Genomic DNA, 126363 nt, shown 5'->3' with positions numbered 1-126363 from the left:
TTCCCTAGAGCCACCGTGACTGACATCTCTGTGACTGAACTTGCATTGTGCCTTCTTTCTTTTTCTTTATAGGAGGAGAGTAGGAGGTACTTTTTGATTCAGGGTCTATGTTGTCTGGTTCTGTCAAAAATAGTTTTATGGGTATCTAGTTAATAAATCCAGTAACTGCATATGTTTAAAATGTATAAGTTGAGGGGCTGGGGGTTGGCTTAATGGGTAATGATGTGCAAGCTGGGCAAGTCTGAGGACCTGAATTCTGATTTCCACCCACATTAAAAAAAAGAAAGATGGGCTGGAGAGATGGCTCAGTGGCTAAGAGCACTGGCTGCTCTTTCAGAGGACAGGTTCAATTCCCAGCACCCATATGGCAGCTCATAACTGTCTATAACTTCAGTTCCAGGTATTTGGCACCTTCACACCAAAGTACATAAAACAAAGTTAAATAATTTTTTTTTTTTTAAAAAAAGAAAGTGCCGGGCGGTGGTGGCGCACACCTTTAATCCCAGCACTTGGGAGGCAGAGACAGGCAGATCTCTGTGAGTTCAAGGCCAGCCTGGTCTACAGAGTGAGTTCCAGGCCAGGCTCCAACGCTACTGAGAAACCCTTTCTCGAAAAAACAAAAGAAGAAAAAGGAAAGACAGACAGACAGACAGACAGACAGACAGACAGACAGAGAGAAAAAGAGAGAGAGAGAGAGAGGAGAAAGAAAGAAAGAAAGAAAGAAAGAAAGAAAGAAAGAGAAAAAAGAAAAAAAGGAAGAAAGGGGAAGGCTTGGCAATATGTGTCTATAACCCTAGAGCTGGCAAATGGAAATTCCAGGGATTCAGAGATAAACTAGTCTAGCTGAGACATTGACCTCCAGGTTCAATGAGAGACTGTCTCAAAAGCTAGGACAGGGGCTGGAGAGATGACTCTGTGGATAGGAACACTTGCTGCTCTTGCAAAGGACCTGGGTTCTGTTTCCAGAAGACAGTTTCTAGCAGTCTGTAACTCCTGTTCTAGAGGATCCAGCGCCCTCTTCTGGGCTCTGTGGGGACTGCATGCATGTGGTACACTTACATACATGCAAGTAAAATACTCTTACATATAGAATAAAAATAAATCATCAAAAAAGTGTCCTGATGTCACATACCTTTAATCCTAGCACTCAGGAGGCAAATGAAGGTGGATGCCTGTGAGTTTGAGGACAGCTTGGTCTGCAGAGGGAGTTCCAGGACAGCTAGGGCTACACGGAGAAGCCCTGTCTTGGAAAACAAAAACAAACAAACAAAAGCAGTGGGGGGAGTAACAAGAAGTGATGGTGGAGGCCTTTAATCTCAGCACTTGTTAGGCAGAAGCAGGAAGATCTCAAGGCTAGCTCCTCAAGAGTTCTGTGACAGCCAGAGCTGCATAGTGAGTCCTTGTATAAAAACAAACAAAATAAAATGGAGTAGGAGGGAAGAAAGACCCAGAGGTGTGTGCACATGTTCACATCACACATATACATCACACATATATGCACACACAGAGAGATCATACAGTTTAATAATGTAGAACTTTGTCATCTGACCATAACATGATCATCACCATCTTGAAATCAAAGCAGTTGTAATCACCGTTATGAGACTTTCACAAGACTGAATCACTTAACATTGCCTCATGAGAGAAGTTGGGGAAAACTTACATATACAAAACACACAAAGTCCCTCTTCTCCCGTGAAAAGGCTCTTCCTCGTTCTCAGGGGTACAGCTGCCTGTATATTGTTCATGCTCCTATTAGTAACCCTACTAGCATTCATTGGTTCCGCCCAGCTAGGCTTCGGTGAAAGCTAGACTTGGGTTCTCTCTCTAAGGTGTAGAAATAGAATCCCCAGGAAAGTCATGCAACAAATAAGGTTTAATATTTTTATGCATCATGAAACCATCATGAGTATACAACAACCAAGACAAAAACACAATTATCGTTTGGTGTTGGGATGTATAGCTTTGTCCCAAGATCTTCTGTAGAGAACTCTTAGGTCTCCCTACTTAGGTGGGAGTACCTGGTTTAGGGTGGCCTTAGGAAGCCTTAGTGAAGCATCTGTAGCTTCAGTGGCCAAGGTGTAAAGAACCTAGAAGAACCTCTAGGGGCAGTATTGCCCCAGAGCTTGTGCTAACTGATAAAGGGAAGTGTTGCCTGCAGCTTTATTCTTGCCTAAGTATTTCTTCTGACTTTGTCAAAATCTGCAGATATTACCAGATATCCTAAATAAAATAGAATAGACTGAATAGAAATAGAGCATCTACATTTCTAGACTAGAATAGAATACACTAAGTAGAAATAGAATATCTGCATTGCTAGAATATACGTTGATTGAACCTGTTGTTGATTTTTTAAAGCTCTTTTTCCATTTAGCAACTTTTACTTTATTTAAAAAAAGATTTATTTATTTATTATGTATACAGTGTTCTGTCTGTCTGTATGCTTGCTGGCCAGAAGAGGGCATCAGATCCCATTACAGATAGCTGTGAGTCACCATGTGGTTGCTAGGAATTGAACTCAGGACCTCTGGAAGAACAATCAGTGCTCTTAAGACCAGTCAGTGGGGGGGGGGTGGGGGCTGGGGAGATGGCTCAGCGGTTAAGAGCACTGCCTGCCCCCCCCAAAAAAAATAATAATAATAAAAAAAAAAGCCGGGCGGCGGTGGCGCACGCCTTTAATCCCAGCACTCGGGAGGCAGAGGCAGGCGGATCTCTGTGAGTTCGAGGCCAGCCTGGTCTACAAGAGCTAGTTCCAGGACAGGCTCCAAAGCTACAGAGAAATCCTGTCTCAAAAAACCAAAAAAAAAAAAAAAAAAAAAAAAAATAAGAGCACTGCCTGCTCTTCCAAAGGTCCTAAGTTCAATTCCCAGCAACTGCATGGTGGCTCATAACCATCTTTAGTGAGGTCTGGTGCCCTCTTCTGGCCTTCAGGCATACACACAGACAGAATATTGTATGCATAATAAGTAAATAAATAAAAAAGAGCAGCCAGTGTCTTAACCTCTGAGCCATCTCACCAGGCCCCTAGCAGCTTTTACTTTAAATTACTTTTTAAAAATTTTTTTTTTCAAGAAAGGATTTCTCCATATAGCCTTGGCAGTCCTGGAACTCACTCTATAGAGCAGTCGGGCCTTGAACTCAGAGATCCGCCTGCCTCTGTCTCCCTAAAGTTGGGATTAAAGGTATGTGCCACTACTGCCTGAATATTTCATTTTCTTGTATGACATGAAATCTGTGGTCCTTAACTTGTTCATATATACATAAATACATTTTCCTATCCCCCTCCCTGTGTGTGTGTGTGTGTGTGTTCAATTTCTGTGTATGGGTGTTTTGCCTGCATTTATGTCCATGTACCATGTGTGGCCCACAAAAGTCAGAAGAGAGCATTGGATCTCTTCAAACTAGAGTTGCAGAAAGTTGTAAGCCATCATGTGGGTGCTGGGAGCCAAACCCCAGTCCTCTGGAAAAGAGCCAGTACTTTTAACCACTGAGCCATCTCTCCATCTCTTATTTCTTACTTTGTGTGTTTTGATGAACATACCAATCTTCTGATCTTTCTTTTTTTTTTTTACTTTTTTTGAGACAACTGGCCTTGAGCATACACTGTTGTTTCTATTTTTAGTCCTTTCCTGAGCTATCATGTTTTCTTGTTTATTTTCCCTTTATAGTTTGCTAGTTATTTTATGTTAATAGTTACCATTGTTTAGTTTTTAAAAACTTTATATATTGGGTATATATATTCCAAGCATGCCAGAGACTGAGGCAGGAGAATTGCTGCAAGTCTAAGGTCAGATTGAGCTACAGAGTGAGCCTCTGCTTAAAAAAAAAAAAAAAAAAAAAAAAAAAAAAAAAAATAATAATAATAATAATCGGGCTGGAGAGATGGCTCAACGGTTAAGAGCACTGGCTGCTCTTCCAGAGGACCTGGGTTCAATTCCCAGCACCCACATGGCAGCTCATAACTGCCTGTAGCTTCAGCTCCCTGAAAGCTGACACCTTTACACCAATGCACATATAAAGTTAAATAAATTATAAAAAAATCAATTAATCAGGACAGTGTTGGAAACATCTTTATTCTCAGCATTTGGAAGGCCGAGGTAGGCAATCTCTGTGAGTTCAAGGACAGCCTGCTCTATAGCGTTTGTTCCAGGACAGCCAGGGCTACATAGAGAAATCCTCTCTAAATAGCACTCCAAATAAAATTAATTAATTAATTAGAAAAATAAAAGGAGTTGAGCATACTATCCTGCGCCTTTAATCCCAGCACTCTAGAGATGATGGCAGGTGGATCTCTGAGTTCAAGGCCAGACTTGTCTACAGAGTACAAGAACAGACAGCCAGGGGCACACAGAGAAACCCTGTATATATACAAAACAAACCAGAAAATACAAAACAAAACAAAACCTTGAAAGTGTCTGGGTAACAAAATGCAATTGTTTTGATAATTTTATTTATTCATATTATTTATTTTGGTTTTTTGAGACAGGGTTTCTCTGTGTAACAGTCCTGGATGTCCTGGAACTCACTTTGTAGATCAGGCTGACCCCGAATTCAGAGATCCATCTGAAATTTTTTCTTTTTGTTTTCTTTTTCTTTTTTTCTTTCTTTTTTTTAAAATTTAATTTAATTTAATTTAATTTTTTTATTTCTGCCTCTGGCTCCAGAGTGCTGAGATTAAAGGTATGTGCCATCATGCCCTGCTGGAAAATAAATTTTAAAACACAAAAGACACACTGTTTTTATTTTGCTATGTATATGGATGTTTTGCCCATATGTATGTCTGTACCACATGTGTGTGCCTGGTGCTCATGGAGACCAGAAGAGGGCACTGTATCCCCTGGAACTGGAGTTACAAATGGTTGTGAGCTGCCACATGGGTCCTGGAAATTTAACCCAGGGTCCTCTGAAAATAAAGCCAGTGCTCTTAACTCTGGGCCTTCTCTCCAGCTGGTTTGTTTGTTTGTTTGTTTGTTTTTTTCGAGACAGGGTTTCTTCTGTAGCTTTGGAGACTGTCCTGGAACTAACTCTTGTAGCCCAGGTTGGCCTCGAACTCACAGAGATCCGCCTGCCTCTGCCTCCCGAGTGCTGGGATTAAAGGCATGTGCCACCACTTCCCAGCTTGTTTTGTCCTGGAACTCATAGAGATCCACCTACCTCTGTTTCCTAAATGCTAGGATTAAAATCTATGTGCTATCACACCAGACTAAATTTCATTTCTCTTTGTTTTATATTATTGTGTGCATGTTTGTGGGTACATGTCTCATAACAGTGGTGAGGAGTGAAGTCAGTTCTGCCCTCCCACCTTTATGTAGGTCCTAGGGATCAAACACAGATCACCAGGGGCAGCAAATGTCTTTACCTACTGAGCCATTTTGTAGGCCCTAAAAGACATATGTTTTAAAATAAAATTTATTAGGCTAAAGAGACGGCTCAGTGGTTAAGAGCACTTACTGCTTTTGCAGGGGACCCAGGTTTGGTTCCCAACACCCACATCAGGTAGGTTACAAACACTCTAACTATTGCTATAACTTCATTTCCACAGGAACTGATGCCTCTGGTCTCTATGGGGAACTGCAGGCATGTGGTGCATATGAATTTACTCAAGCACACACACATACGTAAATCAGTACATTAAAAAAAATTCATGGAGACAGAAAGGTGACTCATCAGTTAAGACACTTGCCCTTCCAGAGAACCTGAGTTTGGGTCCTGTATGCAGATTGTAGCTCACAACTGTCTGCAACTCCAGTTCCAGGGGGCTAGGTGAGTCCTTTGACCACTCTGATTAAACCAAGGTCTGAATACACAGATAGTACACATACATACACTCAGGCACACATACATGCACATAAAAATAATACATTAAAAAGAAGAAAACTCATGCCGGGCTGTGGTGGTGACGCCTTCAGTCCCAGCACTCAGGAGGCAGGGGCAGGCGGATCTCTGAGTTGGAGGCCTGCCTGGTCTACAAAGCGAGTTCCAGGACAGCCAAGCCTACACAGAGAGATCCTCTCTTGAAAAACAAACAAACAAACAAACAAACAAACAAAAAAGAAAAAAGAAAGAGAAGGAAAAGAAACTTTATTGTGTGGAAATGGAGTAAGGTGCCTACCACCGTATCTAGTCACAGACACTTTTAAACAGTCTTTCAGAGATGGTTACTCTGCTTCTGCGTGACACACGCCTTTAATCTCAGTACTCTAAGTCCAGGCCAGCCTGGTCCACATAGTGAGACTCTGTCTTTTCAAAAAGAGGTAGAAGCTGGGCATAGTGTCTTTAATTTTAAGTGAAAAATTCCAGCACTTGGGAGGCAGAGGAAGCTGTATCTCTGTGAGTTCAAGGCAGCCTGGTCTACAGAGTGAATTTTGGGACAGAGCTATATATATATAATGAAACTCTGTCTTGAAACAACAACAAAATAATAATAATAGTAATAATAATAATGAAAAGGGGGTGGAGCTGGAGAGATGGTTCTGCAGTTAAGAGTGTGTACTATCTATCCAGAAGATTCCAATTCGGTTCTCAGCACCCATGTCAGGTATAACTTCAGCTGCAGAATCCTACAGTCTCTTCTGGCCTACATAGGACCTGCACACATGTGGGATGCACTCATAAGAGACACACACACATAAGTGAAAATAATAAAAATATTTTTTAAAACAGCTGATTAATTTTTTTTGTTTATTTCCTTAGCTTCACTGTTTTGTTTTTTTATTTGTTCATTTGTTTTTGCTTATGAGCTAGGATCTCATTATGTAGCACTGGCTGCCTTATAACTCACTGTGTAGACCAGGCTGGCCTTGAGATCCTCTTGCCTCTGCTTCTGGAGTCCTGGGATTAAAGACCTGTGCCAGTCTGCTTCACTGTTTTCTTGTGGGCCTATCTTTCTGTCCTTGGAGTTCTCAAATCTTAAAAATCTGTCATCTGATTGCAGTGAAAAACTTGGACTTTGAAATATAACTCTAACTCTGCTGCTCACCTGCTGGGTGGCCTGGAACATTTCTTGACATCTCTGTTTCTCCGGTAACCTCATTTCATGAAGGACTAACAAGGGTCTCAGTTGCTACAGCTGTTGAAATTCAGCAGACTACAGCAATGAAGGTGTGAGCGAGGAGTGTGGGGTGTGCATTCCTTTCCTTCTGTCTCTCAGGATGTCCTCACTACCGCTCTCGCTCTGCTCTCCGTTCACCTCTCTTTGCTGGCCTGCTTCCCTTCACCTGTTAACCCTTTCCCACATTAAGAAAAGGACTTGGTGCTCTTCTGTCCTTCCACATGCCGTGCTGCTCTCCTTCCCTACACTTGGAGCTTTTCAGGACAGCTGACCACAGATTTTGTTTACAGTCCTTCCATGCTGCCAATCTGCTGACACGTGGCTTCCTGCCAAGTCTTCTGTTCAAAATGCCTTCTGTAAAGGTCACTTCCTGACATCTTTACTTTACCAATGCACAGGTGACCCAGCAAGGGCTGGAGCCAAGATGGCCTTGGAGAACCCAGTGTCTGGGGTTCTGACAAACTTGGGACGAATGCTCTGTGTATAGTAGACAGCTGGTAAATATGTGTCCTTTCGGTCTCATGTCAGCATTTTCAAGCTGTTTCTAGAACACTCTCCATATACAATTCTGTATTAGTTTGTAGATTTTCAATTGTTGTTAGGTTGGAACCCCTCCTTATATTAACTTCCTCCTTCTTTAGGTCTGGCAAAGAAGTTGAACTTGAGAATGGGCTACACCCTCTGTACTGAGTTTGGAGTATTTAATGTTAGTTTTGTCTTAGATCCTGCGCACAAGGATCTGCAGACTGGAGTTGCCTGCTGAGTGGGAGGGACAGCACCTTTCAGCAGTCGCAGAGTGGGCTGCGCGTCGCGGTGGCGAGCACCGCGATGAGCTTCACCTACTTCAGGTGAGCGCTACTTTATGCATCACTTCCGAGCCTCTGCAGCATTCTCTGGCAGAGGTCCATGAGATGACGCAAGTATTTATTAACTGTTGTGTAGGCTCAAGTCGGCGGTACTCTTCACGGGCAGAATACTTGCGTAGAAGAAACGCACAAAGCGAACTCCCCAAAACAGTGGGCCACAGCCACAGCTTTTTTAAAAAAAATTAATTAATTTTTATTAGTGTAGGGAGCATGCTATGGCCAGAGGACAACTTTGTGTAAGTTCAGCTTTACGTGTTACGTGGGTTTTGGGATCGAGCTCAGGTCAACAGGCATTGCACCGCAAGCTCCTTTATCTGCTGTGCCATCTCTCCCGCAGCTATTGGTGTTTTCAATGCTGTGACTGTTGATTACAGAAGGCTGGGAGAAGAGAAACCTACTGACGCCGGGGAAGCCTCAACAGCCAGAGGACCTCACAAGGGAGCTCGGGAAGGCAGGGTGAGTAGTCAGCCGCTCTCCAGTCTCACACCGCCCCTCTCTGTAGAGGGCAGAGAATCGACCCTTATAAAACCCCGCCCCTGCGCTGCCGCGCAGCGGCTTTCGCTGCAGCTTGATGGGTGGGGACTCTTAAGCCGCAGCAGAAGGGGCGGAACCTCCTCCACCCTCTAGTCTGGTCTACAGCTGGCCCTGCAGAGCAGGGGGCGGAGCCTTTGAAGGCCACCTCCTCTCCCACAGAGCCCCGCCCACCAACGACCCTTGAGTATCGGGCGGAGCCTAGGCGGACGCCCTTCCTTCAGGCCCCGCCTACTGCAGAATCTGCAGCGCAGAGGGCGGAGCCTGTCAAGGCCTTCTCCATCCAGCCCCGCCCACGGCCGACTTGGAGGCGCAGGGGCGGAGCCTGAGGACGCACCGCCTCGCGCCGCGCCGGGGGTGGGGTAGGAGGAGGAGCCGGCCCTGGGTCTGCAGTGCAGCGCGAATGCGCGAGCTGGCGGCCAAGGCCCTGAGGTGCGGCCTGCCCCAGAGCGCTGAGCTGCTGTCGCAGCGCAGACAGGCTACGGCCGCCGCGGCATCCTGTCCCGGGCCGCACCATGAGGTCCGCGGGCCCCTCCTGAACTGCGGCTGCCGGCGCACGGGGCCTCGGGGAGCCGGGGCCATGCGCGGGCTGCGCTGACGATGCCGCCCGGCGCGCCCGCTCGCCTGGCGCTGGCCCTAGGCCTGGGCCTGTGGCTCGGAGCGCTGGCCGGAGACCCTGGGCGCGGCTGCGGGCCTTGCCCGCTCCCCTGCTTCTGCAGCCTGGCACCCGACGCCGCTTGCCGCGTCAATTGCTCGGGCCGCTGGTTGCGGACGCTTGAGCCTAGTCTGCGCATCCCTGCTGACGCCACCGCGCTGTGAGTAGTTGCGCCGAGGCAGGGCAGGCGGACGGGCGGTTGCCATGGCGGCGGGCGGCCTGGCTAGAGCATCACGACTGGGTCCTGCGGGAGCAGAGCTGAGGTGGATAGGGCCCTTCCGCAGCGTTGCTGCGCTGTCGGCCGCAGGGCGTGGGCGCGGTCCCGAGGTCGCGCCGCTAGACGCAGCGGGGCCTGGCCGCTCCCAGGGCGAGGCTCCAGTAGGGACGTCGGCCCGACTAAATAAGGAAAACCTTGGACCTCAGCCGGCGTGACCCAGAGGGGTAGCCAAAGATCCCGGTTTCTGTGAAGACTGATGTCTTAGGCTGCGGGTCTCCTCAAACAGGAGCTGCAACAGGCGCTTGGGGCGTGGCAGGAGGTTTCGGAATTAACGTTAATTAGAGACTAATTGAGATGTATCCTGGGGTTGGGGGATTTCTGTCAGGGCCCAGAGCTGACATCTAGGGGGAGGAGTCCAGATAAAAACTTGACTGGGTAAGGATTATCTGTGTTTAAGGGACAAGGTGGTTTCCAGAGGACTGCAGGCTGGTCGTGGGCACGAATGGTGGGCTTGGGAAGTGTTAAGTAGAAGGTGTGATGGGAGAACTGAATTTTCTTAGGAACTTAGGGAAGGGAAATTAATTGCCTGGAAAAAATTTGAGACCCATCCAGTTTTGCATTCTGAAAGTAACAGACAGTCTCTCTGAGAGAGAGTGCTTTAAGCCAGGCTTAAGTAGGGTCTTTTTAAAAGGCTGTCTCTCTTAGTTCTTAGTCTAATTCCCTGGAGGATGGTAGAGCTAGACCCTTGTTTTACAGGTGAGGAAACAGGGTTGGAGATGTGATGTAATTTGTTCAAGGTATCACATCTTAGACATGATAGCCTGAGGTTTGGAGCTTTTGTAGTGCTGGGGACCAGGGTTGGATCAAGAAAGATGAGGAAGACAGGTTGCAGATATTTGTCTCAGGGTCTGCTGATCCCAACTGCTCAGATTTCCTGGGCACTGAGCTCCAGAAGTCCTTGCTGGAATACCCTCAGGAACTCATTAAAGTAGAGCTAGACCCTTTCCTTAGGTTTTATAAAGCTCTTGGGTGACTCCCCCTTAGCTAGGAAGCCCTGTGTCCTTCGGAGCTGAGATTTGGGACTTCACCTAGCCTGTCATTGTGCTCCTTGACCACTGAAGTGTTTGTGGTGCTGCTATGTCTGGAGAAGGATCCCCTCCAGCTAGCTAGCAGTACCCACAGAAATTGCATCAGATCCACCCCACCTTTTATTTATGGACGCTGTAATAAGGGCACCTCTCTCTTCTGCGGGCTGGTTTCTTTGGGTGTCAGGCCAGTTCGTATTGGTTCCTCCTCCTTCAGCCTCTACTGGCTTCCTAGATCTGTCGAGGGAATGAAGGGTGGGGACCTTCAGGTCTGTGGGCTCTGCAAAACAGTGAAGCTTGAGATGTTGCCATGGGTTTTGGTGTAAGACGTTTTCTGAGAGCTGATAACCTGGCGTACCCTGAGTTCACAGACTTCTCAAGATGTTTACTTCTCACACTGTGAAGAGACGTCAGAATAACTTCATGTGGATGGGTGGGTGAAGACTCCATATTTTTTCTTTCTACCTCCAACACTGCTTCTAAGGAACTTATAGAGCTGGGAGAACCAACTGATAGGAAGCTGAAGCCTGAGGGACAGGTGTTGAGGTCCCCCTGCTGGTTCTCGAGTCCACTCTGTTGTCCAGTGGCTGTCCACCCTGCAGACTACTGGAAATCAGATAGACGCAGAGAGCAGCCTTTCAGGCCATTGTTTAGACGCCCAACGAACAGTGCCTTCTTTCCAACTATGATCAGGCCCCTCTGTATGTGTGACTCCTTGGCAGGACAGCTGTGTCCTAGAAGTAGGACAGCTGGTCTTCTGAGAACATAGCTTCCCATCATTTCTTGGCTTGAAGAAAGGTGACATTACTGGCAGGGTGCTGCTACTTGACGGGCTTTGGGCTTTACTGTGGCTCATTATTGTGAAAAGTATGTAGAACAGAGTTATGAGTCTCACCCTTCTTGCCTGTCATTCTTGCCCTATGTTTTGAGCCAAAGACCAGCATCTTAGTCTTTTTTTTATCTGTGGAAGTTTCAAGTCTATCATAATATTCAAAACACACCTAAACTAGGGAATGCTTCCTTGGTTCTATTGGATGTCAATTGTGGAGTTTTTGTTTGTCTCTTTTTTAAAAGTTCCTTTTGTTTTAGGTGTGTGTGCCTGTTCTGGTTTTACTAGATAGGGTTTCTTTGTGTAGCCCTGGCTGTTCTGGAGTTCACTCTGTATGCCACGCTGGCTTTGAACTTACAGAGATTCTCCTACCTCTGCTTCCTGAGTGCTGGAACTAAAGGCATGCACCAGTTACCACCTGACATGTGTTTGTTTCTTAAGACATGGTGTGTCTATGTAGCCCTGGTTGTCCTGGAACTTGCTCTCTACAGAGCTGACCTCAAACCCAAAGAAATCTGATTGTTTCTGCCTGACAAGTCCTGGGACTAAAAGTGTGTGCCACTATGCCCAGCTGTTTGCATTTTTGTTGTTGTTGTTTGTTTTTCTTTTTTGAGATAGTATCTCAAGTAGCCCAGGCTGGCACTGAACCTTCAAACCTTTGATCATCTTGCCCCAGTCTTCCTAGAGCTGGAATCACAGATATGAACCCCCCAGGCCCAGCTCTGGATTGTTGTAGTTTGAACTAGGGTCCAGACGAGGGCTACACAGCACAACTAGTTGATGGCCTGAGTCTAGCTAATGGCTAGGGGTCTCCCAGTTTTCTTTTTCTACTTTTGAGTTATAGAAGAAACTAAGTCCTTTTTCGTTAGGTTTTGACTGACAAAGCAGTGTGCTCTTGGCATGTCTCTGTTCTGTTTCCTTGAATATAAAGTAAATACCTTAGGGTGGATTGCGGGGCCTCAAAGGTAAGGGTTTGTAGTCAATGGACAGGTTGAGGCACTGGCAACATACTAACACTACAGCTGTTTAAGTAAGTCCCCTTTCTTCTCCATGTTTCCTGGGGGCTGTTCTCCAGTCCTCAAGTACCAGCCACCAGGAAATGTACCTCAAAGACCATTCTGCTGCATTGCAGATAGAACATGAGAGCCTGAGTGTGGGATGTGTGTTCAGCCAGATGCTGTACAGATAGGAGAAGCACAGATCACTGTGTGCAGGCAAGCTCCTGTTCATACCTCATACCTCAACATCTAGGTCAAGGAGAGCAGAACTCCAACCTCAGAAGATGCCTTTAACACTGTGAGGATTCATGAGACCTACTCTAGCCAGTACCTTCTCACTTCTGTGTGTGGTAGGGGTGAGAATGAAGGGTTTGTGCTCTGTTGCCCAGGCTGGTCTTGAATGGACTTAAGAAATCCTCTTGCCTCAGTCTACCACATACTGGGATACAAGCATGTACCAAGTGTGCTGTGCTCCCTTTAATTTTTTTTTGTTTTTTGAGGCAAGTTCTCACTATATAGCTCTGGCTAGTCTAGAGTTTGCTATGAAGAAGTCTCAGCCTCTTGAGTGCTGAGGTTACAAGTATGAGCCACTACACCTAGCTTATTTGTTTTGTTTTTCAAATTTATATTTGCTTTAAAATATTATTTTACTTTATTTTTTATGTTTTATTTATTGATTTTTGAGGCAGGGTTTCTCTGTGTAGCCCTGAATGTGCTGGAACTCAGAGATTCACCTGCGTCTGCCTCCTGAGTGCTGGGATTAAAGCTGTGGACCCCTAAATCCAACTCTAGATTTTATTTTTATTTGTGTGTATGTGTGGTGTGTTGTGTAAGTGTTTGTCACATATGTGTGAGTACTTTTAGAGGCCAAAAGAGGGTGTCACATCTCCTGGAGCTAGAGTTACAGGGCACATGTTGCTTAAAACTCTGGGAGGCAGCATGGACTCTTAGCTGCCGAGCATTTCTGCAGTCCCTGATTTTATTTAATTTTTTTGAGATGTTGGTCTCAAACTTATTACATAGTTAAGAGGGGCCTTGAACGTCTGATTCGCCTGCCTCCATTTCTCTCCTGCTGAGATCAAGTATGAGTTACTGTGCCTATCTTCTTTTTTGTTTCCTTTTTCACTTTTTTCCCCTGTTGTTGTTTTGTTCTGTTTGCTTTTTTTTTTTTTTTGGTTTTTTTTTTTTTTTTGAGAAAGGGTCTTAACTGTCTCATTCTGTATCTCTTACTGGCCTGGAACTTAGTATGTAGAGCAGGCTGGCTTCTCATGTGGCATCAGTTACTCTGCTTCTGTCTCGCTGGTGCAGGGATTACAGTGGAAAACCAACATACCTAGCTTTCCTCTCGCTAACCTCAGCTTCTGTGTTGTCTCTCTATGCACTGAAGGCCTGTATGAAGAAGTCAGGCTGTGCTGAAAGCTCACCATGGCATCTGCTGTCCCAGTTCACCCCACTCTCTGATTTGGGAGATGATGTGAAACCGCCCTGCATTCTGCTCCCATGAGCCAAGTGAGCCTTGGCTTGCAATGCTAGGAGTTTTTAAGAAACCCAAAATGTATGTGAGCCTCCGTTTCCCTTTCCTGTTTTTGTTTTGAAGAAGAGTCCCACTAGATATCCCTGCTTGGCTTTGCACTTGGCATCGGTCTTCCTGCATGGTGTTCCAATACCTGGGTCACTGTGCTGGTCTTCCCCTTCTGGGTTCTCCATCCAGTGTAGGCAAACAGTGTCCTCACATGGTGCTTCCTGTGTTGCTGCCTCTGCCTTTTCTGGCTGCCATCATGTGACTTTCACCGAGTAATGCCTGAGCCTTCCTGAACATTCCTGGGGCATAACGGGTCCCTCTGTTCCCTCCTTTCTTTATCCCAGGGTGCCTTTGCTGCGAGGAGAGGAGCACAATGACCCTGGCTCCTGGGGGGAAACCCTGGCTTGGGTTGGGTTTCAATTGAGGAAGCCATTTTGGATGGAGACACATTTTCCTTTCCGGAACATTGCTATGGCCAACATCAGCAGCAGGAGCCCAGACAGCCGGCCCGCCTAGTGTTCTGGAATGAAAACACCCCACTTCTGCTGCTGCTGTCTGGGGTGTTGGCTGTCTGGGCTCCATGCTCAGGCCTGGCCTGCCTCAGCTGTCCGTATGGCTCCAGCTGGCCTGGTGTGGGCGCCACAGGGCGTGAGCAGTCTCTCTGAAGGACGAGATACAGCTGGAAAATGCAGCTCATGTCTTTTCTCGGAACACCTCGTTCTTTCTGGGTTGGCAGAAGTCTTCTTCATAAAGAGGCCTTGTGATGCCCAGGCACTAATTGCCAAGGAGAGGGGTATACTTGAGGGTCAAGGTAGGCAGTGCTTCCTCTCCCTGATCAACTCCTGGGGGTTGGATCTGGAAAATGTGGTATGCCTAGTGCTAAGAAGGCAGGTTGGATCCTGTGAGGCCACCTTGGGAAGGGTTTTTTCCTCTGGCAGTGGGAGAAGACACCTTCTTCTGGTTGCAGCCTTTAGTGTAAGGGTTATAGTAGGGGACTACCTTGTAGCTGTAGGAGTAGAAAGACCTCAAGGGTCCTGGGTCCCCATACTGCTTTACTGCCCTGGTACTGTGCTGGTTCTTGTCACTGGCCTCCAGGTGGTTGAGGTGTGACTATGACTGGACTGAGGCTCCTGCCTACTACAGGACACCACAGCCCCTAGAAAACCAGGGCAGCCACTGAGTCCTATCTGCCTGTTGACACACTTTCAAGGGCTTGGGTCTGTTGGCTGCTGTGGACATGTCAGGTAACGTGGAGGAAGCCGCAGGCTCTCTGAACCTTGAGATCAGGGTTGGAACAGCTCCTGCCCTTACTGAGTATAATGGAACATAAGAAGGACCATGCATGGACACTAGGAAGTGGTCTGGAGGGAGGTATCACTGAGATCTGCCTGCCTCTGCTTCCCAAGTGCTGGAATTAAAGGCTTACGCCGCCACCGCCCGACTCCAGTGCTGGTTCTTTTCCTTCTTTTGATTTGAATGAGTTGCCTCAATGCCCCATTTGTATATGGGGTGAGCAGACCTTCTTCCCCAACTGTCTTATTAACATGGGGACAGTGAACAGCTCTTGAAACAGTTATTTCTTGGGCTACGCTGGGCTTGTCCCTCTGTATGAGGAGGACCCACTGTCTATCACATTCCTTCTGGTTTGGGGGCCTGAGCCTTTGATCTCTGTTCTTGCTGGTAGGTCCCAAGAAAATCTTAGGCAAGTTATATTATGCCCACCATCTCATCCTAGTGATAGTTTAGTTGTAGGAGAACTTAGTATCTGGACAAAGAGCTTTGTAAGGACATAAAGATCCTACGGAACATCTTGTTAACAATGTGGGGCCTCTTCTACTCCCCAGGCCCTGGAACTGTGAGGTCCTACAGCCTGGCTGAAGGACTCTTAATATGGGCATTTCCACTGCTGCATCCTGATGTCTTTTCCTTGTCATCTCTGAGACTGGGCACCCCGCTGTGTGCCTAGTCCTGGTTTTGAGCCAGGTGAGAGATGGGCCTCAAGGTGCTTGCAGAATGATGGTAGGTATGGCTGTCCTCTCTGACCCTTCTCCTTAGAGAAACAGTTGGTATAGTCCAGAGATTGCTCCTGTCCTTTCTGACACCAGTGTGCTGGGGTGTTTTTCTTCAGCTCCCTCTTTCCTAAACTTGAATTCATTAATTTAAACATCATTTCCGGCCCTGGAAGCCAGCCTTGCTTGCCATAAATAGAAGGGAACGAAAAGCAAAGAGAACAAAAACAGAGTGAGGATTGGCTCTGCTGCTGGGCTTATGAAAGACCCATTAGTGCTGAAAGGCACCCAGAGTGAGGCCAGCCCAGGGCCTCTGCCCTTTCGCACTAGAACTGCCTCATCATGGCTTCCATTTTCTTCTGCCCTGGCTCTGCTTGGGAGTGTTTATGGGGATCATCCTTGCTGGTTGAGGAGACTCTGTTTTCCCAGAGAGAAGATGAAGCTGGGCCTTGGAGTACAGGGGGCTTCCTCCTTACCATGCTGGCCTAGCCTGCCAGAGGGAGGAGGCAGCTGGCTCCTGTGAAGTGGGTTATATAACATCCACAAGCGGGCCCCTCAGAGCTGTTCCCTTTGAGCCCTGTTTCCAGCATGGCCGCCAGCAATGGGCTGGGGGGAGGTGGTGGCTGGCACACACCCGCCTGTTGACTGCATGCGTCTGGAATGTGCAGATGTTTCCTTTGGGGCTCCAGCTGGCCTTTAAATCCCACTTGCCCCCTACATCTAGACTAAAGAGCGGGTACCTAGGCCACTTGCCTCAGCAGAGAAGGAAACCGAGGCTGCTTAGCTGTTAGTCTGGGTTGCATCTTGTTGTGGGCAGCCTGTTGAGGGCCTCCTGTCATGACTCTGGAATAGGGCTGGTCCTCACAACTGGCCCATCTTAGTAAGGACTTGCAATGTTCACAGTGACCCTCCTTGATCTCCACCTTTGCATAGACCTACACACTTGACTTTATACTATTGCTGTCCTGTTTGCAGAGAGTTGCCCTGAGGTGTCTGCTTTCTCTGTCTCATAGCATCACCCCAGCTTGTGTAGCCTGCATATGGAGGCTCAGAGAGGCTGTTCTTCTTTACTAGAAGAAAGTCGGGAGTCAGAAACAAGATGTCTCTTGTGGGGAGGCTGGGGTCCCTCCCAGCAGATCAGGTAGCCTCATAGGAGTGGCAGTATTGGGATATGAGTTGTCTTTTATCCCTTACCCCACCAGAGTGTCTGATCTGGAAGGTAGGGGTCACATGTATACGGTATAGAAGATCTTTATTCACCATTCTCAACATAGTCACCCATTGTGGAGCAGGAGGGAGGCAGCAGATAGGCCAAGCTGAAAGCACTCTCCATCCATGTGGAACTGAGGTTATATCTGTCCCAGTGTTGCAAGCAGTATGGGAATGGCCTGCTAGACTGAGAGACAGTATGAGTATTTGGCTGCTGCCCCAGTGTGTGTGAGTCTGAGCTCAAGTCCCCTCTAGCCTTGACTGTGGAAGTTTCTGTAAGTTGCTGGCTTAGGTCTTAGAGGGTCCAGAATACCTAGCTGGCCTATGCCCTGTCAGGGTGTTCTGGCTAACCTGCTGGCTTTCCTCGTCATGGCAGGTAAGGGACCAATGCAAAGGTAAGCTGCTCCTTGCTTATGTGTGCCTTTTGCCAGGATATCTTGTGTCTGCCTTTGTCTTATTCCTGATAGTTATAGGGAATCTAAATATGGTTCCTGGGCATCAGACTGTAGTGACATCATCTGGCAAGAAGTCAGGCCTTCGAAGATGGGGCTAGTCAGGTCTTGGCCATAATCTTAGAACAGTGATGGCAACAACAGATGGCGACATGGAAAATTTCTGTTCAGGGCCTCTGGGCAGGGATCCTATGTATTCTTCTACTTTTCCTCACATCCCCTAATACCACCCTGTCTGTTGGTGCTGATCTCTAACCCTAGGGGTTAGAGTCAGAGTCCTATCCAAGCTGTCCTGTTCTCTACAAGAACAGTTTGGGAGCTTTTCTGACCAGAGTCCCTATGGCTCTGTTTCTTTTCTGGGCCACAACCCAAGTCCAGGTGAGATCTGGGGAGAAGTGCTACAATGCAGCCTTTTGGGAAAGGAGCCTCAGTGTTTCTGTTGAGCTTGGTCTCACTGGAGGACCTGGCTGGATAAGGAGTCAAGCGTTTAGATGAGGGAGAAGTGTCGTGCCCCAAGGCTGATGTTCTCCACACAGGTTTCTTAGGTGACCCTAGCAACTAACACTTGAGGTGGTTTTCTGAGAAAATGAAATTTGAGGGTTCTTCCTCATTTCCTTCCTCTTATTCCTCCAATCTTGGAGACTGGGCTGGAAACCCTCCATGTTAAAGGCAAATATAAAATTCTGTCCTTGCCTCACTAGCCTTTCCAGGGTCACTGCCACTCAAGTCTACTTCCTGGTTCCTCCTAAAAGTACAGGTTTCTGTGCTATCATCTCTTTAGCCACTGGAAAGTCCTTGATTAGATCTAACTGATGTTTCCCCTGGCATGACCATTGTCTCTCATGTGGGAACATGGATAGCAGAGTTGAGATAAGTCTAGCAAGGGGTGGTGTCTAGGAGCATGCTTAGGAATGGAGGCCAGGCCAGGAAGACCCTGGCTTCTGGCTTCAGCAAGTGGGTAGTCATGTCACCTAGTGTAGTCTTTTTTGTATCAATCCAAAATCTGTTCATTGGGATGGTTCCCATATGTAGGCAAATTTTTATGTCCTGCCTACCAAATAACCCAAATAACCACACAGAGACTTCTTATTAATTTTGAAAACTTGACTGATAGCTTAGTTTTGATTCTAACTAGGTCTTATAGATTAAATGAATTGATTTCTACTCATCTGTGTGCTGCCCTGAGGTTCATTTACCTCATCTATATACTGTCTATCCTGCTTCCCTGCTTCCCCTATGTCTCCTCACATCTCTGCCCTTTTTCTTTCCAACGTCCTCTGTGTCTGGAAATCCTGCCTGAGTGAATGGTCATTCAGTTTTTTATTAAACCAATAAGAGTGACATATCTTCACAGTGTACAAGAAGATTATCCTTCAACATTTCCCCCTTTTTGTCTAAATAAAAAGGAGATTTCAACTCTAACACAGTAAAATTGTATACAATAAGAACAATGAGCTGGGCAGTGGTGGCGCACACCTTTAATCCCAGCACTCGGGAGGCAGAGGCAGGCGGATCTCTGTGAGTTTGAGACCAGCCTGGTCTACAAGAGCTAGTTCCAGGACAGGCTCCAAAGCCACAGAGAAACCCTGTCTCAAAAAACCAAAAAAAAAAAAAAAAAAAAAAAAAAACAATGATTGGGTATTGTCTAAATAAAAAGGAAAGGTACTAACTTTAACAAATAAAACTATATACAATAAGAACAATTATCAAGTAAGAATTACATTTACCATGTCTAGTCCATTTGTATTTAGCAAATTTAGAGAAAATATCCATTATTTATCTTCTCTTGATGATTCCAAAGTTTTGTACCTAATTTAACTTCTATCATAACTAAGGAGAACTATAACTGTCTAGGCTTCAATTCCTCAAAGACCCCAGAAGGATGTACTATTACCTGAGTAAACAGGAAGTGCAAATGTAAGCCACTCCAAAACTAAGAAATGACAGAAACATCTGTCTGTCTGGACAGTCACCCCAACTTTCCTCTGTAATGTTGGGGCATCCGTCTTTGGCCTACAGGCCTAGACTATGGGACAGACTTTTTTGTGAAGCAGTCCAACCTTGAAGGACTGTCCAACCTTATCTTGTCATAGTTTAATAGTCTTTTCCCATGTGTCCTGCTTGTCCAGTTTGTTTAGCATACTGTCAGCAGTCAAGACAAGACCATTTCTTGCCCAAATAGCTAGTTTTGCCACATTGAAAGCAAACTCAATCTGGAGTTTCTTTGATGCCCACCATCTTCCCTGAAGTAAATTGGTACTGCTAGGAGCATATGTGTCTCACTTTCATGAAAAGGCCTGTGTTAACAAAACATTTTAAGCCAGGTACCGTTAACACATGCCTTTAATCTCAGTACTTGGGAAGCAGAGGTAGGCGGATCTTCTGCGAGTTTGAGGTCAGTTTGATATAAAAAGAAAGTTTCAGGGCAGTCAGGGATGTTACACAGAGAAACCCTGTCTTGAACCTCCCCAAAATTTTTTTTAAAATACCATATTTTGTAGGTCTTTGAATTGCTTGAAGACCATCTGTCTATCTAAAATATATCTGTTTGACCTTGAAAATATACCTAACATGACTACAAGTTTGTTATAGACTGACTACTAATCTGTATTCTTTATTATCTTAAACAGTTTGTAATAATAACTTTCAAGGACTATAAATTTACATTACATTGTTAAGTGAGTTGCATAGGTACAATACCTTCAACAAGAGTAGAAATATATGTGCAGTATGTTCTAAAAAATAACATTAAATTTGTATCAAATATAAGCAATCCATACCAATGTAACTAGTGACTGTTCAAAAGTAGACTCAACAGTTCATCCTTTTTATCTCATCATTTTTATACACATCCCTCTTTTTTCATTCAGAAAGAGATCTCCAAATCTAATTCCTTTGTTCAACTTTTTTTTTCTGACCATGACCAATAACAGTTTGTAACCAACTCTCCTAAACAATGACAGACATCCATAGCCTACTGAATGACCCAAAACTACCCACCTCACCTCTTAGGAATTGGGTGTTGTGTTCTCTAGACTATTTTCTGTTGTCTGACAGGAGGTTGGCATCTTTGGGGGACCCTGAGAAAATTAGGATAATGGTCAAGTCCTGGAACAGATTACTGTGAAATTGGATCATCTTAGCTAGCAGCCTTGAAGATGTTCTGAATGCAGAACTCTAAAGAAACTGCAACAGAAGCACTCTAAGAGGCTGTATCACTTGGGCCACTGTTTTCATTGGTGTCTGTTCCCCTTGTTCTGTAAAAACATAAACTTTCAAAGGTAACATACATATCTGCATTAACACAGGTATGGACTGTGTCTTGCACACAAGACATCCAAAGATGATTTTGTTGTTGTTGTTGTTTGAACAGGTAAAATATACATTACTTGTCTAGCAGTTTTTCTAGGCTTATTTCTTTATGTCTGTAGCCAGGATTTTCAGGGAGTCTCCCTAATCAAATCTAATCTCTATCGATCTTGAATAACTCCACAGCCTTTTGTTTTCTGTGGAGCAAAAGCATAACCTTTTCGCAATATAACATAGTTTTTGGCTTTCATTTTGAAGTTAAGACATTTTTAAATTATATAGGTTGGTTTAATTTTTTTTTTACTTTTATATTTTGGTTATTTTTGAAACAGGGTCTCTCTGCATAGCTCTGACTGTCCTGGAACTCGCTCTGTAGACCAGGCTGGCCTTGAACTCAGAGATCTACCTGTCTCTGCCTCCCATTTGTTGGGATTAAGCCTGGCAAGGTACTTCCTCTTGAGTTTTTTTTTTCTCCATTTCTGGAGAGGGATGAAGGAAATCCTTTGCAAGAGGCATTTTTTTTAAAAAGATTTATTTATTTATTATGTGTACAGTATTCTCAGTATTCTGTCTGCATGTATGCCTGCAGGCCAGAAGAGGGCACCAGATCTCATGTGGTTGCTGGGGATTGAGCTCAGGACCTTTGGAAGAGCAGGTACTGCTCTTAACCGCTGAGCCATCTCTCCAGCCCCCAAGAGGCATTTTTTTTTTAAAGATTGATTTATTTAATTATGTGTATAACATTCTGCCTCCATGTATAACTGCATGTAAAAGAGGGCACCAAATCATTATAGATGGTTGTGAGCCACTGTGTGGTTGCTGGGAATTGAACTCAGGACTTCTGGAAGATCAGCTAGTGCTCTTAACCTCTGAGCCATCTCTCCAGCCCAAGAGGCATACTCTTGTTGAGATATCATCACCACCAGAAAACCAAGTACAATCTTGTAGAGAATTCGAGACTGTGGAGTGGTGTATAGACCTGGAAGGGCCCAAAAGTGTCCACTGAGTCATGATGATACAGGATCTCCTGTACCAGAAGCCTCACTGGACATTGGATTATGTATGCAAAGAGAGCCCAAGACATGGATGGCAGGTTGACTGAGGGTTATCAAGACTCTGAAGGTGGAGAGTAGCAGTTTGGGTAGAGCTTGACACTGGAAATACCTCCTAAAATGGCCTAGTAATACCAATGTTATTTGGTTTCATAGGTGGAGCCTAAGTTATCTACCTCCCTATTATTAGAATTGGGGGCTAGACTTGTGACATAACACAACTACAAATTTAATAGATGAAAAGCATGATTACATTGTTTTCACCAGTAGTTGTCAGGTTACTATGTAAACTTTCTTTAACTCTTCCTTTTGGTTGGAGTTCTTAGCTACTGAGCTACATCACTAGCATAAAAAGGAATCGTTGGCGTTTGTTGAATAGTTTATTCAGTGTTTGTAGCAAGGGTGTGGTTGGGTGGTTAGTTGGTTAGATGAAGTACCAGTGCATTTCCAAGCCTAGGTTTTAGTTACTGTTTTGAGGCATCTCACTGCATTTCTGGTACTTCTTCATATGCTTACTGTATGCACCTGCCTCAGCCTTCTGAGCAGCTATCACTCCAAGTGTTTGCTGCTGCAGGAGTTCCAGCCTGTAGTTTGATATTTTTATTTTATCCATGATCTTTTGTGTAGATGTTGCTTATTTTGGAATGTAATTGGGTCTGTTAGGTTTTAGTTTGTTTTTAGATGGGATCTTACTCTATAGCTCTGGCTGTTCTAGAACTTGGAGCAATTCTCTTACCTTAGTTTCCACCTGTGTGTGCTACCAGGTTTAGCTATGTCTCTTGTCTTTAAAAACAAATAAATAAGTAACCTTATTTAATTTTTTTATTTGTGTGTATGTGTGTGTTTTGTGAGTCTGCCATGTGTATGCAGGTTCCTGGAAACCAGAGGTGTGGGGTCCCCTTGGGCTGGAGTTACAGGCAGTTGTAAGCTGCCAGCGTGAGTGCTAGGAACCAAATTTGAGTTCTCTGAAAGAGCAGCTAATGTTCTAAATTGCTGAGTCGTCTCTCCAGCCCCATCTCTCTTGTTTCGATGCTTTGCTTTTGTGCTTGCACAGGTTTATATTTGTAAACACATGCCTGTCTCAGTGATAGCATGTCCTGGCCCCATCACAGGTTGCAGGTGACTTGAGTTACAAGGACAGACTCTGACTCTTCCCACAGTAGTTGCTCTCCTCCTCCTTCTCTCCTGAGGCTCTCAAAGGCCAGTGCCTTTCTGTGATGCTTTCTTCTCTGTCAGTCTGTCTGCTCCAATTTACAGTATAGTAGAAAGTGGCAGTTCATGTTCCACTGTTACAGTGAGTTTTTATTTTACGTATATGTGTTTTTCCTGCATGTATTTTAGTAGCCCACATGTGTGTAGTGCCCACAGAGGGCAGAAGAGGGCATTGGACCCCCTGGAACTGGGATTACAGATGGTTGTGAGCCACCATGTGGATGCTGGAGACTAAACTTGGGTCCTCTGCAAGAGCAGCAAAAGCTCTTAACCTCCTGTGAGCCATTTCTCCAGCCTCAACATTTCTCTCTCTCTCTCTGTCTCTCTGTCTCTATGAGTGTGTCTGTCTGTCTGTATAGGCCAAAGGGACAACTTCAGTTGTCACTCCCTAGGAATACTGTCCACTTGCCAGGTGTGGTAGCACACGCCTTTAACCCTATCACTTGGGAGTGGTGGACTGTGAGTTTGAGTCTAACCTGATCCGTGTAGTGAGTTCCAGGACAACCAAGGCTACATAGTGAGACCCTGTCTCGAGAAAACAAAGGAATGATGAGCATTGTATTTTGAGGCGGGTCTCTTACTGGTCTGAAGCTTGTATAATTAGGGCAGGCTGCCTAGCTAACAGTCCTAGGGATCTGCCTGTCTTTATCTCCTTAGTGTTGAATTAATATGCACTACCACAGCTGCTTTTTTATGTGGATTTTGGAGGACCAAGCTCAGATCCCCCAGCAGGTAGTTTATGGACTGAGCTATCTCCCTGGTCCATGTTCCATTCCCACATTTTTAAATTCTGATTTTCATTGCCTGTATACAAACTTTCATAGCATCTTTTTTTTTAAAATTTAAGTCTGGGGTGTCTTTCCTCCATTTTTTTCATGTGTATGTGGTATATGTTTACAAATATGTGTAGAAATGCTATAGGTTGATGTTAGAAATCTTCCTTGGTCACTCTTCCATCTTTTTTTTCTTCATTTTTTGAGACAGGGTTTCTTTGTGTTACCCTGGCTAGCTGTTCTTTTTTTTTAATTTATTTAACTTTATTTTATGTGCATTGGTGTGAAGGTGTCAGATCCCCTGGAACTGGATTTTCAGACAGTTGTAAGCTGCCATGTGGGTGCTGGGAATTGAACCCAGGTCCTCGGGAAGAGCCGTCAGTGCTCTTAACCGCTGAGCCATCTCTCCAGCCCCTAGCTAGCTGTTCTTGAACTCAGAAATCCACCTGCCTCTGCCTCCTAAGTGCTGGGATTAATCTCGTCTGTCTTTCTTTCTTTCTTTCTTTCTTTCTTTCTTTCTTTCTTTCTTTCTTTCTTTCTTTCTTTTCTTTCTTGCTGGGTTTCTCTGTAGCTTTGGAGCCTGTCTGAAACTTACTTTGTAGACCAGTCTGGCCTCGAACTCATGGAGATGTGCCTGTCTCTGCCTCCCAAGTGCTGGAATTAAAGGCCTGTGCCGCCATTGCCACTCTTATATCTTATTGAGACAAGGTCTCTCAACTAAACCTAGAGCTTGCCAATATGACTAGTCTCACTAGCCAGCATTTATGAGGGTTCTGGGGATCAGAACTCCAGTCCTCTTGCTGTTGAGGACTTTAACAGTATTGAGTGCTTTAACAATCCTGAGCCATCTCCACACCCCTGAACTGAGAGTTTTGATAGTTTGTTTGGGGAGATATATTGTATGCTGTCACTAGGACTGTGGTGCGGGTTATCCAGCAGGATTCTTCCTTGTTTATTGCATTTTTATGCCCCCAGTGCATCTTGGGAACATCTTGAAGACTCTCTTCTACTGCCAACTAGGTTCCCCAGCCCTAGTGAACACTGAATCTCATGTAAAGGGTGTGAATAACCAGACCTTGATGATGGTGGGACTCTTCTGTTGTACTGGAGACAGACCAAGGCTCTCCTTTGGGAGAAGGGTTGCAGGGGCCACATGGGAGGCGTTTAGGTCAGTTATTCAGTGTGGCCCTGCTGTGTGGTCCTCAGTACAGGGCCTAGGTGTGGTCCTTAGCTCTTCTACCTCGCTTTCCCCAGATTGTTTCTCATGTCTTTCATGAGAAAAGCTCTCCTGTGGCTTGAGAGAATAGGGGGCTTGTGGGGTGAGAAACCTAGCTTTGGATGCTGGGAAGCTCCTGGTGAGGACCAGATATGCCCTCGACTAGCCCAGAGTTCCTGTCCTGATCACAGCCACTTGTTTCTCAGAGACCTGTCCCACAACCTACTCCAGACGCTGGACACTGGACTCCTGGTGAACCTCTCGGCCCTGGTGGAGCTGTGAGTGTCTCCTCCCTGTTATGCCTGCCACACTAAAGTTTATTCAGGGCAAGCAGGAAGTGCTACCTGTCACCAAAGGGTCACACCTTGTCCAATCCTTTTTTTCTTGCAGGGACATAAGCAACAATAGGATTTCTACATTAGAAGAAGGAGTGTTTGCTAATTTATTTAATTTAAGTGAAATGTAAGTTGCTTTGTTTTTAGTGGGTATCAGTAATTGGTCTCTTATCCCCAACACCTCCTCTGTCCTCCTGCCCTGTTCTGTTCTTCCTCCCAGTTTTGAGAGCTGTGGGCAGTGGGAGGTTGATCTGTATCCCTGCTGGCCTGGCACCCCACACCTGCCCCTCCCCTGCAGAAACCTGAGTGGGAACCCATTTGAGTGCAACTGTGGTCTGGCGTGGCTGCCACGCTGGGCAAAGGAACAACGGGTGCATGTGGTACAGCCTGAGGCAGCCACGTGCAGTGGGCCCATTCCACTGGTCGGCCAACCTCTCCTCAGTATCCCGTTGTTGGACAGTGCCTGTGGTGAGTGCAGGGGATGTGTGGCAAAAGGACAAGGATGACACTGTTTTCCTTACTGGGAGAGTGGAGTTACCGACCTGGTGGCTGATGAGGCCCAGGGAAAGACATACATGGGAAGAAAGTGGCCAGATATAGTCTAGAAGGCCTCTTTGGGGGTGGGGGCTCTGCCATGGAGAGTTAAAGAGAGTTGGTGAGGAAACAAGATGCAGCCAGAAGGTAAGGCCCTGGGACCCAGTGTATTTGTCTGTTCCCAGGTGAGGACTATGTGGCCTGCCTCCCTGACAACAGCTCAGGCGCTGTGGCAGCAGTGCCTTTCTTCTTTGCTCATGAGGGGCCATTGGAGCCTGAGGCCTGCAGTGCCTTCTGCTTCTCAGCTGGTGAGAGCCTTGCGGCCCTCTCAGAACAGAACCATTGTCTCTGTGGGGCAGGCCAGCCCTCCAACACTTCTGCAGCCTGCTCGTCCTGGTGTTCCAGCATCTCGCTGTCCCTCAGCTCTGCCTGTGGGGGCCCCACTTTGCTCCAGCACATCTTTCCTGCCTCCCCAGGAGCTGCCCTGGTGGGGCCCCGTGGACCCCTGGCCTCTGGCCAGCCAGCAGACTTCCACATCACTTCCCCTCTGCCCATTAGCTCCACACGCTGGAACTTTGGAGATGGCTCCTCTGAGGTGGACATGGCTGGCCCTGCTGCCACCCACTCCTATGTACTACCTGGGGGCTATCACGTGACAGTTGTGCTGGCCTTGGGGACTGCCTCAGCTCTGCTGGAGACAGAGGTGCAAGTAGAAATGGCACCTACTGTCCTGGAGCTTGTGTGCCCATCCTCCGTGCACAGTGATGAGAGCCTTGAACTTGGCATACGGCACCGTGGAGGCTCAGCCCTCGAAGTCACCTATAGCATCCTGGCCTTGGATAAGGTGCCTGCTCAAGGTGCTTACCCTGATTCACCCCTCATGCTTCCTCTTCTATGCTGGGGTAGGGTGGAGCCTGTTACTCCAGCCTCAGGCATTCCTTGATGTCTTGTTCTTTGCTTACCATCCCCTAGTGGTGCACCCACTCTGCCCCTCAGACACAGAGATCTTCCCTATCAATGGGCACTGCTACCGCCTGGTAGCAGAGAAGGCACCCTGGCTGCAAGCACAGGAGCAATGCCGGACCTGGGCTGGAGCTGCTCTGGCCATGGTGGACAGTCCTGCTATTCAGCACTTCCTGGTCTCCCAGGTTACCAGGTACTTGCCTCCAAACCCTAGAAGAGCCAAAGTGGGTAGAGGTTGCTGAGGATGCTGGGTGTGGACTGAGTCTGAGGCCTGTAGAAGCTCAGGAGGTGAGCTGGGAGCAGCTGGGCCTTTGTGTCCTGCCCCACAGGTGGCTATTGCTGGCAGCTCTGCCTGCATAAAGGTGGGTGTGGATGGGGCAGCTTCTTTAAACACTTACGGGAAGTGTCACAGGTTGAACTAGGTTCAGGCCCCAGGTCTTTCCTGACCGTCTAGTGGAGGGCCCTGAGTCCTGCTGCCTGGACTGGTTCTTGGTCACCACCAGGATATACTTTCTCCTCCTCATACCCCTATGCTCACCACCCTCTGATATACAGTGAGTGACACTGCTGTCCATCTGTGGAAAGCTTGTCAGGCTCCTGTGCCCTGTCCAGGCTTGTAGGGACATATACTGAGACCCTATAGTCTTCTGTGTAAGGGTGGGTGGTAAGGGTGCACTTTTCCTCTCTTAGGAGTCTGTTCCCTGGGTGGGGTGGGAACTCCTGTCTTAAGGGTCACTCACATCCTTTATATTGCCTGTGCTGAGAAGGGGAAATAGAGGTCCAGAGTGGTTAAGAACCCTCTCCAGAATCATCCAGGTAATGGATAACAGTGGAACAGGTAATGGGTAACATGGAACCAGGGCTCCATTATAACTCCCCACCTGTGTACCACTGTGTGTACTTGTGCATATATATTCCTGAGTATGTGCCTGTGCCCAAACTGGGCCATGACCCTCTAAACCTTGCCTCTAGAAGGGCCTTTCTGCCTTGGTAGAACTATCAGGTAGCACCCATGGGTAAGACAGTCTTGATCCTCTGCTCCAGCCCTCAGAGTTTCCCTTCAGGACAAGGTCTGGTAGCCCATGATCCTGAGCAAAATCTGAGGTCTCTAAGAAGAGCTGGTTCTATACATATGATTCTGGTTGAATGTGGCTTATGGGCCTGGGTTATTGGTCCTTGCTGAGTAATGTTTCTGAGGCTGTATCACCACCTGGAAAATGAGAGTGATATGACCCATCTGCCAGGGTGTTGTGAGGAGTGTGTTCCCAGAGGTAAGGTATAACTGCTCCCTGATGGCCTGGCCCTCCCTTGAATCTGCCCTCAGGAGCCTGGATGTGTGGATCGGCTTCTCATCTGTGGAGGGGGCAGAGGAAGGCCTGGATCCTCAGGGAGAGGCCTTCAGCCTGGAAAGCTGTCAGAACTGGCTGCCAGGGGAGCCACACCCAGCCACAGCAGAGCACTGTGTGCGTCTGGGGCCCGCTGGGCAGTGCAACACAGACCTGTGTTCAGCACCACATAGTTATGTCTGCGAGCTGAGACCTGGAGGTATGGACTGCTCTGTAGCAGGAGCCATTCTTCCCTGTTCTTACCTTCTCAGGCTCAGTATTGACCATGTGTTTGCTGAATGTTTGTTCTTGTGCCTGGGTTGGGGCTGAACCAGAAGAAATAAAGACAGAAGGAATAAGATAAGAGGAGGGGGCAAGTGGTTCTGCCAGGTGACTCGGCCCTAGGTCCAGCCCCAACCTGGATATTTCCCCAGTGTCACCTCTTCCTGGCCCTGGCATCCATTGCATACTTGCCTACCCCTAGGGCCTGTGTGGGATGCTGAGAACTTTCTTGTGGGAGTGTCTGGTGGAGGCATGGCCGGACCCCTGCATCCATTGGCACAGCAGGAAACTCTACAGGACCCCCTGCAGCCTGTGGAGGTAGGCCAGTCCCTTTTGTGTTCTAGAACCCAAAGACCTTACATTTTTGCAGCTCCAGAGACCTTGAATTGCTGTCTCCAGTAATCAAGTTGGGGCTGGGGATATGGTGCAGTAGTAGAGCAGTAGTCTAGCATTAGTGAGGGTCTTGGTTTAGTTCCTAGCACCTTAACCCTTTAAAAACAACAACAACAAAACCAACCCTCAAAGCTGGTTTTGGTAGAGGTTGTTAAAAATCATTAGTGCAGCCAGTCTGACATTTAGAAAAATACTCAGAGTGCAGATGACAAGCATCTCATTCCATTATCTGAGAAGTCTTGCTGTGTAGCCCGGGCAGGTCTTGAACTCATGATCTTGCTTTAGCCTCCCTGTTGTTCACAAATGGTTTTGATCTCATTTTTTTTTCTCAAGTGATATGAAATGAGGTTTATGGTAGCCTTGAGAGGACTATGCTTACACCTCAAGGGGTAGATCTTTTGAGCTGACGCAGTTCCATCTCCTCCAGGTCATGGTGTTTCCTGGCCTGAGCCCTAGCCGTGAAGCTTTTCTCAGTGCAGCAGAGTTTGAGACCATGGAGCTTGAAGGTCCTGTCCAGCTGCGTCTGCAGGTGTACCGTCCCTCAAGAGGAGCAGGTGGGGTTCTGTAAGGGATAGGAACTGGAGACTTAGGTGGGCTTTCTGAATTCTCTCATGCCTTCTGATCCCAGCTTCAAGGTAGACTGATGGCAGGTTCTGCAGAGTTGCCAACTCCTGTTTCCTTGTCCCAATGATAGATCGGGTAGTGCTTGCTTGGGCATGGTCTAGTGGCAGGGGAGTGATGATGGAAATGAGGAGCTTCTTATCCAGGTCTGGTTTTGTACTGGGTAAGAAGGGAATCCTTAATAGTAGCTTGTTAGTGATCAGGTTCCTGACATCCTTCCTCTCCCAGCAGTGGCCCCAGAAGGCAGCAGTGAGCCTGACAACAGAACTGAGCTAGCTCGCAAGTGTGTGCCCAAGGAACACTGGTGTCCTGGAGTCAATGTCTGTGTACCCTTTGATGCCTCCTGCAACCCTCATGTCTGCATCAATGGGTCCATGTCAGGGCTGAGACTTCCCAGAGCCAACTACACACTATGGAAGGAGTTCCTCTTCTCTGTGCCTGCAGGGCCTCCCACACAGTACTTGGTATGTGTCCTGGTGTGGGCTTGTATGTCTCTGACTGCCCAGGATCCTGGTCTCTCATCAGATACCTTGCACTCTTCTTGTGTGTGCCCAACAGCCTTGCCTTGATTCTCTTGCCTGCAATCCTGCTTCAAAGCCCCTGTCTTATCTCCTTCTCAGGGTCTCTGTCCTTGTGTTATCTAAGGGGGAACTCTTGTTTTCCCTTGGAGCAGCTACCTGCTCTCTATCTTTCTATCCCTGAGAAAGTTCTTTTCACCTGTGGCAGTTCCTCTTGTTACATCTTCCTTGTGCATGTTCCCTGTGTTAACAGTGTCCTGTTTGTCTCAGCCATGAGTGCCTTGGAGCAGGGACTCCATGAAGTACCATTGACAGTGCTGAGACCTGAGATGGTGTCCTGTCCACTCTCTCTCAGTAGTTCTTGTAGTCTTTTATCATGGAGACACAATACAATACTGCTTCCCTCTTCTATAGGTTACCCTTCATGGACAGGATATCCCTGTGTTCCCTGGTGACCTCATTGGCATACAACATGATGCTGGCCCAGGTACCCTTCTGCACTGCCCCCTGACTTCCAGCTGTCCTGACCAAGCCCTGTACCTTTCTACCAATGCATCAGATTGGCAGACCCACCTGCCTATTCATCTGGAAGAAGCTTGGGCTGGCCCAGCCTGCTCCCTACAGCTGCTCTTGGCAACAGAACAGCTCACCCCCCTGCTGGGCCTTGAGTCTAACCCTGGACTACAGCATCCTGGGCGCTATGAGGTCCGGGCTACAGTGGGCAACAATGTGTCCAGGCACAATTTGTCCTGCAGCTTCAATGTGATCTCTCCAGTGGCTGGACTAAGAGTCATTCACCCTGTTCCTCTTGATGGCCACCTCTTCGTGCCAACCAATGGCTCAGTTTTGGTGCTTCAGGTGGACTCTGGTGCTAATGCCACCGTCACGGCTCATTGGTTTGGGGGCAACATTAGTGCTCCCTTTGAGGATGCCTGCCCTCCTGAGGTGGATATTCTCAAGCAAGACTGCACTGAAGAGTCTAATGGCACCCTGTTCTCAGTGTTGGTACTACCCAGGCTTACAGAAGGGGATCATGCCATGGAGATTGTGGCACAGAATGGAGCCAGCCAGGCCAATATCAGCTTGAGGGTGACAGCTGAGGAGCCCATCTGTGGCCTCCGTGCTGTGCCAAGCCCCGAGGCCCGAGTGTTGCAGGGCATCCTGGTGGTAAGTATGGCCTGCAACCTAGCCCTCTAAATGATGAAAACAAGAATCCTCCCACTGAGGAAGCCCTCCAGCTGTCCTCCAAGGATGACAGTTTCTATTACATGCTTTCCATGTGAGGCCTGCTGGGGAGCCCTTGTGATTATATCTCTCTTAGTGGTACTGGGGATGGAACCTAGGGACCCATACGTGGAAGGCAGGTTTTGTTGCTGTGAGCTGCACCTGAGCACCATTTAGAAATGTGTACTTTACTGAAGGTCCCAGCTAGAGCAGCTACTCTGCAGACTCTCTCAGGTTTTTTTATATTCCATTTGGTTTGGTTTGGTTTGATTTGGTTTGTTTTTTCAAGACAGGGTTTCTCGGGGGCTGGAGAGATAGCTCAGTGGTTAAGAGCAGTTCCCAGCACCCACATGACAGCTCACAACTGTCTGTAACTCCAGTTCCAGGAGACCTGACACCCATGGTGAAACATCAATACACATAAAATTAAAGAAATAAATTAATTTTAAAAAAGACAGGGTTTCTCTGTGTAGCCTTGGGTATCCTGGGTCCTGGAACTCACTCTATAGACTAGGCTGGCTTTGAATTCACAGAGATCCACCTGTCTCTGGAATTAAAGGCCTGGGACACCACAACCAGGCTATTCTTTGGGTTTTTTAGGTTTTATGAAACATTCATCACACTTGACCCCACCCTTCACTGAGTCTTCATGAATCCCCATGTGTTTCTGGGCTATCTGCTGTGCTTGTAGCTACCTGATGCATGTGCCTGTTGAAATGGGACCTGAAGCCTCAGAGGATAAATGCTAGCTACCTTAGTACCTTAGGGGGATGGCGCTATCTCCTCGTCTTGGACATGCCCACCCTAACACCAGCAGACACTGAAAGGGCCATTTCTAACCAAGTGGTAGTAGCACACACCTTTAACCCCAACTCTTGAGAAGCAGAAGCAGGCAGATCTCTTGAGTTTGAGATCTACAGAACTCTACAGAGGGAGTTCCAGGGCATCCAAGGCTACACAAAGTTACCTTGTCTCAAAAAAAACAAAAGGAAGGAAGGAAGGAAGGAAGGAAGGAAGGAAGGAAGGAAGGAAGGAAGGAAGGAAGGGTCGTTTCTTTCTGTTTCCTATGACTTGTCCAGGAAACATGGCTTCCCCTGTGGATATACCTGTTCTATACTGACCTGGGTTAACATCCAGGTCTATGAGCATGGGTGTCTTGCAGTCAGGGCTCAGCTGGTAGACTTACATTGTCCACTCTGCACCACACACAGAATTCTCCAGTAAGTCTGAGGGGGACAGATGGGGCTGGGGCAGAGTCAGCTCCAGACTGGGGCAAAATCATAGCTTTGGCCAATGTCATGTCATTTCTCTAGCGGTACAGCCCCATGGTGGAGGCTGGCTCGGATGTGACCTTCCGATGGACCATTGATGATAAGCCGTCCCTGACTTTTCACAACACTGTCTTCAATGTAATCTACCAGAGTGCTGCCATCTTCAAGCTCTCGGTAGGCAGGGGCCAATGGAGGGAGGCATGGGGTCCTGGGATATCTGGGTGCTCACTTTGCCTTCTGTTCTGCTTTGCTTTGCTCCTGAGGACGCTGCTGCAGCTGTGGGTGAGTGTGGGGAGGCTGCTGAGTCGGGGCTCGAGGCCTTTCACCCATTGGTCTGTCCTTGCTGCCTCTGGGCCATACCCACTGATGCCTGTCTCCTCAGCTGACAGCCTCTAACCACGTGAGCAACGTCACCGTGAACTACAATGTCACTGTGGAGCGGATGAACAAGATGCGGGGGCTGTGGGTATCTGCAGTGCCTTCTGTGTTGCCTCCCAATGCCACACTGTTACTGACGGGTAGTGTGCTGGTGGACTCAGCTGTGGAGGTGGCCTTCCTGTGAGTGCCTCTGGGCCTAGAGAGGGGGAGTGGATAGCTGAGCAGGGCCTGGGTTGGGGCTGGCATCAGGTTCTCATTTCAGCCCTTAGCATTTATCCTGGAATCCTGGCTCAAAGCTACAATTTCCTCTTCTGTTGGGAGTACTGGTGGGTAGGACCACATGAGGGGGCAGAGATCCTCGTATGGTAGAGCCAACATAGTATCTTGAACCCATGAACCAGGAAAGAATGATTATAGAATTTGCATTCAGAGCCAGGGGGCACCCTATCTACTCATCTTGCCTGCTCACTGTCTGCCTGCTGCCCTGGCAGGTGGATCTTTGGGGATGGGGAGCAGGTACTCCGCCAGTTCAAGCCTCCATACAACGAGTCCTTCCAGGTCCCGGACCCCACAGTGGCCCAGGTGCTTGTGGAACACAATACCACGCATATTTACGCCACCCCAGGTGAGGGGTGGGGCCATTGCCTTTCAGGTCCTGAGCTTAGACAGCCTACCTTTGGGTATAACATCCCATATCACTCCCACTTTGACCTAGCCTGGGTTGGTGGTGGGGAAAAGTCCTTACTTGGGTAAAGGAGGGGCACCTAGACATTGAGGACCGGGGTGGGTTGACAGGGTCCCCAAGGCCTCAGTATATATTTGCCAGGAACTGGGTCCTCTAGTCTTCAATTTCAGCCTGGGAGAGTAAGATGGGGTCATTGTTTAATTATTTTAAAAGCTCCTGAGGCTGAACACTGTAATATCCCCATTCCACCACTTGGCATGTAGTATTCATGCCATGTACTTGCTCCTGCTTGTGCTGGTATTTTCTTCCATGTTCACCCTTGTGCAGTTGTGTGTTAGAAACCGTCTTTTCCATTCTCTTGCTCATTGTGGACCTTTGGGTGTTCTGCCCTGTACATGGCCTGGGTATGAACACCTTCTGGGCCTGATCCAGGAGCATAGCAGTTGAAGCTTTGAGAAAGACTGTCCTCATGCAGTAACAGGTGCTAGGTGGGGATTCTGTGAGCAGGAAGTCCCACTTGGGCCTGTCTCCACAGGTGAGTACAACTTGACCGTCGTTGTGTCCAATACCTATGAGAACCTGACGCAGCAGGTGCCTGTGAGTGTACGTACTGTGCTCCCCAACGTGACCATTGGCATGAGCAGCAACGTTCTGGTAGCCGGCCGACCTGTCACTTTTTCCCCATACCCACTGCCCTCAGCTGATGGTGTCTTATATACATGGGACTTTGGGGATGGATCTCCTGTCCTAGTACAGAGCCAACCAGCACTCAGCCATACCTACACCAAGACGGGCACCTACAGAATCATTTTGGAGGTTAACAACACAGTGAGCAGTGTGGAAGCACATATAGACATCCATGTCTTCCAGGAGTTGCGTGGCCTAACTGTGTGTTTGAGCCCATCTGTGGAACAGGGAGCCCCCATGATAGTCAGTGCCACTGTGGAGTCAGGTGACAACATTACATGGACATTTGACATGGGCGATGGCACTGTACTCACAGGCCCTGAGGCTACAGTGCAGCATGTGTATCTGCGGGCCCAGAACTGCACCGTGACAGTAGTAGCAGCCAGCCCTGTTGGCCACTTGTCCCAGAGTTTGCATGTGCAAGTGTTTGTCCTGGAGGTATTACGCATAGAACCCTCTACCTGCATCCCCATGCAGCCCAGTGCCCAGCTTATGGCCCATGTCACTGGGAACCCTGCCCATTATCTCTTTGATTGGACCTTTGGGGATGGCTCCTCCAATGTGACTGTTCATGGGCATCCAGTAGTGACACATAACTTTACACGGAGTGGCACATTCCCGCTCGTGTTGGTCCTGTCAAGCCATGTGAACAAGGCACATTACTTTACCAGCATCTGTGTGGAACCTGAGATACGCAACATCACCCTGCAACCTGAGAAGCAGTTTGTGAAGCTTGGGGATGAAGCCTGGCTGGTTGCCTACTCTTGGCCGCCATTCCCCTACCACTACACCTGGGACTTTGGCACTGAAGATATTATCCACACCCATACTGGGGGCTCTGAAGTGACATTTATCTACCAAGAACCAGGCTCCTACTTGGTGATCGTCACTGTATCCAACAACATCTCTGCTACCAATGACTCGGCTTTTGTGGAGGTACAGGAACCTGTGTTGGTCACTGGCATCAGGATCAATGGCTCCCATGTGCTGGAGCTGCAGCAGCCTTATCTGTTCTCGGCAGTGGGCAGTGGAAGCCCTGCCACCTACCTGTGGGAACTGGGAGATGGAAGCCAGCAAGAGGGCCCTGAGGTCACTCATATCTACAGCAGCACTGGTGACTTCACTGTCAGGGTGTCTGGCTGGAATGAGGTGAGCCGCAGTGAGGCCCAACTCAATATCACAGTGAAGCAACGTGTTCAGGGGCTCACCATCAATGCCAGCCGCACAGTGGTGCCCTTGAATGGCAGTGTGAGCTTTAGCACTTTGTTGGAGGTGGGTAGTGATGTTCACTACTCCTGGGTGCTCTGTGACCGATGTACGCCCATTCCAGGTGGCCCTACTATTTCTTACACCTTCCGCTCAGTGGGTACTTTCAATATTATTGTTACAGCTGAGAATGAGCTGGGTTCCTGCCCAGGACAGCATCTTCATCTATGTTCTGCAGCTCATCGAGGGCTGCAGATAGTGGGAGGTGGTGGCAGCTGCTGCTTCCCCACCAACTACACACTGCAGCTGCAGCTGTAGGTTAGGGATGGCACCAACATCTCCTACAGCTGGATAGCCCAGCAGTATGGCGGCATCACCCTCATTGGCAGTAGCAAGAGCTTTTCGCTCACTGCACTCAAGGCTAGCACCTACCATATCCATCTCAGAGCCACCAACATGTTGGGCAGTGCCTCAGCCAACCGCACCATAGACTTTGTGGAGCCTGTGGAGTGTCTACTCCTATATGCATCCCCCAATCCAGCTGCTGTCAATGTAAGCCTCACCTTTCGTGCTGAAGTGGCTGGTGGCAGTGGTGTTGTTTACACTTGGTACCTGGAGGAAGGACTGAGTTGGGAGACTTTGACGCCATCCATCACCCATAACTTTGCTACAGCTGGCCTGCACTTGGTCAGAGTCACAGCTGAGAACCAGTTGGGTTCAGTTAATGCCACAATTGAAGTGGCCATACAGGTGCCTGTGGGTGGCCTGAGCATCAGAACCAGTGAGCCAGATAAGATCTTTGTGGCAGCTGGCTCCACTGTACCTTTTTCGGGTCAGCTGGATGCAGGTACCAATGTGAGTTGGTGCTGGACTTTGCCGGGTGGTAGTAAGCACAGCCAGAACATTGTTGTGCGCCTCCCCACTGCTGGCAACTTCTCTGTGCAGCTTAATGCTTCCAATGCAGTCAGTTGGGTCTCAGCCATGTACAATCTCACAGTAGAGGAGCCTATTGTGAGCCTGGTGCTATGGGCCAGCAGCAAGGTGGTAGCACCTGGGCAGCCAGTCCACTTTCAGATCTTGCTGGCTGCTGGCTCTGCTGTTACTTTCCGACTTCAGGTTGACTGGTCTATCCCTGAAGTACTCTCTGGTCCTCAGTTCTCCCATAGCTTTTTTCGGGTTGGAGACCATATGGTAAATGTGCAGGCTGAGAACCATGTGAGCCGGGCCCAAGCACAGGTTCGCATATTAGTGCTGGAGGCTATTGTTGGGCTGCAGGTACCCAACTGCTGTGAGCCAGGCATTGCCACAGGCACTGAGAAGAACTTCACAGCCCGGGTACAGCGGGGCTCCCGGGTTGCCTATGCCTGGTACTTCTCCTTGCAAAAGGTTCAGGGTGACTCGTTGGTCATTCTGTCAGGCCGTGATGTCACCTACACGCCTGTAGCTGCAGGATTACTGGAGATTCATGTGCGTGCCTTCAATGAACTGGGTGGTGTGAACCTCACACTAATGGTGGAAGTACAGGATATCATCCAGTATGTAAGACTTCAGAGTGGCCGCTGTTTTACCAACCGCTCAGCCCGGTTTGAGGCTGCTACAAGCCCCAGTCCCCGGCGTGTAGCCTACCACTGGGACTTTGGGGATGGGACTCCAGTACAGAATACAGATGAGTCCTGGACTGACCACTACTACCTGCATCCTGGAGACTACCGCGTAGAAGTGAATGCCACAAACCTAGTGAGTTTTTTTGTGGCGCAGGCCACAGTGACTGTGCAGGTGCTAGCCTGCAGGGAGCCTGAGGTGGAGGTGGCACTGCCTTTGCAAGTGCTGATGCGGCGCTCCCAGCGCAACTACCTGGAGGCCCATGTTGATCTCCGCAACTGTGTCTCCTACCAAACTGAGTACCACTGGCAGATATATCGTACTGCCAGCTGTCAGCGGCCAGGACGTATGACTCAAATGGTACTTCGTGGTGTAGATGTGAGCCGGCCCCAGCTGGTGGTGCCACGGCTGGCTTTGCCTGTGGGCCACTACTGCTTTGTGTTTGTGGTTTCATTTGGGGACACACCATTGGCACGGAGCATCCAGGCCAACGTGACAGTAGCTGCTGAACGTCTGGTACCCATCATTGAAGGTGGCTCTTACCGGGTATGGTCAGACACACAGGACCTGGTGCTGGACGGGAGCAAGTCCTATGACCCTAATCTGGAGGATGGTGACCAGACGCCACTCAACTTTCATTGGGCCTGCGTGGCTTCAACACAGGTCAGCCATGGGGACTTAGAGTGACAGGTTCTTCCTGCCTTCTCTGTCTCATGCATCCATGTCCAGTAAGTGCCTTAGCACTTGGATTATCCTTGGGGTGGGCCTTAGCCCCAGCACAGGAAAAGGTCTTCTAAGCCAGGGTCTGCTTTGAGACTGGTTAGAGTTCTTATACCCATTTCCCTTATTTGCTTTCATAGAGTGAGGCAGGTGGCTGTATGCTGAACTTTGGGCCCCGTGGAAGCAGTATGGTCACCATCCCCCTGGAGCGCCTAGAAGCTGGTGTGGAATATACCTTCAACCTTATAGTGTGGAAAGCAGGCCGGAAGGAGGAAGCCACCAACCAGACGGTGGGTTGTGCCCTGCATCCCTCAGTTTAGCCCCACACCAGGACAGTACCTGCTCCAACCTGGTTTCTGTCAGTCATAGCTATAGTATCCCCAGGGACTGTGAGTTCTCTCTAACCTAGTGCTAATTTTGGTAAATTACCAACTTAATTTGCCAAAATTACCAAATTAGCATTGCTTCTATCTGAAAATCCAAGACACAATTTAGAGTGACTTTTCAGAGGACAGGTAGGCAGGTAGCACATTCTCGTGTAATCTAGCATTTAGAGAGAGTGGAGATAGGAAGATCAAGAGTTCTAATCTTTTTAAAAAAAGAGTTCTACTCTAATCATTACATTAATTATGTAATCAACATAATGATAATCTGTATCCAAAACCAAACAAATATATTTGTTTTGTTTTTCAAGATAGGGTTTCTCTGTGTAACAGTCCTAGCTGTTCTGGAACTAGCTCTTATAGACCAGCCTCTACCTCCCGAGTGCTGGGATGAAAGGTGTGTGCCACCACCGCCCAGGTCCAGAACAAGATAAGTCGTGCAAACACTATGGTTTGCAAAAAATGAACTTTATACTACCAGCATGAAAGGGAAATAATGAGAAGCTAAGTCCTTTGCCTGCCTAGGTAGCTACACCCGTCCACAAAACCTGTCCTTGCTTCTGGGGGCAGCGAGCCAGTTCTTGCTCAAACATCTGCCCTGGACTTGCCATAAAGGTAAAGACCACTGTGCAAGTGATGGCCACTTCAGTTGCTATGGGATGGATCCTGCCAGTGTGTGTGGAGGGGTGCTGGGCTATTCTGGTGCCTCAGATTGAGGATGTCTCCTCAGCACCAGGCCTTCTCAGGTCACCTACCTGGAGATAGTCCTACCAAGTAAAGTGTTCTGAAGAGGGCACTCAGCAGGCCTTGCCTGACTGAGCTCACCCAGGTCCTACCCAGGTCACAAGCATGTCTGGGACAGGGCTATGTAAAAGAAAGAGAGAGAGAGACAGAGACAGAGATAGAGAGAACCTTGACTTCCTGGGTACTTTGTTTCCATCATGCACTGTCAGTGGTTCCTATGCTGGGCCAGCAGGGCCCTGGAGTTATACCAGATGGCAGGCCTTCTGGATTTTGCTGCTTACCTAACTTGATTCACTCACCCAAAAATACAACCTGGAATTTGGGCCAAACAGGAGTGACCTGGGCTAGGAAGCTTTCTAGGGTACAAGAGGGTAGAGCCTCCTTGTGACACTCTTGTCTCTTCCAGGTGCTGATTCGAAGTGGGCGAGTACCCATTGTGTCTCTTGAGTGTGTATCCTGCAAGGCACAAGCAGTGTATGAAGTGAGCCGTAGTTCCTATGTGTACTTGGAGGGTCACTGCCACAACTGCAGCAGTGGCTCCAAGCAAGGGGTGAGTAGCAGTCAGATGACAAGTCTCCTGAGGTACCCAGGGCACCCGTTCATCATATCCTCCATGCTTTCGTCATGCAGCGCTGGGCAGCACGGACTTTCAGCAATAAGACTCTGGTGCTGGATGAGACTACAACATCCACGGGGGAGCACTGGCATGCACCTGGTGGTTGCGGCGGGTGCACTTCGTGATGGGGAAGGCTACATCTTCACACTCACTGTGCTGGGCCATTCGGGCGAGGAGGAGGGCTGTGCCTCCATCCGCCTATCGCCTAACCGCCCTCCACTTGGAGGCTCCTGTCACCTATTCCCATTGGATGCTGTACGTGGTCTCACCACTAAAGTGCACTTTGAATGCACAGGTGAGTGTGGGTTACCTGGGGAGACTGGTGTGAGCCTGGACTCTGTACTAATGCTGTGTGCTCATAGGCTGGCGTGATGCAGAAGATGGTGGAGCTCCACTGGTATATGCCCTGTTGCTGAGGCGCTGTCGTCAGAGCTACTGTGAGGATTTCTGCATCTATAAGGGCAGTCTCTCCACCTATGGGGCTGTCCTGCCTCCTGGATTCCAGCCCCTTTTTTGTGTGAGCCTGGCTGTGGTTGTACAAGACCAGCTTGGTGCTGCTGTTGTTGCACTCAACAGGTGAGCTGAACTCTGGGGAGAGAACATGAGCTGGCCACCACTTACTTACAGTCTACTCCCACCCTCCAGGTCTCTGACCATTGTCCTGCCAGAACCCAGTGGTAATTCTGCAGACCTCATACCCTGGCTGTACAGCCTGACTGCCAGTGTGCTGCCTGGGCTGCTGAGGCAGGCTGACCCTCAGCATGTCATCGAGTACTCTCTAGCCCTTATTACTGTGCTCAATGAGGTCAGTGCATATGGACAGAAAAGGATCCCTTAGGTGCGCTCTGTGAGTGGGCTGAAACCATGCACCTCAAACCAATAACGTTCCCCAAGACCTTTGAATGCTAACTCCTACCCTACTACATACTAGGACCTTCCCAAAGTCAGCTTTCCCACAGTACCCTCTTGATACTCTGGACCCTGTATATGACCTGAATTATCCTTGATCTTTAAATCTCTGCCCATGCCTCATAACTGTACTGTAGCACCCTTCCTAAATATCACGAGGACAAGGAGGCCTGTCCTCTTCTCATGGTTCTTCTATGTCCCCTGCCTCCTCCAGTATGAGCAGGCCCCAGATATGGTATCAGAGCCCAACCATGAGCAGCAGCTGCGAGCCCCAAATGCGTAAGAAACATCACAGAGACCCTGATTTCCCTGCGGGGTCAACACCGTGGATGACATCCAGCAGATCACTGCTGCACTGGCCCAGTGCATGGTAAGACAGGTGCAGCCTTCTGCACTATGCACAGGCCCTGTGCATCATGAGAAAGGCTTCAGACTGGGAGCTCTTTATAGCCTCTGCCAGTTTCTGCAGCCTCACTGTTGTCTCCCAGTGTGTGCCCACATGCTCTTCTGGTGACTATAGGAAGGAGTAGTCCAGGTATGTGCCCTCTCATCAGGCCTGTAGTCCATGTCCCACTTAAACTAGGCTTACCTGACAAAGCCTATGAGTGTTACATTTTCTAAGCTGTAGACCTGTGAGCCAAATAACCTGTATCTGATAGAAAGGCACTCTGTCAGGGTGGGGATTTGTACAGAGACCAGTAGAATAGTCAAGTCCACAGAGGACAGGGATTCAGAGAGCTCTGGGTAGAAGTCACTGTTACCATGTGGCTTCTGTGCCCTTGTATGTATCTAGATTTGGACTCTAGCCAAGGCCTTGACATCTTCCTTGCTTTTAGCCATGGAAACAGATAGCTGGGGTGATTAGTATGTAGGCCCCAGAAAGAACTTGAGTGCATCCTTGGGTTGGGAGGAGCCATTGAAGTCTCAGCAAGGAAAGCCTTGAAGACTTCCATCCAGGCAGGTGCTCAGTGCAGGTTAGAGGCAGGAAGCTGCCTAGAATACCAGGCATTGTGAGGAGACAGAGCCATTTAGTGGTGTGGAGGTGGGACTCGTAGATGCCATGAGCATGTGTGCTGAGGATGGGTCTGGAGGCCATGCTCATCTCCCTCGAAGGTGTCCAGCAGGGAGCTCATGTGCCGTTCATGCCTGAAGAAGATGCTGCAGAAGCTGGAGGGCATGATGCGCATCTTGCAAGCTGAAACTACCAAGGGTACTGTGACACCCACTACCATTGCTGACAGCATCCTCAATATCACAGGTGCACAAGCTGCCCCTCTCACTCCCTAGCCTCCCCTCCAGCTCTCACCACTTCTCAACATCCCTTACTTTCTTTGCCTGCCCAGGTGACCTCATCCACCTGGCCAGCTTGGACATGCAGGGCCCACAACCCTTGGAGCTGGGGGCTGAACCACCCTCACAGATTGTGGCATCCAGGGCCTACAACCTCTCATCAGCCCTCATGTGTATCCTCATGCGTTCCCGAGTACTCAATGAGGAGCCTCTGACCCTGGTGGGCGAGGAGATTGTGGCCCTGGGCAAACGCTCAGACCCACTCAGCCTTCTGTGTTATGGCAAAACCTTGAGACCCAGCTGCCATTTCTCCATTCCTGAGGCCTTCAGTGGGGCCCTGTCCAACCTCAGTGATATAGTGCAACTCATCTTCCTTGTGGATTCCAACCCCTTTCCCTTTGGCTACATTAGCAACTACACTGTCTCCACCAAAGTGGCGTCTATGGCCTTCCAGACACAGACTGGTACCCAGATCCCTATTGAGCGACTGGCCTCAGAGCGTGCCATCACAGTGAAGGTGCCAAACAACTCAGACCAGGCTGCCCAGGGCTCCCACAACTCTGCAGGCTCTACCGTCATACAGCCCCAGGCCTCAGTCAGTGCTGTGGTCACCGCAGATAACAGCAACCCTCAAGCTGGGCTGCATCTGAGGATCACTTACACAGTGCTTAATGGTGTGTGTTCGGGGTGGGCACATGACTCTCCTATCCTCCTTTCATCCTTGTCCCTGGGGAGGGGTTATTTATGCGGATACCATTAAATCAGTCACTGGTTCTGAGGTCCTGGCCAGCACTCAGTTTTCCTGTGGCCCTGGTTCCATAAAGCCCATATACCTGTAGTCACAGAGAAGCGTGTGTTGACTTCCATGTGGAGGTTCTTAGAATCTTCTGCTTAGGTGACTGACTCTCAAGTCCCATGACAACAACTTGCAGGGTGCCCTTAGTGTGATGAGCTTTTTGGTGGGTGTGTGATACTATGTATGTGGCCCCCAGAACGCTACCTGTCTGAGGAACCTGAGCCCTATCTGGCTGTCTACTTGCACTCGGTGTCCCAGCCCAATGAGTACAACTGCTCAGCCAGTAGGAGGATCAGCCTGGAGGTGCTTGAGGGTGCTGATCACAGGCCCTACACCTTTTTCATTGCCCCAGGGTGAGTGTCTCCCACTGGGACCACAGAAGTGGGGGTTGCAGAGGGGAAGGATGTGGGAGAAGGGTGAATGCAACTTGTTCTGCATTAGCCACAGGTATGTGGGCTAATTATGGAGCCAGGGCAATAGGAAGGCTGGGCGTGACACACTCAGGGCCTCGGAGTCTGGCGGTGACACTACTCTGTCCCTTGTAGGACTGGGGCACTGGGCAGGAGTTACTACCTGAACCTGACCAGCCATTTCCACTGGTCTGCACTGGAGGTGTCTGTTGGCCTGTACACCTCCCTGTGCCAGTACTTCAATGAAGACATGATGATGTGGAGAACTGAGGGGATTGTACCCCTGGAGGAGACCTCACCCAGCCAGGCTGTCTGCCTTACCCGCCACCTCACTGCCTTTGGCGCTAGCCTTTTTGTGCCTCCCAGCCGTGTCCAGTTCATCTTTCCTGTGAGTAATGCCCCGTCCCTAGACTTTTTCCATACTGAGAGAGCCTGGGGCATCCTGATTCCATCCTTAGAAACTAAAGTGCATAAGCTGGAGCCACCAGCACCTGATGAGTCTTTCTTCCCAGGAACCTTCTGCAAGCATTAACTACATTGTCCTGTTGACATGTGCCATATGCCTGGTGACCTATGTGGTCATGGCTGTGATCCTGCGCAAGCTGGACCAGCTGGATGTCAGCCGAGTCCGTGTCATCCCATTCTGTGGGAAGGGAGGCCGTTTCAAATATGAAATCCTGGTCAAGACTGGCTGGAGCCGAGGTTCAGGTAAGGAAAGGGGTGATTAGGGGTGGGGTGTGGAGTCTCCCCTGGCCTGGACTCTGCAGTCTCAGTCCTGGACCCTGTCTGATGCTTATGGGGAGCAGTATCACAAAACAAGTGCTCAGTTCTCAAAATGTTGTGTTAATAAGGACTTAGCTCAGAGATAAGGAGACAACAGATATGAAGACTGTGAGTGTAGCTCGGTGGCAGAACACTTACCTAGGACGCGGGGGCCCTGGGTTCTAGCCACAGCACTGCATAGACACAGAGAAAGACAACAGGTCCAAGAGCCAAGAAGATGCTCCTCACTTCAGAGTAGGGCAGGCCTCACGTGCACAAATTCAAATTACTCTATTGTAACTGTTCTGCAGCCCTTAATGTTTGTTTATTTATTTATTGGCTGGGGCAGGATGCAGTCTCACTATGTACCTCTGGGAGGCCTAGAACTCCCTATGTAGACCTGACTGGCCTCTCAGAGATCCACCCCTCTGCCACATGAATGCTGGGATTAAAGGTAAAGTGTGTGCCACCACCCCCACCTGATGTTTGTTATTAACATTAAAACTCACTATTGGGGCTGCAGAGATGGCTCACCAGGTAAAGGGACTTACCAGCAAACCTGAATTTGATTCCTAGGCCCCACAAGGTGAAAGGAGAGAGCACACCCTATAGATAATCCTCTGACATCCATATGTGCACTGTAGCTTGCACTCAATAAACAGAATGTAATTTAAGAAAAAACCCAAGGTGTTCTGTGTAGTGGTGGCGCACACCCTTAATTCCAGCCCTTGGGAGGCAGAGGCAGGCAGATCTCTTGAGTTTGAGGCCAGCCTGGTCTACAGAATGAGTTTCAGTACAGCCAGAACTAAACAGAGAAACCCTGTCTTGGGGAAGAAAAAAAAAGTTCACAAGCCTAGGCTTCATAACAAGACCCTGTCCCAGACACACCCTGGAAGTGAAAGCTTTTGGAAACTTTAGAATAGTGTGACTACAGCCACTCCAGCGGCTTCTGGGACAAAGTAAACTGGCAGATGTCATAGTCCACACTCAAATTGACTTCTCTCTGCTGCGAGTACTGTGGACACTCCCTGAAAACTCGGGCAGCTTTCACCAGCCTTGTCTGTGGAGATGGCTCCTCCTTTCTGGTGGCAGTTTCCCTTGTGTGCATGGAAAGTCTCTTTGCTGACAGAGTCCAAGGCAAAAGCTTAGTTCAACAATTTTATTTATTTATTATTCTAATCTTACTTCCAGTGTTGCAATTTTTCACTCATTTTGTTTATGTGCACTTGAGATAGACCCAGGGCCTCCTGCTGAGCACATGTTCTACTCCTGAGCTCTACCCAAACCCACCAGTTTTTATTTCTAGGTGTTGTTTTTTTGTTTTGTTTTGTTTTTTGGTTTTTTGATACAGAGTTTCTCTGTGTAGCTTTGGAGCCTGTCCTGGAACTAGCTCTTGTAGACCAGGCTTGCCTCAAACTCACAGAGATCTCTCAAAGGCCTGTTTCTGCCTCCCGAGTGCTGGGATTAAAGGTGTGGACCACCACCACCACCTGGCCCAGCTTTATTTCTTTGCCATACTTTTATTATTGTTGGCAAGTTCTCTCTTCTGAGTGCTCAGTTTTAAAAGCTATGACTTCATCTCTGGAGAGTAGACAACCTAGGCACATAACTGTTGCCTGTGTGACTGAACTACAGATGTGCCTGGTCACTGCAGTGCACATGTATCCTGTCATATGACAGGCTGACCAGGTTGACAATCCTGAGCTGAGGCAGGTATACCCTGGCCACTGAAAGCCATGCTATTGTGGGCTTGGTGTTTGTTAACAAATTGAGGAACCTGGAATTTGGGTCTGTTTGAACTATGCAGACTGGACCTGGTGGTGCATGCCTATAATCCTAGCTACCTGGGAGGCTGATGTGGGGGAAATCACAAACTCAGGCAAATGAGGGCAAGTTGCAGGCCAGTTTGGGTGTCTTAATGAGATCCTGTGCTAAAATAAAATGTTTTTTTAAAAAATGGCTAGATATAGATCTCAGGATAGGGTACTTGGCTATCATAGGGCCCTGGGTTCAATCTACATTACTATAAAAGTAATCATTTCAGAACCTGTTGAAAGCTCAGGGCTACCTGTACTGTTCGCAGACAGGATGGCTGATGTGAATTTCGTACATAATGCATAGCAAACCCATAGTTCTCTGCTCTCCAGGTACCACGGCTCATGTAGGCATCATGTTGTATGGAGAGGACAATCGTAGTGGTCACCGGCACTTAGATGGAGACAGAGCCTTTCATCGCAACAGTCTGGACATCTTCCAGATTGCTACCCCACACAGCCTGGGGAGTGTGTGGAAAATTCGAGTTTGGCATGACAACAAAGGTCTGAGTAAGAGCCATTGCCACCCCTGCATCCTGCCAGCCTGCTTCAGTCCTCATCTGGGTCCCTTTCTCCACAGGGCTCAGCCCCGCCTGGTTCCTGCAGCACGTCATCGTCCGGGACCTGCAGAGTGCCCAAAGCACCTTCTTTCTGGTCAACGACTGGCTGTCAGTGGAGACTGAGGCCAATGGGGGCTTAGTGGAGAAAGAGGTGCTTGCGGCAAGTAAGGCTACCCACCTGCCTTGGTAGTGGAGAAAGGGAGAGGGGAATGACGTGGGCGCCCACTGCATTCCTGCTGTAAATCTGAATCCTCCCAGATGAAGCTGCCTTGTGGCAGTTCCAGCGCCTCCTAGTGGCCGAGCTGCAGAGAGGCTTCTTTGACAAGCACATCTGGCTCTCCATATGGGACAGGCCACCTCGCAGCCGCTTCACTCGAGTCCAGAGGGTCACCTGCTGTGTCCTCCTCCTCTGCCTGTTCTTGGCTGCCAATGCTGTGTGGTATGGGGTCGTGGGAGATACCACATACAGGTGGGTCCTGTGAGGTTTGCTGACCACCCTGGCTGACTTCCTTTTAGTCTTCTCCCTAACTTATCCTATCTTCTCTGTCACCTCAGCATGGGGCCTGTATCCAGTCTGATCCCGCCAAGTGTCGACATAGTTGCTGTTGGTCTTGTGTCCAGTGTTGTTGTCTACCCTGTCTACTTGGCCGTCCTGTTCCTCTTCCGGATGTCACGGAGTAAGGTAGGCTGGTCAAGGGCCACAGAGCTCTGAGGTGGAGTATGGTTTGTGTTGTTTGGTATAGCAGCCAGAGAGAAAATCCAGAAACCAAACGTGATTCTTTGGATGGGTAAACAGAACTGATAAGCCATCAGCTAGATTGACCAAGGGGAAGTGATTTAAATGACCAGACCATGAATTGGAGGAGACATCTTAGTCCCTCCAGAGAAATAAATGGGGCTTTGAAGCAGATTCCACACTGGTGGGTTAAGGAACCTAGAAGAAAGAGTTGATTACTAGAAAGACACAAACTACAAACTGCTGAAACCAATTTTATAAGAGTTCAAACTGGGCAGTGGTGGCGCACACCTTTAATCCTAGCATTTGGGCAGGCGGGTCTCTGTGAGTTCAAGGCCAGCCGGGACTACAGAGTGAGTCCAGGACAACCAGGACCGTTGCACAGAGAATCCCTGGCTCAAAAAGAATCAGAAAAAAAAAAATCCAAGTAGCCCTAGAACCAGTAAAGAGCCCCGGGTGGGTCATTCAGAATCATCATACAGAAAAGCCAGGCCAGTGACTCCTGCCCCGTTGTACCAGCCACTGAAGACTGAAGTCACTCTTCTTTCCTCACAGGTGTCTGGTGACCAAAACCCCACACCCCCAGGGCAGCAGGCGCTAGATGTTGACAGCTACCTGGACCCATCTGTGCTTGACACCTCCCTCCTCACACTCTCTGGCCTAACGGAGGTGAATGTTCCCCCGAGGGCTCAGGGCAGGGTGAGCTGGATAGGGATGGTTGGGCTGTCACTTATGCTGCTGCAGACCACACTGAGGCACTTTCCCCTCTCAGCAGGCCCTTGCTGGGCAAGTGAAGAATGACCTGTTTCTGGAAGATGCTAAAAGGTGAGGCTGCCTAGAGGGTCTGGAAGCTTCAGCCTGAGTCAGCAGTAGTGCCTGGCAGGTCATGCTCGGGTGCTGGACTGTGTGTGCTCATCCTCATCCTGTTTTGGCTGTCTCTGGGTGGTGTTATGTACTGTTGAGGAGTGGGGCTGCTCCAAAGCTGGTGTATCCTTGTGTATGTTGCTTCCCGTACTTGTATGACTAGACTTGGGTCAGGTACATGTCAGGATGTCTGTTTCCCACAGTCTGGTGTGCTGGCCATCCAGTGAGGGCACTCTCAGTTGGCCAGACCTGCTCAGTGACCCGTCTGTTGTGAGCAGCACACTGCAGCAGTTGGCACAGGATAGGCCTGGTTGCATGTTGGGCCCAGAGGAAGATGGCATCTCTCTGGTTAGCCCTTCTTTGCCTACTAAATACTTGTCAGCATCAGGTAAGCCAGAAGTGGGAAGGAATGATTTCCAAGCTCTAGGAGAGCGCAAGTTATTCAGTATCATGCCACCCCAACACTTCTTGTTCCCTCTAGATGAAAACCTGATCCAGCAGGTCCTGGCCGATGGGGCCAGCAACCTGGTTCCCACTCAGGATGCCCTCATAGAAACAGACCTGCTTACTAGCCTGTGAGTGCCTGGCATGGTTGGAAGGAGGTAGGGTGTTCGTGGTGGTTGTGTAGTGGGGCCCTGTACCTGCCTCAGGAAGCTGAGGGTCTCCTGGCTGTGCTGTCACCCAGTGTTGAACTGTGCCTGTGTTGATTGACTTCTCTGAGCCTCCACTTTCCCCCCATAGAGGGGAGTTCATGGGATCCCCAGGGGCCAGCATGTTATCCCTTTAGGGAAGGGACTGAAACACAGGACATTTGACAAATGGAAAGACAACCAGGATGTACCTTAGGGGCTTGGTCTGGAAAGAAATTTTGTTTTTTGTTTTGAGGCAAGGTTTCACTGCATAGCCACGCATGGATTTTTGACTTGGAATCAACACTGAAAATTCATGCTAAAGTTTTTAAATATCTTATTTTTATTTTGAGACTATTTTGATTATTTGAATGCTTAAAAAATGATCAAGTTTCTTGGTTTTTTCCCAATTCAGTAACTAGAGCTCACGTAGAATTATATATTCTTTTTGTCATCTGCATCTATTTCAGTATCCACGTTTTCATTCTAAATTTCAAACAACCAGAAATTAGTGTTGTATGAGCAAACTAAGCCAGAATGCAGAAAAGGAGAATTCTCTGGGTTACTTGACCTTGGCAGGAAGGGTTTAAGGGAGAAACACAGGGAATAGCTGGTCAGTGCCACAGCCCACCATCCGGATCTCTCATGCAGCTGAACTGCTCAGAGTCAGCCCAAGACTAGAAGTATTCTGTCCCTACTGCCTCTCTAGTCCACTGAGGCAGAAGTCTAGGCCGGGACTCTTCCCATCATTCTCTTACTAGTACTCTCAGCTGTCCAGATGCAGGGACAAGTGTTCCCAGCCGCACCTTCCATCTCAGGCCTTTTCTGCTTGGACCATTGCTAGGCCTGCTCTGTGACGCCCTCTACTTCTCTGTAGTTCTCCGACCCTGCTTCCCTAGCCCCTTGTTTCTTGCTGTATCAGTGCTTAGAAGGACAGCAGGTACACTGGCCAGGCTGATGGCAGACTCCAGTTATCCCCACATCAGCCTCACTGCAGCATGATAGCTACTGCTAGCTAATATCCCCCAGGAGTGTGTGGTCTCCAGTGCACAGCAGAAGCCACCTCCTTTGTCAGCAGCCCTGTTAGGAGCACACTGTTGGCTCTAGAGAGACCCTCTCAGTCACTCTAGAAGGGATCTACAGGGCCATCTTAAAGGTGGCCTCGCACACTGGTGCAGTCCTGATATCATATAGAGCTAAGAAATAGGTCCTACGGCTCCACAACTCAGCATACCACTTCAAACTCCTGCCTCCTGCATCTGCTGCGCCCTCTGCCCAGAGTCCTCTTCCACAAAGAGGTGTTTCATTTGTCCCTTCCTTCATGGATTGGCTTGATGTGGCTTGAGCAGAAATTGTCTTTACCTGGTATGGATACAGTGAAGTCTCACACTATGTACATAAGTGTGCTCTCACACATGCTGTGCCTTTCCAGGCCCTTCCTGCTTCCAAAACACTGACCCATTTCTGCTGCTGGTGAGCATACACTGAGTGCAGAGACTTGTTCTTTTCACCGACATACACTAAAATGCCCAGCGGTGCCTGACATCCAGTTGGAACCAGTACTGGGTAACTGATAGTATAGTATAATGACCGGCACAGCTTGCTCATACAGCTGAGTCTGAAGAAAACCTGGTGCTCTGTGCTGTGCTTTTTTTTTTTTTTTCCTTTTTCTTTTCCAGACAGGGTTTCTCTGTATAGCTTTGGAACCTATCCTGGAACTAGCTCTGTAGACCAGGCTGGTCTCAAACTCAGAGATTTGCTTGCCTCTGCCTCCCAAGTGCGGGGGATTAAAAGTGTGCACCATCACCATCCAGCCTGTGCATCTGAACAGTGTCTGTCTCCATAGCCTGTAGACAGCCTCACATTGAATGAGGAGTAAGAACTATTACTGTGCCTATCACATTGGAAATGCTGATAATAAATTTCCTCAATTTTTAAACTTAGGTAAATGCCTTATAATTTTTATGTTCAGCAAATTTAATTCAAAGAAAAACCGTTTCCAGTTATTTGCTATTCTGTGCTTGCCTAATAAGCTAAATCCACATGCTTTTGCTCATCAAGTGGCACAGATCCAGAGACATCTCTGAATCAGAGACAGGTTCAAGGCTCAGTGGCAGTGCACACTTGGTGTGGACCATGCATTTAAAAGTCCTTGGGTCACAAGAAGCACTGATAAACGTGGGAACACGTATCCCCTCAGACAGCATGGTAGTTTCATGTCTTCTTTTTGCCCTCTTAGCCTTGCTTCCTTGTTTGTTCTCTTGCTTGTTTTTGAGACAGGGTCTCACTGTATATTCCTGGCTGACCTAGAACTCACTGTGTAGACCAGACTGGCCTTTTTAAAAACAGAATCACATGGGAATGTGCACCTCTGTAACATTCTACGGGGGGAAGTGTGCATGTAAAGTTTAGACTACAGTCCTGTATAGTTGGTATGAGGTTGGAGAAGGGCCACTGGTTCATACCAGGACAGAACATATAAGGACCCACTAGTCCCTTCGTTGGGTCCTGGGAAGTGGGTGTATATATAGGAAGCAAGCAAGGACAGTGACCAGGGTGTCATGCATACCCAGCACATCTGCATTGTTCAGGACTCCTAAGATGAAGGAGCTGCTCCCAGATGAATACAGACTGCTATCATTGCCTCTTCTTTCTGGGGGGCGAGTGCACAAAACTCATGGCCCTGCTCTGTGCTTAGGTCCAGTGTTCCTGGGGAGAAAACAGAAACGCTGATGCTGCAGACACTGGGGGAGAAGAGACCACCCAGCATGGGCCTGACCTGGGAACAGCCCCCGGGGACAAGGCTCTCCAGGAAAGGTATGCTCACACAGACCAGGACATCCCTCCCAGGTCCTCCTGGATTGGAAGCCATGTAGCTGTCTGTGTGTCTCCAGGACTGGTGGAAGGTCTTCGGAAGCGACTGCTGCCTGCCTGGTGTGCCTCCCTGGCCCATGGGCTCAGCCTGTTCTTGGTAGCAGTGGCTATTGCGGTCTCAGGGTGGATTGGTGCCAGCTTCCCCCCCAGCGTGAGTGTCATGTGGCTTCTTTCAAGCAGCTCCAGCTTCCTGGCCTCATTTCTTGGCTGGGAGCCCCTTAAGGTGAGAGGACTCCTAGAGGGGAGGGGGCTGCCAGTCTCATGCTTGCCAGCTGATCCCACTACCACCCCAGGTCCTGCTGGAAGCCCTCTACTTCTCACTGATAGCCAAGCGGCTACACCCTGATGAAGATGACACTCTGGTAGAAAGCCCTGCTGTAACACCTGTAAGTGAACGTGTGCCCCGTGTACGGCCTCCCCATGGTTTTGCACTCTTCTTGGCAAAGGAGGAAGCCCGCAAGGTCAAAAAGCTTCATGACATGATGAAGGTGAGCTCTGGCCACAGGTAACCTCTACTCCTCCGTGGTTTGCTCTGCTCCTGACCTCCAGCGAGCGCTGGGGCTTTGTAGCCCCTGCCCTCCTATCGTTGCTGCCCCCACCTGTTATTGTACATCTCAAGTTCCTGCTTCCTCCTGGCCTTGAGGGCACTGGGCACAGCTGTCTGGGTTTCTCTATGTATCCCTGGCTGTCCTGGAACTCACTCCATAGACGATGCTAGCCACAAACTTGGAGATCTACCTGCCTCTGCCTCCTGAGTGCCGGGATTAAAGGCGTGTGCCACCACTGCCTGCTAGTCTTAAATAAAACCTTGCCCTGGCCCTGTGGGATGGGATCAGCTGATCAGAGCCATCTATCCCTGTCCTGCAGAGCCTCTTGGTATACATGCTTTTTCTACTGGTGACGCTCCTAGCCAACTATGGGGATGCTTCTTGCCATGGTCATGCCTACCGCCTACAGAGTGCCATCAAGCAGGAGCTGGATAGCCAAGCCTTTTTGGCCATCACCCGGTAGGGACACTCAACACACACACACATCCACCTTGCATTGGGCCAGGGTGGCACTGGTGCCCACCAAGGCCCATATTGGTTTTGTCTTTAGTCCAGCCCAGCCTCTAGGAAACATTTGGAAGTATCTAGAATCAAGGGTCCTACAGTTCATGAACCATTTGTCACTCAGTAGCTGTGAATGAATCCCAACAGAAAATTTGCTGTTTAAAGCATGAGATATTTTCTTTTTGTGTTGTTTATAACTTAATTGAACTTTGTAGACAACAACATAATCACAGTGTCATACAAAATGAACCTGTGTAATGCTCTTGAAACCTGTGGGCTGTGGGTTAGAAACCCCTGTGGGCCACATAAGCTGAAAGATTGGACATCTCTGATCTAGATTCCTGTTAGGTTGTCAGGACCAGAGTACATGCTGGGGTATCAAGTGGGTAGAGAATTGGGACACTGCTTATTTTCTGTAGTACATAGCACAATATCAGGACAGAATTATCTGCCCCAACAGAGGAAACTCTGCCCAGCATCATCTCAGAGGCTGCTGAGGCGGCACCTCTTGGGCCCTGATAGCCTTGACCTCAGTGACTTAACGTTTTCTGGCAGGTCTGATGAGTTCTGGCCATGGATGTCACATGTCCTATTGCCCTATGTCTACGGGAACCAGTCTAATCCTGAGCTGGGACCCCCACGGCTGCGGCAGGTGCGACTGCAGGAAGGTAAGCTGGGGATGGCCATCTGTGCTTGTTACCCCGTTCCTTCCATTGCAACTGCAGCTCAGCTATTTGAACTCCACTTAGCTATATGACCTTTGCCCTCTTCTTTAGTTTTTTTTCATTGTCTTTCTATAACTGGTAATAATAATGTTTGCTTTATGGGTGGTTGTTGTTTTTAACAAAATCTCCATTGTTTAATTTTACCAATAAAGACTCTGGAGCCAGATGCTGGGGTAAAATCCTTCTAGCTCAGAGAAGCAGAGAAAGCACCCAGCTGACCTTCCTCCTCAGCTCACATTCTACCCCTCTCTTCCTCTAATGTCTCAAAAACCCCCTCAAACTCAAGTGTCCCGTCTCTTACTTCCCATGTGTCTTTCTAGCCATCCTCCTGACTCCCTCTTACTCTCAATGGTTTTTTTTCCCTTAATAATCCTAAATTCACTTCTTGTCAACTGGTTGCTTGCTCCACCTCTTGACCTTTGGTTGACTTTATTTAATCTTGCTTACAATATTTAAGCAGAAAGCTTTTGGATTAAAGGTGTGTGCTAGGGCTGAGCCACACCACAACTGGAGACAAGTTTTTCCAGTAAATAGCACAATCTCAGGGGTCACAGTGTAATCAGATGTCCTGCAGAATGTGTGGCTGGGAGGATTCAGGGAAGTCCACAGCACAGGGAGTCACCCATTGTGTCGTATGTCCTGAGCTCAGAGCACATGTGTTCAACCGCAGGGAGCTTGAGCACCAGTGACTATGGCATTGGCTGGCAAAGTGTGGCTCAAAATGACTCTGAGACATGGTCCTACTCTGCACCTGACTTGTTGGGGTGAGTAGAGTAAGGGCCTAAGTCCCCACCTGGGTGATGGAGGTTCTTCAGAGGATCTGCTGGCCCCTTGGGGGCATGCTGACCAGATGCTCTCAGGGCTGGGGAGTTTCCAGTTCTGTCCTGTCTCCACAGCGCATGGTACTGGGGCTACTGTGCAGTGTATGACAGTGGAGGCTATGTCCAGGAGCTGGGGCTGAGTCTGGAGGAGAGCCGTGCACGGCTGGGCTTCCTGCAGCTGCACAACTGGCTTGACAGCAGGTGGGTGCTAAGGAGAAAGTGAGCGGGAAACCCATCCCCTTGGCAGGCCTCTGAGCCACACTCTAGCCAGCTGTCCCCATACCTAGCCCTGAAGCCCCTATGGACCTCCTTCCCAGGCCTGTGTAACTGGCCAAACACAGTAGCCACTTCCCATTTTGCACCCTGTGCTCCTGCACACATGACCCCTCCTGCTGACAGCACCCTCCATGCAGGAGCCGTGCAGTATTTGTGGAACTCACCCGCTACAGCCCTGCTGTGGGGCTACACGCTGCTGTCACACTGCGCCTGGAGTTCCCTGTAGCAGGCCATGCACTGGCTGCCTTCAGTGTCCGCCCATTTGCATTACGGCGACTCAGCACCGGCCTGTCACTGCCACTACTCACCTCGGTATGCCCTTCCATTTGACATCTGTCCTCAGGATCCTGATCACACACCCCACAGGAATCTGAACATACCCTGCTACTCTTGACCATGCCCCTCATAGACACCCCGTTCCTCAGGTGTGCTTGCTGCTATTTGCCCTATACTTCTCCGTGGCCGAGGTGCACACCTGGCGCAGAGAGGGGTGTGCACGCACGGCACAGCCTGATGCCTGGGCACGGTGGCTACTGGTGATGTTGACGGCAGCCACAGGGCTGGTACGCCTGGCCCAGCTGAGCATTGCTGACCGCCAGTGGACCCATTTTATACACGACTATCCGCGCCACTTCACTAGCTTCGACCAAGTGGCTCAGCTGGGCTCTGTGGCCCGCGGGCTGGCGGCCTCACTACTCTTCCTGCTCTTGATCAAGGTAAGGGCCAAAGGGCTGATGCAAGGCTGGTGACTAGGATCAACCTAGGGCCTGGTGAAAGTTGACTGACTGCCTTCTGTCTGCAGGCTGCCCAGCAGCTGCGGTTTGTGCGCCAGTGGTCCGTTTTTGGCAAGACATTGTGCCGGGCTCTGCCAGAGCTCATGGGAGCCACCTTGGGTCTAGTGGTGCTCGGTGTGGCCTATGCTCAGATGGCTGTTCTGGTAGGTTGCTGCTCTGGGGTGTGCCAGGGAAGGGCCTCACCCAAGGCACGCCTTTACCGGTGTCTCTTTTCCTTAGCTTATTTCCTCTGGTGCTGACACTCTCCACAACATGGCCCGAGCCTTCCTGGTGCTGTGTCCTGGGACCAGGGTCCCTACTCTGTGCCCTTCTGAGTCCTGGTACCTGTCCCCTCTGCTTTGTGTGGGGCTCTGGGCTCTGCGGATGTGGGGTGCCTTAAGGTTAGGGGCTGTTCTCCTGCGTTGGCGGTACCATGCCCTGCGTGGGGAACTCTACCGTCCAGCCTGGGAGCCCCAGGACTATGAGATGGTGGAGCTTTTTCTGCGTAGGCTTCGGCTCTGGATGGGCTTCAGCAAGGTCAAGGAGGTGGGTACGGCCCAGTGGGGGGGAGAGGGACACACCCTGGGGCTCACGAGCCCAGGGTGCAGCCGGACTGACCGAGCCCCTGTGCCGCCCCCAGTTCCGCCACAAAGTCCGGTTTGAAGGAATGGAGCCACTGCCTTCTCGCTCATCTAGGGGCTCGAAGTCATCCCCGGTTGTGCCTCCACCCAGCGCAGGCTCAGATGCTTCACACCCTTCCACCTCATCCAGCCAGCCAGATGGGCTGAGTGCAGGCTTGAACCGCTCAGCATTGAGGCTGGAACCAGAGCCCTCACGCCTACATGCTGTGTTTGAAACCCTGCTTGTCCAATTTGACCGACTCAACCAGGCCACAGAGGATGTCTACCAGCTGGAGCAACAACTCCAGAGCCTTCAAGGCCACGGACACAGCAGACCTCCTCTCTCATCTTCCCCTGGCTGCTTTCCAGGCCCTCAGACAGCTCTGCCCAGCCGCCTTGCTAGGACCAGTAAGGGGCTAGACCAGGCAGTGGGCCTCAGCAGGGCATCCCTGCGATCTAACAAGGTCCACCCCAGCAGCACTTAGGCCCAAGGAGTCCTGGTCGTTCCCAATCCTGGGAAGGCCTGTGGCTTCACACTTGGCCTCTCAGAGCCAGGGTGGAACACCACTCAGTATTACCTTCTGCTACCCTCAAGGTTGAGCCAGGCAGAATGGCTGCATATAAGTTCCTTAGGGTACAGGTATTGTGGCCTTACCTGTCTGCCTATGGGCTTCAGCACTTTAAAAAAGGCTGTGTAGCCAGCCAGGACCTAGGTCCCCTCCCCACAGGAGGATGCAGCAGTATTGGACCAAGTGAGTACCCAGTCTCCAAGATGCTAATTTATTTCCCAAGTCCTCAGGTACAGCGGGCTGTGCCCAGCTCTACTCCTAGGCGGCCATCTCCCCTTGCTAAGGATTGAAGCTTGAGGGAGGGCTAAGCTACACTTCTTCCCTGTCCATCCCGTAAATTATTACCTCTCTTGTTGTTTGTGCAGCATACTTGCCTCTCGCCGCCATCCCCTTTGTATGTCCACCATCAATAATTTATATGGGGTTAAAATGTATATATTTTTGTATGTCACTATTTTTCACTTGGGCTCAAGGGCCTAGTGGCTGAAGTTACCCGTGGTAGAAGTGCAGGGGAAGCTGCAGCCAATTACTGGATCCGAGTCTGGCTTTGGGCAGGTGCTGGATGGTATTGGGGCCACCATGGCCTCATTTTCCTCCCTTGTCTGGGGCCAGGCAGCACCCAGATCTGCTGGTATCAGGTCTGAGCAAGGCCAGGACTACTGTAGGTTGAAAAATGCCAAGAAGTATTGGACAAGACCCCCGCTGGGGCTGGTCCCCAGGGTGGGGGGAAGAGAATGTGTGACAGTGCCTGCCTGCTTTTGTGGGCTCAGCTGCAGCTCTAGCCTTGATCCTGCCCCAACCCCAAACAGACAAGACAAAGTCAAATAAAAAAGCTGTCTGACTGCTGCTATCTGTGCTTCTCTGAACTCCATGGGCCAGATGGACATGGCCACAGTTTATTTCATGTGTGAGTACAGTCAGATGGTGGTGGTGTCAAACAGTGAAGGGCCGGCTGCATGGCTCTGGCACTGCAGGACCCCTAGTAGCCTCATACAAACTCTGTGAAATCATCCACGGAGGAGATGAGGCGTTTCCGCTGGCCTGTCTCGTAGGTGGGTGTGGGCTCAGCAGAGGCCTGAGTTGGGGCTTTGGTGTGGGCTGGAGGGTGCATCAGAGGCAAGCTTGGGTTTGAATAGTGCACTTCTTCACGGATCTACAGAGAGAGAAAGCTTTGGCAGTGAGCCCAGAAGTTCTGTCCCCACCAGATTTCAGCCATCACATCTCTGAAGCCCTGTCTCCCTTTACCCGGTGGCGGAGACGCTTAATGTGGCGAAGCCTGGCAATCCACTTGGAGGGATAGATGTCAGTCGGGTTGGAGCGGCTGTGGTGTACCTGAGAGGCCATCTGGGGAACCCAAAGCAGGATGGTGAATTCCCGTCCAGGAGCACTCACACACCTGCTTGGCCCTAGGTGGCAGCTACCACTCACATTTGCATGTAGGGCCATCTGTCGGGCCACGAAGGACAGGTTTCGGTCAGATACGATCTTGGCCACGCTAGTGTCTACAAGGCCTTCCATGTCTGTGGAGACAAAGTGCTCATACCTGACTCAGACCAACTACTACCCTACCCAGCCTGGGCCTCACCTTTCCTGCACTGCAGGGTCAACAGGTTGCATTTGTAGTCCAGCGGTGTGATGATCACATGGACAAAGTTGAATTGGCCCTGCCAGACAAGAGGAAGGTCATCCTAGCACCAGCTTGTGCTGAAGGCCACCCTGCTTCACTGCTGTGTCAGGTTTATCACCTCAGCAGGCAGCATTTGGCCATCTGCTTTTGTCTTCATCTCTGGCTAAATGCAATCTACTCTGCATGTGGGCCTCAACACAGATTTGCTTACAGTAGACAACCTGCCTTGCAATATACACACAGAACTCCCCATACACACACATACATAGTCCATACACATAGAACTCCCCGATACACACACACAGTCCATACATAGAACTTCCAGACCTGGCTTCCACGCTGCCATATTAACTCTGAGTCTGTTCTCAAGGGGGCACTGCCCATGTGCCCCTTCTCAGTGAGTTGTACTGGCTTTTCTTAGAGTCTTGCCTCATCTCCCCTCACTCGTCCTGAAAGCAGCTGCCATGGACAGTCTCCAGATATCCACAAGGACCACAGTCATCCCAGATCACCTCTGCTGAGGCCTTGCTGTAGCCTTTATGGCTTCTGGTACAGTCTGTGCTTCATTCAGACTTGCCAGCTGGGCTGTACCAGGCTCTCTCTGACATTCTGACGCCCACAAATCCTAAGTCCACAGGTGGCGCTCGTGCTGACCCAAGGGTGCTGAAATGTGCACAGCAAGGACCCTTAGAAGCCACTCCAAGCTGACACTCCACTGAGCACTGTACACCCCCACCAGGTACACATTCACCTAGCTACTCCTCATGAAGGGCACAGCTCATCCTACAGAGGAAGAAACAGGTTTTGAGATCATGTCTCCTTGTGTCCCTGACAACAAGCTCCCAAGAGAGGCCACCCTCTTAGGGCACTCAAGGTCAATTCAAGATACACCAGCAAACATTTTTAAAGATGGCCTGGGCTGCTGCTCAGTCTGGTGGTGTAGGTGGCAGAACTCGGTCATTGCCTGGGTATCCAGCACATGGAGATCCTGCTTACCTTGATGGTGCCCAGCTTGAAGTCCTCACCAGAATCATTGTAGATGATAGAAACAAAATCGTTGCCCAGGTGCCGTTTCTTGTCACAACGGTGCTTGTCCACATCCTTGGTGGGCATCAGGGTGGCAATGTGGAAAACAGCTGTAGGATGGGTGACACTGGGCTGAGCACCAAGACAAGAATCTTATGCTGGGCCTGAGGCCCAGGCTGAGACCTCTGTATGCCTCAGCTCCCAGAGCTGGAAACGGCCCAGCCTAGAGCAGTACACACCTTGCATAATGTCGTCATGCCAGCAGTAGGTGAACTGGCCATCCTCACCACACACATCTAGTCCACCCAAGTACACCTTGTCTGGCTGGCAGTCCTTGAGCTCGATGAGCCGGCCCAGGCCTGTCAGAAACTCTGTGTACCTGTAGGAGCCGTGCTCATTTGACAGGATGGCCAGCTCGCTGTTGCTCTGTGGAGAAATCCAGATAGAGTAGCTCCAGCTTAACAAGCAAGCCTGCCATCGTCACTGACGGAAAGCCAGGGTGGTCATAACCCTCCCCCACTCAGTTCTTCATGCTTGTAGCTGTCCAGTTCATGTGCACTGTGTCACCTGGCCTCCCTCCTCCACCCCAGAACCCTGGCACTGCTCAGCAACCCTGCAACCAAACCCAAGCCTGTTCCTCTCGCTTGGTTTTCATCTAACCTCATCATCACTGAACAGCAGCCAGAGGGATACTTTGAAAATGCTGACATTGTGGGGACCCCTTTACAGGTTCCCCACCTCATGCAGAGAAAAGTACAGTTCATGTCCATACACTGGGCTGAGATTGTCCATGATGTCCCTCTGCCTCCTGCCACTTAGCTACTACATTCACTCAATTGTTCAACCCAGGACCTCAGCAGTCTGCTATCGCAAGCATGCACCCTGCAGTCCTCACAGCTCTGCATACCCCTGGCTCAGGGCTCAACACGCTCCCAGGGCTCCAGAGCATCAACGAACTTGGAGGCAGGAGACACTAGACCCACTACTGAGACCTGATGATTCTATGCGGGCCCAGGGCCTTACCTGGCCTTCTCCCACATACAGGACAGCAATTTTGTGGGTGTCATAGGACGGGATCTGGTCAAGGAGCTGCACTGACCGCTCGAAGGACTGTAGTCACACACAGCCTATGTGAGTTCAGGGCAGAGCCTACCCTGCCACCAGCCACCAACCCAGATAACAAAGCACCTGTTCCCAAGATGATTGACTCCACCCACACAGAACACAGCCTGCTGCCACAGGGGCTAGACCCTCTTGTTACCCACCCTACAGTGGAGACGGAAGGCAGGCCTACCTCATTGGGCAGCAGGATGGGCTTATTGGACTCATCACCAAAAAAGGGTGAGTGGTAGAGCTGCAGGAACACAAAGCTGTAGAGAAGGCACTGGTCAGGGCAGGGCAGAACCTGAGGAATGTCAGGACCTAAATGCTGTGGCCAAGAACCCACCCTCCTGGCTCCTACCAGCCTTGTGGAAGACATAAGATTTTCCATGTATGCCTATTCTGCCCAGGAATGTATGGCAGCTGCAGCCAAGAGAAAAAACTCCTTGGAGTTGGTGGCAATTTGGGATTTGTGCCTACCTAGGGTTAATGCCTGGCACTTTCTCAGCACTGGAGGCCGCAGCTCTGCTCTTGAAGGTATCCCTCTCCACCCTCTTGCCCCTTCGTGAAGGGGCTGAATCAGAGATGGTATAGCCTCGGGGCCGGAGACCACTAGGAGAGCGGGGAGAACTGGAAGGCAGGGGACCTTCAGGTGGGACTGTGACACGGCCTTCTTCACCTGGGACTGACCAGGTAGCCACTTCCCCATCCAGGATCCCTGACTGGGACCGGACCTTAGACTCAGGACTCAGCCGTCCAATGTCAGCCTTGTCCCCTAGGTCTCCGAGGATGTCTTGCAAGGTCTGCAACTCGGGAGAAGAGCTAGACTTGCTCAGGGGCTGTGAGGGCTGGAAGGAGAGGTCCACGGCAGGCCGCGCCCCCGCAGAGGAGATGGCCCGCTCGATGGGGATGCCTCCGGTAGCCATCTCCTCCAGCTGGGACTTTTCTTCCTGGCTAGATGCTGAGGACGACTGCGAAGACAGTTCGGGAGACGTGCTGTTAGGAACTCAAGCACTCGAGGACCAGGCTCCTCTCCCAACCTCCTGGCTATGCCCTTGGTGGGCTGTGTTTTCCAAGAGCCCCACAGACTGAGGGAGGGAGGGTGAGACCCAGATGGCCTGAGCAGGGACATGGAGGAAGAAGTAGCCATGTTTTAGTCAAGGAGAGGAACTATCAAGGTCACAGCAAGTTCGTACAGAGCATGAGTCTTGGATGGAAGCTGTGCCTCCTGCCCCATGCCTTCCCAAGGCACTCACCCTGCTGTAGGTGTCAGGACGCTGGCAGTGCCTGTCTGTACCTAATGCCTCAAAGTCCTCCAACTCGGGGGGCTCCACTGGTACATGAGCCTCTCCTGGACTCCCTTCCTCGAGAACCACGGCAGAGTCTGGGAGGACACAGACAGGGCAGCTTGCTGTGTGCTGGGCAGGGCCAGACGCTCATGAGGCCTCTGAACACCAGCTTCTTCCTGCCGGAAGGGCAGCACCCTGCAGAGCTTTCCACCCTCTTCCTGTGGCTGCCACTGAAGCAGGCTGGAGATGGACTCTGAAGGCCTGGGGAGCCCTGGCTCTAGTGCCTCCTGCAGGCCATGCAGGTAGCAGCTCTGCCCACTCCTGCATCACTAGCAAGGCAGGTAGGAGAGCAGGACCATTCAAGGGCTCCAGCTTAGGAGGGTACAATGTCTAAAGCCAGCTCTGAGACTAAGGAAAACGGCCTAGTTTCTCCAGGACTTTGGATCTGAGGGAGAAGCTAACAGGATGTCCCTATACGCAGACTTGCAACCTACTTTGTGGACAGAGGCTTTGCGGCTTATGCTTGAGGGAAGGAAGGGATGAAGTCCCCAAGCAGCACTTCCCAGGCCAACGGTGGGGCAGGGTGTGGGTAAGAAGCAGTCAAGGGTGAGTGCAGCCTGTGACACCCTCCCCTAGCTCCTGCCCACACTCCAGCAGCCATGTACACACTGCCCTCCAGAGCTGGCTCCTCTACACACGAGGGAATCTGCAGGGCAACCTTTAAGATCCAGTAGCAAAGAGGTAGGGCCTTGTCACCAAGGTCCTTAGCTAGCTGATGAAAGGGAGATGCACAGACAATCAGATCATCAGCTAGGAAAAGGTCAGTAGAGCTCAGTAGAGCCTCAGGGCCAGGCTCAACCCCAAGAACTGCTGCCCATAGGGATCAAGGGGACCTACCCAATCTGTCAGCCAGAGGCCACATACACCTCAGAAGCAGAGCTCAGCTCAGGACACATGTCAAAGGGTTCCCATGGGCTAAGCACAGGTGTCCTACACATGTTGGGTGATGAGAGGCTCAGCCAGCTATGGAGGGGTGAGTAGGTGAGGGGGATGAAAACAGCATCTATGAGGCAGAGCGGCACTCTGCAGACCACATGGCTTCCTCACAGGGATGCGCCAATACCTGCCCAGGAAACGCTCCTGTGCAGCTGTCCTTGGCAGCTGGACTGGTACAGGGAGGAGAAAGAAGCCACTGCAAGGTAACCACACGAGTAGCCTCGTCAGCGGCAGAGACTGCACAAGGCCGAGCAGAGAGGATGGGCACAGCCCCGGGCCTGGAGAGGAGAGAGGGGAGGGCCAGCGGCGGCCAGGGCCGGCACACAGGGCTCCCAGCTCTCCAAATAGCATGCACAGCCTTTGGGAGGTCAGTGCTGGTCAGCTGCAGACACATAGACGTCCTCAGCCTCCAAGTACCATCTATGACCACATATCCAAGGGCCTAGCCGGGCAGGGTTGGCAGGTAATACCGCAGGCAGGCTCAAGCATCCCACCCCAGGCCCGGGGGATGCTCAGCTGCCCGCAGTGCCTCCTCACCCAGAGCCATGCCCATCATGGAAGTGCTGGCAAAGGCTCCAGAGAGCTCCACCCAGACACTGCCAACTCCAGTAGCATCCTGGTGGTGGCAGCAGGTACCCGTTTCCAAGGAAGTGGGCTTCTTCAACAAGCATGAGCCTGCTCCCAAACTTTAGGGACTTGAACCCTAATATCTCCCCCAAAAGACCCTGAAAATTATGTGTGGGAGGCCTCAGTAGAGGGAACCACGCTGCCACTGGACAAGGCATCTGGGGTCCAGCACTGCCCATGCTCCCGTGCTCACCTGTGTTAGATCGTGGAAGAGGAGGTGGCTTGGCTGTGCCAGCCGCTGGCACTGACAGGGACTTGTACAGGGCTGTGTCCCGGTGCTCCTTGAAGCGCTCAGCAGCCATAAGAGCATTGGAGAGCTCTTGCAGGGGCATGTTGTTGATGTCTGAGGAGAACGGGCTGAGCGGGTTCTCCAAGCTCATCAGCCAGCTGGTGTTCCCTGAGGGCGGGCAGTACCTCAAGCCTTAGGCCATACTTCTCAGAGCCACACCAACTCCTAGCACCATCTCCAACAACCGATACCTATTCACACCCTCCGCTGCTCTGGACGAACACACGAAGGCCAGGCAGGCTAGGCTCAGACACACATCAGGGCAGAGGCTCCTGAGAGGGCCTGGAAGCCCAGAGCTATGTCCTTTTCCTTGTACCACACCCTACAGACTGTTCCTGGACTTGGGGATCTTTGTTAAGCCTTCATGTGACTGTCATGCCCCTGTTGCAAGCTAAGCTCTAACCCAGGTCCTCAGAAAGTGGCTATGTGGAAAGCGGGGCCAAGTGAGATCACACGGCTGGGCCCCAGGCTAATGACTGACGTCAGGCCATGAGGACAAGGAGAAAAGGCAGCCACTTGCAGGCTCAGGAGAGGCCTCAGAAGGAATCAGCCCTGCCCACATCTAGTCTCCTCTCTGCTTTACATGGGAGACTATACCTCTATAAGGTGAGCTGCGCTGTTTGGTGCTTTGCATGTGCCCCGGCCACCTCCCACTTCCCACCTCTGGGGACCAACACCAGAGCGAGCGTCTCAATACCCTGTGCCTGTTCTGGGTCTACAGCCCAGGGAGGGTCACAGTCTGCCTCCCTTCTCAGTACCTGTGGGCCTACGGACCAAGATTTCAGCCCAGCCCTGGGTCAGCAAAGGCACATAAGCTGCCAAATTCGTCTTCTCTGCTTTTGGAAGCTGGGTTCCTGCAGAGGCCTTCTCAGGCTTTGCCGCTGGTGCAGTCTGTGGTCCCAGGGGAGCAGGGCCACCTGGGGTGTGGGGAGCTGGAGTGTCCAGGGCACCAACTCGAAGGCCATGTCCTCCTAAAGACAAGGAGTTAAGAACTGGTAACCAGGAGCTGGAGAGATGGGTCAGAGGTTAAGAGCATTGCCTGTTCTTCCAAAGGTCCTGAGTTCAATTCCCAGCAACCACATGGTGGCTCACAACCATCTGTAATGGGGTCTGGTGCCCTCTGCTGGCCTGCAGGCAGATACACAGACAGAATATTGTATACATAATAAATAAATAAATATTAAAAAAAGAAGAACTGGTAACCACCACTTGCCCACTACAAAGTACCCAACACAGAGCAGACCCTAAGGCACAGAGTCCAGCCAGCCTGGAAGTACCTGGCCCATGCCCAAGGAAAGCTGGAGTAGGACAGCCCCAGCCCCAGTTCTGGTCCTTTAAGGGTGGTGGCCTCCTGGGCTGAGAGCAGCAGGAGACTCAAGTCTCGCCCACTGGAGCCCAACTCGTTCAATCCCAGCAGAGACAGCTCTGGGGGAGCTGGACTCAGGCCCTTCAGCTGCAGGGGCCTTCTGCACACTGGGCCAAGCTAAGAGGCAGCTGAGGGGTAAAGGGCATCTGCCAGGAGCTGGCTGGGGTAAAAACTGACCTGACATGGAGCGGACCCGGTCCCGGGCCCCACGCGATACCTGCTGCCCAGCCTGCGACTCCAGTTTGGCTGGTGCTTCCTTTGTCTGCCTCACATGTACACCAGGATCAGAGCTAAGGACGTAAGCACCCATACAGAGTCAACCATGATCCCCAGGGGTTCCAGGACCACAGTGTACGCAGAAAGAAGGGACAATCACCTTGACTCTGGGCCACCCTGCAGATCCCCTGAATCCAGGCCCAGCAACGACCGGGTGCCGGTTCCCACACTGGTTGTCACAGTAACGAGCTTATTTCCAACCAGCCAGGTCTTGGTCCGACCCCCTGCCAGGAGGAACTCTCCCACGGGGGACCTGGAAGAACAAGTGTCCACGGCTTAGCAGGGCCTCAGGCACCCAGAGCAGCTGCCCCTCCCACCTTCAGCACCCCAGTCCTGCAGAACAGCGCACACCTCTTGGGGACCGCAGTGAAGTTGGAGAACACGTATCGGGCCATCATGTCCAGACACGTTTCTGTGAGCTCCAAGTGGAGATTCCTCAAGCTGTCATCAGCCTGGGCCATGGAGTTCTCATCCGCAGACCCCAGGCTAGCGCTGGTGAGGGATGTCTGGATTCTGCTGGAGAAGGAAACCATACCAGGGTCAGGGGTCAGGGGTCAGGGGTCAGGGCTGAGAGAAGAACCATGCTGAGTCACCTACCACCAGGAGTCAAAGCTCAATGCATGCTTGGCCAAGATGGCCTTGCTCAGAAAGCCCACCAGGCCCCGGGTGCAGCGGCCAGTAGAGCTACAACCTCACAAGCCATGTGGACCATGTCATCCCAGAGAAGAAGGGAGATAGGTGCCTCACAGCGAAGCTCTTCTGGCTGGAGCAGAGCTGAGAGACTGACGAGACCAAAATACCCTTGCCCCAAAAGCACACGGGAGTTAGCCATGGCTGCAGCACACAGCTTAGTCATGCAGACTCAGAGAACACAGGAGGACAGAGCAAGATTGCATTCTGCCCACAGGGCCACCTGTCATGGACGGGGAGTGGCTGGGCTCTGGGCATTACTTGGGCTGGGTGAACCGTCACGGCTGCTCCAGGCCCACTCCCGCCCAGGGACCGGAGGAGCCTTGGGAGCCGATTCTAACCTCGGTGCCGTAGCTCTTTACTCACATTTTACTGATAAGGAATCTGCCAGAAAAGAGGAGTTGAGAGGGGTATTCTACTCAGCACCTCACTGCCCCCAGCTACCAGAGGCCACACAGAGGTGGAAGCCCAAGGCAGGCACTAGCAAGGAGCTGGATCTCAGGGTGATAGAAGTCACAGCCACAAAGGGCTTGCAGGTGAGAGAAAGATGCCCATCACTAGTACAGACAAAATTCACAGGAAGATGCTCACAGCCTCCCCTCCCAGTCTGGCCTCAACACCAGAGTCCTATACAAAAGCCTCTAGCTCTCCTTAGAATGAAGCCCGAGAAGGAAATCTGCCCTACAGAATGTGATGCCACACTCAGACGAGTGTGCGTCCGCCAACCTGCATGAGTGCAACTCAGACTTACGAAGCTCTTGCCCTGTCTTTGAGGGACTGGTCTACCGGGCGGGCACTAGCCTCCCAGTCCTCTCAGAACAGCATCCTAGCTCTTGAGTCAGGGCTCTGGCGACGACCTCCGAGGAGGCTGTACAGCCAACCGTGCTAGTGCAGGGCTTGGACAGAATGCAACCTTCCCTCCCCTCCACCACCAGGCTCTGTTAGGCTGGGACCAGGTTGTCCTCCAGCTCTGGTCAGGGAGAGCCGCCAGCAGGCGAGGAGGTCATGCATGCAGCCCCATGCACCACCACCCGGGTGCTCACGGGGCCAAGCTCCAGGGTCTGTGCCCCCCGCCCGACACAGCCCCACTACCTGCGGACCACATGTTCAGACACACTGACGCTGCGGCACCGGAAGGCCTCGGCTGCACAGCTCTCTCTGAGTTCTTTCACAGGTGCAGAGTTATTCAGGCCTTGTTTGGGGGCTCTGGCTATCCTCAAACTACCGGGCGAGGAAGGAAGCCCCAAGCCCCAGAGAGCCCAGCTCCCGGGAATGGGAGAACAAGCCATTGGAGGGGTGAGGAGGAAAGGTCCCAGGCCACAGGGTCAAGATGGAGAGGTCCCGAGGGTGAGATGAACAAAAGAACCATGCCAAAGGACAGTGAGCAGGGGAAGAAACAGAAAACAAAAATGCATAAAAATACAGCTTGTAAATGTGACTGAGAAAATGTAAGGTTTCACGCGTGACACCAAAACAAAAGACATTAGTGCAAATTAAATGTGTGTGGATCGCCCCGCACGGCAGATTCCAGGCTATGCTGACCAGATATCCCTGCCTACCCCACAGAGAGGCCATCGAGGCCAGGCCTGGAACTCACTGTGGAAAGAGGCTAGTTCTCAATGCAAGGCCCATGAGCCCCTGAGAGGAGGCGGCTCCAGCCAAACTGCGGTTCTTCAGCCCTGGCTGTGGGGCTCGAGTGCAGGCTGCACTGGAAAGTGCCGTATCCCACCCGGGAGAGCTGAGGCAGCCCGCAGGGAGCAGGGCAGGCAGGGCAGCAGGGCGATGAGGTGCAAACAGAACAATGAGGACTAGCACAGCTCTGCTTTCAGATACGGCACAAGCTGCTGTGACGGTGAAGAGCGTGTCCCTGGTGAGCAAGCTCCAGACGAAGAGGGGTGGCTCTGGCTGAAAGCTGAGCTAACCAGAGACCATGGGGCCAAGCAGTGGGTGTCTCTGGGTTCCCCCTGGCCAGGCCCAGTCACAACTCCCATCAGACATCCTTCTCCTCCTCCTCCAGTGTAGTGAGAACCAGCCCTATACATCTTGATCTCCAACATGACACTATGTAAGCCTGGGCCAGAGAAGCCAGGAGGCTGGCACACAGGACCCACAGGGCTGCAAACTTCAAGCCAGCCTAGAAATGGGAGGTTCTAGCAACCTTTGCAGGTCCTGTGCAAGGGCATTTCAGGCCCAGGTCACCATGCATGGTGACCCCCCCCCATTCCTAGTCCTGTGATCACTGGCCTAGAGGTCACAGCCTAGGGTCCCCCCCAACTTGATACCAGGCAAGGCCCCAGCAGACCCCGAACCTTTTGGGCCTCTCATTGAGACTGGTGCTCCGTGCTCTGAAACTGTCCTTCTCAGGGGTGTCATCGAAAGACAGGAGGACATTGGAACGCAGACCCTGGAGTGGGGTGGAGACATAAGCTGTGACATAAGCAAATCAGTTCTCTCCGAGCCATGCCAACCTCAGGTTGAGTGCAATGAGGTGGCTCAGCAGAGCCAGCTCCTGGGTGCCACAGAGCTCCAACCAGTCCCCACCATGGTTCTGTCCATTGTTAATGTCCCACGCCATCCATGACCGACCCCTGAGCTAACCTTAGTAATATAGGGGACAAAATCCTTCCGGAAAGGCAGTCGGCACCTAATGAACCACATGGCTATGACATGGTGGGCCAGACACACGATGTACTGGTTGAACCTTGGGGGAGAAGGCACAGCTCTAGCCTCCCCCTTGGATCAGTGAGAAAACGTCACGGGGCTCAGAGTTCAGAACAGAGGTGGGAGGGCATCAGGAGACTCTTGAGCTTGGAGCCCAGACTGACTTTCTGGGCTATGGCTGAGAAGGGAGACCCAGGGCAACCAGACTTACTTGGAGGGATTGGTGTATGGCAGGGAGATTGCAAACACACTTGCGTATTGCTCTGCAGCGAAGTTTCTGTAGAGGTGGGGCAGCCTGGCCAGAGCTGTGGTACAAGAACAGCCATCAGGGGCCCGGGCAGTCAACAAGGGCCACAGCTGCAGCTGACTGGCACCAGCACCCTGGGCTTCGTCTCTAAAGTCAGGGCAACTGTCCATAGCCACCAAAATATAACCTTCCAGCCCGGGCCTCAGCTCTCCATCCTGGCCAGGGACAGCACCCTATGGTTCCTAACCAAATCTAGCCCATGGCCTGCGCTACAGGACCCATGGCCTGCGCTATATGACCACGGCCTAAGCTATATGACCATGGCCCGCGCTACACGACTCCCACACAGCTGGCCATGGACTCAATGTACAGGTGTGTCCACAAGCAAACCATACAAACTCACTGGACAGGAACTCCAGGAGGGGGATGGCCATACTGGCTGTGGCGGAAATGTGCGTCAGTTTCACTACCAGGACAGGCAGAGCCTTGATGATGATGTCAGGCATCTCTACGCTGCAGATGGCCAATGCCACCACGCACTGGCTGGCACAGCGGTAGATGAGGCCTTGCTCCAAGCAGTAAACCATCTCACGCTGAGGGAAGTAAGACATGAGATATAATGGGTCTACCTGCTACCAACTGGCATGGTATCCTAACCCCTGCCCAGGAGGGCCCTGCTGCTCTGATATACCAGGTCCTTCCCCAAGCTTTGTTTCCTTTTTTTGCCTGCTCTGAGATGGTTCTTGGAGGAGAGTGGAGGCAAGTCTTAGAAGTGCCCTTCAATGCCTAAATCAGTCATTGTCACAAACGGTGCCACCCTATGGCCAACAGAATGAAACCACATATCCGGGGGTCATACCCCCATCATTCTGAGTCTCCCAAAGGACTAGCCTTGAGGAGAAGCACCAACTAATGTAGCAAGTACCTCCTGGTTGGTATCTTCTATGAAGACAACAGCAAAATGACAGCTCAGGCCACAGACTGGGGTTTTAACGCCCCAGAATATTCCTGCTTTCCTGAAGCCAGCCCTCAGAGATATTTTGGGTTCAGAGAACCTCCATGATCTTTGACCCAGCTTAGGCAGTTGTCCTCTGGCACAATGCACGGGGATATTTCATTCAAGTTGGGCCTGTGATGAAGTCACAGCGTCAGTTCCCAACTGTGCTGCAGTCAGGGACCTGGGCTCGGGGAAAGACAGGCCTGCGCTGAGCTCCAGTACCTCCCCGGTTCCGGGTCTGTGAGCAGGCTCCTGACCAGAACGGAACCTGGGGGACACACCGAGGGTGGCAGGAAATGGGCACTGCTGTGACTCTGACAAAAAAAGTGACACGGGGAGTCCTGACAGTCGACCACACCTCCTGCAGCTGTCGGGCACCTGCCAAGGAGAACTCCTCGGAGGGGAGGTCTTGCTGGGAACATGAGGACAATGGGCACAGCCAAGGGCCATATCAAAGCCCTCAGTTACAGAAAACTTACAAGTTCTGTGCCTGGGATTCAGCTGCCCTCACCCCGGCCCAGCAACCAGCTTACAGAATGCCCCTTTGTCCTGCTGCCCTTTTCCCATCTCTCACCTGTTTGGTCTTGTCCAGATAGTTGTGGTACGATATTAATGCCGTCAGCACAGGGACCACAGCCAAGTGCAGATCGGTTCTTGAGAAGCCTTCTGGGGTACCTCTGAGTCGCTCAAGGGTCTTTGGGTCTGAAAGCTACCACATAAGACAGAGCCCTGAAACCCCTGCTCCACAGCAATATTTCTCAGGAGCAGGGGGTGCTAGGGAATCCCAAAAGGTCCCCTACTTCCTGGCAGAGGCCTTCTTGAGAAACTCTCAGCTTGTGACAATGTAGCAGGAGTGTTCTAGTCACAGAGACTCGGGACATATATACTCTACTAGTAAGAAGGCCTTGGTCAGGGACCTGCGATGCACATGTCTGGAACGGGATGGGATGGGAACCCCAGGGCAGTTTTGGCATTGTAGCCTGCTGGCACCAGGAGCACAGTCTGGAGCCAAAGCTCATATGAAAGACAGCACCCCAGCTAGTGGTGGTGGTAGATCGCTGAGGACCAGCCTCTATTTTGGAGGAGAAAGCTTAGATTATAGCCCAAGGTCACAGCTTACTGCAAAGGTCCGCAAATGTCACAAGAGGAGTTGGCACAGGGGCTGTGGTGGCATTACCATGGAGCAGAGGGCAGAAGACAGTTGGTCAACATTGCAGGGGGAGGTGAAAATGAGGACTTTGTAGCGCAGTGACTCTGGCAGCTTGCTGAGTACCAGCTTCAGCACCTTCCAGTCGGTCTCCTAGGAGAGGAGATGGCTAAGGTAGCAGGGCTCACTAGACCTTGGACAGAAGTGTGTGCTAGTGCACAGCCACAAGGCTTCTGGATTTCTGCTCCCTGACCCTTGACCTGTGTCCCTAAATTGTACAGGTAGCTACTTCTCAAAGAGAGACTGGGACACGGAAGTATTGCCACCCTCCAGAGGCCAGGCTGAGTGGAGACCAAGGAGACAGCACTGCCTCCCTCACCTGGCCAGTGGGTCCCAACAGATACCCACCCTGACCTTCTGCGCCAGCTGCGCCTCCATAGCACTGACATTGTGGCAAGAGAAAGCTGAGCTACATCAGAGGGTAGAAGGGAGCACACACATCCATAGGCCAAGACTGCTGGCGGAGAGCCAACCTGTCAGCCCGAGGCCACAGCCACAGGGAGGACACGAACGTAGCTCTCTGACTCCTGCCTGCACATGCCTATGAGGGACAGCCCTACTCCCAGAGCCAAATCATAGCAGTCGTGAACCCCTGACACCCTGTGACAGGAGGCCTAGATACTCCTAGGCAACAACCTGCCAGCTCCAGCATCTCTAGGGACGCTGGGTCTTCTGCTCCTCCCAGCGTCCCCACTCTCTCTGCCATGGTCTCTTGCCTGGCATCTTTAGCATCTCTTACTGTACAAAACCATACCACCTGCTTCCAGCCTTTGCTGACTCCGGTCTCTAGAACCTTCTCTCAGCTTACCTGGTGGATGTCCCTAAGACATGACTGTACCCACTCTCATGCTACACTGCCCACTTGTGGCTGCCCCACGAAGTGCATGGTGATCTAGGGTTACTATTATCTGGCTACATATCTGAGTTGTTGCAAAACTTCATTCATACAAGGGTGAAAAATTGGGTTTATTTCAAGAATTTGATACCTCCAGAGCAGGGATAGCTCAGTCTGCCCTAACAGAGCCCGAAGAATGGGCCCATCTTACCTGCTTCAAACACTGCAGCAAGACGCGGAAGAGCAGGGAGTAGGGTAGGTGGCCAAGTCGTACAGCAGGGCCTGTAGGCACGGGGCTAGGTGGCCCAGTTGGAGGTGAAAGAGGCCCACTAGCCTTCTTCTCGGAGGCCCTCTCCAGGTCCCTGTGGAAGGAGGTGGACAAGCAACTGAGACAGTACCACGCTGTGCAAGCCAGAACAGACATGGTCCCCCCGACACAGCTTGTGAATATCATCCCTCTGGACAGTTCCCCTTACATAGACTAATTGGGGCAGAGAAGGCCCAGCTTCAGCTAGTGTACAGTCCACCCCTAGAGCACGAGAGAGGCACCGCCACACATACATGCAGTCACAGACACAGTAAGGGCTGAATCTCACGACCCCATCCTTATTGGGCAGTCCCAGTCGATGCAACGAATCAGCCCGCAGCAGCAGCAGGAAGTCAAAAGCCTGCCAGGGAGCAGAATGGTCATCCAGTCAAGCCAGGGGCCTGACTCCGGGGCAGGCAGAGAAATCCTAACCATTAGCACTCTGAAGACAACTGAAGCCTGAACTTCTACGCTGGTGTCCTACAGAGGGAGACTTCTCCCCAGTAGCTATCTGGTTCCCAGGTAGCACCAAACAGCCACCAACACCAAATGGCAAACTGTTCTCACAGTTCCATCACTTCCCTACAGTGACAGACTAGGCCAGGATCCTTACAGAACAGGCTACGCACTGAGCCTGGGAGTCCCCAGAGCTCCCTTCTTATTGACCTCTACTCAGAGGAGGTGTTAGCATGGCACACAGTCACCGGCCGTCCCCTCACCCTCTCCCTACTAGCTCCATCCAAGGAGTCCACGCTATAGCGTCCCGAGAGATTCCCTAGCACTGGAACTATACGCCAACCCTAGAAGCCAACGTGCCCTATCCTGGACAACCATGTGACTCCAGAGGGGTGAGTCACAAAGCTACAAGGAGTACAGAAAAGGCAGTAGGTTCTCGGCAAAACAGACCCAGCGGATGCTGAGGAGAAAAGGGCCTTGTGCAGAACCCTCCCTAGACCACCTACTGCCTCTCTAGGCTGCTATAACGCAGCCACCTGGCCTAAGGCAGCACGCTGGGCCCCCTACCCCCGACCCGGCAGTCTCACCTGCAGCCGGATGCTGCTGGCAATGGGCAGGAAGTAGCCATGCTTGTAGTGGAGCTGGATGTGGCTAATGAGGGTCTCATACACCCGAGTGGCGTGGCTGGCAGGCAAGGTGTATAGCTTGGTCTGCAAGAAAGAGTGCACCAATCCTACAACAGCAGTCAGGGAGGTGGCGCCCTTGACCCAGGTGAGCGGAACAGCATCAGCTCAGCCCCTGCCCCGCTTTCCTCGGTATGCTTCAGTCACAGCGCCATCTCTCTGTGTGCCCACCTCATCAGCAGGGAGTCGGGTAGCAAATCAGGAAGCACAACCAATGAGTACTGTACCTGGGCAGGCGGATCTCTGTGAGTTCAAGGCCAGCCTGGTCTACATAGTGAGTTCCAGGACAGCCAGGATTGTTTCACAAAGAAAAAAAACAAAAAAAAACCAAAAACAAAAAAACCAAAACCAAAACCAAACCAAAACAAAAAAACCCTAAACAAAACCAAACCAGTGAGTACTACACAGTCGTGGCCTGACCCATTCCTCATGTGCCATAAAGTCGTTTAGTCCTCCAAGATGAAGTGAAGTCAACAAGGCCAGCCTGGTGGGGAAAATACACCGCAGGCCCCCCAGCCCATCACAACAAGGTCCTGGCACTTGCACTGGGAACATGGTCCCCCAACCCCATTCTGTCCCAACAAGGTTCTGGCCCTCCCTGGCGGGTGACAGCAGCCCTGGGGACCCAAGGGGCCTCACGGTCTCTGAGCCTTGGAAGTGCGCAGTGCATACTGGATACTGGTAAACTCGTCACTATTTTTGGTTGCTGATGTTTGGTTGTTTGGCTTTGGTTTGGGTTTTGGTTGTTTTGTTTTTCTGACTTGCCTGGAATTCTCCATATTTGCTGGCCTTGAACTCAGAGGTCTGCCTGCCTCTTCCTCCAGAGTGTTGGTACTAAAGGTGTGCACTCAACTCTCTTCTTTTAAAGACAACTGATATAGCCATTTTCCCTAGTCTCAGAACACACCATCCAAAGTCCTGCCCCAGATGACTTGAGGTGATACTTTTTTTTTCCAAGACAGGGTTTCTCTGTGTAGTCCTGGCTGTCCTGGAACTCTGTCTGTAGACCAGGCTGGCCTCAAACTCACAGTGATCTGCCTGCCTCTGCCTCCCGAGTGCTAGGATTAAAGGAGTGTGCCACCATGCCCGGCTGAGTGACAAATTCAACACAAACCACATCAAGGATAATTTGGGTAAAGACATCTGGGGCCCCAGACAGCTGCAGAGAATCTAACCCTCTGTGAGAGTCTACACATTGAACCAGGTGGAGCCATGCCATTTACATTGTAAGGAAATGAAAACAGGCCAAGACTTTGCCTCCAACAGAACACAACTCAGCCTACAGCCAGGAACTCTGCCTCATGGTTAGACTTCCAAGGTAGGGCACACAACACCTGAAGCTGTTTCTCTCCCACCCTATCCAGACCACGTGACCCACAGGAGCCACTCCTTTCCAACAGAGCAGGAAGGCAAAGAGCACAGAGCTCTTTGCATGCCAGTTAGATGCAGTGGTCCACGCCTACAAACCTTTCCAGATAGCGGCCAGAGGAGCTCCATGATAGGTGAGCCTGAACTACACAGTAAGACCCTGTTTCAAAAGCTGGAGAGAGCCAGGCATGGTGGCACACGCCTTTAATCATAATACTTGGGAGGCAGAGGCATGCAGATCTCTGAGTTTGAAGATAGCTTGGTCTGCATAGCAAGATCCAGGACAGCCAGGGTTACATACATAAAGATCCTGTCTCTCAAAAAATAAAAAACAGCTGGGCGATGGTGGCGCACACCTTTAATGCCAGCACTCAGGAGGCAGAGGCAGGCGGATCTCTGTGAGTTTGAGGTCAGCCTGGGCTACAGAGCGAGTTCCAGGACAGGCTCCAAAGCTACAGAGAAAGCTTTTGTCTCAAAAAAAAAAAAAAAAGAAGAAGAAGAAGAAGAAAGAAAAAAAGGAAAAAGAAAGAAACAAATTTGTGTGCTAGGAGGTAGGCATCACACAGTGCACCTATTCCCAGCAACTAGAGAAGGGGAGGCAGGGAGATCATGAATTCAAAATCAGCCTTGGCAAGATAATGAGAGTTTCTTTCAACAAGAGAAGAAAAAAAAAAAAGGCAAACCCCAGAAGTGACTTGGCTGTGGAGAACCATATGCTCTGATGGAGAAGTTAGAACTCATGCTGTAGCCAGTGCGGAGCAGCCCGAGTCCACACAGTGCAGCAGGCTGACCATGACAGCGCTGACCTACGGTTCTGGCACTTGGAGACAGGAGGAAGAGGATCAAGAGTTCAAGACCAGTCTAGCCTATATGGATCCTATTTTAAAAAGGGGGGGGGAGACTATGGAGATGGAGGGGAAAGTACCTGTCATACACGCGTGAGGACCAGCATTTGGGTCCCCAGAACCCACACACAGGATGTGGTAGCGCACGCCTGTACCCAGCGCTCCTATGGGAGACTGCAGGCGAGGCAGGAGGTAGTCTGAGTAGTCAGTGGCAAACAGGAGACTTGTCTCAAATAAGGTGGACAATGAGGACAACACCTGAAGTTGTTCCCTAACCTCCAAGTGTCTACACACACACGAACACACTAAACAACAAAAAAACAAACCACACCTGCACTGGGTCCTCACGCGTGTACCATGTTGATGCGGCGTCTCACTAGGCAGCCCAGGCTGACTGTGGGGATAGCTACACAGCCTTGGGAACGTATTTACAACCAATGAGCTCTTCACTGTAAAGGGGAGGAACTGTGCTACGTGAAGTGATCTGAATAAAGCTGTCTCAAATGAGAACAGCTACAGGACAAGCACGGGCTTCCTCGACACAACAGTACAGAGGGAGCCAGTACTGGAGGAATACCGAGACAGCTCTGGGCAGCACAGCCGAAACAGTGTAAACAGCAAGGGGCTCACCCACTGCACACTGCAGGCCTCACACCTTGGTCACGCCTTCCTATTGCTGCCTGCTTTACCATGCAACCCTGTAAACTGGTCAGAGCTGGGTCTTCCAGGAGAAGCACCTCTTTAGAGACGTTTCCAGCAGGAGTAGACAGAAACTAGTCTTCTCACCCTTCCGGAGCACCCACCTGAAGGATGACCAAGAGCCCCAGGACTGCAGTCTTCACATCCTCCAGCGAGGCTGAATACACTGCCACATCCCTTTCCTCCAGATCCAGGGGAAGAGAGAGTGAGCGTGCCATCACCTTCCAAGAGACCAGTACATGAGTTCCAATTCAGGGTTCCCAGGCAGTTACCCACACATCTAATACTTTGTCTTGTGCTTCTCAGGAGGGAAGATACACTTTTACACAAGTGGCTGCTCACAAGCTACATTTCAAAACCGAGAGGACAAAGTGACTAGGCTGGGAGGGGAGGGCCACAGCCTGCATCTCAGCTCTGTGCTATCCTTCACTTGTCCAGCCCAGATCCTGCAGGAAGGACACTGGCCAAGCAGCGAGGTAGCTCAACACAGCCTCTTGACACCACACATCTGCCGGATGTCCCTGCCCATGGAGACAGCCACTAGTCACAATGATAAGAATAGGGCAGAGCCCAAGAGACGCTCTGTCCACAGGGCTTTGTCCATACCAGCCCAGACCTCTAGATGGCTCTCACTTTTTCAATGATGTCCAGTAGACTGTTGAAGTGGTGTGTGTGGCAGCCTTCTGCCAGGTCCACCAGCAGCTGGGTGGCCAACTTTCGGACCTGGTGGTCTTTATCCTCGGGGATGTGGGAGAGCTGCGAGATGACCACGGAGTTAATCAGTTCCTCCTGCATCAGGCACAAGGTGGAGAAGGTGAGCTTCAGTCCCACAGTGGACACACTGTGATCCCTCAGGGCACAGACCCAAAGCAGTTAAGGAGTCACTAACGACGGCAGAAAAGCTGGACACTGAAGGACACTTCCCTTAGCGTTTGTAAGATCCTGGATCCCATCTCCGACCTACACATATACAAAGACCCTCCTCAGTGGGGGCCATTTATGAGTGTGTGTATGTGCTGGGCAAAGGGAAACCCTGACATCAAAGATCCTACTGAAACAAGGACACCGTGAGGAGAGCTTTCACGGGGCCAGTGAAGGCAACAGGAAAGGGCACACGAGGACCAGCGCTGCTGAGGACAGAGGATCAGAGGCTCTCTGAACCCTGAGGGAGAATGGCTGGGACTGTGGTAGAGGTAAGCGAAGGGCAATATGGGGCACAGAAAAGCTAGGAGGGGAGAAGGAGAAGCGATTACAGAAACAAACACCACACACTAGACTGCTTGGAAGGGTGCAGGTACGGGTCAGTGGCAGCTCACTGCCTAACACGTTCCTTCCCCAGAATAACACAGACAGAAGATTTTGGAAGTCAGACCAGATTTCTCAGAAACTCTTGGTCTGAGTGGGGCCTAGGCTGGAACTCCACAAGTGCAAGCACCTGCCTTGCTTCTCAGCAGCCTCTAAGCCCAGTAGAACCTGACCAGGAACCACAGATAAATAAATCACTGAGTGCATTCGGAGGGACAAAGCCCAAACCCATACCTCATAGAACTGCCTGTTGATGAGCAGCACGAAGGACAGCACGTCCAGCACCTTGATGCGCACGGCACTGCGGCACTCGTTCCTAGGAGAGGCAAGTGTGCTTCAGCTGGCTAAGAACACTCCACCCTCGGCACGTGCACACTGGGCAGAAAAGCCCAGCTTTGGACTACCCTCATGGAATCTGTCAACAACCAACCAAGACCGAGTAAAAGGGTGGCCTTCAGAGGCCATTTTTTTTTTCCTGAGACAGGGCTTCTCAGTAGCTATGGAGCCTGTCCTGGAACTCGCTCTGTAGACCAGGTTGGCCTCAAACTCAGAGATCCACCTGCCTCTGCCTCTTGAGTGCTGGGATTAAAGGCGTGCAACACCACCCAGCCAGAGGCCATCTTTAGGAACCACCCTGTGCATAAGAGGACACTATCCTTCTGAAAAGCCAACCTCCCCACTAATCAAGAACTGTGATTTTGGAGAATCTCCCCGAGGTCTTGGACAGGTCCCTGGTGAAGACGGGGTCACAGAGGCTTTGCTACCTGAAGAACCTGTCCATTAACAACTGCAAGTTCTGGATCCAGCCGTCCTTGGCTGGGTGGATGGATTGGGCTCTGTAGGATATCAAGTTCAAGAGAGAAGACTCCTATAAAGGAGAACAATTCTAGGGTCAGTGAGCCATTTCCTCCAGCAGATACTACCGACCTGCTGCTGGGCTGATGGCCTACGACAACCCAGTTTGCTCAGAGATCAGCTACCTCAACCCAGTGGGGAATTAGCAAAAGCAAAGATCTGGAAGTGAGGAACTCATGTCAAACCCATGGAATAGCATTGTGGTAAGCAGAGTAATCCTGGCAATGACGGCTGCTCCTGGGAGAACTGGTCTCTGCAGAACCAACCCAGAACCTCCCTCCGCACAGGTGGGAGGAAATTGATGGTTAGGCTAGCATGAACGCTTTAGCAAACCCACACAAGCCTGCTAGCTGATGCCTGAGCACAGATCCAGGAACACAGGAACCTGTCCATCTTTACTTGAAAATCAGAACCATCAGAACCATCCCCACAGCCCCACGAGCACAGGGTCCTTACAGGTCTCTGGTCTGCATAGCTCTCCACCAGTTCATAATATCTTTCCTGAGAGCCATGGAACTCATTCTGGTCACACAGCTCCTCCACGGTGGTCAGCAGGTCATGGACGATGGTCCTGAGCTCTGGGCTGTCCAGGTTCTACAGTACCAAGATGTACCACATAAACTAATTTCCTTTACCCTCTGAACACAGCCTAAGAGGAGCTACACACACACACCCCCACACACACCATCCCCTCTTCTCTCACTCACACCCACACTTTAATTAGCCTATCTGAGAGAGATATGGGAACCCTCGCTCTGACCCATTTCCTACCACAGGAATGGAGGGTGAGCCTATAAGAGCTGGTCTGGAAATGAGAGCAAACAGGAGGTGAAGATACTACAGCTCCAAACCCTTGCCTGCTTCTCCTGGGTCCCGATACCTTTCAGCTTCAGAAGTATGGCCTCCGACCTCCTCTACTAAACCCAAAGTACCTCCTGGTCAGCCCATTTGACCAACTACAACTCAACTTGGACCTTGCCACATCCCAGTTTTCCTCAGCTGTCCCAGGCTGAGCTCATGCTGAACGCTAACCTCATCACCCACAGCCCTGCATTCACAGGAGCGTGTGACCCTGATGTTTTCTTTAGCACTGCGGTCAACACTCACTAATGTCCTCCAGAGTCACAAATGGCAGTGTAGATGCTCTGGAAATTGCCTTAGGACCTGCTCAAGCCACGGAGGTGACTTGTGCTGTCACTTGGTCTGCCTTGGACAACTAGTTCAGCCCTTGCTCACCTACTACATATTCCTGTCTAGAGCCAAAAGAATGGAGCACACTTGGAAAAACAAGACCTGCTCTTCAAAGGAAGACAGAGTGGCACCACCCAAACCACCAGCAAACAGTCACGCTAAGCTTTCAGACCCCAAGAAAGGCCCAAATGCACGGAAGGGATGCACGTATGCCCCATCAGGGACAGACCTATCTGGGGTCTTAGCCCTTTCTGGCAAGCCTGCCTTACCTGGAGTTGCTGAAGCAGTCGTTCAATAATGTCCAGCAGAATATCCCATGTGACAGCCTGGAGCTCCTTTCTATACTTCTTGATGAGTCTTGTTATGGACAGAACAATCTCATATGACACCACCTCATTAGGACAGGTCATAGCCTGAAACACAGTGCACAGAGCACAGAGATCAGCTGCTTTTTGCTCACTTGGAGGATGCCCCCTCCCATCCTGTCTTAGCATTGAGTATAAAAATGCATGGATGGGCAGCACTTACCACACATGCCCGCAATGCATACATGCAGCCTGGAAAGGAATCTGTTATGTAAGACCCAAGGCCCAAAGCCCCTACCTCCAAAAGGCCACCCTTGGAGGAGTCAGTCACTTCAAAATCTAGACCTGGAGTGCTGCCACGGCACAAAGTGGTGGGTGCTAAATTCTGGTGCCAATAATCCAAGTGCAAAGACTACACCCTGCACAGCCCCCCCAAGACCCCTGCAGGCCAGATGAAAGGAAGTTTGTCTGAACAGTTCTGCTGTAAGATGAGGATCCCAGCTCACCAGGGAGCCATGAGTCTAAATACAAGCATGCAGAGTTCTCTGGACACCACACGGTACCACAGAACAAAAGCCATGCTGTGAACGCCATCTAAAGAGATGGCAAGATTACTACTTGACAAACTGGAAGCAGCTCTGAGAGGAGGAACGCTGACCCAGAGGCAACACCGAGTAGTTCGGCACTGACAGGCAGGAGATGAAACTCATAAGATAAAACACTGTCCTAAGAATAACCCTCCCATAGCCCTAATCTTACCCACAGTTAAAAACACGCAACTCAGACACAGCTGGAACAGCAAGCCAGACAGGTAGGCAAGCCTGACGTAAGCTCTCCCACTTCTCCCAACCCACTGTGGTATGGAAAACCCTTTACCTCATAAAAAGATGGCAACACAGATGTGGGGGAGTTCTTGAGAGAATAGAGTCGGTGAGCTCCCCAGAGTGCCATCCCCACGAAGAACACGGCTCCTCTCAGCAATGGGGCATCTTCCCTGTATGATCTAAAAGTGTTCCCAGGAAAACAGATGTGAGCAGAGTCCCAGGTCGGTGTGGGGTAGCTGGGCTGACAGTGTCCCCAGGAGACACCTTTTACTTCTAGTCCAGAAGCACAGCTGGTGGAACACGGAGGAAGGTGGAGGCCAGTAGCCACTGTGATCCCTCCACGACCTCTTCAGTGACTGTAGATCACCATGGGCTATGGTTGACATTAGACAACGGAACTCTGATGTGACTAACACAGTCCTGAGCCTCATGGTGCTAGCACCCTGGTGAAGCCAGAGACTCAAGAATCCCACAAGGCAGGGCTAGAGAGATGGTTCAGAGGTTAAGAGCATTGGCTGGTCTTCCAGAGGTCCTGAGTTCAATTCCCAGCATCCACATGGTGGCTCACAACCATTTGTAATGAGATCTGGAGCCCTCTCCTGGCGGACAGACACACAGGCAGACAGAATGCTACTCAGGAAAATGCTGTTAACATCATAAATAAGTAAATCTTAAAAATAAACAAACAAGCAAAGAATCCCACAAGGCTACACCTAAAACCACAGCTGAGAAACCATGGACGTAGTGAAAACTACTTCAAGAAGTCAGGCAGCAACCCCCGTATCAGGACCTCACAGAACACCCAGGAGTCATCAGGGAGGAAGAGAGCATCCTACAGGGAGTAAAGCGTGTATAAAGACCCTCAGCAGGGGGGGAGAATGCCGAAAGAAAAGGCAAGAGGTTTATGGAAATAAGACAGGGTTAAGACATCCTCTGGGTCTGTTTCATAGGAAAGACTATGATTTCAGACAAAGGGCAATATGGTCAGATCTATGTAAGAGAAGCCTCATTTGGCTGCTGTACAACAGTAAGCTTCAGGAGGTAGTGATGAAGGGTCGGAGAGCAGCACAAGGGGGAGCTCTGCTGTTGGTGTCCATCAGACAGCGGGCAAATCTGGGCCACCCCTCAGGACAAAGACATCAAGACTTGTAATGGCTTGGCTACTAGGAGTGAAGGTGAGGGCAGCATCAAGTCAAGGCCATAAGTCTAGATTTGTAGCAGGGTAGGAAGGAGGCCACACTATGGCCATGAGGGTTGGAAGGGAAGCTCAGACACTACATGTGAACATCCTGATTGGACTAGTAGAAGCAGGAGATAGTGGTCATAAAGAACAGCCCCCTCCCAAAGCAACAGGGAAACCCCAACCTCATCGATGCCAGCCAAGTGTCCAAAGCCTCCTCCTCCTATCCTGCCCACCACCCTCACCAGGCGCCTCACCAGGCACGTTCACACTCACTTGTCTTCCATGATGCGGCACATGTTGTAGATGGCACTGTGGCCCAGGTGGGTGCCTAGAAGGTTCCGCATCAGCTGGGAGACAGAACACACACATACACCATAAGGGTTAACTCTTACATGCCCCAGGCTCAAGGGGAGCCTGGCCTCTGCCTACCTTGCAATGAACACTCCTCTGCAGTCCCACCATTAAACTAGCTCACTGTGTCCTCCTTCCAAATGCAAAAAAAACTTCAGAGCCCTCAAAACATCCCCCAAACTTGGGCTTCAGCTAAACCACCTGAAATGGCCAGCGGGACACCCTCAATGGGTCACTAACTGGTGATCTCGAAAATCTAGCAGCATTCACTGAAGACAACACAGCCCTGTCCTGTCAGGTGCTGGCAGCAGACATTTCCTGGGGAAGGAGCTCCCAGAAGACACGCACCTTCCAGCAAGGCTCGCACAGCTCCTTGACATTGATGGTGCGGCAGAGGGTGACAATGAACAGGGGCAGGCTCTCAGCTGGCAGGCAGTTGTAGCAGACCACAGCATCCAGTACTTGCAAGGACACCTGCAGAAGGGAGAGCATCTTGCTTGTGCTTCCAACTCTTACCTTCCTACTGCCCAAGCGGCCTCTGTAGGAACCATAGTCAAGTGAGCAAGCGTTGAGTGTGCACTTGGGAGACACTTGTACACCACCACACTGTACTATAAGTGCTACTTCCCATCCCAGGCTCTTGCTCCACAATGCAAACAACCCAACTGTATACTCCTACAGCTCAGAGGAGCTGAGCAGCCTCCAGAATCCACATACAACCAGAGAATGGCAAATAGGGCTTGACCTCACATGCCAGCCTCCCAAAAATAAAGCTGAGAGTTACAGACCTCAATGTCCACAGAAGACACTGTCTGGATGCACAGCAGACAAATCATGCTACAGGGAAAACAGAACACAGCATGTCGGTTCAGACAGTATGTCCCAGAAGACTCTGATTTTTTGTTCAATGCATAGCATCAGCTATTTGAATGGCTTGTCCATAGTGTGCCTCTGTGCCAACCACATGCCTAGAGTTGAATGTCTGGCGTAAATAAGTGAAAGCCTCTAATATCATGAACACATATAAAATAGTTTTTAAAAATTGGGGGTGCAGGGGGCTGGAGAGATGGCTCAGAGGTTAAGAGCACTGCTTGCTCTTCCAAAGGTCCTGAGTTCAATTCCCAGCAACCACATGGTGACTCACAACCATCTGTAATGAGATCTGGTTCCCTCTTCTGGCCCACAGGCAGGCAAACCACTGTATAGTTAATAAATAAATAAATCTAAAAAAAATTTCATTTAAAAAAAAATTGGGGGTGGAGAGACAGCTCAGTGGTTAAGAGCACAGTCTGTTCTTATGAAGGCCCCAGGTTTGATTGCCAATACTCTTAACAGTGGCTTTTAAACATCTTCAACTCGAGGGCCAGGGTGTCTGATGTCTTCTTCTGGCCTCCACAGGCACTGCATTTACACAGTGCACAGACATACATGCAAGCAAAATACCCGTGTACATGAATAAATTAATTAAAATTATATAAAAAATAATGACAAAAAGGAGCTGGGCACAGTGGCACACACTTTAATCCCAGCCCTCGGCAGGCAGAGGCGGGCGGGTCGGTCTGAGTCGGAGGCCAGGACTATATAGTGAGACCCTGTCTAAAAGCCACAAAAGAAAAACTGACAAAAAGGGAACTGGCAGGATGGCCTAGTGGGTACTTAGTGCACAAGCTTAGAAACTTGAGTCTTATCCTCTGAACACATAAAGAGATAGGGAGGAGAAAACAGACTTCACACAGGTGTCCTCTGACCTCCACAAGTGCCATGGCACATGTGCAAACACAGTAAAAGAGTAAGACAGAGATAGGACGGTGGTGGCACACGTCTTTAACCCCAGCACTCAGGAGGCAGAGGCAGGCGGATCCCTGCGAGTTCAAGGCCAGCCTGGTCTACAGAGTGAGTTCCAGGACAGATTCCCAAGCAACACAAAGAAACCTTGTCTTGAAAAACCAAAAACAAAAAGACAAAACTTGAAACTAATTTTGGCCTGGAGAGATGACTCAGTGGTTAAGAACACTGCCTGCTCTTCCAAGGATCCTGAGTTTAATTCCCAGCAACCACACGGTGTCTCACAACCATATGTAATAAGATCTGGTGCTCTCTTCTGGCCTGCAGGCATACATGCAGACAGAACACTGTATATATAATAAATAAATAAATCTGATAGATAGATAGACAGACAGACAGACAGACAGATAGATGATAGAGAGAGAGATAGATAGATGATAGATAGATAGAGATAGATAGATAGATAGATGATAGAGAGAGAGAGAGAGAGAGAGAGAGAGAGAGAGAGAGAGATACAGTTATGTCTACTGCCAACCTCATATCTGGCAGTATCACCCACTCTGTTCACCCTGAAGAGCTAAGCTTAACTGTCACCAAATAACATTAAAGCTCTTTTCTTTCTTCTGGAGCTAGGGGTGGGATCCGGGGTCTCTGGCATGCTAGCAATAGCTCTTACACTCAGCTGCACCTCAGTCCTTAGTTTTTTTACTTACTGAACCATTGATGCAATGTATTCGTCAAGGTAACAGCTGTTGAATTTGACCAGATTCACGAGTACTAAAAGGAATTCTGAGGATAAGCCGACATCCATCCACTGCAGGACGAACTCCGCTGTAAGAGAAAAGCTAAGGCTATATTCCTCCTCCCCAGGAAAATGATCCTGCATCCTATAACTGCAACATAATGGATCCAAGATGCTCAACAGGAGTCTGAGCAAGCCTTGCACAGATCCTGGCTCTGCCTGGGAACTGAGCAAGTACTCCTTTTCTCCTTTTCTTTCTTTCTGGGTTTTTTTTTTCGGGGGGGGGAGGTTCTTGAGATAGGGTTCCTGTTGTTTATGTTATAGCCCTGGCTATACTGAAATTTGCTCTGTAGACCAGGCTAACCTCAAACTCAGAGATCCACCTGCCTCTGCCTCCCAAGTGCTGAGATGAAAGGTGAACGCCACCACCACCCAGCAGAAGCAAGCATTCCATCTGAGGCTTGACTCCTCCATGACAGGGGCACAGACACTACAAAGCTTGCTCAGGAGGCAGGTTCTTAGGAAATTCCTACCCGCCAAGAATCTCTGGAAAGACATAGGCAAGGCTGCAGGCCATATAGCCTTAGGGAATCTGATGGCGCCACACGGTGCTGGTGCACACCCTTAGTCCCAGCACTCTCGAGGCAGAGGCAGAGGCAGGTGGATTTCTATGAGTTCAAGGCCAGCCTGGTCTACAGAGCAAATTCCAGGACAGGCTCCAAAGCTATACAGAAAAACCCTGTCTCGAAAAACCAAAAGAAAAGAAAAGGAAAAAGAAAGAAAGAAAATCTGTGACGGTCCGTGTCCCAGAGTCGGATCAACTGCTGAAGCCCAACTCTGGGCATCAGAATGGGCCCAAGTTGAATCACTCCCCAAATCTTTCCTTTTTCCCTCACCAACAGGAAACAAAGTCTTAAACCTTACTGAAACCCCTGTCATATGACAGGTGGAAGGGCAGCAACCAGGGTGGGATGTCAAACAGCACTAGTGCAGCCGTGACAACAGACCCAGTAGTGACAAGAAAGGCAGGACCCAAGCACTTAGAATGAGACCAGTCGGCAGCACCCTCTCCACTTCAAAGGCACCTTCCGGCTCTGCCAGTCAAAGGCTTCAGGTCTTGAGTGAATCCTACGAGTGCTTCTGTAATTAGCGCCCAAGACAAAGGACTCCAGATGAGCAGGGCAATGGAGTCCTGTGCTCCCCACAGAGCATCTCATGAACTGCAGTGCTCCTTCAGGTTCAGGGGGCCTTTCTCATCCCAGAGACCTCTGAATCCCAAGGCCAGAGGAGCCCTATTCTCTGTATGGCACCTACCCAGTTCTTCTTCCAAGTAGGTAATGTGCCTTCCATTGTCTGTGAGGGCCTTAAAAACTTCTAGCCTTTCATGGAGGTCTTCATTGGAGGGATAATCCTTGATCACTTTGAAGAAAAGAGCTCTGAGGACCCCCAAACGATCACCCTAAAGACAAAACCACGAGGTCAATGGAACCCTGCCAGCATCACCCATACAGTTGTCAAAAAGTACATCGTATCCCAAGACCCCAGGCACGCCCTGTTTTTCCTCTAGAAGCACCTTACAACATATGATATGTCAGCAATATCATAGGGCTCAAATAGGGGCCAGAGGCACTGGCCAACAGCTGACTGGCATGCATAAGTCACCTAATGCATCAAGCTCTGGACATGGTCAGGTGCAGGTGGACAGCAGTAACAATAGAGCACCTGCTCTGGATAGGAATTGTGTCCTCCTCTTGTGGAGACAATGATCGAGCCCCAGAAGAGGTGCCACGGCCTGAGTACAGCAAGACAAAGGAGACTAGAGGCCAGACTATTAAGAAGGAGAGTGGCCTAGAGGAAGACCCTTCAAGAATGAACAGAGAGGGGCCAAGGGCATACAAGGGTCAGCTGAGACCTAAGTAGCTAGAGAAGGAGAAGCAGGGGAGTGGCCATAACTAGAAAATTGGTCAATAACTGCAAGCTAACAATGGCCATATTCCAGACATTCTGCATAAGCTTCCGTGTGCCATCCCTAGAAGGACACAGCTCAGTCTCTATTCTCAGTAGGGTGGAGGCTCAGGGAGCTACAGTGACTGGCCAAGGTCACCAGACTCGAGTAGTGACACCAGGATGTCCTCACTCTTAGGCTCTACAGCCTCTGTGAACCACTAGACCCCACCTGTGGCAGACCACCAAAGACAGGAGTCCAAACAGGGACGGCCTGCCTTCATCCCATAGATTCATCCAGATCTGCCCCTTACCTGTCCCTGCACAATGGCCTTCAACAAGGCAAGAACTGCATGTCGGGCCTCTGGTGGTCGCTCTGGCTGTAGCAAGTCTGAGACAGATTTCCAAAGTGCCTCCACTGCATGCTGCCGCAACAGAAAGAGGCCAGTGATAAGGCTGATCTCCAAGAACCTCAGCCCCTCAATCAAGGGCAGCACTGGGGACCAGACTTTCAGACCATCTCAACCCACTCTCTCTCTTTTCTGGTGTTTTGAGACAGGGTTTCTCTGTGTAGCCCTGGCTGTCCTAGAACTTGCTCTGTAGACCAGGTTGGTGTTGAATTTACAGAGATCCATCTGCCTCTTCCTCCCAAGACATGCACTATCATGCCTGGCATCTAGCCAAGTCTCTTTACTGGGCCCAGGTCAACAGGCTGGGCAAAGGAGAACAGGCAGGAGAGGGAAGCAGTGCCAGCTTCCCCAAGACTGCCACCAAGTTTCTAGAAGATCTCTTTGGGCTCAGAATAAGCACAGATGAGCCCTAAACACGCACCTGCCACAGAAACAGCATTCTATGTTCCCGTGTGAGTTAGGCCCTACTAAATGTTAGAAGTCTTCTTTGAGAGAGCCAGTGTGTGCGTGTGTTGTGGGGGTGTCTCAGCTACAGCATGTACATCTTGGAAAACTGCTGAATCTGTAGCAAGTCAATTTCCTTGATGGATCTGCATCTTCCCCTGAATCTCACATACAAACACTAAGCATGGACGTTGGAACTCTCAGGTGTTGCTTGGCACCTGATTTCCAGAAAGAAACTGCTCACTGGACACATAACATTAAAAAAAAATCTGAAAATATTTAACCAAAATAAACCAGCTATTTGTTTTCCTGTGCTTGCAGCTGCTCTGGGCACAAGACCCTCATGAGTTCCTGATGGCAGGGGAGTGGTTTCTGGTGGGCTTGCAGCTGAAAAGTCCCGAGAGCTATGGCATGGCCATTAGTCAAAGAGAGCCCTAAATAAACTGCCTGGAACACAATAAAATTGGCATTCTTGTTTCAAGATTGAAAAATAAATAAATAAACCAGCTATATGTCTTTTGTTGCCTGATGCCATCAATCAGCTGTCTTTCTCAAACAGTAAACAAGACTGGGGTGCCTTGATTTGTTCTCTGAAGCCATACCCTAACCTGGTAATCCTTATCCAGTGTGCTATAAAAGAAGTGAGAATGTGGGCATAAGTTCAAGGCCAGCCTGGTCTACATAGTGAGTGCTAGGTGAGCCAGGACTACACAGTGAGTCTCTGTCTCTTTTCTTTTCTTGTTTCTCTCAGTGTTTCCCTGTGTAACCCTGGCTGTCCTTGAACTCTGTAGACCAAGCTGGCCTCGAACTCAGATCTACCTGCCTTTGCCTCCCAAGTGCTGGGATTAAAGGAATGAGCCACTGTCATGGGGTACTGTGAGTACCTGTCTCAACCTCCAACCCAGACACACCAAAAAAGTGGATGAGCATACATGCATATCCATAACCCTTTCCAGGAATTCAGGGAAAACCCATTCCTCTTGCTGTCACCAAGACAAGTCTCTCAGGGTTGTGCTCAGGTCATTTTCAGAAGCTTCCACATCACTAAGATGAACAATAAATGTCTCTAGAATGGTAAAAATTGAATCATTACAAAACTAGCTATTATGCCAGGCAGTGGTGGCACATGACTTTAATCCCAGAACTCAGGAGGCAAAAGCAAGTGGATCTCTGAGTTCCATGCCAGCCTGGTTTACAAAGTAAGTTCTAGGACAGCCAGGCCTATATAGAGAAACCGTGTCTTGAAAAAAAGAAAAAGGAAAAAAAAAAACAAAAAACACCAAATCTAGCAGTCTGGCATATACTTGTAATCCCATATCATACTGAAGAGGCTGAGGAAAGAGGACCATATCAAGTTCACAGTCAGTCTGGACTACTACACAGTGAATATCAGTCCAGCTAGGACTACACAGCAAGTCTCAAAAACGAAAGAGAGCTCAAGAGAGCAACAGAAAATTGAAGGCTTCTAACCAGTCTGTAGCTGCATACACAACTCCAGCAGTATAACCGAGGCAAGCCTACCTCTTCAAATTTCTTCGTTTTTGCCACATCACATATCTGTCCTATCATACGGATGCGATTGTTGAGGCCACACTCACCACTCAGTTCCTAGAAAAGGGGAAAAGGAAAATGCAATGGTTAGAAAAGAGACCTCCTTAACTGCCAGTCACAAACCACCTACAACTTGTTCTGCATTTCACCTGTAAACTGATGTTACTATACATCCCAGGCTGTCCTTGAACTCACATTACAGCCCAGGGCAACCTTAAACACCTGGAGATTCTTCTGCCTCAGCTTCACAAGTACTGGGACTACAAAGGAAAGCCACCATGTTCAACTGTAGACCTTTTCTCATTTTTATTTTTTGTGTATGTAGCCCTAGGTGGCCTAGAACTCACAGTGAGGACAAGTCTGGCTTCAAACTCACAGAGATCTGCTTGCCTCTGTGCTGGGATTCAAGGCATGCACCACCAAAACTGGCAAGCTGTAAACCAGAATTCACAGAAGAGCTTACTTCTCCAGCTCTTGGACTGACAGGCAGTAACTTTATTTCCCTAACAGAAGGTTTTGTTAGATAAAACTCATAACATAAAATATACCATTATAATAACTTTATTTATTCATAGAAGCTTCCAATGTGACCCTGGCTAGCTTAGAACTCAGGCCAAGACTCAAGGTAGTCTTTCTGCCTCAGACTCCCAAGTGCTGGGATTATGGGCATGAACAACAACCAGTCCACTGTAATAACTTTAAACTGCAAACTTCAGCATTAGCACAAAGCTTACAATCATCTCCACTGCTTCAAGAATGTTTTAATAGAAAGAAACTACATACCATACCAATTCCTTCTTCCTTCCAGCTCCTACAGCCACCTCCATGGATTCGCCTGTTCTGAACATTTCATACACTAAACTCATGCATTATGGAGACTGTCTATGTTCTTCATATCTATGCATGCTTCACGTTGGGGCATGTGTTACTATTTGGTGCTTTCTTCTTTTAATTAATACCCCACTGTATGCAGATGTATCATATTTATTTATAGCCATCATCAAATGATGAGTTATTTGGTTTGTATCCGAGTGGAAAATGTTCCAAGTATAAAAGTTCAAAATTATTTATGGGTAAGACATACATGCAGGTAAGAAACCCATACACAGTCGGGCCATTGTGGCATACGCCTTTAATCTTAACACTACAGAGGCAGAGGCGGTTAGATCTCTGAGTTCAAGTCCAGCCAGGTCTACAGAATGAGTTCCAGGACACGTAGGGAAACACAGAGAAAACCCTGTCTCAAAAAACCAAAAAAAGAAAGAAACCCATACACATAAAATAAAAATTGAAAATAAATAAACAAGTGGACAAACGTGAGTTACATATGACATGTGATGCCCCAACATACGGGCATTTGTCCATATATGTTATATGTACCATATGTGAGAACTGGGCTATATCTTCACTATGAGGAAAAGCTGTCAGGAATTATCAGTTAACACCTCATCATGTCCCTAACCCCGTGAAAGGATGGCTTTCAGGTGACATCTAAAAGAGTGGGCTTTCTTTTCTGTGTTTTGCTTTTTTGTCTTTTTTTGAGACAAGGTTTCTCTGTATAGCTGTATAGCCTTGGCTGTCCTGAAACTCTGTAGACCAGGCTAGCCTCAAACTCAAAGATCCACCTGTGTCTGCCTCCTGAGTGTTGGGATTAAAGGCATGCACCACCGCCACCCAGCTTTTATTTTTTTTTAAGACTAGGTCTCACTATTGCCCCGTGCTGTCCTCCAACTCCATAATCCTATCTCCTCAGCCTCCCATGTGCTGAGTACAGGACATCCACCATGACATTAGACAAAGTAAGATTTCATGCATTATCTAAACCCTAAAGCAAGTGTGCTAGGACAGGTCACCAAGATCCTGAGAAAAGATATGTACATACATCTGCGCAGTACTGGGGACAGCAAGCCTATACACACAGTCCCCAGCAATCCACCTCCCACAGAACCCAGTGACAGACAAACCCAGCCTTCCTTGTACTTCACGCTGGGCTAGCCAAAGCAGAGGCGGCTCACTCACTCTCAAGATCTCCGCTGTGATGATAAACTCCGTCTGTTTGCCTTCTGCACACCTGGGATTTGGCCTTGATGTTCCCAGTCCCAACAGTATCTTGAACTTCTCCTTCAAGCCTGAATCTTTGCTTGCTGGTTTGGCCATGGTGAGCGGAGCAGCACTAGGGAAGTGTTCTGTGCAGAAGAAACAGTACTTGATACACCCGAGGAAGGGCTATGACCTCCTGCCCTTGAGAAGAACCTCCAGTTGTCAGGATCCTAGGTCTAGGATAGGCTATCTTCCCTACAACCCCTGGGGCAACTCAATCCCAACCAGGATCAGCCCAGGAGGTATCGGCCTGACCTAGCGAGCCGCCTGCCGTCGCGGGGGTGCACAGAGCGATGCTATTTGCCATTAGTTTTCTTTTTATGTGGAGGAGGAGGAGCTGTCGCGAGGACAACAGAGCAGAGGATAGCACATACAAGCAATGGAAGGCTTGGAGCACTGGGACTTGACAGCGGTGGGCGCGGCCCAGGCTTGGATAGCGAAGGGTCAAGTCCCCTTCATCGCGACTCGGCCACACAATCATCCCGACCCACACCAGCGGCCAGAGCCTTGCAGGATACTCACCCCGCGCACCCGCGGCGCGCAGGACCCTCCTGCAGCCAGGAAGGGCGCACACCCCCGGCCCACAGCTGCTGCCGGAAGCGCAACCTGCACTTCCGGGGGCGAGGCTTTGCTGACTATCTGCGTTGAGTTTTCTGGGAATTGTAGTTCCGCGTGCGCCGTTGAACAAGTCGCGGGACCGCGGGGACCACCGGGATGTGTAGTTTACAGCCCCAGGCATGAACACGGGGATTCGGATGGTGACTCGCAGTCGGAGCCGCGCGCCTAGGATCACGGCAGAAGGGTGTGGGGAGGAGCTCACGCCGCGAGAAGCTCCTGCAGGTAGCACTGCGCCTGGAGGGGTTTTGGAGAAAAGGCGGGACGTGGAACTTTGGCTCCAAGCTGAGGTCCCGGGGCGCTGCTTCTGACCTTAAACCCTAGGTGGCGCGTAGTAGGCAGTTGGCCACAAACTCTTGAGTCTCACGTGCCCATGCCCCCATTCAAGCTTTTTCTTAGGGACTGGGACCCACAAGATCTGCAGAGGTCCATAAGACTGGGTTCTGAGCCTGGTGGTGGTGGCGCACGCCTTTAATCCCAGCACTCGGGAGGCAGAGGCAGGCGGATCTCTGTGAGTTCGAGGCCAGCCTGGTCTACAAGAGCTCGTTCCAGGACAGGCACCAAAAACTACAGAGAAACCCTGTCTCGAAAAAAAAAAAAAAAGACTGGGTTCTGGACGTGTCCATTCATCCACCCTTGTTACCAGCGAAAAGTTTCAGTCTTTTCACCTTGCTTGGGACATTCACTTGTTCCAGCCTGGCTGGGGCACAGCAGCTCAACCTCAGAGCTGCCTCTTTCTTGTAGGGCCTGGCTGTGTGCCAAGAACACAACCAGCCAGAAGTTTTCTCCCCTAGCTGGACGGTGGTTCTGAAGGAAAACAGGCCCCTAGCAAAAACAGGAAAGGGCATGGCACTCATTTGTTCTGTAGCCATTAAGGACCTACTGTGCTCCAGGTAGTGGTACGTGGAGGGGGGGGGGGGGCAGTCATCAAAGCCCCTGCACGGCTCCAGCTTTGACTTAAGCTTGTGATTACAGCAAGAATGTGCATAGACACCAATGGCCCCAAAGCGGCTCAGGCATGGAGACTACGGGAACCCAGGCCGAGACTCAGCAAGAGTCAAGTGCCGTGAAAGGAAGACAAGGGTTGACACTGTCAGGGCAGCAAATGCTCTGATGTGGGGAGAGCTGGAGCTCATCCCCCAGGACAAGGAGTTCCGAGAGGGGAGGGAGTGCACAGTGCAGTCTGGGTGTTAAGAAGTTCTCTTAAGGACTGGAAAGATGACTCAGGTTAAGAGCACTGGCTGCTCTTCCCGAGGTCCTGAGTTCAATTCCCAGCAACCACATGGTGGCTCACAGCCGTCTATAATGAGATCTGGTGCCCTCTTCTGGCCTGTACAGGCCAGCAGAACATTATATGCATAATAAGTAAATCAATCTTTTATAAAAAGGTTAAAGGGCATGGGACGGGAAAAGTTGCATCACCCTAGAGGCTGATTAGACATTACTAGTGTCTCGGTGTGCCACTACTTTGTCAGACTACCATGTCATGTTGTGACAGGGACAGAGCACTTTTACACACGCCATGGTTGATAATGAACAGTTGTACGAATAAGTGAGAGAGAGAAGTCAATTGTCAGGAAAGCAGCACCCTTACCCTGTCCTCATATAAAGCTCATGCTCCAAAGACTGAATGGCACTTTTAGCAGAAGGAAGAAAAAGCCACCTGCCAAGGAAGACGCGGAAGCTACGTGTGGCCTATGAGGCTTCCAGTGGCGAGAAGGATGAGGATGCTGAGCCCCTCAAAGTGCCAATGTGGGAGCCCCAGAACTGGCAGCAGCAACTGGCCAACATCCAAATCATGAGAAGCAAGAAGGATGCACCTGTGGACCAGCTGGGTGCCGAGCACTGCTATGATGCCAGTGCCCCCCCCAAAGGTAGGCAGAACCTCCACCTGCCCAGGGAATTCCTTGTTCTTCCATGGGAGCAAGACACTTGCTTCCTCTCTGATCTCTACCAAGAAAACAGACCAAGACCTGCCAGCTCCCACAACTGACACCATCCCCTGCAGACTGCATGGTACAGTGTACCGTAAAGCTCTGGATACCATGCATCCCCTGTCATTCACCGTGACCACTGTGCATGTCAGGAGTGCCTGTGACTTGAGGCCTCGTGCACAGTGGCGACATTTGGCACCATTCAGGAACATGAGAGAAGGAGAGCCCCTCACATTGCACTGGTTCCACAGACTAGCATTAGCTCTAATCACCTTCTCTGATGGATGACTTGAGTACTTCTATCTCTGGGCCTTCTTGTCTCTAAAATGAATAGTGTTAACGTTGACCGAGTAATAATAGTAACAACAGTAGCCAGTGGTTGTCTGGTATCGACTCTATACTAGGGATGATTCCAAGTCTTTCACTGGGACTTCACACTACTCTTTAGAGGCAGGTAATTAGTCCACGTTAGGTGTGACAAGACCTGATGGGTAAGAGGTCCAAGATACCAAGTAAAGATGGGTAAGGAACTTGACTCAGATCTGTCACCATCCTGGCCCCTGTTGTTGCACATGCAGGTGCGGAGGTACCAGGTGCTCCTGTCGCTGATGCTGTCCAGCCAAACCAAAGACCAGGTGACAGCAGGTGCCATGCAGCGCCTACGGGCCCGGGGCTTGACCGTGGAAAACATCCTGCAGACGGATGATGACATGCTGGGCAGGCTCATCTACCCTGTGGGCTTCTGGAGGGTAAGCCTTATGTATGCTTGGCAGCAGAGCCACGAGGGGGCAGTGGTCCAGAGATGGCAGACAGGCCATTTCTGACTACAGAGGCCTTTCGTGCTTCTGACCCTCCAGGAGTCTACACCATGGGGCTAGTTCCCTGTCCCTGAGGCTTTCGGGATTTTCCTGTTTACATCTCTACATTCCTCTATCCTCCCACCTAGCTGCCTGCCCTTGCCCTTCTCCCCTTCCCCTCCTGGGCTCCCTGGAGTACACCACTCCAAAGAGGCTGCCCCCCCCCTACTTCACAGAACCCTGGGTGGTGGGTGGATCTGTTGAAAGCAGCTCCGTGGGTGGGGCTGCTTCCCCTTGGCACCGCATGGGCCACGTCTATCAGATTGGTTTTAAATAGCCCTCTCCACTCAAGCACAGGATGGGAACCACCCAGCTGGTCTGGTAGTTGCTTGGGGGAGCCCCAGACTCCAGCCTTCCTTCCTGAAGGTCCAGGTGCTACTGAATCTAGGTCCTAGGGAGAGAATGCTGAGGCAGGAGACCCAAGCTGGTTCCCACACATGTCATTGGCTCACATGAATGGGAGGAAGTTCTAGGCCCTCTTTGCTGCTTTTGGTTCCTCACCTCCTGGAGAGGTGGGGCAGATGGATACCTCTGCATGGGACAAGGGCAGGTGTTGGGCAACTCTGGGTACCCGTGGGTCCTCCCCGATTAAGCTATACCTCACCCCAAGGCTGACCCACACCATCTTTCAGAACAAGGTCAAGTTCATCAAGCAGACAACCGCCATCCTGCAGCAGCGCTATGAAGGGGACATCCCTGCTTCTGTGGCGGAGCTGGTAGCCTTGCCAGGTGTTGGACCCAAGATGGCACACTTGACTATGGCTGTGGCCTGGGGGACCGTATCAGGCATAGGTGAGTGGCTTGTGAATCACGGAGGGAGACGTTAACGCTGAGCTTGCTTGCCTCTGTTAGGGGTTCCCCAATTTTTTTTTTTTTTTTTTTTTTTTTGTGAAGTTAAACCAGAGTATCAAAAGGGTGTTCTCAGTGCCAAGCAAACCAACCTGCTCTCAGCAGGGCACTGATGACAAGAACTCACACTTGCTGGTCTCTGTGAGGGACCTGGAAGCCATGTGGTCGCCACATACTGCAGAGTCAGTGGAGGGTGTGTCACCTGTGGGGAGGAGGCTTCTCGGTGGGTGGGTAGTGTGACAGCCCTGGGGAGCCTTTTGTATTCATTGCTGTTGTTACTGTCCATTTTGGTTTGGTTTTTTATTTTTGTTTGTTTGAATTTTGGTTTGGTTTTTTGTTTTGGTTTCTCTAGGCAGGGTCTTTCTGTGTGGCCCTGGCTGTCCTGGAACTCGCTCTCGCTCTGTAGACCAGGCTGGCCTCAAACTCACAGAGATCCTCCTGCCTCTGCCTCCTGAGTGCTGGGATTGAAGGCGTGTGCCACCACTCTCAGCTCCTGCCTCAGTTTCTTAAATCCTGGGATAATAACCATGCACCACTGTGCCGAACTCCAGGACGTCTTTCTGAAGTCATGCTTCAGTTTGGAGCTCCTGGTGGTTAGCCAGACCAGGAGGCACAAGTGTGTCCGAGGCAGAAGGAATAGCAGACACAGAGCTGAGAAACAAAACAGGAAACTCTAGAATGGGGGCGGCACATCGAGGCAGAGGCTGAGGTGGTGGTGGAGGAGGAGGAGGAGGGTGATTGCTGGGATGGGGAAGGAGGAGGGTCATTTCTGGATTCCCTTTTCTGGGCGTCATTGTCTAGTATTTGAAGCACCTCTGCGTAGCTCGGTTGAAGACACACTCCCTGGGGCAGGGACAGACATGCTGCCTTCTCAGAACTTTGCCCAGAGTGTTTGGGGTTCCTGTGGTCACACAGAAACCAAGATTTAGCCCTGACTTCTCTCTGGGCCCCCAACCCTTGGCTCCTGCATGTGCCTGGTGGATGGGTTCTTTCAGCAGGTCTCTAAACCTGTAGCGTGGTAGCCCTGCCCACTGGGTAGAGGGCAGCTAGGGGCCCAGGACTTTGACTGGGAGCTGGTGACCACCTGTTGAGCCTGGAGAACAGCAAACCTTGGAAGAGCCTGACTGGAGGAAGTGGGCGAGGCCTCCCCACCTAGGCAGCAGCCTCTTAGTGGACACTTGAGCTTACCTCTCCTCTGTCCTCGGCAGCCTGTGTCCTGGGAGCTGTGTGGGGGAAGGGCCCTTCAGGGAACTGTGCTTTCAGTGGACAGGGCAGTATCTGAATGCCACCCGCTTCTCTGTAGTCTGAGGGCCTGGTTACCTTCAGTGAGACCCCAGGGTTGCCTACCAGGCAGAAAAGATACCCCCTCCACCGAAAAGCTAGAACTGTGGAGCTCTGACCCTTGCAGCTGGGTGACCTTAGGTCACACACTTGACCTTTCTGAACTTGAGTTCACAGCCAGTGACCTAATTGCCCTCCTTAACAACACAAATGTGTAGGAAGCCCCTCTGCCCAGCGTAGGAGGCTCATAACATGATGTGGTTCTGGATTGGGCCTCTGGGGTTCTGAGTAATATGATCACCTCTGTGTTACAGAGAAGGAAACTGAGGCTTAAAGCTTCCATCATGTGACACCCCCCACCCCCCACAGCCTGCACCCAAGCCTTTTCCCGGGCAGTAAGCAAGTCAGGGCTTGGAGACTGGCTAATGTTTGACAAACCTTGGGAAAGGCAGGGCAGGCACTGCAGTTGACTGGGTGGCTTGGCAGGCAGCCCCAGTGAAGGGATAAGGCTGAATCTCTGCAGTGGGCAGCTGATCGGAGCGCACTAGAGCCAGCCCGACCCTGCTCTCCACTCTGACCCCTAGAGCTTTAGGCAGCTCTGTCACAGTGACCTCAGGCCAGGCCCCTGGGCCGAGCTGCTGCCACCCAGCCCGGTGCTCACATCTAGTGGATGGGCTGGTGGGGGTGCTTAGGACCCCAGAAGACGGCAGAGGAAGCCAAGCAAGGCCCTCCCTGATCCAGGCCCCATTCTTGAGGGGGCTTTGGATCAAGAGTGCACACTTTAGGGGTTGGGTTTTTTGTTTTTCCCAGGATAGGGAGTTACATTTTTTGTGAGAGAGTCTTCTCTGTAGCCCAAGCTACCCTTAAACTCGGAGCAATTCTACTTCAAACTTTCAAGTGCTGGGTTACAGATAGGAACCACTGTGCCTGCCTCACACTGTTGATTTAGTTGCTGTTGGTTTGGTGTGGTTTGGTTTTTGTTTTGTTTTGTTTTTTGTTTTTTGTTTTTTGTTTTGAAACAGGGCTTCTCTGTGTAGCTCTGGCTGCCTGAAACTTGCTCTGTAGACCAGGCTGACCTCAAACTCACAGAGTCCTGGGATTAAAGCCGTGTGTCACCTACCCGCTGCCTCACACTCTGTTTTGTTTTGAAACAGGGTTTCTCTGTGTAGCCCTGGCCTATGTAGAACAGGCTGGGCTTTGAACAGAGAGATCCACCTGCAAGCCTTTAATCCCAGCCCTCAGGAGGCAGAGGCAAGTGTATATCTCAGAGTTTGAGGCAACCCGGGTCTACATAGTTCCAGGATAGTTGGGGCCATGAAGAGACCCTGTCTCAATAAAAAAAAAAAAAAAAAGCTGCCTGCACCCCAGGTTGAGGGCTCCGACTCGGCCAGCCCTGCCGATGCACTTCCTTCTTTCAGGCTCCATGGTTCCCATCTTGTTTCGAGGTCCAGGTGAGAGAGGCCCTGGGCTCTTGCTTAGGACTGGAGATAGGGACGGGGTGGGGTACAGCTGGCAGAATGCCCTTGTTCACCCTGCCCTGTCCCCAGCAGCAGTGGACACCCATGTACACAGAATTGCCAACCGACTAAGGTGGACCAAGAAGGTGACCAAGACCCCAGAGGCAACTCGCACAGCCTTGGAGGAGTGGCTGCCCAGGTACAGTGTAGCTGGATGAAGCTGGAGGAGGGAGCGGCCCTGCTGTCTTCCTCACTGACCTGCCTCTAACCCTCACAGGGGGCTGTGGAGTGAGATCAATGGACTGCTGGTGGGCTTCGGCCAACAGATTTGTCTTCCTGTCCATCCTCAATGCCAGGCCTGCCTCAACCGGGCCCTGTGTCCTGCTGCCCAGAACCTTTAAGAGTCAGAGGGCTTCCTCTGGCCAGTGTCTGTGAAGTGCCTTTGTGGGAGGGGTAATGAAGTTTGGGGGTCCGCAGGGCGTGTAATAAAGCTGGGAGGTTATTCACACTTGACCTCTAGCCCAGTTGATTTAGGATCGGGCCAAGAAGCACGTGTGTGAAGGCAGTGTGTGCACGGCATTCACATGTCAGGGGCAGGACTGCCTGGGAGACTGTGTGGGGACATAGTGTATCCTAGGGAGTGGGGGAGGGAGGAAGAGCGAGCTGGGAGTATAAACCCAGGAGGGAGGAAACAGAGCCAGCTGTAGCCAGCTGCTGGGAAGCCTGCAGGGGGTGGGGGGTGTCCTTGTGAACTCTCACACTCTGTCCTGCAGCCCCAGCACTTCCCTGAACCTTTTAGCTTCTGAACTTGTGCTCAGCCTGTGCCAGGAACCCACCCCCATGTTAACAGGAGAACTCTAGAGACCTAGACTCTGGGCTGCTGGATGCAGGCTTAACAGGACTGGTCTTGAAGAAGCAGGAGGAGAGAGGATGGTGTCATTCCTCACAAGGGTCTTTTGGAACGCGCCCTGCCCCTCAACTGAAGACTCAGAAAAGACTCAGGCGCCAGAGTCCGAGGCAAGGCCTGTTTAATTGAGGGCGCACGTGCGCTATGGCTTCTGAGGCAGACTGCGGTGCCAACACGTGAGTCTGGGCGTTGAAAGCACTGAGGGAAGGGCAGAAGGTGGGTGTCAGGTGGGCAGAAGGCAGGGGCCAGGCCCACCATCTCCGGGGTCCGAGCTGCAAAGCAGGACAGGGGTGGGTGGTCCAGAGCTCCCCTCTTGCAGACAGGGAACCGCCATCCCCTGGTCCCTCAGAGAACTGAGGCTTTGCATTCCAGAACCCAGCACGTGGGAGGCAGCGCAGGGGTAGCCAGGCGGAGGAGAGAGGCCTGGCCCAGGGACCATCCCTCACTAGGGAAGCGGGAAGCTCCTAGAGACACAGCTGGCCCTGCAGGCCGGCCCCTGGCTATCTGTCCCCTGGAGTCCCTGGTCTCTGCTCAGGATGGCGCTGCTGACAGGGTGGGAAAGAAAGGGTTTGCAGAGAAAGGTTCGTTTTATTGCAATTATTTAGAGAGTGAGTCCCAAGGGAGTGGGGGAGGGGGCTCCACTATTAACTAGAAACATATGTGGAGCTGGAGACCTTTTAGGAAAAAAAGCGAAAACATGAATTCCTTTCAGTCAGCAGGCCCGAGGCAAACAGCAAAGGCCCTTGGCAAACCACCATTCATAGCTCCTCCCTCTCGCACTATGTCTCTGTCTCTCTGTCAGCCTTTCTGCCTGTCTCTCTGTCTCTGTCTCTCTCACACATCTCTGGGTTTCTCTCTTCCCTCATCTCGCTATGACAGCCGCAGCACCCAGTGGACAAGACAAGGGGTCATGGGGTCATGGGTGTTTTCTGGGCGGCATGATAACCACCCTCCAGTCTGCTGAGGCTTGGGGAGCTCTGGAAAGGCCCAAGGTCCGTGCAGGAAGAGACTCTGGGGCCCCTGAATAGGCAGAGAGGGGCTCAGAAGTTGCTGAAGATCTCTCGCTTCCGGTTCCAGTCCATTTGTGGTGCCCGCTTGTTGACTCGGGTAGCTCGAGCCTTCTCCTTGGCTTCAGCTGCTGTGGGACTCAGGTGGAGGCCACTCTCCTGGAAGGGGTCTCGCTTCCAGGCATTGCCATCCTGGGTACAGGCAAGGTGCAGACAGTGAGCCATATCCCTGGCAGCTGCCTCCCCAAGGAACTTACACCAGAAGCCACCTCAAGGCCTAGGACAGATTCTTGGAACCAGTAGTTCCACCGTCCTGGTAAGTATTTCCACGGAGATTAACTCCTAAGCCTCTGAAACCCCACGTGTGAACACCACAGCAGAGTTACCTCATTGTCCTTCTCTGAGCCTGGCAGGTCACTTCGGGATGAGCACACGGAGCCACCGTTGAGCTGGGTAGGAAACCAAGGGTAGGTTGTGGTTTCGGCGTCCCCATCCTGGTGCACCTAGATCTTCACACGCGCTCACATGCACACGCGCTCATGCACACACATGTACGGGTTCACTTTTGAGCACACACAGAGCACAGCTACATCTCATCTGTCCCTTGTTCAGCAGTGAGCATCACACGTCTCCCGCTGCCTGGGCCAGAGCGTAACTGGCGCCTGCAGTGAACAGAGAGCCCGATCTGGCCAGTCCTAATAGGGAAGAGCAGCTGCGGCAATGGAAATTAGCTGCGTGAGTGTCACCTGATGTCAGAACTGAAGACGACTCAGTAGTCACGTAGGAACGAAGCATGGAAGGGTGGCCTAGGGCCCCAGGTGCTCTCCCACCCTGTGTGAGCCCCAGTGCTGACCCCATATAGGATCCACCCTGGGTGTTTGTTTGTCTCTATGTAGCCCTGGCTGTCCTGGAACTTGCCATGTAGAGCAGGCTGACCTCAAAAAGTGCGAGGATTAATGGTATATACCATCATGCCTGGCTAGCACAGTGGGTATTTTTGAGGTGAACAGTCAGATAGGTTTCACAACTGTACATCCTCAAGGGCAGAGATCTCCAGGAGAGGCATCCTCTGTCATGTCTGGGGACACGGAGGTAGAGGCATGCTTAGGGTTGCATGGGCCCACCCTCTCACCTGGGCAGGACTGGTCCCATTTGTGACTGGTGATGGCAGCGGACCTGTGGGGACAGCACGTTAGTGACTGCACTGAGCCTACCCTGTGCCCCTAAGGTAGTAGCCTACCTTCCACATGTTCCTCAGTGGGTATGACCCGCAACCGCTTGAAGTGTTCATCAGTCTCTGGATCTACCACCAGCAACTGGGCCTCATCCTCCCGGGCCTTGATTCTGGCAACAACTTCAGCATGACGCAGCCCCTCCACATTCTGCCCATTCACCTGCCACCACCCACACAGGGTCAGAAAGGCCTGAGGGGCCCAGTCGGCCCAATGCCACCCAGCCAGGTGTGCCATCAAATATTCATCGAAGCCACCACCAGCCGAGGCAGCGAGAGGAGGTGCCAGCTCAAGTTCCCAGTATCTCCCCTCCTCCTGCAGGGACCCAGAGCCCAGACGTGGACACTCGGGGACATACAAATACACAGCAACCCAGGGTACCTCAATGAGCCGGTCCTGGGCACGGAGGCCAGAGTGGGAAGCAGGCGAGCCCGGGTCCACAGAGCGGATGTATTGACCAGGGCGGGACTTGTCACTATGCAGGTTGAACCCATAGCCCTGGGGTCCCTTTCGCAAGTGGCAGAGCCGGGGACGCAGCTCCCTTGGGGGCCCATTGACATCCTGTAGACACATAGGAGATGACATCAGGCTCTGCCCCCAGCCTCCCAGCCCTGTGCTCTCAGGAACCAACCCTGGGTTTCACTGATAGATACTCTATGTGCCCCATGACTGAGGAGCTTAGTAAAGCAGCCTGTAACATAGCTTTAGTTGTGTGGGGGTTTAGTGACAAAGCCTGTTCCCAAACATGTAAACCTCTAATGAGATAGCTGCTGGCAGAAACCACGGAAGAATTCACAGGGGTCACTGCACAGCTTGGGGAACCAGATGGGCTAACGGCCCCCATCACAGGTTGGAGCAAGACTGTGCCTTCGGGCTTCACCTCCCACTCCTCCTCTGCCTCCCTTCCCTAGGGCTGGTGCCTTGGAGGCCTGAGCAGCTTTGTTTTCTCCCGAAGGCCTCCAAGAGGCTCCCTGGGCTGTGTGGCAGCTGCTTGCTTTTGAATTCCAGCACTAACTGGAACCACTGCCCCCACCTCATGGGCCCAGGAAGAAGAGGCTTTAAGTAGATGCCATGACGGCCACTCCTAGCCCACAACACGGAAGGGCTCGTGGTACCCACAGAGAGAACCCCACCACGGCCCCAGACTGCCTTGATTTACCTCTGGCATCCTGCAGTAGATCTCTGGGCCAGGAAGCTATCAGGCAGGGGCCAGCCTTTTGACCCCCTACCCCAGCCAGGGGCCAAGCCAGAGACAGTTGTTGAATGGCCAGCGTCTGCCGGTGCCCAATTACACAGGGCCAGTGGCCGGGGTGGGCAGGCAGGTGGCAGATCAGGTTTCTGGGTGTGTGTGCAGGTGACAATGTGCTGGCTGGGGGTACTTCCCTCCCCGTCCACTACTACCCCTGCCCCTGCTGTCTAAGAGACCACAGAGCTTCAAGACAGAGCTATAAATCTCAGGCACCTGTCTCCCCCTCTCCCCCCCAGAATACCTCTGACTATTCCAGCTGCCCACTATACCTCCCTTTTTAGTGTTTTGGTGAGAAGGTCCCACGTTGTGACCCAGGCTAGCCTCAAACTCAAAGTCATCTTTTGTTTTAACTTCTGAGTTCCAGAATTACAGGCATATGCCACCATGCCTAGCTCCAAACCCTAAATGTGGTGTTAGCCATGTCCATGAGTAGCAGCCAGCCGCAGGAGTAAGTACATCCTTCCATGCTCCTGGCTTTAGGATTCTGGGATGTCCCCTCAACCTGGATACCCCCTTTTTGTCTAGCCTGCACTCAGGACCCCTTTCTTGACCCCAAAGCCCAGCTAGAGTCTCCTGGGACCCCTTGCTGCACAGCCACCATCTGCCTCACTACACCCAAGAATTATAGAGGTTAAATGTTCTCTAGTCCCCCGGGGGCTCAGCAGGACAGTGTTGACTAAATTCAGGGTTATAAGGCCTCCGAGATCTTCAGAGCCCCACTGCATAGACCTGTCAGCGGACACAGCTGAAGGTACAGAGGGACCTGTCAAAGCACCCTGGGACAGCCAGAGACTAGTTCACAGGGGAGAGAGCCTGGAGCGGAGAGTGTCAACACAGTGTGAGGGACTGTGTGGCCACTCCTGGCACGAAATCACATCCTAGGAGGCAGGCCCACATCATGTGGCCAGAGAGACAAGACATCCAAGCTTACACTCATAAACAAGCAACACGGACACACACAGCCACCCACACATGCAAGTTTATGCCCATGGCACTGGTCCCTGTGGCCTCTTCCCACGGCCTCTGTGGTAGCCTACAAGGCAGGGTTTCTTGGGGCTCCCCAATGGGAAGTAGGTCTTGGCAAGCTATTGTGACCATGAAACTAGGGGCTGTTCTGACCAACCCCCAGCTGCAAGTCAGACCAGTCCCCTCTCAGCACGGGCTGAAAGATCCCTAAACCATCTCTGGCCACAAGCAGAGTCCAAGCAGTGCCAGGCCTGGCAGAAGACCCTCAAGTATAAGAACTGCAACACACCCTCAAGCCCGTGGGGTAGAGGGGGGCAAGCAAGTGGGGGTAGGGTGCCCCCACGAGCAGTGGGAGGGGTGCATTGCTGGAATTCTTCCTCCCAGCCCTAGCTGTGAGCACACTTCCTGCCTTCTTCAGACAGGCCCTCTGGCTCCCACGGGCTCTGAGACACAGTGCCATAGAGCTGGGCAAGCCCCAGTACCCCTGGTGAGCCTATAGCCAAACAAAGGCTGATATGGGGGTGCCCTAGGAGCCAGGCTCTGCCCCCCCACCAGATAATGACTCACCAGCCCCAGTAGAGAAAGGCCCCCATTGTTGCTTGGGGTCCATCTTGCAGGCACAAACATCCCCAAGTTCCCTGTCCATTCCCAGAGACTGAGCTAAGGCTGGGGTCCTGACAGTCCGGCTCTGCCCCCACTCCACCTGACCTGACCTGAACAAGCCCCCGATGGAAGTTCTGTGGAGGAGCTCCTGGGGCCGAGGCAGGCAGCATGGTATTCCTGGAGCGAGCCATGAGCAGTGAGCTAGGAATGGCAAGCAGCGGGTGACCCAGCCTGGAGTGGCCCGAGCTCTTGGGCCAGCCGAGACTGCCACCCCATTTATCTACCTCCCGCTGTGGCTCAGGTTCCCTGGGGATGGGTGGGGACATAGGGGCTGACTCACTTTTGGTAGCAGGGTGGTGACTGAACCCCTTCCCCTGTCCAGCGCCCCCCACACCCAGCTAGGTTTCCGTCCTAAGAAAGGAAGGAAGGAAGCTGCTGGGAGGCCCTGCCCTGCTTCAGGACCCAGGGCAGTGGAGAAAGGGAGTCAAGGGAGGGGACCTTGGCTAGAGAACAGAAGACAGTAGCTGGGGGGAGGGAAAAAAGGACAGAAGGCACCAGGGGAGTCCCAAAAGCTTGGCTGCTGTCATTTTGCTCCATAGCATCTTATACTGCGAACCCACCACCTGTAGAGTTACACCATCCCCGACTCGGTCCCCAAGTCCTCCAGGAGGTAGAGACACTGTAGGACCGAAGGGGTGGAAAGGGGTGGTCTATCACCACCTCCCTATCCCTGGCACTGCTAGCTGCTGGGTCTGTTTGGGGGCTGTCCCTGTCATCACTGCTAGAATCAGCTCACTGCAGCTGCAGCCACCCCCAGCCCTGAATGGCCTGGGCTGAGTCACCACTGACTAGGCCTTCCCGCCCCCAAAGGGAGGGGCAGACCATGTCACTGTTCTCCTGTCTCACCTCCCCTATCCTGCAGGCTGGGACAAGAGACACAAGTTCAGGGTGGATGAGAAAGCCCTAACCTCCAATGGGAGCCCCTAGAGGACACCCCACCACCGCCACCTCAGAGCAGAGGTACACAGGCCTCATCAGTTTGTCCAGTCCCCAATCCCCCCATCATCTGAGGCTCCCACACCCAGCCTGAGGCAGGCTATCTCAAGCCTGGTTTGTAGAAGCCATAGAGGCTCCCCTTTCTCGCCCACAGGTAGACTGTCCCTTGGGCTCCTATACCTCCTAGAGGCCTAGTCCCTAGATCTGACCCATCTACAATGGGACAGGCCCATTGTACCCCCTTTTGTTCCTCTAAAAATACGCCCAGAGGAAGCCCCCTCCTAAGGCTTCCTGCAGCCCCTCCAAGCCTGAAATAGCAATGGCAGGGAAGGACCCACCCACAGTCAAGGGGCCTGGGCCACCCCATCTCCAGATAAGGTCCCAGGGTGGATTTTTCCACAGGAAGGTGAACAAGGCTGTTTGCATCTAAATGAATGGACATGGGGGAGGAGGGATCTTCTTCCTAAGAAGGAGAAATGGGTGCTTGGGGAAAAAGGGAGGCTCTTCATCCTTGACAGAGGAAGGTGGGCCTGGCACCATCTTGTTCCCTCAAAATTCCTTCTAAAGACTCCTGAACTTAAACAGCCAGAGGGCAGAATCTAGATCCCATGGCTTGGCCCTCAGGTCGCTCAGAAAGAAAAACCAAGGTTGCCTCACCACTGGGAAAGTCATCTCTGGTCCCACAGGGATCAGCACAGACCCAACCAGCTAAGGAGACACTGGGGGAGGCCTCCAGCCACCCTCAGCCAATGGCTCTCCTCAGAGCTGGATGTGGGGATTAAAAGACTTAAGAGACAAAAACACCAGGCCCTCCAAGAAGCAGAACAAACAGCCTCTGGCCCTTCCTCCTGCCCCAGGTCCTGCCTAGGTAGCTGCTGGGAAGGGGGAACAGACCTTCCCTTGTTTCTTCCAGGTCACTATCCTGGAAGGAGACAAGGGGGAGGTGCTACCCAGGACAGCACACAGGGGTTCCCTAGGGTAGGGAAGTCAAGGGAAAGACTCATCCCAGAAACCCCTTATATGAACCCACATACAGCTCACCTGGGTGCCAGCCCCTGTCCTCGTTCCCATTTCCCTGGAACCCTCTGTCCCACTATAGCATGATCTAATCTGCCCAAGGCCTTCGGAGCACATGGATGGCTTAGACAGATACATGGACAGAGCCCAGAACAACAGATATCTAACAGACACTCAGTGCCTTAGTATCCCAGCAGCTCCGCCCAAGGCTCCTCAGTCAATAGAAGCTGAAGTAGAGGGAACAAAGACAGAAAGAGTAGCCACAGCGGTCACCAAGGGCATAGAGTGTGGTTATTGCGGTAAGGAAAGGGCCCTGGGATGATCAAAGGTGATCAAAGTGATTTTATCGAAGGCAGTGATAGCAGTTCTGGAAAAGGTTTATTGTCCCCACACACATAGCCCACCATACCTTCTGGCCAGTGTCCGAGCCAAGGCTGCCCGCGCGTGCCCAGTCATGCTTTGGTTCCCAGGGGTTGTGGACTGGTGGAAGGCCTCGATGGGCCATCTCCTCAGTGCAGGTCAGCTGCCGCCTGCTGAGCTCCTCATCTGTCTCCTTGTCCACCACGAGCAGCCGAGTCTGCCCCTCCACAGCCTTGATCCTCTGTACCACCTGGAATGGGTGGGTAGCGGGACCAGCTTAGCCGTCAACACCCAGGGCAGCACAGGGATGAAAGGGCACCAGTCCCGGCTAGGCACGGCTCACAGACAGCAGGCCAGGGGTGGGTAGCTGGACTGAGAGGCCTGCGAGCTCCACCCCCCACCCCCAGTTTCCAGTAGCTCCCTCCCCTCTTCTCCCTGGAGCTAGGGCCCAGGCTGCAAGTACTTCAGGATCCTCTGTGGCCTTGCATTCAGCTCAGGTAAGGACAGGAAGGAGCAGCCAGGAGCAGCCAGACAGGAGAGTCAGAAATTGTTCAGCTGAGCTTCAGGGTTTAAGTCTAGTCTATGCATATGTGTGTGCATGCTTATCTGAATGTGTGTGCTTATCTGTATGTGTGTGCTTTTGGGTGTGTGTGTGTGTGTGTGTGTGTGTGTGTGTGTGTGTGTATTTTAAGGTCTTCTGGTCTAGGTGTAGGAGAGAGTTGGCCCCAATGTGAGTATTTGGGCCGATTTCTTTCTCTGAGGTGCAGTGTGACTCTAGCACCCAGCAAGATCTTGAACTCCAATTTGCCTCCAGACCAGGACCAGAAAACCATTCCTGCTGGACTTGCAAAGAGGTGAAGACCCCGGGCTTCTACTAGGGTGCTGATAGCTTCAGGGAAGTGGGATTCGGCTCCAGCAGGTGAGGCGAACAGGAGCAGGTACAACAAGGGAAGAGGTGTGACTTTACAGCCATCTGTGTGTCTGGATGGGTGCCTGTGAAGTGCGGAGAGCGTGTGGGCCACCATGGGTCATGCAGGATGTTAACATGAGTTCAAAGGGGGACATGCCCACTGGACATCTGAAGGGCAGGAAGTGTTAGCAACCAGCACCCCCGCAGCCTGGGGGGGGGGTGAAAAGACAGGATCCCCATCATTATTTTACTTAGTATCTGCTATGGTGGATAGGAAGGCCAGATCCAAGACCATCTTCACCTGCTCTGTCAGGGATCATTCTCTCTCCCAGGACAAACAGAGCAGAAGCATCCCAACACCTGACGCTTCTGGAATGGGAACCAAGCCAGTCACCCACTATCTGTCAGTAAAATGGAGTCGTGGTTTTACTTCCTATCTTCCTGAGCGGTAGAAGGTGTCTAACGTGGCTCCGTGTGACAGTCTTTAGAGACTAGCACCCCAGAAACCTGGGGTAAACAGGTGGATTCCAGGAACTGCTAGAGGCAGGTGACACCAACTCTGCCGGCCTCTCCCTTGCCTTGTGCGCCAACCTTTGGGCTCTATTCCCATCTCTTTAGCACACAACCAAATCCAGTGGTCACAGTAGGTAGAAAGTGGGCCCGGTGGAGGAGACAGGAATTCAATTCGTGGCCCAGCAAGAACCACCCTGCTTTCTCCAGGCCCACAAGTAAGTCATGGACATGCTTGGTACTGGGGATGGGGAGTCCAAAACAGAAACGGTGGAGGGAAGCTGGACCCTTGCCAAGGTCTGAGGTGCGTCTACCCCTCAGTGGGATACAGACACCCCAGGGGTAAAACCTGCAGAGAAAACAGCCTTCTTTTAGCTCCAGGAGGCAAGAGCTGGACAGTGACCTCTACAGAGCCAGGCAGCCTCTCAGGAGGAGGCTCTTTCTGAGACCAAAGAATATGCTGCCCCTAGAGCTGACTCCGCCAGACCCAGACATGCTGGTCCCTGAGAAGTACTAGTATAACCAGGCACGCAGACACACACACACACACACACACACACAGCCGGCACACATGTTTGAAGTGAGACACACATTCCAGCGCTGACACAAGTATGCTTTCACCCTCTCCTGAAACAGTTGGGTAGTGTGCTCATATGGATGACCCCAGAAAGACCTGCAAGCACACACACGCACTCACACATTGACAGAAAAGCATCTGTACCACAAGGCCACAAGGTGCCTTAGCCACCTCCTCCCCCTCCATGGCACACAGAGGCCAAAACTAGCAGAAGCAGCCAGGGCCCTGGCCAGAGTAGCCGCAGTGCGGCCCCTCCCTACCAGGATGTCCTCCCTCCCCCGCTAGTGCAGGACCGAGCTTCCTCACCAGGAGGCCAGCTGGCGGGCCACGTCCCACACCTCGACACCGAGCCCAAGCAGGCCCCTGTGCGACCCTTGCCGGGTCCCACCATGTAGCACACAGAAGGGGGGGTCGTTGGCATCTTAGCCGGCGCTGCAGGGACGCGCCCCCAGGAGGGAGCCGGAGGCGGGGCGCAGCGCGGGGACCCACCTGGTGATGCGTCTCGCCCTCTACGTTGACGCCGTTGACCTCAACCAGGCGGTCCCCGGCGCGCAGCGCGGCGGCCTCGGCTGGGGAGCCTGGCTCCACGCGCCGGATGAACTGGCCGCGGCGGCCCTTCTCGCCATGCAGGTGGAAGCCGTAGCCTTGCTCGCCGCGTACCAGGCGACACAGGCGGGGCCGCAGCGACTCCGGCGCGGCCATGGCACCCGCTGCCCCCTGGCTGGCCGCGACTGGCCACGGCTCCCAACCACCCACAGGATGGAGCGCGGAGGCGGCGGAGGCGAGGGTGGGAGAGCGGGCAGCGGCCTCGGTGGCTCCCGCTCAGCTCGCGTCGCCTCGGGCTCCGGCTTCGGCTCTGGCCCTGGCCCCTGCTCCTGCTGCAGCGCCGCCCCCGCGCCCGCCCCTTCCCCGCCCTCCTGGCTGCCCCCGCCCTAGCCCAAGCCCCGCTAGCTAGGCCCCTGCCTCGGCGCCCAGAAACCCTGGAGGACCACGGAGTCAGGATTGCATGGTCAGGCAATCCCCCGGAGTCCCTGGGACTCCTGTTTCATCCCATTCCAGCCACGCTCCGTAGCGCCAGCACCTCTGCCTTCTGTTCCAGGAATCACTCTTTCAGACACCTGCGTACCCTACTCTGAGAGAGGTTCCTGAAATGGGGAGCGTAGAGAAAGGTTCTAGTCAGAGACATCTACACAGAGACCAGACGGAAAGAGCAGGGGCCGCCGCGCCTCCCTCGGAATGCACCCTCTACCCTCCCGGACTTCTGCCTGCTCCTTCTTTGCCCTCTGATTCTAGATCCCCGAAGTTGTCCCAGCCCAACTCAGAGTGCAACAGGCAGAAATAAGACTTTAAAGAGACCTGAGAGTAACCTAGGCCCTTAGGGCCAGTGACTAGGTGACCCCCCCCTTGCCCCTCCCAGGAAGTGTTTGTCCACTAAACATCCTGTCTCCATAGTCCCTGCTTTTCGGGAACATGAGTTTATCTGGCAGAGATGGGAGGGTATTTGCTGCCTTCCTCTTGACCCAGCGTGAACTGTGCTGAGGATGGACTTTGGCCTCTGAGCTCTAGGTGGTGATCAGCTGCCCCATGTTAAGCCTTGTAGGTCTCCCATCCCCTGTCCCCAGGCCTAGAGTCTCCCAGACACTCTTTGACGATGGCATAAGTTCCCAGCTACCCCTGCAGACGATAGTCCCTCAGAGAATCGCTTATGCGTTCTTATATAGTTTCCCCAAAGCAACCCTAGAGGAAACGGGCCATTTCACAGATCAGGAAACTGAGGCCTGAAGAAGAGAGATTCTGCACCTCTGCCGGGCTCAGTACTGTGAGACTGCACTTTGACCTTGAAGTATCTCCTCAGGCACAGAAGACAGCTGAGATCCAGGCTCACCCACAGCCCACTGCTCCTCACTTACCTGGTGCTCCTGGGTCAGGTACAGCCAGCTCAGACAATTCCCCATGTGGGTAGAAGACACAGCCCTAGCTCAGGGTTCCCTTCTCCCTCTCCTCTCTCCAGAGTCCTCAGCTGGGGAGAGCCTTTGGCTCTCCACTTCCACCCGAACACCAGGACCCGCCTCTGAGTAGCATCCTAGGCAGCAGCCCCTTGGGTACCCACACCCTAGTGTCTGCCCCTGAAAGGCACTTAGGCCGAGGATGCAATGTTGCTCCCCGCCCCCACCCTCTCTGCAGATTCTAGCGGATGCTGCCATAGGCTCTGGCCTGGCTGGCCATCTCCATCTGCCTGCCTATCCGGATTCGCCCGTCTGTTTTAGGACTGGTCTCTGTGGGCACAGCCTAATGCTGCTACCCATGGAGATTGTTAGGTAATGTGTAGAAACCGTGTGCTCACTGTATTTCCCGCCTCTGTGGAAGTTGGAAGTTATCTCGCAACAACCAGGAACATCCCTGACTTCTGACTGAAGCTTTGTGGTCACACTAAAGAGACTGGCAAGATGGGAACTCTCCAGGCCAGGAGCTGAGGAAGACTTCTTCTCACCTCAACCTTGAACCCTCACTGGCTTTCTGCCAAGGACTCAGCCCATGAGTGAAGACGGGAGGAGAACAAAACCAGACCAGGAACATGCGGTCCTGGAGAGGACACCACACTGTAGTCACAGAGAAGTACCAAAGAAGCTCCCAACGCCAAAGGGCTGAAAAGTCCCAAGGAAGGTGACAGTAACAAGCCAGCAGCTTAGATGTGATGTGTGCTTGAGCCGCAGAGGAAGCCTGGGCCAGCAGGGAGGAACAAGAAGGGGAAAGAGGCAGCACCTCTGCAATCCCAACACTCCAGAGACTGAGGCAAGAAGATAACAAGTTTGTAGCCAGCCTGGATATCACGTGTCCAAAACAAGGACAAACGATGGGCCTGGAGAGATGGCTCAGCCTTTAAGAGGACCAGGATTTGATTCCCAGCACCCACATAGCAGTTTATAACCATCTATAAGGATCCAGTGCCATCCTCTGATGCGCAAACATTAAAAAAAAGTGCATGCCACCACCACCACTTGGCAACAAATTATATATCAGTCTTTGGAGACAGTGTTTCTTTTTTAATATTTATTTATTTATTATGTATACAGTATTCTGTCTGTGTGTATGCCTGCAGGCCAGAAGAGGGCACCAGACCCCATTACAGATGGTTGTGAGCCACCATGTGGTTGACTGGGAATTGAACTCAGGACTTTTGGAAGAATAGGCAATGCTCTTAACCTCTGAGCCATCTCTCCAGCCCTAAGACAGTGTTTCTTTATGTAGCCCTGGAACTAGCTCTGAAGGCCAGGCTGGCCTCAAACTCACAGACATCCGCCTGCCTCTGCCTCCCCAGTGCTGGGATTAAAGGCGTGCGCCACCACTGCCCAACAACAAATCTTTTAAAATGAACAAACAAAATGTTTTGAAAGCTATCATTTTTTTTAAAAAATGGAACTTTAGGGCTAGAAAGATGTCTTGGCAGTTAAGAGCCCTTAGAGCATTTATTGTTCTTACGAGGGACCTGGGTTTGACTTCCAGGACCCAAATGTCAACTCACAATCATTCATAATTTCAGTCTTTGGGTCCCATCCCCTCCCAGCAAGTGGAACATAAATATACATGGAGGACAAACACTCACACACATAAAAATAAATAATTCTAAAAAAAACTTAAAGATTTTAAAATTAGGCTGAATGGAAGCCAAGGTACTGAGGTAGGACGCCGAGGTACTGAGGTAGGACGCCGAGGTACTGAGGTAGGACGCCGAGGTACTGAGGTAGGATGCTGAGATACTGAGGTAGGAAGATGAGGTACTAAGGTATTGAGGTAGGAAGCTGAGGTACTCAGGTAGGACGCTGAGGTACTGAGGTAGGAAGCTGAGGTACTGAGGTAGGAAGCTGAGGTACTCAGGTAGGACGCTGAGGTACTGAGGTAGGAAGCTGAGGTACTGAGGTAGAAAGCTGAGGTACTGAGGTAGGAAGCTGAGGTACTAAGGTATTGAGGTAGGACGCTGAGGTACTGAGGTACTGAGGTACTGAGGTAGGAAGCCGAGACACTGAGGTAGGGTTGTCATGGGTTAGAGGCCAGCCTAAGCTAGAGGAGGACCCTGTCTCAAAAACAAACACAGGAATGTAGCTCTGCTGGAGAGGGCTTGCTTGTCATGGAGGAAGCCCTAAGTTGGATCTCTACCACTCCACAAACCTAGTGTGACTCTGGGAGATGAAGTCAGGAGGATGAGAAGTTCAAGACCATTTTCAACTCCATAGTGACTTTGAGGCCAGCTTAGGCTACATGAGAACCTGATTTGTGGGAAAAAAAAAATAAAACAGGAGCTGAAGAGGTGACTCGGTGATTAAGACCACTGTTGTCGCGGAGGACCCGGTTTGGTTCCCGGCCCCTACATGTAGCCCACAATGTAGCTCCAGCTCTACGGGATTCAACGCCCTCTCCTGGCCTTTGCACTCCCACACAGATACATATGCCTAATCAAAACACACACCCTGCAAATCAAACTGGACAAGAAAACGCCTCTTTAAACAATAAAATAGAACCAGGTGTAGTGGTTCACGCCTTTAATCCCAGCACTAGAGAAGCAGAGGCAACTGGATCTCTGTGAGTTCCAGGCCAGGCAGGACTACACAGTGAAATCCCGCCTCAAAATAAAAAGAAAACAGTGAGGACAGACCAAGAGTGAGTGTCTTTCTTTTCTTTTTTTGAAGATTGATCTATCATTTATGCAGTGTTGTGCTTGCAGACCAGAAGAGGGCGCCAGATCTCATTACAGATGGTCGTGAGCCACAGTGTGGTTGTCGGGAATTGAACCCAGGTCCTCTAGAAGAGCAGCCAGTGCTCTTAACTACTGAGCCACCTCTCCAGCCCTGTTACTGTTTTTCAAGGGGAGCAGGAATGAGCGTCAGGCATAGTGGAAGAGTGGAGCCCTGGTGCCCGGGGGGTAAGAGGGATCCCCCACAGCTCTAAGACCACACCCCTTCTTCTCAAATCCTCCCAGAGGCTTAAGGCAGACAGGATACCCACGGACCTGAGAGGCAGGCAGAGTAGCAAGTAGAAACAAGCCAATGAGTCTTGAAGGTGTATCCTCTCTTGGGGTTAGAGCCTCAGAGAATGGGATAGGAAAGTGGCGTATGAGTCAGTGGCTTTATTTTTCTAGAGTTGTTTTGTTTTGTTATGTTTTTTTTGGGGGGTTTGGTTTTTCTAGAGAGGGTTTCTCTGTGTCGTCTTGGCTGTCCTGGAACTTGCTCTGTAGACCAAGCTGGCCTTGCCTCTGCCTCCTGAGTGCTGGGCTTAAAGGTGTGCACCACCACTGCCCAGCATTTTTCATCCCTTAAGGATGGGGAGACTGAGGCAAGAAACATTCAAGAAGGTCATCAGAAATTTTGAGGAACGTCCCCCACTCCGCCTCTCCCTCTCTGACAACTTATTATCCAAGTGGGTTACCTGAGTGACGAAGAGCTCACATTTCTGATCTCTCAGTCTCCCTTTTTTGGATCATGTAAAGGCACCCCAAGGACAGGCTGTAGAAACTACAGGGAAACCCTGTCTCGAAAAAAAATAAATAAATAAAGGCACCCCAGACTGGGACTGCCCTGAACCCCTGATGGAACAGAAGGTTTTTCACTAAACATTGAAAAATGTATATGCATCCCTCTTAAAAAAAAAAAAAAAAAAAAAAAAAAAAAAAGCTGGGTGTGGGCGGGGCCTGGGAAACGCTGTCCCAGGGGTTGAGCCATAATCCTGACACTGTGTAAAGGCTGGGACGTCCTGGGAAAGCGCTAATACCCTAATGGGCAGTAATGGCCCTGCACGCATCCACAAGGTCTCGCTAGGACCTTCTCCCTCAGACTACATGGCGCCTCTCTTTGGAGCAGACAGGATCAGCGTAACGAAAGGAGAAAGAACAGAAACTCAGAGAAAATGAGACAGGGCAGGAAGAGAAAGAGTGGAAAGGAAGGACAGGAAACTGACCACCTTCAAGGATTCCGAGACCTCGCCCCGCCCACTTCCCCCGCCCGGGTCTAGCGCCCTTCCCTGGCTGCGGACCGCCAATAGCAGTTGCATAGCGCCACCTGGCGGAAATAAGTGTGACTGAGCCATCACGGGGAGGAACGGAGTGGTTGGGGGGCGGGTGCTGGGGCACGGGGTGAGGTAACCCAAAAGTCCATCTTAGACCTCACTTCCCCGGTTTAGATAAATTCCAGTTCCACAGAGCTGGAATTTAGTTGAGGCCCTGGGGTTGGTTACAGCTCCCAAGCATAGGAATGCGAGCCTTGGGGAGTAACGGCGGAGAAGCCGGGCCTTTGCCCTTCCCCCTAGACCTAGCACCTACTTCTCTAGAATGGGATAGCTCTAGGCCATTCCTAGCCAAGTGCCCCAGCCCTTGTGACAAAACATTTGCTAACTACTTGGCGTTCAGCACCAGCACTGGCAAGTACTGGGTAAACATTACTCAAACCCAAGGAAACAGGTTTGTGTGCTTTGGCCTAAGCTTGGGAGGCCCAGAGCTGGAGAAGCCCCCAAAGAAGCCTGAAGCCCTGAAGAGTCTTTTGGAGTGTACACCCGAGGCTGCCCAGACTGCTCTGGAATCTGCATATGGATCTTACTAGCTTACAAGCTTCCGTAGGAGGTAGGGGCGGCAGGGAACAAAGGCAGCTGAGTATAGGGCATGAAAGCTGAGAGCATTGAGCTTATCCCACGGGCTGTGGGGAACCCGTGGAGTCTTGTAGGATGACGAGGTCAGGTCACAGATGGTTTGGAAGGTTAACGTTGTGGCGGATCACAGTCAAAAATGGAGAAAACTGGGTCAGGTGTGATGGTGCACACCTTTAGTCCCAGCACTCAGGAGGCAGAGGCAGGCAGAGCTCTGTGAGTTCGAGGTCAGCCTGGTCTACAGAGTGAGTTCAAGGACAGCCAGGACTATGTAGAGAAACCCTGTCTCAAAAATAAAATAAAACAAAATAAATAAAAAGTAGGGAAAAGTGGTTTATTTGAGGAGTCAGTCACCTCCAGTTCTCCTGCACCAAAAAAGGGTATGTGACACCAAAGTAAATAGATTTAGAGCCCCACAAGAGTTAGGATAAGGCAGTATTCCTGAGCCAACAAAAAGGTAGTTGCTATCAAACCTGATAACCTGAGTCTGATACCTGATACCTGGATCTTGGTGGAAAAAGAGAACCAAGTTGTCCTTTGGCAGGTACATGTGTGCCTTGGAAGATGTACAGCCACACAAATAAATGAATAAATAGATGAAATAAATAAAAAAAATCATAGAACTGGTGATATAGCTCGGGGGTGCCAAGTCTGATGACCTAGATTTGTTCCCTGGGACCTGCATCGCAGAAGGAGAGGATTAATTCTAGCATGTTGTCTTCTTACCTCCAGAGGCATGTGCACAAGAACAGAAATAAAGCAATAAAACATAATTTAAAAATTCTAGCATCCAAGAGCACTACCTGTGTGTGGTACACTTGCATACAAGCAGGCATAACACTCATTCATGTTTTTAACCTTTTAAAGGTGGGGAGCACTGACATATAGGGGCCAAATTGGGGAGAGGACATACCCAGTAGGTCAGAAGGTATGGCCACAGTGGGCATCAGGCAAGATCTACCTGCTCTTAGTGTTTGCTAAGTGGACCAAGGGAATACCCTGCAACATGTTTTCAGGAGAGTTTTAACAGCAGGTGACAGGGAGGTTTGAGATCCCACAGGTAATCCCAGCACTCAGATCTCAGAAAAGACAGACTGAAGAAGTTTATAGAGGCAGCAAAGGGTAAAGGGTCCCAGGGTGTGAAGCTGAAGGGAGCCCGAAGATTGTGTGTGTGTGTGTGTGTGTGTGTGTGTCTATGTGTGTCTGTGTGTGTGTCTGTGTCTGTGTGTCTGTGTGTGTGTGTGTCTCTGTGTGTGTGTCTGTGTGTGTGTGTGTCTGTGCGTGTGTGTTTTGTTCCAAGCTAGCCTGGAAATTGCTATGTAACTCAGGTTGGTCTCACACTCAGAGCAATCATCCTGTCTCAGTCAGCAAAGGGCTAGGATTATAGTCCTGGGCCACAATGCACAGCTTGACAAAGCGTATTTGTGTGGGACCAGAGCAAATGGCTGGAAATGCAGAGGAGGAGGAGGAGAAGTGCGGGCTTCCCTCCAGAGTGGAAGCATAACTATACAGGAAGCTGACACCTTCTGCTTACCCTCCAGATGCTGAGGGGACTGGAGGGGTTCGAGAAAAGTCAGGCTTAAAACTAATACCAGGAAGAGGACAAAGGTCCTGGTGGATTTCCTGGACTAGAGGAAAGCTCACGGTGTAGAGAAATCTCTTCAGTCTGGACAGAGGGCAGAGTGAGGGCCACCTGGAGATCCACTCACTAGGTTCTCCCTCCACTGTGCGTGAGTGGACAGTCAGGACCCCCGAGGATTGTAGGAGTCTGTAGGATGGGTCGCCACATTCTGGTCCCTGAACTGATGTATGCATCAGTTCGCATGAGGGTAGGAATCACTATGCAGGAAGCAACCCAAGCCTCAGAAGCATCTTGCTCCCCCCGCCCAACTGGGCCCCTAAGGACTGATTGATGAGCTGGTCTGGTCAGGGAGGGGGTTCTTGACATTTGCCAGGGCGTGGGCGCGCGGCTATGTGCGCCCTGAAGCTAGACGCAAAGTACACAACGGAGAAAAAGGGTCACAGGCGGGGGCGCAGAAATCAGGTTGGTTTTATTGACCAGACCAGACCACGAGGCCTGGCTGAAGCTATAAGCTGCCCTCCCTGGAAACAGGCGTGACTGCGCCAGCCCAGGTCAGGCATGGGGGCGCCATACATTCTTGGACCGGTCCTGGAGCCTGACACGGTGGGCAATGAAGATGTGCTGCAGGAACCATGGCTGGGCGCGAAGCGTCTCTCCAAGGGCTCTAGAAAAAAAAACAAAAACAAAAAAAAACACAGAGCAGGACTCTTGAGAAAAGAGCAAAACTCTCCATTCTGCCATTCTGTCCTCAGGATGACAGGGAAAGGACTCTGGGAAATTCTAACAAAACGGGAGTGTGGGGGCGTGGTGGCCACACCTGCAAAATCAGTACCCAGGAGGATGGGGAAGAATAATCCCTAACAAAACAAAACAAACAAGGGGCTGGAGATAAGGTCTGTGAGCAGAGTGCTTGCTTAGGTCCTAAGTTCCATTCCTAGAACCATATAAACCAGTGTGGTGGTGCACACCTGTAATCCGACCATTTGGTAGGTGAGAGGAGGATCAGAAGGAGCTACAAAGCAAAAAAACAAAACAAACAAACAAACAAAAAAAAACAGTACGCAGGAACTAATGGTCACAGACCCCTGGAAACTCCCTTGGCGGCTGCCACCCCTGCCTCCTCTTCCCTCCCTACCCTCCCTCACCCCCCCCAACCCCCCCACCCCCCCGCTTACCTAGCGGACTCCTCTGAGAACCAGGAACGGCGGCTCAGCGACTGCTCCAGTTGGCGGGCTCGCTCCAGGTCCCCCGGAATCCGGGGCGCATAGACGGGAGGGTCAGCCCGCCAGCTCCTGCGTCGTGCCTCCCACAGCTCCTTCACCGGTGAAGGAAGCAGGAGGAGAGCGCTGCCGGAGACCCGCCCGGGGACCAGAGAGTCCGGGGAGAGCGGTCCAGCGGCCCCACCCAGGGCACGGCGCCACAGGTAGGGCGAGCGGCGCAACCCCATGAGCAGACCTGAGGCGCGCCCCACGGTGTGATAGCGGGGACTCGCCACGTGCTTGTACCAGGCTCCGGCGGGCAGCGGCAGCAGGAGCAGAAGCAGCAGCAGCGGCAGCAGGGGCCGGTTCCCAGGAGCCCCCGGCCCGGGGCACCACACTTCTCCGTTCGGCGCCAGCGCGCTCACGTCTATGGCCCCTTGGCGGGTAGGCCAAGAACAGGGTTTATGCCAGCTGCAGTGGAATTAGGACGTCGGAGCTCAGAAGACTGGAGGAGACTAGTCAGTCGGTGCGACCACAGTCTCTCAGTGGCCACGCCCCGGCTCGCCCCCGCGGCACCTGCCACGCTCACCCAAGGGAGAGGAGGATGGAGTGTGAGAGGGAGGGAGGGAGAAGAGGGAACCCAGGCAACTAGAAGCATCTCACTGAGTAGGTCGCCAGCTGGACAGCTCTTGAGGCTCCAGGTTGGGATATCCCTGCTTACCCTTTAAGTTTTTATTTTTGTATTTTTTTAAATTGTGTGTGTACTTCAGAGCAGGTGCCATAGGAGTTGGATATTCTTGGAGTGAGGTGGGCACAGTAACTAGAAGTATGCTATACCTCTTCAGAAAGGTCACCCATTAAAAATATAGCTGTTGTGGGGCTAGAGAGATGGCTCAGAGGTTAAGAGTACTAGCTGCTCTTTCAAAGGTCCTGAGTTCAATTCCCAGCAACATATGATGGCTCCCAACCATCTGTAATGAGATCTGGTGCTCATACATGTGGGCAGAACACTGTATACAAAGTAAATAAATCTGGGAGGTGGTGGTGCACCTGGGGAGGCAGAGGCAGGCAGATCTCAGTAAGTTCGAGGCCAGCCTGGGCTACAAAGTGACAGCCAAGACTGTTTGTTATACTGTTATACAGAGAACCTTGTCTGGAAAAACAAACAGAGGCAGAAGAGTTTCAAATATTTTGAAGTCAATCTGAGACCTTAACTACAGAGCCAGAGCCATCTCTCCAGACCCCTGGTTTTGGTTTCTTGAGAGGGTCTCATGTAGCCCAAGCTAGCCTCAAAATGTGCTATGTAGCTTAGAATGACTTTGAACTACTGATCCTCTTGTTTCTACCTCCAGTGCTAATATTACAGATGCATGCCACAATTCCCATCTTGAAATACCTTATTTTGATCTCCAAACAAAAGGAGTAGGGGTGGAGGCTGGAGAGATGGTTCAGCAGTTAAGAGAACTGGCTGCTCTTCCTGAGCACCTAGGTTTGATTCTCAGGACCTACATAGTGGCTCACAACAGTCAGTAATTCTAGTGCTTCTTCTGGCCTCTTTGAGCACCAGGCATGAATGCAGCACAGAGACGCACATTCAGGACAAACACCCATACATACATACATACACCCATACATACATACATACAAATACCATACATACATGCAAACACCATACATATATTCAAACACCATACATACATACAAACACCCATACATACATACCAACACCATACATACATACAAACACCCATACATACATACCAACACCATACATACATACAAACACCCATACATATATACCAACACCATACATACATACAAACACCCATACATATATACCAACACCGTACATACATACAAACACCCATACATACAAAATGATAAAAATTTTAAAGATTGAGTTTTAAAAAGAGAGTGGAGGAGGAACCTACTCTAGAGACAGAAGAGTCCCAGGGGTCCTAGCAGGTTCTCTAGGCCTCCCTCACTTGGAGAACTTGACTCTGGGTTTAAGTGGCTTATGAGGGTGGAAAGAGGCCACAGTCTCCTCTGCCTCAGTTTCCTTTTGTTTTGTTTTGTTTTTTTTTTTTTTTTTTTTTTTTTTTTTTTTTTTTTTTTGAGACAGGTTTCTCTGTGCAACAGCACTGGCTGTCCTGGAACTCACTTTGTTGACCAGACTGGCCTCGAATTCACAACGATCCGCCTGCCTCTGCCTAGTTCCCCCCTTTAAATGAGGGAATGGTTGTTGGGCGGTGGTGGCTCACGCCTTAACCCAAGCACTCTGTAGTCAGAGGCAGGTGGATCTCCACGAGTCCAAGACCATCCTGGTCTACAGAGGAAGTTCCAGGAAATTCAGAGCTGTTATACTGAGAAACCCTGACTTGAAAAAATAAAGAGAAACATAAAATGGACTGGTGGTGGTCACTTCATGTATTTATAAACAAATAATGCTGGGTGTGAACAGTACATCTCTGCTACCCAGACACTTGGGAAGCTGGGGCAGGAAGATGGTGCGAAGATCAGTGAGGACCTGATTTCTATCAGAGGCTGGCCAGGTCCTACACAGCCAATTCCAGGCTAGTAAGACTCCGTATCTAAACAAACAAATACAAAAAATACACACACATCTGCAAGGTGAGGGTCTTGGTGCCATATCTGACACCCAGTAGGCACCCAGCGCTTGTAGGGGAGATTTTACTGTTGCTGCTTCAACAGCTCCGGGTCTATCAAAGTGAACGCATAAATGAACACTTCTATGGGGTGGGCAGAGGATACAGAGGGGGCGGGCTGTTTGGCGTGAGGACCTTCGGGACCAGACAAGCGTCAATGGAAGCCGCCCCCGTCAACCAGCGTGTTCCTATGGGAGCCCTAGTCTTGGAGAGAGCGGTCTGGAGAGTGTTGTGGGCGGCGGCTAGGCACGACACAGGCCGTTAAGGTCCCCAGGCGCTGTTGCTCACTTCCAAATCAGGGACCTCAGGGAAAAGCAATGGAGCAGGGAAAGTGTGGGGCGCCCCCTGGAGGTAGCCTGGGAAATGCAGCTCCATATGACCATATCAATTGTGTGGTCCATCCTGAGACTGACCCCCAAGTACTAGGCAGTCTGCGTTAGGAGGATAGAAAGTTGCTAGTGTGAACAACTTAGGGGAAGACCTTGTCTGCAATTAAAAACTTAAAAGGGGGTAGGAGGCTGGAGAGATGGCTCAGTGGTTAAGGGCATTTGTTGATCTTGCAGAGTATCCAGGTTTGGTTCTCAGCACCTACACGGCAGTTTACAACCATTTGTAACTCTGCTTCCAGGGAATGCAGCACCCTGTTCTAGCCTCCATGGGCACCAGATATGCATGTGCTGCATATGTATACATGCAGTCAAACACTCAGGCTGATCTCTGAGAGTTCGAGGCCCGCTTGGTCTAAAGAGCAAGTTCCAGGACAGCCAGGGCTACACAAAGAAACCCTGTCATGAAAAACAAGCAGACAAGCAAGCAAACAAACAAAAGGCTGGGGGAAGGGGCAGGAACTGACTATAGGGCTCTGAGATAGAGCCCTTCTTAACAGGTTCAATTCCAAAGAAAGAAGGGAGGATCCAGACAGACGACTCAGCAGGTAAGGTGATTGCCACCAAGTCTACCGACTCCAGTTCAATTCCTGAGACCCACACGGTGAAAGGAGGGAGCCAACGCCTGCAAGCTGTCCTCTGACTTCCACACTTGTATCATGGCACACACCGTAAGCATGCACCTACCCACAGAAATAAATAGATAGAACATGAAGGAAAAAAGAAAAAATTGAAACAGGGCGTGGATAAATAACAAAAGTGAGTGGGGCACAAAAATACTGTTTACATGCCTGACTCAATGTGCTGCTGCTTCCTGGAGCCTAAACGCCAGCCACCTCAGTCTGCGGCTGTGTTCCAAGGGAGGGAAAAGATACAAGTCAGGGTACAAGGGGAAGATAAAAGACATGGGCCCAGGGGGGTGCACAGAAGCTGAGCTGTTCAAAGGCAGATAGAAGCAACCTAAGGTGGGGTTAGAGGATCAGGACATAGGATTCTCCTGAAGATTAGGGTACAGAGGGGGTCTCTGTGTCCTGCCCCCTCTTTCTGCCCAGGGCCTAACAACATAGGATTCTGTTGCTCATCAGAGGTCAGGAAACAAAATGCCATTCGATTAGAAAGCAAGGGGCTTGGTTTCTAATCTGCTTCCATCTCTTTCAGCCAGTATTGATTTTAAAGTTTTCAGATTGTAAATCTACTTGCAAGTATTTAACATATGTACACACGCGCACCACAGTGTGCATGTGGAGGGTAGAGGACAACTTGCCAAGAATCGGCTCTCCCACTCATGTGGGTCCTGGAGGTTGAATTCAGGTCGTGGGACATATGACTCCTGGCACGGGGGCTAGCTAGCATTTTGACTCTCTGAGGCAAATTCTTGCCTTTCCATCTTTTGCTTTTCGTTCTTTGTTTTTGTTTTGAGATAGGATCCTGCTGTGGAGCTCAGGTTGGGTTAAAAATCACTGTAACCCTCCTGTCTCAGTCTCCTGAGTGCTGGGATCACAGGCACGCACCACCATGCCTGGACAATCTTTCTGAAGAGGCAGAACACACCTAACATATGTCTAGTGACTGCACCCATCCCGTTCCTTTTTTTTTTTTTTTTTTTTTTGAGACAGGGTCTTACTATGTAGCCTTGGCTAGCCTGGAATTCGTATTATAGGCCAATCTGGCCTTAAACTTACAGAGATACACCTGCCTATGCTTCCCAAGTTAGTATTAAAAGCTGAGCCAGTACACCCAGTGTGACCTCGAAGTTCTGATCTTCCTGCCTCCATCTTCCAAGTTCTGAGACTGCAAGTGTGTGTGATACCAGTGACTGAATCCAGGAGTTTGTGTGTGCTAGGAAATCATTTTTTACCAATTAAACCATATTCCCAGCCTTCGGGCCTCTAAATGCTGTTTTTTGGGATGTGTTAAAATGTAAAAAAAAAAAAAATACATTTATTTATTTAGTAGGGGCAAGGCTGGAGTCATTGTGCTCACTTGGAGGTCAGACAGCGTAGTTTAGTCTCTCCTTTCATTATATGGGACCTGTGGACCAAACCGAGCTCATTAAGCCATGTGACCATCACTTTTGCCTACTGAGCCATTTAGCTAGCCTGCAGTTTTTAGTTTTTCATTTTGGTTTGGTTTGGTTTGGTTTGTGGTTTTTCAAGACAGGGTTTCAGTTTCTCTGTTTAACAGCTCTGGTTGTCCTGGAACTCACTTTGTGGACTAGGCTGACCTTGAACTCACAGAGCTCCTCCTGCCTCTGCCTCCTGAGTGCTGGATTAAAGGTGTGCACGCCGCTGCCCCTTGTTTGTTTTATTGTGTTTATGTGGGTGTTTTGTCTGCATGTATGTTTGTGTGCATGCCAGAAGAGGGCGTCAGATCCCCTTGAGGTGGAGTGTGAGCAATTGTGAGGGGCCTGACATGGATGCTGGGACCAAACTCAGGTCCTTGGAAGATCAAGTGCTCTTAACTGCTGAGCCATCTCTCCAGTCCCCATGCAGGATAATATTTACATTTCCTTTCTTCCTGAAAGCTATGTTATTTTCCTTTGTTTTTCTATACCCTACTTTGATATTTTTCCTAGATATTCCAATAGCTGATAAATTTTCTTGCAGTTTCTTTCCCAGTCTCCAGGCACCTGAAGCAGACAATTGCAGCAGCTCTACTCGAGAGACTCTGGAGCGTTCCTCAGAGAGCTGTAGCTGCTGGCTCCAGTCTGAGCCTCCACTCAAAAAGCCTCTACAGTGTTTGCAGCTTCAACTCAGGTTGGAATACGGTTTTCTGAACTCTGGGTCTTCCATGATGCGTTTCCTAAGTTTGGAGAAGCAACTCCTTCAGGATCTCAGGGGATTCTATCTGCCAGTGTTCTAGGTTCATAAGTCCACTGTAATTTTTATTTTTATACTTCATTCTTTTATTTAATTAACATTTTTTCGTGTCATTTTTACTTTTTCTTGGTGGTTCTGGGGTTTGAAGGCAGTGTCTTTGGCCGTAAGCACGCAGGCATTCTACTACAAGATCTACTCCCAAATCTGTCATTTTGATTATTTAGATTTGTGTTACTTTATTTTGTGTGCACACGTTGTGTGTATGACGTGCATGCCACGATATGCAAGTGGAAGCCAGAAGACAACTTGCAGGAATCAGTTCTTTTCCTCTGCCACGCAGGTCCCAGGCTGCTAGGCTTGGTGATAGATAGTACATTCACCTACTCGGCTATCAGAGACTCCCATTCTGATTCTAGCCCCTTCTTAAAACACTTTTATTTATGTGTTGAGTGTTTTGCCTGCACACATGTGCCCTATGTGCATGCCTGGTGCCCACAGAGGCCAGAAGAAGGTGTCAGATCCCCTGAAACTGGACTTACAGGTGGCTATGAGTGCCACATGTGTGCTGGGAAGCCAATGCAGGTCCTCTGCATGAGCAGCAAGTGTTTGCTTTTGGTTTTTGTTTTTGAAGACAGGGTTTCGCTGTAGCTTTGGAGCCTGTCTTGGAACTACCTCTGTAGATCAGGCTGGCCTCGAACTCACAAAGATCCACTTGCCTTTGCCTCCTGAGTGCTGGCATTAAAAGCGTGCACCACCACCACCCGGCCACAGCAGGTGTTTTTAACTATTGAACCATCATCTTTCCAGCTCCACATTGATTTGTATACATATGTACTGTGGGATACTGGTATTGTACACTGTAAAGAACTGTCACTTATATTAGTTTAATAAAATGCTGACTGGCCAGCAACTAGGCAGGAAGTATAGGCAGGACAGGAAGTATAGGCAGGGCAATAAGCCTGTGTGTTGATTTGGGATTCAACAGCTGCAGGACCAGACAGGACAGAAACTTCCACCTACAAATTCAGAGTTCTTATTTTAATATGAAAAAGGGGGAAGTGCTGTGGGATAATGCTCTTGTACACTGACTGTAAAGAATCATTGCTTGTATTAGTTTAATAAAACGCTAATTGGCTAGTAGCTGGCAGGAAATATAGGCAGGGAGACCAGACTAAGAGAATTCTGGGAGGAGGAAAGGCAGAGTCAGTCACAGGCCAGATGAAGAGGAAGCAAGATGAGAATGCCTCACTGTGAAAAGGTACCAAGTCATGTGGCTAAACATAGACAAGAATTTATGGGTTAATTTAAGTTGTAAGAGCTAGTTAATAAATAAACTTGAGCTAAGAGGCCAAACAGTTTATAACTAATATAAGCCTCTGTGTGTTTCTTTGGGACTGAACAGCTGCAGGACCGGGCGGAACAGAAACTTATGTCTACGTCTATGTCCAGGTGTGTCTGTTTAGAGGATAGCTTGCAGGAGTTGTTCTCTCCAGTATCATATGATAGCGGTGCTGGCACTTCACAAGACATCCAGTAACACTTCTTCCTTGTCTTTTAAAAAATATTTATTTTTACTTTATTTTATGTGAGTGTTTTCCCTGCATGTATGTGTGTGCACTATGTCCATGTCAGAGGTCAGAAGCCAGAAGCAGAGGTCAGATCCACTGGCACTAGAGGGTACGGAAGACAGAGGCAGGTGGACCTCTGTGAGTTCAAGGCTAATCTGGTCTATAAAGCGAGTTCCACAACAACCAAGGCTACATACAAAGAAACCTGTCTCAAAACAAAACAAAACAAAATGCTGGGCTGTGGTGGCGCACACCTTTAAACCCAGTACTTGGGAGGCAGAGGCAGCCAGATCTCTGAGTTCAAGGCTGGCCTGGTCTACAGAACAAGTTCCAGGATGCTAGGGCTGTTACACAGAGAAGTCCTGTTCTCGAGAAAAAAGAAAGAAAAAAAGAAAGAAAGAAAAATAGGTAGACAGACAGACAGACAGTCTGTTGACCCTGACTGGCCTCACTGCCTCTGCCCTCAATGGAGAAAAGAGCATGTGTACACCTAGAAGTAGATTAGATTCTTTACAGGATTCAGGGAGTGAATTCAGCTCTTTAGGCTTGTCCTGCAAATGCTTTTACCTAGTTGGCCATTGCACCAGTCCCACATCCAGTGTTTTACATGGATCTAGAGATCGAACTCGGGTTCTCATACTTGCACAGTGTCTTAGGCACTGTTCTACTGCTGTGAAGAGACACCATGACCATGGCAACTCTTGCAAAGGAAAGCATTTAATTGGTTATTATTTCGCATTTAAGAGGCTATTCCATTGTCATCATGGTGGGGAGCATCACACAGCAAACACTCTGGGACTGGTCTAGTTCCTGACCCTCCACGAGAGCTTTCTTGTTTGACAGTTGTTGTCTGTGGTATTCTAGTCTCATGTCGCAGGCCTAGTGTCTTTCCTGTGAACATCCAATGGAGTTCTTCCTGCTTCCTTTGACTCTCTCAGTTTGTCTGTTTGTTAGTTTGGCTTTTCTTTTGAAGCAGATTTCTCTGTATAGCCCTGGTTGTCCTGGAGCTTACTATGTAGCCGAGGCTTACCTTGATCTTGCCTCTGCTCCTAAGTACTGGGATTAAAGTCATATGCTACAATGCCTGGCTCATTTGTCTCTTTTTATTGTTGTTGTTTGTTTTTTGAGACAGAGTTTCTCTATGGAGCCCTACCTGTCCTGAAACTCACTCTGTAAACCAGCGCCTCCAACTCAAAGACCCACCTGCCTCTTACCTTCCCTCCCAAGGGCTGGAATTAAAGGCATGTGCCACTACTGCCTGGCATTCATTTGTCTTTTATTCTCACCTCATGAATCTGTGAGGCTAAACATCCACATGTAGCTCCCGTCTTACCTGTCACACAGCAGGCTGCATGACCGTCGAGGCCTGCGCGTGCTGACTCTTCTGCTGTCACAGGGCCACAGCTATCGATCCACTGCTTCTTTGTACTAGCGACTCAGTCAGCCCTACTAAAAGCAGGGAAGAAAAGACCCCTGTAGAGAAGTCTTTTACTGAATCTAGAGGCAACACCAGGAGGGGCAGTAAAGGAAAGCATCCAGTGTCCCACCAACAGAGCTGGGACAGCCAGCCTGTTTACATGCCAGAGAACAACGTTTGCACCCATCACAGCCTTGCCTCTTCAGTCACAGTAGTCCCCCTGCTGGACCATCA

At 50.8% G+C, this 126363-nt stretch overlaps 5 protein-coding genes across 15 annotated transcripts; 2 read left to right on the top strand and 3 right to left on the bottom strand.

The window, feature by feature from the left end:
* The first annotated feature begins 9015 nt into the window (after positions 1–9015).
* Positions 9016–56799, top strand: Pkd1 (polycystin 1, transient receptor potential channel interacting). The gene is given in 51 exon segments (XM_042054951.1): positions 9016–9263; positions 25193–25264; positions 25377–25448; positions 25620–25789; positions 26041–26712; positions 26828–27011; positions 28143–28363; positions 28628–28743; positions 29246–29372; positions 29671–29903; positions 30372–31124; positions 32495–32626; positions 32835–33010; positions 33322–33455; positions 34051–35612; positions 35614–35656; positions 35659–37673; positions 37871–38020; positions 39264–39407; positions 39488–39550; positions 39552–39768; positions 39836–40049; positions 40119–40278; positions 40597–40653; positions 40656–40697; positions 40699–40752; positions 41496–41640; positions 41726–42346; positions 42665–42821; positions 43014–43266; positions 43391–43586; positions 45788–45958; positions 46035–46178; positions 46273–46483; positions 46570–46696; positions 47306–47419; positions 47523–47575; positions 47818–48002; positions 48096–48189; positions 50942–51060; positions 51138–51340; positions 51411–51605; positions 51985–52124; positions 52725–52837; positions 53565–53658; positions 53791–53916; positions 54129–54303; positions 54417–54707; positions 54794–54928; positions 55005–55310; positions 55405–56799. Coding segments are annotated over 51 exon segments (12831 nt in total). The 5' UTR covers positions 9016–9048; the 3' UTR covers positions 55870–56799.
* Positions 56800–56805: 6 nt separating this feature from the next.
* Tsc2 (TSC complex subunit 2) lies at positions 56806–91175 on the bottom strand. 7 transcript variants are annotated; one of them, XM_038325991.2, is made up of 42 exons: positions 91058–91175; positions 90455–90621; positions 88406–88492; positions 86345–86455; positions 85401–85545; positions 84058–84175; positions 82348–82396; positions 81908–82033; positions 81482–81555; positions 80078–80204; positions 79166–79309; positions 78162–78299; positions 77615–77718; positions 77085–77166; positions 76179–76334; positions 75650–75766; positions 72538–72660; positions 71749–71855; positions 71399–71549; positions 70323–70445; positions 69720–69854; positions 68552–68741; positions 68113–68206; positions 67839–67941; positions 67550–67644; positions 66333–66461; positions 64902–65066; positions 64651–64803; positions 64452–64564; positions 63667–63879; positions 62813–63016; positions 62120–62188; positions 60964–61091; positions 60188–60678; positions 59901–59976; positions 59630–59716; positions 58846–59032; positions 58577–58716; positions 57539–57617; positions 57382–57473; positions 57199–57297; positions 56806–57106 (listed from the first exon to the last, which is right to left on the bottom strand). In XM_038325991.2, the coding sequence occupies exons 2-42, from the start codon at positions 90590–90592 to the stop codon at positions 56942–56944; spliced, it is 5427 nt and encodes a 1808-aa protein (XP_038181919.1). In that variant the 5' UTR covers positions 90593–90621; positions 91058–91175; the 3' UTR covers positions 56806–56941. The 7 variants fall into 7 exon arrangements, with proteins under 7 accessions (XP_038181919.1, XP_038181920.1, XP_038181921.1 ...); XM_038325992.2 differs by having other exon boundaries at positions 64902–65063; XM_038325993.2 differs by lacking the exon at positions 62120–62188.
* A 5-nt stretch (positions 91176–91180) lies between these two features.
* On the top strand, positions 91181–98041 carry Nthl1 (nth like DNA glycosylase 1). Of its 3 annotated transcripts, none has more exons than XM_038326001.1 (6): positions 91181–91375; positions 92797–93021; positions 93661–93833; positions 94574–94733; positions 97622–97727; positions 97806–98041. In XM_038326001.1, the coding sequence occupies exons 1-6, from the start codon at positions 91273–91275 to the stop codon at positions 97927–97929; spliced, it is 891 nt and encodes a 296-aa protein (XP_038181929.1). In that variant the 5' UTR covers positions 91181–91272; the 3' UTR covers positions 97930–98041. The 3 variants fall into 3 exon arrangements, with proteins under 3 accessions (XP_038181929.1, XP_038181928.1, XP_038181927.1); XM_038326000.1 differs by having other exon boundaries at positions 91187–91375; positions 92797–93024; positions 93663–93833; XM_038325999.1 differs by having other exon boundaries at positions 91187–91375; positions 92794–93024; positions 93663–93833.
* Positions 98042–98539: 498 nt separating this feature from the next.
* Positions 98540–108724, bottom strand: Slc9a3r2 (SLC9A3 regulator 2). 3 transcript variants are annotated; one of them, XM_038327943.1, is made up of 7 exons: positions 108352–108724; positions 105915–106115; positions 101056–101235; positions 100683–100836; positions 100575–100618; positions 99829–99891; positions 98540–99634 (listed from the first exon to the last, which is right to left on the bottom strand). In XM_038327943.1, exons 1-7 carry the CDS (start codon positions 108562–108564, stop codon positions 99476–99478), a joined length of 1014 nt encoding a protein of 337 aa, XP_038183871.1. In that variant the 5' UTR covers positions 108565–108724; the 3' UTR covers positions 98540–99475. The 3 variants fall into 3 exon arrangements, with proteins under 3 accessions (XP_038183871.1, XP_038183874.1, XP_038183873.1); XM_038327946.1 differs by lacking the exons at positions 105915–106115; positions 108352–108724 and adding exons at positions 103603–103693; positions 103777–103783; XM_038327945.1 differs by lacking the exons at positions 105915–106115; positions 108352–108724 and adding an exon at positions 103603–105214.
* Positions 108725–116626: 7902 nt separating this feature from the next.
* Positions 116627–125582, bottom strand: Npw (neuropeptide W). The gene is made up of 3 exons (XM_042054900.1): positions 125528–125582; positions 117250–117709; positions 116627–116738 (listed from the first exon to the last, which is right to left on the bottom strand). The coding sequence occupies exons 1-3, from the start codon at positions 125580–125582 to the stop codon at positions 116627–116629; spliced, it is 627 nt and encodes a 208-aa protein (XP_041910834.1).
* Positions 125583–126363: the final 781 nt, after the last annotated feature.

Source organism: Arvicola amphibius, chromosome 4 (assembly GCF_903992535.2).
Source record: "Arvicola amphibius chromosome 4, mArvAmp1.2, whole genome shotgun sequence".
NCBI lineage: Eukaryota > Metazoa > Chordata > Mammalia > Rodentia > Cricetidae > Arvicola > Arvicola amphibius.
The sequence above is the reverse complement of the archived record's forward strand: the minus strand, read 5'-3'. Positions and strand labels throughout refer to the sequence as shown.

What these genes read in the sequence shown, in the direction of transcription:
- Tsc2 (XM_038325991.2), bottom strand. Translation starts at nt 90,592, where the DNA reads ATGGCCAAACCAGCAAGCAAAGATTCAGGCTTGAAGGAGAAGTTCAAG. An exon ending in AGGCCATTGTGCAGGGACAG is followed by an intron (nt 85,546 to 86,344) that starts GTAAGGGGCAGA and finishes TTTTGTCTTTAG; the next exon opens with GGTGATCGTTTGGGGGTCCT. An exon ending in TGTCTTCTGTGGACATTGAG is followed by an intron (nt 82,034 to 82,347) that starts GTCTGTAACTCT and finishes TCCCTTCTGCAG; the next exon opens with GTGTCCTTGCAAGTACTGGA.
- Nthl1 (XM_038326001.1), top strand. Translation starts at nt 91,273, where the DNA reads ATGAACACGGGGATTCGGATGGTGACTCGCAGTCGGAGCCGCGCGCCT. An exon ending in GCCGCGAGAAGCTCCTGCAG is followed by an intron (nt 91,376 to 92,796) that starts GTAGCACTGCGC and finishes CACTTTTAGCAG; the next exon opens with AAGGAAGAAAAAGCCACCTG. An exon ending in GGGGACCGTATCAGGCATAG is followed by an intron (nt 94,734 to 97,621) that starts GTGAGTGGCTTG and finishes TGTCCCCAGCAG; the next exon opens with CAGTGGACACCCATGTACAC.
- Slc9a3r2 (XM_038327943.1), bottom strand. Translation starts at nt 108,564, where the DNA reads ATGGCCGCGCCGGAGTCGCTGCGGCCCCGCCTGTGTCGCCTGGTACGC. An exon ending in ATGGGACCAGTCCTGCCCAG is followed by an intron (nt 99,892 to 100,574) that starts GTGAGAGGGTGG and finishes TTTCCTACCCAG; the next exon opens with CTCAACGGTGGCTCCGTGTG. An exon ending in GCTCAGAGAAGGACAATGAG is followed by an intron (nt 99,635 to 99,828) that starts GTAACTCTGCTG and finishes GCCTGTACCCAG; the next exon opens with GATGGCAATGCCTGGAAGCG.
- Npw (XM_042054900.1), bottom strand. Translation starts at nt 125,582, where the DNA reads ATGAGACTAGAATACCACAGACAACAACTGTCAAACAAGAAAGCTCTC. An exon ending in CAAGAAAGCTCTCGTGGAGG is followed by an intron (nt 117,710 to 125,527) that starts GTCAGGAACTAG and finishes CTACCCGCCAAG; the next exon opens with GGGCCATAGACGTGAGCGCG. An exon ending in TTCTCAGAGGAGTCCGCTAG is followed by an intron (nt 116,739 to 117,249) that starts GTAAGCGGGGGG and finishes TTTTTTTTCTAG; the next exon opens with AGCCCTTGGAGAGACGCTTC.